Here is a 143,852-nt window from a genome sequence, read left to right on the forward strand (position 1 = left end):
GTAAAAAGACAAGCGTTCACAGGGGAAATTAGCACAAATACTTAATTCTCAAGTACTAAAGTTCCATTCACATCTAAGTAACTACTTTTTTTATACTACTGATTTGGTGACTTGTGCTTACCCGGTATCTCGATTGCACCAGATAGTAACACGCGAAAAAATACATTGCACTGTGCACCAATGTTTGAGCGGCCATCAACTTTCCTGCAACAAAATTTTCACCCAACTTTTAGTAAACATTCTTAGCCTCTGTGCGTTAAAAATCAATAACTAACTACTATTGCAATTCAGTAGTCTGCAACGTCATAATTTTCACTGAAGTCTGAAGAAAGGTAAATTTTTAGCCCTGATAAGATGTTTAATGGGTAAGTGCGACTCCGACAGCGTGTTTGAAAATCGAATAATCTCCAATAACAGGTAGTTCCGATTCCTCTATCAGCCATAAATACGAGAGCGGGTTAAAAACTAATGCCTCCGAGTGTATATGAGAACGCCGAAAGATTTTAAAGCACAACAAACCGTAAAATTGTACACCTTTATTCTTACTGTCTGTATACAGGGTTATTACAAATGATTGAAGCGATTTCACAGCTCTACAATAACTATTATTTGAGATATTTTCACAATGCTTTGCGCACACACACACAAAAACTCAAAAAGTTTTTTTAGGCATTCACAAATGTTCGATATGTGCCCCTTTAGTGATTTGGCAGACATCAAGCCGATAATCAAGTTCCTCCCACACTCGGCGCAGCATGTCCCCATCAATGAGTTCGAAAGCATCGTTGATGCGAGCTCGCAGTTCTGGCACGTTTCTTGGTAGAGGAGGTTTAAACACTTCACCATTAAGAAAAAATGTTGCTTCATCACTGAAAACAAGTTTCGCACTGAACGCATCTTCTTCCAAGAGCTGTTGCAACCACGCCGAAAATTCAAAGCGTTTGACTTTGTCATCGGGTGTCAGGGCTTGTAGCAATTGTAAACGGTAAGGCTTCTGCTTTAGCCTTTTCCGTAAGATTTTCCAAACCGTCGGCTGTGGTACGTTTAGCTCCCTGCTTGCTTTATTCGTCGACTTCCGCGGGCTACCCGTGAAACTTGCCCGCACGCGTTCAACCGTTTCTTCGCTCACTGCAGGCCGACCCGTTGATTTCCCCTTACAGAGGCATCCACAAGCTTTAAACTGCGCATACCATCGCCGAATGGAGTTATCAGTTGGTGGATCTTTGTTGAACTTCGTCCTGAAGTGTCGTTGCACTGTTATGACTGACTGATGTGAGTGCATTTCAAGCACGACATACGCTTTCTCGGCTCCTGTCGCCATTTTGTCGCTCTGGCGGCAGAAACCTGAAGTGCGGCTTCAGCCGAACAAAACTGAGTTTTTCTACGTATCTGTAGTGTGTCGTGACCATATGTCAATGAATGGAGCTACAGTGAATTTATGAAATCGCTTCACTCATTTGTAATAGCCCTGTATTTGCAGTCCTCTGCCGCTAGAGGGTTCCGAATTGTAGCGTATAACGTGGTGTGTAACATAACTGCCTGTGTCTGAGTATCTGTTTCCGAAAATTAAAGGACAATTTCGGGGACTATACCGATACTGATGAGGCGGTGCAAGCAAAGTTGAGAGTGACTCAACAAAGTCAAACATTCTACACTGAAGGTATCAACGAAGTTGTCTGTCGTTGGGAGAAACGTGTTCGTCCCTAGAGTGACTATGTTGATAAATATGTAGACATCAAGGATAAAAATATCTAACGTTAAAGTTTGCTTTATTTAGATGGATTAAAGGTTATCTGTATGAATTCTGAGGCATTACTTTTCAGCACACCCTCAAAGACAAGTCCACACTGTGCTTCAGGCAACGAAGCCGAGTCCATACTTTGGTCAACACGCGAAACATGCTAAAAACCATCGGTATACACTACCGAACGTTAATCCCTTGGTGGCATCATACGTACAATCTGCGAAGTGTGAGGAACCACAAAAGTAAGTTCTAAGCGGTACAAACGAATTTTTATAACTTCTGAGAGCACAAAAGCAAGAAAAGTTCAAAACAGAACGTGCGGCTTAGGTAGCACAGAAGAGTACAGGTCCAGCATCGACCGTTGTCAAATTAAGCCTATAGCACCCGCTCGTGCTATTTTCCGTAATTACCACTCTTTATTTCTTCCCGAACTAGATTCAATTTCAAAGTCAATGCTAGCCTTAAATTAATATCTCAAGCATATTCATACCTCTGCGATTGAATCTCATTTCAACTACAATGAGCGAAATGTAAAACTTATCTTATTACCTAAAATAAGGGGTGTAAAGGCCCCATGTGAGCCCCTACATGGTTCTATGAATGTTAATTTTTTTGGTTATGGTTTTAGGGCGCAAAACTGCTACGGTCATTAGAGCCCGGTCTCTGACTTAGGAAAAGGTAAAAAACGAAACTCGGAACCAGCAGAAATGGGAACGAAACTCAAAAATTGGAGAAACTAAAATTAGAAGGAAAGCTTAAAAAATCACTATAGAAGGGGGTTGGTTGTCCACAAAAAGAGCTTCAAATGACTGACGTCATCTCACTGGCACAAACTCGAGATCGCGATCGGCTAAGCGCGTGTCATCTGCCAAAATGGAAGATGGTTCAAATGGCTCTGAGCACTATGGGACATAACTATGGTCATCAGCCCCTAGAACTTACAACTACTTAAACCTAACTAACCTAAGGACATCACACAACACCCAGCCATCACGAGGCAGAGAAAATCCCTGATCCCGCCGGGAATCGACGCCGGGAACCCGGGCGTGGGAAGCGAGAACGCTACCGCACGACCACGAGCTGCGGGCCAAAATGGAAGATTTATCAGGCGACAGCTGTAGACGGGCGCGTAACGGAGTAAAATAGGGGCACTCAGGTAAAAGGTGTCTTACCGTCCACAGCTGAGAGCAGTGGGGACATAGTGGGGGAGGATCGCCACTTAAAAGATGTCGATGGCTAAAAAGACAGTGCCCTATCTGGAGTCTAGTTAAAATCATCCCCTCCCGACGACGCGCTCGGGAGGAAGAGGTCCAAGCACAGGGAAGAGCTTTCACGTCCCGCAATTTATTATTGGGAAGTGTCGACCAATGTGCGTGCCATAAAAGAGTAACACGACGACATAAAACACTCCGTAGATCGGCGAAGGGAATCGTGCGAATAGCTGGCTGAACAAGAGAGACTGCAGCCTTGGCCGCTACATCGGCCGCCTCATTTCCATAGATACCAACGTGTCCTGGGATCCAGAGGAACGCCACAGAGACGCCCCCCAAGTGGAGCAAGTCGAGGCAGTCCTGAATCCGGTGGACCAGGGGGTGGACAGGGTACAGAGCTTGGAGACTGAGGAGAGAGCTGAGAGAATCTGAACAGATAACATACTGCATCCGCTGATGGCGACGGATGTATTGGACAGCCTGGAGAACAGTGTAAAGCTCCGCAGTATAAACCGAACACTGGTCGTGAAGCCGAAATCGATTTAGGGTGTCGCAAACAATATAGGCACTCCCTACACCTGACGATGTTTTCGAGCCATCAGTGTAAATAAATGTGGCTTCCTTCATTTGTGCACATAGAGCAGCAAATGCCCAACGATAAACAAATGAAGGGGTACCATCCTTGGGAAATTGACAAAGGTCACGGAGCAGGCAGGTCCGGGGATGGAGCCAAGGCGGTGCTGTACCCCTAGTTGTCAAGAAGGTTTCAGGAAAGCGGAAGGAGAAAGAATGGAGCAGTTGATGGAAGCGGACTCCCGGTGGTAGTAGGGAGTAAGGGCGGCCTGCATACCCTACATCAAAGGAGGCGTCGAAAAAAATGTCATGGGCTGGATTAGCAGGCATGGAAGACAGATGGCTAGCATAACGACTCCGAAGGACTGCTCGCCGATTGGACAGCGGAGGTTCAGCAGTCTCAGCATAAAGGCTTTCCACAGGGCTGGTGTAAGAAGCTCCAAACACTAATCCACGGTGGTGGATAGAGTCGAGACGCCGAAGAATAGACGGCCGAGCAGAGGAGTCGACTATGCTTCCATAGTTCAATTTCGAGCGCACTAATGCGCGATGGAGGCGGAGGAGGACCACTCGGTCCGCTCCCCAGGAGGTACCATTCAGGACACTGAGGGTGTTGAGGGATCGCAGACAGCGAGCCGAAAGATAGGAAACGTCGGAGGACCAGCACAGTTTTCTGTCAAACATAAGACCCAAGAATTTAGCGACGTCCGAAAACGGAAGGTTGACAGGTCCTAGATGTAAGGAGGGTGGAAGAAACTCCTTACGTCGCCAAAAATTAACACAAACGGTCATACTGGGAGAAAAACGGAAGCCGGTTTCGATGCTCCAAGAGTGGAGGCGATCGAGACATCCTTGAAGACGTCGTTCAAGAAGGCTGGTCCGTTGAGAGCTGTAGTAGATCGCAAAATCGTCCACAAAGAGGGAGCCCGAGACATCAGGAAGGAGACAATCCATAATTGGATTGATGGCAATGGCAAACAGTACAACACTCAGCACTGAGCCCTGGGGTACCCCGTTTTCTTGGGAGAAAGTACGGGAGAGAGTAGTGTTCACCCACACCCTAAATGTGCGCTCTGCCATTTATTCGCGAAGAAAAAGGGGCAGCCGACCTCGAAAGCCCCAAGAGAACAGTGTGCGGAGGATGCCTGTCCTCCAACAGGTATCGTATGCTCTCTCCAGATCAAAAAATATTGCTACTGTTTGGCGTTTCCGGAGAAAATTGTTCATGATATAAGTGGAGAGAGCAACAAGATGGTCAACTGCAGAACGATGCTTTCGGAATCCGCATTGGGCAGGTGTTAAAAGACTGCGGGACTCCAGCCACCAAGCTAAACGGCAATTCACCATACGCTCCAAAACCTTACAGACACTACTCGTGAGAGAAATGGGGCGATAGCTAGAGGGGAGATGTTTGTCCTTTACAGGTTTCGGAACAGGAACGACGATAGCATACCCGCCATCGTCTGGGAAAAGTACTGTCGGTCCAAATTCGATTATAAAGGCGAAGGAGGTAACGCAGACTATGGGTTGATAAATGCAGCAACATTTGGACGTGGATACCATCCGGTCCTGGGGCGGAGGAGCGAGAAGAAGAGAGTGCATGTTGGAGTTCCCGCATGGAGAAAACAGTATTGTAGCTTTCGCGATTTTGAGAGGAGAAAGCAAGAGGTCGCACTTCCGCTGCACGTTTCTTCGGGAGAAACGCTGGCGGGTAATTTGAGGAGCTCGAAATCTCAGCAAAGTGCTGACCCAACGAGTTAGAAATTGCGACGGGGTCCACTAATGTATCATGCGCGACAGTGAGCCCAGAGACCGGGGAGAATCTAGGCGCGCCTGACAACCGCCGAAGCCGGCTCCAAACTTCCGAGGAGGGAGTGAAGGTGTTAAATGAGCTAATAAAGAATTTCCAGCTTGCCTTCTTGCTATCGCAGATGACACGACGGCATCGCGCTCGTAACTGCTTATAGCGGATACAGTTGGCCAAAGTAGGATGGTGGCGGAAAACTTGGAGAGCACGTCGCCGCTCACGTATTGCATCACGGCATGCCTCGTTCCACCAAGGAACTGGGGGGCGCCGGGGCAATTCGGAGGTGCGTGGTATTGAATGTTCCGCAGCTGTAAGAATAACGTCGGTAATATATGACCTCATCGTCGACGCTGGGAAAGTGACTGTCATCGAATGCCGCTAGAGACGAAAAAAGTGTCCAATCAGCTTGGGCAAACTTCCAGCGTCGCGGGCGCATGTATGGCAGTTGAGGCTGCAGTCGAAGGACACATGGAAAGTGGTCACTCGAGTGTGTATCATCAAGGGCGAACCATTCGTAGCGCCGAGCTAGCGGAACAGTACCGTCCGCAAGCTCCAAATAAGAGAAATTTGTCATGGAGGCAGACAAAAATGTAGGGACCCCAGCGTTGAGGCAAACTAGATCTGCTTGGTGGAAGACGTCTAGCAAAAGTGAGCCACGTGGACAAGGATGTGGAGATCCCCAAAGCGGGTGGTGGGCACTGAAGTCCCCAACCAGCAAATATGGGGGTGGAAGCTGACCAAGAAGATGAAGGAGATCAGCTCGTGCCATTGATGTGGACGATGGAATGTATACAGTACAAAGACAGAACGTGTATCCGGAAAGGGAAAGACGGACGGCGACAGCTTGGAAGGAAGTGTTTAAATGGATTGGGTGATAATGGAGAGTTTCATGGAGAAGAATCATGAGTCCATGTGCTGGAGTGCCTTCAACAGAGGGGAGATATCGGATGGACTGAAAATGAGGGAGAACAAAGCGGTCATGGGGACGCAGCTTTGTTTCCTGAAGACAAAAGACGACCGGCGAGTAGGATCATATGAGGACCGACAATTCATCCCGATTGGCTCGAATGCCGCGGATATTCCAGTGGATAATGGACATAGGGTGAACAGAAAATGGAGGAATGTGACCAAGGTCGCTGTCAACTCAACGACTGCTCAGAGCTTGCGACCGACAGCATGGAATGGCATTCAGCCGAAGGCAGAAGATCCTGATCCATAGGTTGGTCAGGAGCAGCTCCTGCCACCAGCGATCGGCCGGTTGAGCGGCCGCCAGCAGTGCGCCTCGGCGACACACAGGACGGCCGAGCGCGATTTCCGCCAGGTGGTGCTGTAGATGGGACACGCCTTGGCGGAGAAGGAGAGGAACTGGGTTTCGTTGTAGCCTTCTTGGAAGGATGATGTTTAGAGGAAGGAGGAACCGATGGTTGTGAAGTTGGGGTACGTAAAAACTCTTCACGAGTATGCTCTTTTTCGAAGTCTTGGTGTCTGACTTTTGGGCTCAAGATTTAGCAGAACTCGACGAAGGGTGAGCCAGAGAGTGGGCAGGCGAAAGTGGTGAGGTTGAACGGGCGATCTTTGCGCTGGCCGATCTGACGACCGTGGCACTAAAGGTGAGGTCGCAAGTCTGCAAGGCCGCCTCCTTTGTTGGCCGAGGTGAAGCAAGGACAATGCTGTATTTTCCTGTCTGAGGCACGGTGGGCCAGCTACTGGCGAATAATTTTCGAGCAGCAAGGGTCGACACCTTTTCCTTTACTCTAATTTCCTGGATGAGCTTTTCGTCCTTAAAAACGTGACAATCTCGACAGGAAGCAGCGTGGTCACCCATACAGTTGATGCAGCGAGGGGATGGAGGTGGACAAGCACCCTCATGGGCATCCTTGCCACATGTAACACATTTGGCCGGATTGGAACAGGACTGGCTGGTGTGATTGAACCGCTGACACCGATAGCAACGCGTAGGGTTTGGGACGTAAGGGCGAACGGAAATTCTCATAGCCTGCTTTGATTTTCGATGGGAGTTGAACTCTGTCAAATGTCAAGAAGACAGTGCGGGTTGGAATGATGTTTGTGTCAACCCTTTTCATAACTCTATGAACAGCCGTTACGCCCTGGTCAGACAGGTAGTGCTGAATTTCTTCGTCAGACAATCCATCGAGGGAGCGTGTATAAACGACTCCGCGCGAGTAATTTAAAGTACGGTGCGGTTCCACCCAGACAGGGAAGGTGCGTAGTAGTGAGGTACGCAGCAATTTTTGTGCCTGGAGGGCACTGACTGTTTCCAACAACAAGGTGCCATTCCGTAATCTGGAACAAGACTTTACAGGACCTGCAATTGCGTCGACACCTTTCTGAATAATGAAAGGGTTGACCGTGGAGAAGTCTTGACCTTCGTCAGACCGAGAAACAACAAGGAACCGTGGCAACGATGGAAGAACTGACTGTGGCTGAGACTCAGTGAACTTACGTTTGTGAGCAGACATAGTGGAAGGTGAGGAAACCATTGCGGAAGAATCCCCCATGATTACCGGCGTCTCCGATGGCGCGCTCCTCCCTTGTGGGGGGCCTCTCTGAGGGCACTCCCGCCTTAGGTGACTGTTCACACCTCGGGTCACACCTCCCGACAAACGGACGGAGGGACCAATCGGCACTTTCGGAAGGTATCATGTCGGGTAATCACCCCTCCCTGAGCCTGGCCGTTACCAGGGGGTACGTACGTGTCCTACCTGTCTACCCGGGGTGGGGAATTACGCGTTACCCTGTCACCGGCTACGCACGGAAGTGCGTGGGTCGGCTTTCAGACACGCACAGGGAGGAAGAAAGAGGAAGGGAAAGGAAAGAAGAGAGGTCTCAAACGCCGCAGCGGAGAAAAGGGTAAAGAGAAGAGGTAAGGAAAAGAGAAGGACAAAGGAAGGATGAAGACATACAAGCAAGGAAGGCGAAGAATGCGGTACATTTACAAGCGCCTGTCTCCGGACGTAGGCACAAACCATACTTCCAGAGGGGGAGAAAGGGAAGGAAAGAGCCAGAGGTGAGGGGGGGGGGCGAAGATGGGGGATGGGGAAGGATGCGGAAAGGGAAGGTATGCAGCCCAGAAAGGAAGGAAGGCCACATTAGCTCGGGGTCCCGTGCTCGCTACGCACGTATCCAGGAAAGAGTTGTGGATCCCCTGGGGGGCTGGCAAGGAGTGCTGTTCAATATGTCCTCCATGAACGTACACGAAGACCATGTGACTGTCATCCATTGAGCCATCAGTTTTTTTTTTGTGGGGTTATAGGGCGCAAAATCTCTACCCATCAGTGTAAACCACTTTATGGTCCCAGTACATGTCAAGAATAGAGAGGCAGTGGCAGTGTTGAGCTGTGGGGTTAACTGAGTCCTTTGGACCATGTGAAAGATCCAGGTAAAGCTTCGGCCTATGTGTACACCATGGAGGTGTACGTGAATAGCTCTATATTATAGGTGCTAAAGGCAAGTACTCTTTTACAGACAGAAGTGATCGGACACAAAACACAATCTTAAGCATTGACCTGGGCCTCCGATGCGGGAGATGAACTGCCATGGATGGGAAAAGGAGACATTAATTCAGATGCTCAGAACTATGAATGTGTGCAATGCAACTGGCGAGCAGTTACGAATGCCTAACCTTCAATGGAGGGGCTCCAGCCTCCACCAAGGCACTGGTCACCAGACTAAAATATCCTGTTGCCAGTCAAACACCAGTGATGGACTGGGTTGAGTGAACGCAATACTGAAGGAGCCACCAAAACATAAACCAGACTCCCACAGACAAGGTGGGAATGAACAAGGGCTCTGTAGAGCTGCAGCAGTGTACAGCTATGTGCACCCCAGGTGGTACTGCTCAGGCAGCAAGGGACATTGAGGTGCTGCCAGTACTTATGCTTCAGCTGATAAATATGAGGAAGCTGCGTCAATCTGGCATAGAAAACCATTCCCCAAAATCGATGTCTCAACCAGTGAGTGGATCGTCATCAAGGTAAAGTTCCGGTTCTGGGTGAATGGTACAATGCTGACAGAAGTGCATGGCACACGACTTCGCCGTTGAAAACCGGAAGACACTGGCGAGAGCCCATGACTGCAACTTGTCAATGGCTCCCTGTAAGCTCTGCTCGGCAACACCAGTACTGGGGGAGCATTACGAAATGCATAAGTCGTCTGCATACGGAGAAGGTGAGACCGAAAGGCCTGACACCTGCTGCTAGACTATTAATGGCCACTAAAAGTAGATACACACTCAATACAGAGCCCTGCAGGACCCTATTCTCCTGGATGGGGGAGGGGAACAATGGGAGGCACGAATTTAGACGTGAAAGTACAGAGCAAAAGGAAATTTTGGATAAAAATCGGTAGGGGCCCCCAGAGACCCCACTCATAATGTGGCAAGGATATGATGTCGCCAGGTCATGTCTTAAGCTTTTTGTAAATAAAAAAGATGGCAACCTGATGCTGGCGTCTGGAAAAGGCTGTTTGGATAGCAGACTCGAGGGACAAGATTATCAGTGGTAGAGTGACCCTGGCGGAAGTCACCCTGGCATGGAGCCAGTAGGCCACGTGACTGCAGGACCTAACAACCACCGACTTATCGTACATTCTAACACCTTACAAATACCATTGTTGTGGCTGATAAGCTTATAGCTATCCACAACAAGCTGGTTTTTACCGGGTTTGAGCACTGGAATGATCGTGCTCTCCCACCATTACGATGTAAAGACTCCATCACACTAGATCCTGTTTAAGATCATGGTATGTGTCTTGTAGTCACACGAGAGATGTTTAATGATCTGACTGTGGATCCAATCTGGACCAGGAGCTGTGTCAGCGCAATGTGCAAGGTTGGTTGGTTGGTTGGTTGGTAGGTAGGTTTGAGTTTAAGGGACCAAACAGCAAGGTAATCAGTCCCTTGTTTCAAAGATAAAGTATCCCACATCTGACGCAGTACAGGCAAGACCACCTCCTATTCGAAAGCATTTAACCGCTAGAATGTAAAAGTGCATAGTGTAAAAGGTTACTAACCAAATAAAAAAGCTATAAGAACAGAGTAAAAGGGAGAGAAAAGAGGATCATGGCCAGGGAGGGGAGTCAGGAATCTCCAAACACATTTTACAGTGGGAGACACCCCAACCCTCACCGCCCTGCCCCTACTCCAGAGGGAGGTTAAAACCCTTAGTACTGAAAATAAAAACTATTTTCACAGAGGAGACAGAGAACCAGTTCAACCATCCACGAATCGTCTGCCAATATTAAAGGTAAAGTACGGTAAAGTCTGTTCTTAGTACGCAGACCCAAGAGAAGGGGGCATTCCACCAAACTGTGGGATACTCATTAGAAAGCTCCACAACCACAAAGTGGGGGTAGCTCATCACACAAAAGAAAACCATGGGTCAGCCTGGTATGCCCAATGCACAGATGACACAGTGTGGTCGAGTCCTTTTGGGAGAGGCGAAAGGAAGGATGCCACAGGCCTGGTGCCGCCTTAATGGCACGAAGTTTATTAGACAGGAAAGTAGCCTCCCAAGAGTTGGCCCATGATTGTGCGAAGTGGGATTTGATGTGAAGCCGTAAATCCGCTGCATGAGGGCTTACAGAAAACGGGAGGTAAGTGACTGCTCCCCCAGCCAAACGATGAGCGAGCTCATTACATGGGATACCCACATGGCCAGGGACCCTAAGGAAGTTGGTTGGTTGGTTGGTTGTCAACGGAACAAGCAGCGCGGTGAAGATCAGCGAGATGGTCATGGATGGCAGAGACCAAGGGAGGGTGGAAGAAAACACCGATCAATAGGCAGGAGGCCACTCATTGAGTCCGTACATAACAAAACGCGGTTGTGTTGGGACTGTTTAATAAAGGTAAGGGCCTGGGAAATTGCCATCAATATCGTAGTAAACACCCTACATGTACGTGGCATCAGATGATTTGCCATTCCAACAGAGGATGTGAAGGCATATCCCCTATGATCAGCAGATTTAGAGCCATCATTGTAAAAACAACAGCATCCCGAAACTCCATAAAATTCGGCAGAAAAAGGAACACCATCGGGGGGGGGATGGAATCTTTCGGACCTCAGCTGAGATACATCCGAATTCGAGGACAAGGAACTAACCAAGGGGGGGGGGGGGGAGGGGAGGGAGCAAGGAAGACAGGACAAAGAAGGAAGCTGAAAATCATGGCAAAGAGACGCAAGGCGGAGCCCAACCGGTGAACCCGCCCGAGGGTGGGAATCGGGTGGGTGACGCCCATGGTCTGGGAACAGGATAGAATAGGAAGGATGAGTGGGAGAGGAACGGATAGCGAGTGCATAAGGCACCAGAAGTTGGACCGCCGAACAGAAAAGGGGGAGGGGGGGGGAGATCCCAGCTTCAACCAGGAGACTATCAACAGGGCTAGCAGGGAAGGCACCGGTGGCCAAATGGATACCACGATGGTGGACTGGATCCAGCACGTGCAGTGTGGAAGGAGCAGCTGAACCATAAACTTGACAACCATATTCCAAGCGAGACAGAACTAGAGCACAATAAAGACAGGAGGGGGGAACGGTCCGCACCCCAAGAGAAGTGGGCAAGGAAGCAAAGGACATTGAGTTTACGGAAACATCCTACCTTCAGAAGTCATATGGGGCACCCAAGCGAGTTTTTTGTCTAAAAGAAGACCCAGGAAACTATACTGTGGTATCACAGGCAATCGTTGTGCATCGAGATAGAGCTATGGATCAGGGTGGATCGTAGTACAGCGACAGAAGTGGACCACCCGCGATTTTAGAGGAGAGAATTGTAACCCGTTTGAGAGGGTCCATGCAGAGGCCATCAGAGGAACTAACCCAAACGCAGAAATCATCCACATACAGGGCAGGGGCGACCAAAGGAGGACCGACAGAGGCCACAAGTCCATCGATAGCAATGAGGAAAAGGACACTCAAGACAGAACCCTGTGGGATGCCCGTCTCCTAGGTCCGTGGAGAACTAAGAACAGTACCAACCTGAACCCTGAATGACCAATGGAACAGTAACTGGCGGATAAAAATTGGGAGTGGACCCCAAAGATCACACTGATGAAGTGTAAGTAAGATGTGATGGCGCCAGACCGTGTCATAGGTCTTACGTAGGTCAAAAAATGCTGCAACCACATGGCGTTGCTGGGAAAAAGCCTGCCGAACTGCGGATTCCAAGCAAAGTAAATGATCAAATGATCAGAGACCGTCCCTCTTGGAAGCCACATTGGTAAGAGGACAATAGATCGCGAGATTCGAGGACCCAATTGAGCCGACGGGCTACCACCCATTCAAGCAACTTACAAACAACATTGGTCAGACTAATTGGCCGATAGCTGTCAACAAATAGGGGGTTCTTACCAGGCTTAAGGACAGAAACCACGATGCTATCCCTCCACTGAGAAGGGAAGTCACCCTGGAGCCAGATACAGTTTAACACCTGAAGATGATGTTGCCGTTGTGGAGCACTGAGATGTTGAAGCAGTTGGTTATGAATGGAATCTGGGCCAGGGGCCGTATCATGAGAAGAAGATAGAGCAGAAAGAAATTCCCATTCAGTAAAAGCCTCGTTGTAAGATTCTGACTCCCAAGTGGTGAAACACAAGGTGGGAGCTTCAGCCTGCTGTTTTTGATGAGGGAAAGCAGCTGGATAGGAGGCTGACGCTGATGCCACTGCAAAATGGGTCGCAAGATGTTCCGCAAGAACTAACAGGTCTGTACAAAGGCCATCTGGGAGGTAAAGGCCTGGGAGGGTTGACTGCCGATGGCAACCTTGGACAGAGAAGTTTAGCCCATACCCATGACATAGGGACAGTAGAACCGAGGGAAGAAACAAATCGTTCCCAACATAACCGCTTGCTCTGTTTGATTAAATAACGGGCTTTAGCGTGAAGGCGTTTAAAGTTAGTAAGGCTGGCTACAGATGGGTGCCTCTTAAGGTGTTGCAAAGCTCAACAGCGATCACAGAAGACAATGGCAATGGCCGTACTCCACCACGGGCCTTGCCGGCGACGCAATTGTCCAGATGAGCGCGGGACAGCAAGGCTAGCAGAGCTAACAATCGCGTCAGACACGTCACGTAGGACGTCATCAATACAACCTGACAAAGAGGGAGAAAACACGACCTGTGCAGTGTATAGAGGCCAATCTGCGCGGTGGAAAGACCAACGAGGTAACCTGTCCATCAGGGAGCGGGAAGGGAGCGTGATAATCAACGGGAAATGGTCACTATCACAAAGGTCGTCGTGTGGCGACCAGTGTAATGAAGGGAGGAGAGAGGGAGAAGAAAGAGAAAGATCAATGGCAGCAAAGGTACCATGACTGGCACTGAAATGAGTAGGGGAGCCATCAATAAGAAGGCACAAGTCGTGGTCAGCAATAAACTGGTCTATGAGAAGACCTCGTCTAGATGGAAATGCACTGCCCCACAAGGGATGATGAGCATTAAAATCCCCGAGGAGGAGGAAGGGAGGACGAAGTTGCTGAAGAAGGGCAGTTAAGGCAGCAGGTGTAAGATTGCAAACCGTGACCTCAGAGTCCAGGTGGACCCTAACAGCAATCGTTTCCAATGTAGTTTGAAGAGGAATCGACGTGCTACCAATGTCTGTACAGACCAACCTACAAACGCCACCAGAAGTCCGCAGGGGTCCGACCCGATTTCGACAAAAAACACGGTACCCAACGAGGGTCTGTAAGAGAGCATCAGTAAAATGAGATTCCTGGAGAACCACACAAGCTGCAGAGTAAGACGAAATAAGGTATTTCAATTCTGGAAGGTGACTATAGTATACATTACAATTCCATTGGAGAACCACAGAACGATGGTTTAAATGAGGGCTGAATACGCTAAATCCTGTCCTACCGCCAGGTCCCCACCCGTCATGGACAAGGAGGGGGCGACATCCACGAACGACAGGTCAGAACCCGGTTGTGAAACCAGGGATGGGACCTCTGGTAACACCAGACACTCTGTGTCCTGGGACGTATGTTTCTTCTTCTTTTCAGGCTGAGACCGAGGAGGGCTGTGTGGCATAAAGGAGCCAGCTGCAGCAAGATCAGGAACAGAAAGATACCAGGCGACCTAGGGGCCAACAGACCGCGGCCCTCGCAGTCAAGTGGCAGCAGACCTTTGGCCTGGAAGGTGCCGGGAAGGGGGCATCCTGGGAGAGGCGCCCTTGACTGGCAGACGCCGAAGGAGTGGGCCACTTCTCTGGCTGGGGAGGGGGAGCAGCGCCCAGAGGAGAAGGTGTGGGAGCTGCAGGGGTGGGGGTGAGGAGAGGGGTCCGGGATGGGGATAAGGAAGGGGGAGGAAGGGGTGAAGATTTAACTAAAGCGTAACTAGACATCATGGACACAGGGTGAAGACGTGTATACTTCTTATGAGCCTCTGTAGGTTAAACGATCAAGGGACTTATACTGCTGTATCTTCTTTTTCTTCTTATATACTGGGCAATCTGGTGAACGTGGAGAATGATTGCCATGACGATTAACACACACACAAAAGGGGGAACACAGGGACTCCCATCATGGAGCTGACGTCCAGTCACCACAGAGAGGGGCCTGTGAACAGTGGGAAGACATGTGTCCCAAACGCAAGCACTTAAAATACCTCATAGGAGGTGGGATGTATGGCTTCACATCACATCGATGAACCATAATCTTTATTTTCTCAGGGAGAGTATCCCCTTCAATGGCCAGGATAAAGGCACCAGTATCAATGCGATTGTCCTTAGGACCCTTCTGAACACACTGAACAGAGTGAACACCATGCCGTCCGATATTGTCCCAAAGTTCCTCATCAGTTTGAAGGATGAGGTCCCTGTGAAAAATCACACCTTGAACCATATTTAGAGACTGGTGGGGGGATAATGGACCCAGGAATTGTTCCAAGATGGGTACAGGCACGAAGGGCCGCAGATTAGGCAGCTGAAGCAGTTTTGATCAGCAACGAACCTGACCGCATCTTGCTGAGGGAGTCCACTTCGCCAAACTTGTCTTCAATGTGTTTCACAAAGAATAAAGGTTTGGTATTGGTGAAAGTATCCCCATCAGTCCTGGTGCAAACCAGAGAACAGGGAAAGGTTTCGCCCCTAGCCGACAGGCCTGACCCTCTTCCCAGGGGGTAGCCATGCAAGCAAAGGCTGAAGGGGCAAGAGAAGCAGCAATCGAAGAATCAGTTCCACGCAGAGAGACAGACGCAGAAGAACGGCCAGTGTTCTGGACCCGTATGCATTTCATTTGCATAGCGTCCGCCCTGGTACCACCCACTCCAATCAGGGGCTCTCCTCACAGGTGCCACCCAGCCACAGCAAGGGCCGTCTGGCACGGCAGCCATTGCCAGGAGTTCCGATGCTCCAGAATGATGAGCAACCACTCCAAGGCATGCATGAGGTGGTCACAGCTCAGTTATCAGAAGTGTGATCCCTGTGTGTTCAGGAGGCTCAACCAGAAGGGTACATAGCGACCCCACCACACAGGCTGGCTACCATGCTGGCTATGCACCCTAGCATCAGACAACAACATCAAAGAGAAGGTGGAATGTACTAGGAGGGCACACGTCGGAGACGCTAGGTAAGGTGCTCTTCCCCAAATGGCTCACACTGCGGAAGAGAAATTTAGTAATGGAGGTCAAACCCCAGAGGGGGACCAGGGTGTGCCAAAAGGAGAAGGTGATTACGCAAAAAAGCCAAATCGTAAAACCAACAGAACCAGGAGGGTAGCAGGGGCCAACATAAGCAAAGATACCAAGAGAGGGAGAGGAGAGGGTGAGGGTGAGGGGAAAGGAGCAAGGATGGGAAAGGAGGGGAAGGGGAAGGAAATGCAGCCCTGGAAAGAAAGAAGGTTGCAATAGCTCGGGGCCCCATACTCGCCACGCACGTATCCACAAGAGTTGTGGACCCCCTGGGGTAGGGGCGGGGGGGGGGGGGGGGGGCGCAATAGACGGAGGCTGGAGTCGTGTCCTTAGGAAGCGAATGAAGGCTAAGGTAATGAAGCCTAGATGGTGAAGGGTTCACACCCACTAGGAAAGTTGCAGGTAGTGTGAAGTTAAACCGCGACAGTAGGAGAGTTGCTAACACAATTTAAACTGAGGATGGTTTCTGAGAGTACTGTCTGCTGAAGGCAATGTTTCGGTTCTACGTTCTTGGATGACGCAGGAAACTATCATCTCGTCTACCCTCAGCCCAAGTGTCCATTACGTGTATATTCTAATTACAGTTACCTCTTAGGTTAATGTGCTATCGCAGTCTGCCATTCTTCATGGGCACGAATCTAGCAATGTTAGCTAGACACTCTGCGAATTATCTATGTCCATCCCCACACGTTTCTGATATCGCGTGGCCTCAACGTAATTCGGACGAAGTGGGATGGTTCTTGGTACTACTGGGTGTTTTACACCCACGCTAGCGGGAACACGAAAATGTATTGAACCACCTGCCTTTAAAATCTTTGACAATGAAAGTATATTCAATAACGTTTTGTTATATATTTTCACGGGGAACTAAATTTCGTGGTCACTGCCGTATGCTTTAACAAAGACAAAAGCTGCAGTGAGCTTTTACCTGAGCGGGGATTGTAGGAAACACGAGGGAGCAAATCTCATGAAGTTTTCTGCATTTTTTATACCTTTGTTTCTTTGGTAACCTGTTGAAATAATTTGTTATTTCATAGTACTGATTTTTACTTGCCGTTTTCAGCTATTTGGAAATCTCTCGGTAACATTCGTATTTACTAAAGGAAATGTTTATTCTGAACTTTTTGGTAACCAAAGGCAACATAATATAAAGCTTATTTTTTCTAATAGTTGAGACTACCTGTGAGAGTTCTCAGTGGGAGCCACAGCGGAGGTCCCAGTAGTCGAAGCGGAGACCAAGTTGTGTCTGAGCCCCCGCACAGCTTCTCGACCATATCGAAGAACACCATGGCAGACATTATCTGAAAACCAAAAATCGCGTCATACTCCAATGTTTCAATCCATTCTACTTTTTGGGTAATATGGAGCGGCCTGTCGTAGTCACTATCAGGTGCCCACAACTTAAATATCAAAGCACTCTAATGAACAGAAATTGTTACAAATTTCTGTAAAACTTTAGTATCCATACACTGACGAAGTTACGAGTTTCAGGTGGGAATGCACTTTACATTGTGTACCAGACAACACTACACAATTTCAAGGGGGCTCGACAAAAATGTGGAAACACCAAAATGACGTTACTATGCCTAATAAGGAGTAGAAAATCTGTTGGCGTTCAAAACAGCTTCCATTCGTCCCTGAATGGACAACCGCAAGTCCTGCATTGTTTTGGAAGAATCATGCCCTTCTCCCTGCGTAATAGTGCCAAGTTCAGGTAGGAAAGACTGTTATTGACATCTGGTGACCAAGGGAGACGCGACAGTTCATCCTCACGCATACAGAACGAGCCCTGGACGATACGAGCTGTGGAAACCGTAGCCCTTTCTTTGAACACAGCTACACCATTGAGGAACGAACATTGTAAAGGACCTGATCAGCAAAAATGGTAGCATATCCTCGACAGAAATGCGACCTTGCAGAGTAACCATGGGGCCCATGGAATCTTACCATATTGTCACTATTGGGATGTGAACTCAACCGTAAGTTGGAAACAGTGTGAAACAAGACTTATTCGACAAAATGACATTCCTCCATACTCCACAGTCCAGGGTTTATGGTTTCGACGCCACGTTCTCCTGTCACCGGCATTTGCATTACTGTTGAGTTTGAATTCCATCCCGCCCTGGAGTTCCCTGCTTATAGAGCTCCCTTCGTGTTTTCGTGCTGGCGAAACATTCAATTCTGCAGTGATTTTTGTAGCTTTTATTTTACTTTTCGTCACAATTCTCAGTGACCGTCCTTTACGATCACTCAACACTTTCGTGAGCGTTTTTATCTGCTCATGCTAGTCCGCTTTTCCTCTATTCGTTACAAATGTGAGTCTGTGCCTCTAAACACCGAACAATTCAGCTACCTTGGTTACGAACGGACACCCGATATGTGCGCTAACAATTTACGCTGTTTCGAAATCTTAGCTTCGACATAATGCACTCACTACACAGAACACTGCACTGACCACTACTGACACTGAACGTCACGAGGACATTGCACAAATTCATTTCGTGGTGAAATATAACAGCGAAACTTTCTGGGTTGGCTAGCACGTGCATTTCTGTTGAAGCATACATTTCTCGCAGTGTTTTCACATTTTTGTTCAACCTCTGTACACATTTAACAGCTTGTCTGCGTTTCTGCCGTGGACACAGAATGTGTCCACTGAGGAAGTTGTATCGCCGTCTACATTTTAGTTTATCCAAAGCGGAGAATACGATATATGTGAAAACTACGATACGCTATTCTTTAATATTCACTAATTTACTCCGAAGAACGTCGCAGTCAAAAACCATCTTCTCACATGGGCCTCTGTTCATTTATACATGAGTGTCAAAGTCTGAAAGCTTTGAAAGGTATTGCAGGGTAGCTTGTGCTGAGAAATAATTGTTAAAAATAGCTGTTCGTTGCGCTGTTCCGAGTTAATTAGCACAGAAGTTAGCCAATCAGGCCGTCGCGCACGCAAATTCGAGAGGCCGGCCGGATAAAACTAGTTCGTTATTCTCAGCCGTACATCGTAGGACACGGCACTGCTCAGACTTTGGCTTAGGTTCGATCCTTACTACCGTCCCATGACTAATTTTTGTTTCACTTCTTCGCCTTCGGAAACCAAACGAATAATACGTTTGGCGACACCGTCTCTGGCTATCAGCTTGAATTTATGCGCGCAACGGCCTGATTGGCTAAACTTCAGTGCCAATTAACTCTGAAATGGGGCAACTTCTAGCTCTTAAGAATTATTTCTAAGCACAAGCTACTGTGCAACACCTTCACAAGCTTGTCAGACTGTTTCTGACCAGCCTCTGTAGAATTCACGATAAGTGCGTCTCTGCCTGTAATACCCAACAATCGTTGAGTCTACCGATAACTACGCAACATTTTCTTTCGAAGTTATAACGTCACTCAATGATGAAGGTACAAAACGTTCTTATGTAATGAAATGGGGAATTTCACTCATTCGGCACAGTATGAAAGCTTTTGCTTTAATCTTGCTCAAGTACCTCCTGCACTATTCATGTAAGTAATTATTGCTTCGATGTGGCAATTCCCTAGCTGATAAACGTTGGTATGAAGTAACGGAGCAGTATTAGTAATACCACTAACGACTGTTTATTCACACCAATTAACGGAATGCCTCTAGTCTGTACGGCAGAAGCTGATTTTTGCATCAGTATAAATTACCTCGCTCTCATCGCTACAAAACAATTCCGCAAAATTTTAAAAACTCAGTTTGATTAAACTACAGATTTAGACCACGTGATTGTTCTACAAGTTGGGACTATAACAATGTCAACTTACTCATTTACCAGTTATAGTTTAATTGCCGCGTAATTATTACAGCTCTTTAATGCTTTGGTTATCAAGCTGTGGCACACAGAAAAAAATTAGCTTAACGGTGGAACATAGAAATGCCTTTGCACTGAAAATTCCGTCCATCAACAAAGCCATGAAAACATTCTGATCATATTACCAATCAGCAAGTGTATATCTAGAACATTTGATCAAGTAAACAGCTTCTCTGACGCATCGAACTGAACGCACAATTTAACTTCTTGCATTATATTTACCATATAGGAACTGACACGTTTGAGGCATTAGTTTTTTATGAGTTTTTTCGCCACTACAAACAAATCGCTATCATCCACTTTACATTGGTAAAGGGAAATTCACTTTGTTCAGTACCACCAGAGATGCATTGAAGGAAGTGCATGGCAAGTTAAGGTTGCACAGTTATTAGCCATCCCGAATGGACTATTTTATACTCCATCTTTTCTCCAGATGGTGAAGGGGACATATTTTGCTGTACACCTGGTGCTGTAAATTGTTTGAATTACTCTTCGTTTTAACTGGCGACATTTTATAGTTCACAGCGAAACAGTAAAAAAAGGAATATGAAGATCTATTACACAGTGAAGTTTTTTCCTGCCCTGTTAGGCTGAGTTTGTATTCAAGCTGACTGAAAAAGTACGTCAACCGGTTTCAGGCTGGAATTTAGCACAACACGCAACTGAACATTAAATACTGTCACTTTTCACAGGCTCTCTAAATCTGTTACGAAGTACAGAGTTCCAACTTCAAACGTAGTTGCTTTTATATATCCTTAAATAAAACCACGAGTATTAACCGTATAGCTGAATACACGCCCTTTATATACTGTTATTTAACAGAAACCCCATTTCTATATATGTAACTTCTATGGAAATGTTAGAGTGTACACATTACAGGGACGACTCGTGACGCAAGTTTGGGAACGCTAACAGTTTCAGAGACTGTTGGTATTATCACCCGTAATTAGCTAGACCGAAAGTGTCCTTATAAATTTTAAACCGCATAAAAGGATCGTAAGGATACTACCTAGGAGGCAGTTTCATCTTTAAGAACCGTTTTAAAAATTTTGTATCCTACTGAACCAAATAATTACATCTACCTATAAGGTTCGTATTAGGGAAAACAGTACCATTTCAGCAACAGCTCCACACATGATCATGTTACAAGAGCCACTTTGGACTTACTTTACCAAGGAAATGGAAACAAGAAGCTCAAAATATTTTCTGCCAGAATGAAATGCTGTAAATACACAAGGAGGCGAGATAACGAAAATACGTTTAAAAAGGAAGCAAAAAAAAGTTCGTGAGTAATACATATTACACCAAGAGCAATTACAGCACTGTAATGGTAACACCCATCACAGGTTTTTCGTGCTTTTCATGAATCTATGAACACCGAAGCTAGGATAATCCTTTTGAAAATACGTAACACCGCCAGTTTCTTTCCTCATTCGAGCTTGTGCTGTCTCCAACGATCTCAACAAAATGCGAAACCAGACTGCCTTCATGACAAAAAGAAACCTCACACTTCCTGAGGTAATCTGACATTTTAAACAAATATTTAGAAATGGGTACACTTCGGGCAATTACAACAGTAGACAAATCATTGGACTTAAGTCCTTCCCCTATTTTGTCTCTCCAGAGAGAGATCTCATATATTGCACGAACTATCTTAAGATTCATTTGTCCAAGTAAACGATATAGAATGAATATTTAATATGGCCATTTCATTAAAAATTAGAACCGTTTCCACTGTTCAGCTGAAAGTAAGCATTTATGCCTAACTTAAATCGGGGCAAAGATGCCAGCAGTATCTACTGAGAAAACTTACCTGGAATTAATTTCAGTTGGAAAGTATCTGTCCGTTCATGCGTATGGTAATATGTAAGTCATCGCTTTTACTTAAATACGAATTCTACTGAAATACAGAAAAACACGGTTTCGGCAACTTTCACAATTTATGTGCTGGAAATATGTTTCAAACGGCATTATCTTCGAAACAAGAGCCGTTACATAGTAATGTCATGAGCACAGAAAGACCAGGTAGTATTGATTTACCTATGAAGGCAACGAAAATCGCAGGGGCCGTTCCCAGAATCGCTGGAAACACACACTAATTTTATACCAAAGCTACCTCATTTTTGTTAAGTGCAACAAATATCCTTAATTCTTTTTCAGGAAAAAAGATTTTAGAGTAACAGTGAGTGCTGCCGAGATACCTCTTGCAAGTGGATTCTATCATACTACTATGACTACTTTTACCGTGGAATAGTTTACACCACACCATAAATAATGTCAGTGAAATATAAAATTTTGCTAGTATTATTACGCCCGCTATTTTTCACAAAACAGCTTGTGCACAACAACGATGATCAATCGTCTCATGTACAAACGGACTACTCACATGACCGACGACTCCAAACACAAGCAAATTATTTTCCATGTAGAGCCGGCGCACTCGACGAGCGAAGGGAGTGTCGAAAATCTTGCCGAATCGCCTGTCCCAGCACATGTTACCGTCTCAACTGCCAGCTATCCTTTCCTCTGTTTCCTACGTGACGTACCCACTAGGCGACCTTATCCTACTGCATAACATCAAAGATTTATTACTCATCATCTTTGACAAACATTTTCGCAGTATAATGTAAGAATTTCTGAGCATGTAACTGAAATGATTTATGTAAGTACCCACGTAATACCACAAAAGTACGTGGTATGTATAAGAGAAGTGTAGACGACAGAAGTTTAATTTGACGAAGAAAGCTGCCAGCAGCTTCGCAAATTTCTCCTATTAACATGCACAGCCGGCAAAAGTTTCTTTGAAATTTGTGGACAAAATTTACCACAATACTTTTTATTTCCTTTTGTAAACTTTATTTATATTGCGATGATTCCAGACTGTCACTAAAAAGAATATTAGTGCACATATTTAAATGTCACCTAAACACTGTGATTACGTACCCAGTGAGCTTAAAGGCTAAAAAACCTGTAACCCTAAAATAGTTGAAGACTCTCAAAACGGACTTGCCGTAAATGAGGAAGCGATATATATTATTACTCTAACAGGAAGGACACATAGATTTTGTCTGTTTTTTTTTACAAACGTAATATGTTGATACGTCCGTACGTACGTGTCAATAAATACGCCATATCTTCATCCTGTACTTTATCAGAACCTATCGAATTTAAAAGCGTTTCCATTTTCAGAGACTGAATTTCTTCTCAGTATGTTTGCAAATGAATGTCACTGCACCTGTTGACGTAAACGTAGCAATAAAACTGATAGACAGCCATTGGAAGAATGTTGCCAGGAAGCGATGCTATTTTCAGACAAGTGCGTAGAAAACATGCCATTTTTTTCTCGAAATGATAAATAAATTTCCAGAATAGTTTCATTTTTCACTGATAGTTGACGCTTTGACTCAATCTGTTTATATTGTTATGTAAGTGTATGCATAGTTGCGCTGGTGTACTGAAAACTGCGGCCACTGAAATTTGCGCCCGGAAAGGGTCGAGCAAGGGTCCACTAATCCCCTTGCCTGGCAAGTAGAGGAGCTGAGGGACGCTACCTGGAGGTTTCCGAGCCTGCATTTTCAAGCCATACTACACAGAACGCTGCAACTGAGAAGGTCAATGTTACGAGTGAATCGACAGCTTTCTGCAAGAAATCGATACACGTTGTAAGACCATGGACCTCATATCAGATGCTGTTTCAGGTACAAGTCATTTGATTAAAACTTCAGAAACGAAATTTCCAACGATTATACAAAAATCAGTTGACAGTTATCATGAGATACCTCATGAAGATTTTTTCTCCAACTTTATTTTGGCGTTATGATTTTTCTTAACTTTTGTGTGTTTCGACAACGTTGTGTAACAGAATTCTTCTTTTCAAAAGTCTAATTAAGAATTATCTTGGGTCTACTATGAGTCAACGACGACCGTTTAATGTGGCAGTTAGTCAAAAAAATGGGCTAGCTAAGGATATCGATATTGATGAGGCAAATACAAAACTTGCAGCTGGAAAATAAGGAAGAAATTTTAAGTTACATGTTAGTCTCAAATGTTGTGCTTCAGTGGGGGTGGCAATTACGGCGGTGGCATAAATTAAAAGCTGCACCGGGTACCATACTACCTGGCTACGCCACTGTGCAGACCTCAGTCTGAACCAGAGTAATATACTAGCTATGTCGGTAACCCAATACGGAATTCTTTGTACAATCCCGTACAAGTTCGAAATTAATCATAGCAAATATCGCCAAGACATTTAATAACATTTAAATAGTTCATCAGTCTTATCTTTACGTCGTTAAAGCATGTGTATGTGTCTTGGAAGCTTTATAAAATGAATGACAAGTTCACTCACAGAAACAAACATTCCAGCATTTGTGTGGAATGATCTGAGAAACCATGAAAGCCAAATACACCACAGCCGACCATAGAATTGAGCCTATGTTTTTAAAAATAATCAGATTTCTATCGCACTTCGTCCAGGCTTTGGACTGGCTAAATGGCAAAAGTAAATTGTCATCAGCTTATAAGCACCATCATTATATCTTTTTTTTAAGTTTTTTATTTGGAAGTTGCTATTTACATTTAGTACAGTTTTCTATCTACATACATCTTCTGATAAATTTAGTCCGATTTTTGCAGGTAGGAGATAGCTTTCATGCAAGCTCTGATCTCACCATCCTCTTCGTACTTTTTTACTATTTTTACCAACCTTTCATCCCGTTTCATGTACATTGTTTTTTCCGTCTACCTTCCACACTGAACTCTGTCCTCATTATCGCGCACCCTGAATTTTCTGCTTTTCTTTTCATACACCGAATTACGTAATTCATTTTAGGATTTGGTTTAGCAAACATGTTATTACTTTCGTGGTGTCAGCCCTCTACAGCGCTGGTCGTTCTATGCCACCGTTTGTAGTAACTCCAAAGCCTTGTAGCTTTTCTTCGTTTCCCACACTTCCTTCGACAAAGTAGTAAAAAAACTCAGAAAGCCTCGGGATAACCAGTGCTTGCGAATGTATCTTGAGCCAGCGATAACATACATCTCCAGGCCGTAGGAACGCCAGCGCAGCACACATTCGGATTTGTTGTCTCACTTCTTCATTTTCTTTGTACTCATGAGTAAGTCCTAGATCTTGCACTTTTCTCCAGCGTCACATTTCATGTGGAAATAACACCCTTTTACTTTGACTGTCAGTAGCACAACTTCAGTTGCAGAAATCGCTGCTGATTCGAAACCTACGGTCACGTTTGCTGGTTTCCATTCTGGAATGATTTCCACCAAATTTCGGGAAAGACAGATGTATGTCCCTTTTCTTTTCTTTGGCAGTAATGCAAAGGCAACTGGATAAAGGTCTGTTTCATTATTTGCACTTCTGAAGTCGGCGTGAATGATATATATTTCGAAAACTGCTTGCTACAGCACTTGAATGTACCAACAATAAAAAAAATCTTGTTTACGTCTTAGAGCCTCTCTACCCGTTCTTCCGCTAAAAATTGTTATTCTTTCTCCTAATTTGTCGTCGCTTAAAAGGACACTGCTGCTGTCATTCGTAGCTAGTAACTCTGCTTTGATGTTAGTTTCTGCTCTTGTCTGCGGACCTCTCTCATGCTTGCTGCTCGGGCATTTCAGTGACAAAATCATACCCCCGATTATCCAGGCAACCCAGCTCCTCTGAGTATATTTTGGAAATAGAAGTCTCTTCCTCTCGCGCATTTTTCTTCACCTCGTTCAAAGTCTTCCTTATTGCCCAACGAGCTTCATCCGGGGCTCCACACTGATGCTCGAGTGAAAAAAGCATCGTCGAGTCCTTGGTTTTAAGCATTCCTCGGCAGTAGTTTGCTTTCTGTCTTGAACAGCACCACGTCACACTCCCGTCTTCTTTCGTTCTCTTCACTATGTAAGAATAACCTTCGTAGTGGTAACATGGCTCACCGGGAATGGTCATTGAAACTTCCATATCGGAACTGTTGTGACAGAAATACATTAGTCGCATGAAATGAGCTATACCACGGCTAGAGCGATAATAAGGCTATCAGTTCATACAGACAGCTACTGTGGTAGAGGAGTTCTGTGGGGATGTTGTTTGGCCGTGTCTGAGGAGCAGGTAGTTTAGGGTAATTACGACGGTCCGGGCACAGGTAAACCGTGACACAAAGGGAACAGATATTGGGCGCAGATTTCACAGATTTCTGGTTGGGCGCAAATTTCACTGGGCGCAGTTTTCATGGATTCAGTTATACTAAGGGGATGCACTCCCCGTCTGTCTACAGAGAAACAAAGAAGGGTTATTAGTTGTGTCAGTAAGAGTACTTACAGCAAAAGGTAACGTTCTGGGTGCGAGTCCTGGTCCGACGCACAGTTTTAAGCTGCCAAGAATTTTTAATGAATCTTAAGGTTTACCATAACTTTTGCCGTTAGGGAGAAGAGAGACATAGCATAAGCTCTAATTGATCAAGAAGAGGGCTGGAAATCGATATGAGATTTTTCAAAGGAGCTATTTCGGCATTCCTCCGAGCTAATTAATGGAAACCACGCAAAACCTGAACCTGAGTGGTAGGACAATAATGTGAATCCTTTTCCTTACGTATGTGAATCAATTGGGAGCTTAAAAGTTAGCAAATCAGCTTAGATATGCAGCTGACAGAGATCTCTGCAGTACCATCAATAGACGGAAAATGTGACTATCCGTGCAATAATTTTGTCCTTATTAAAATCTTTTCCGTGAAAAAAGCTGCACGGGATAGACTGCTTCCCCGATTATCGATTTTTCTCTTCTCCTGTCACTCGGTTGAGGAGGCAATGGAAATATCTTAAAATAAAAACAGGGAGCACGAGTGTTTAACAATTACGTACACTGAGTGAACAAGAATCCACCAGCTTTCAATCATTTCAGAATAGTTACTGTACAGAGAAACATTGAATCGGAGAGTTACTTCCTATTAAGTCGTCTCAACTAACAGCACATATGGACGTTTCCATTTGTCGAACCATGTGCTATGGATTAATTATTCAATTAGTTTCATATTTTTTATTAGTTTTCATGTCGTGCCCACTCAGCCATCTCAGTAATGGAAGAAGATACGACAGCATATTGAAGACAAGTTTTTCGTGAGTTACGACGATACGAACATAGGAACTACGCAACACCCGGTTCTTCAGGCGGAGAAATCCCCGACCCGACCAGGTATCGAGCCCCAGGCTCCTTCGATTAGCCATCTGACATGCTCACCGCGCAACTACCGAGGCGGACTAGTCAATTTTTAGCTGTTACGGACGGCACTTACAGCCTAGCGTACTGGCTTGCGAGAGAGAGAGAGGTGGGCGAGACCCGCAACGAATCCGGGTGGCGGATTAATTAATGTCGGTAGGCAGGTACACCGGCCAGCCTGTGTGTGGCTTTCAGGCAGCTTCCCACGGTAGTTTAGTCAAATTATGGGCTGTTTCCCAGATTCTGTCACAGAGAATATTATGCACAAACAGTTAAAATATGATAACATACAAAACACAATTCACAGACAGATGACGCACAAGGCTTCCTCCCTTGGGTTACCATGACTGCGACATCAAGGAAATAATAAAAATTTGCTAAATCCTAAAAAAAATGCTGAACTTTACAAGACACAATAAATGCTGTAGAAAAGAAAGAAGATATAGCTGTTATGGTGAGAAACTGCAGCCAAAGGTTTCCATTGCATCTCTGGTAAACATGCCCACATATGTTTATTCTTAATAGTTAGAATTTGGTGGCAATATCAGTCAACGTCACTTTGACATGTGCTATTTTTCTGCATAGGCTCAATCATGCTTTATGGCCTAACGCCAGCGTTACCTGTTCATAAAAGCTCCTGTCCCGTACTTGCACCTATCTTTTCACTGCATTAATTACGCTTTCATCATCTTAAAAGTGTCACACGCAGAGAATCCGCAAGTAGACCAAACAAATGGAAATGTTGGGGAGCTATAGGACTAAAGGGTGGATGTGGTAGTGATAGCAGGTGGTGGAATCTTGGTGGGTGCCTTTTTGTTTTTGGGTTAAAGTGACTCACTCAGGCTAAAGGTACATGACACAAACGCTTCTCCATTGGCCTAAAATTTCTCAGTTCAAATGAAATGGCTCCTCTTCGAAACTTGTGGTCTGTTGTAAGCATTTGTGGAACCCATACTGAGCACATCTTGGAGTACCCAAGAGTCTCAGTCATTGCACACGCACTTCCAATGATCACCAACAGCTGTACAGCCAACTGTCGACTTGTGACATGCTGATATGCACATATAATGCCATCTATGCAAGTCACCTTAAGAGCAATGGCTGTCACAGGACATCCTGCATGTGGTCAATCATTACGTTTAATTTCTGCACATCCTGGTGCTTTAACTCTCCTTACCCATCGCCCAACAGTACTCCTATCAACTGTCCATTACCATTTGCTTTGTCCGCCCCGACAGCTGAGTGGTCAGCATGACGGATTGCTGTCCTACAGGCGCGGGTTCGATTCCCGGCTGGGTCGGAGATTTTCTCCGCTCAGGGACTGGGTGTTAAGTTCTCTTCATCATCATTTCATACCCATCTGGGGCGCAGGTTGCCCAAGGTGGCGTCGAATGTAATAAGGTCTGCACCAAGCCAGCCGAACCTGCCCCACAGGGGGCCTCCCGGTCAATGACGCCAAACGCTCATTTCCATTTTTCCATATACTTTACACAAACATTTATGTACGTTCACCACAGTTTATTTTCCACAACCAAAAATTCAATTACAGCATGTTGTTTGTAAAGAGTGCCTTTCGTAGACGCCGCTTTGATGGTTTACTCTGCCACCTATCGAAACTGTTCGAAACTTTACACCTGTGCAGAAGAATCATAAAATTTGATGCACAAAGAAGAAGTTTTCCTGTAGACCATACATTAATGGCAGTAAAAAATTGGAATATTATTTATTAAACATACCTTGTGCATCCTGCTTGTTGGCCAGCAGTAGGGAGACGGCGGTGCTAGGTCACATTTGATATCAAACTGCAAATTACTTAAAATTAACAATTAATTACCCAGCCTACCCCCCTCCCATCCCAGATGACGTCATATGTTTTCCTCAGCCGATACGTGGGTTCCCCACCATCAACCCCTCTCCCCTCCTCCCCCTCCGCCTTCCCCACCTACCCTATTAGCAGGAATTACGAATTTTGGTGCGAATTTCTTTGTCCCAGGGCTGTGCTGACATCCCACATCACCCTGTACCCAGGAATTGACGGGAAATTAAAAATGGGGGTGCCCTTTCTGGGACTCGAACCGTGGTCCTTCTGGATGGAAAGCCCATCCCCCAACACGTGAAAACTCTCCAGATGCAGGAGAGGAAGGTTAGGTTAGTGTACTTTCTTTATTTTCATTCGGAAACTGAAGTAAAGGTTGGTCCTAATTACATAATTAATCATAAAGATCGGTCCTAATTACACAACTATATGCATAGCGCTACACAAGGAGTGCTTAAAATCGCAATACAGCTCGAAAGTAGACTATATCATACAACTGGTGTTACCCTGATGGGAAAATATTTCACAATACCACTCGAAACTAGTGGCAGACGTATTCAAACTCTACCATTCATCTACAAGCTGGCAAGAAAAAAGGCTGGAGTGGAAGGTACTATATTTTTGCTGGGAACTGAGTTCAACTGACGAGATGCTGGTGTTGGATGGAGAGGAGTTTAATAAGCATGTTGCCTGTAAGCATACTGGTGAGGACTGTGTCTATTGCTGTCTGACGTCAGAGTTCGCTACAGACGTCTGCTCAGCATTAACCCTCCTGCCCATACACACTATCACAGCTGATGGAAAATGCTTCACTGTTCTAACTAGACATGGAAATTGTTTTGAAAAAACAGCACTTGTAATCAACGGATCATAATGTAACACATGTACTGGAGAAAATCATCTTCCCATAAGATTGCAGACAGGGTGGCAGTTGAGCGTGCATTCTCCTCAATGTACAGTCGACAACTAGCGAAATTATAGGTACTCCTACCTCCCCTCATCCTCCACCTCCCCACTGCCTCCATCTACAGTGGGGACACAGGCTTTATCAAATGGTCAACAGCTACCATGCATGCCGGCTGGGGTGGCCGAGCGGTTCTAGGCGCTACAGTCTGGAACCGCCCAGGCATGGATGTGTGTGATGTCCTTAGGTTAGTTAGGTTTAAGTAGTTCTAGGGGACTGATGACCTCAGAAGTTAAGTCCCATAGTGCTCAGAGCCATTTGAATCATTTTTTGAGCTACCGTGCGCCTCGCTGTTTTTCTGCAGCCTACTGCCCTTCCCACAGCAGACAAGTGGCACCCAGCCTGTCTTGAGGCGATGGTCCAAGCATAGGCCCTTTGCCAACACATTAGGATGTAAAGCCAAGTAAACAATATGAGATAAATGAGGGCCACTAAGTGCACCTTGCTTATTCTTCTAAAAATAGCGGCATCGCCCCACCCCACACACCTCCCTCTGGTCACGGCATAGCTGCATTGGTGAACTCACATGCACTGGATCATCCCCACACCACCCCCACTGTTCTGAATGTGAAAACACTTCACTGTAACAATTGAATTTAACATCATCACACCTCTTATAATCTAGCATCTATTAAAAGAGGAAAATACAATCACAATGATAATAAATGTCCTCTTTCCACAAAAATAGGTGTAGTCCATTTCTTTTAGTTTTATGAGCAAAATCTGTATAGTTTTTACATTCAACTGCAGGATACAATGCACAACTCATTATTTTGTGACATCCAATGCAGCAAAAAAAAAAAAAAAAAAAAAAAAAAAACTAAAGCTCCACTGCCGATTATGGATGACCAGACTGCAGAGGCCTATACAGGTCCATTCTGCGTAAAATGTGGCAAAAATAAAACTTCCACTATTTTGCTGCAAAAACTGCAGATGACCACAGAATGTCTTCATTATTTTGAAACCGTCATTGGAGTAAAAAAAAGCAAGACTTTAAACTCTGAAGAAACAACATCTACATTAAGCAATTTCTGTCAGCTTGACAGACAAATTACATGACCTGAGAGTGTCTCTCGCATTCAAATTAGCATCTGTAAATAAACTGTCATGCACTTGTGTATTACAAACCTTTCAGACATGTGAAATAACATTACAGTATATAACTTTCACGCCATTTGCTCACATGTCAGAAAAAACTCAACCATTCAAGAGGATGTTGCTCTTTTGTACACTATGGCAGGTCCCATTTCACAGGTGTGATACTCTATCACTGGCATTTATGAAACAAATCGTGAGAGCCTGTCTTGTAATAGAACATCCTATAAGATTTTACCGCATCTATCTCTTCAGATAAATCGAAACCAAATACCATCTGCGTGCTTACATTTAACATTTTTACTCCATAACTCCCCTCTACCAACCTGTCAGTAAAGTTTCCATCATACAGGAGACAATCATTCACAATAGTGGCAAATTCTTGCAGAATATTTTTTGTAAGAAATTTGATCATCACAGCCTGTTTCATGCCTTCTACTCACATGTCGGGAAAAGCATTATTATTTCAAGGTTCCACAACAAGCTATAATTCAAGTGGTGTCTACTTTACAATTAGAGCTTACAAAGTATGAAATAACACAGGACTTGAGGTGACACCTGTTTTTAAACACACAATTGTGAGGATAATAACAAAAACAGTCACGATTCCACAAGAACAGATACAGCTGATTTCTATTAGTTTTACGAGCAAAATCGGTATAGTTTTAAGAGAACTATATGCCTCCAATCTTTCAAATGGTTCAAATGGCTCTGAGCACTATGGGACTCAACTGCTGAGGTCATTAGTCCCTCCAATCTTTAACCAGAGTTTCCAACAGCTACCTAAAGGTGACAACCTATACAGTTAATGTCATCCTCCACTATGACAGGGTAGCAGATGTCTCGGTGTTCCATTTTGAAGAGCATTGTTTCCTCATTTTGCAGTCATGTTCATGATTACTGTTCTGGTGTTGACCATCGCTGGAATGTGATGTTCACAGCACATGTGAGATGGTAGAAATAAAAAGAGGTACTGTTATTTTCCTGGTGGGAAAAAAAAGAAAAAAAAAAAAAACATGTAGAGGGCATCACAACGTATGGAAATAGGACGAGTCTGCAATGTTGAGGAACACTTCCAAATAACTGTCTGAAGGCGATGACCTCTACATTTAGGCATGTGGAGTGGCCACACAGTTTGAGGCGCCATGTCACGTATTGCAGAGCCACTCCTGCCAGAGGTTCAAGTCCTCCCTCGGCCATGGGTATGTGTGTTGTTCTTAGCATAAGTTAGTTTAAGTAGTGTGTAAGTCTAGGGATGGTGACCTCAGCAGTTTGGTGGTTCCTTAGGAATTCACACATGCCTCTACATTTAATCCCATGCTCCTCAATGACAAGTAGCAGATATCTGGTGTTTCACCAGGGCTCTCTCCATCTCAACCAAGTGATGTCTGTCAATCATTATGTGGTAATCAACAGTGTGCCAGTGGATGGATGGAGTGGAAAGACATCATTGATATGAGACAATGTACTGTAATACACACTGCACTTGATAGCATGTTCAGTTTTAGCAATTTCACTAGTTGTTCTGTAATTTCAATGTCAGCCAATGACACAGCAGAATGCTTCCCAATTTCTGTATCATCACTAAATCACACCCCTACTATTTTGCGAGTACCTTATGCTAGACTGCGAATGCAGATAGATGACTGTGCAGTACGTCCATTCAGTCATAGACAGCAAAGTATACCAGACAGCATCCTATACCAATGCAGTTAGTTTATATATTTCCAGCATATCAATCACAGTGTAGAATTTAGGATTAAAACTGGCCATCTTTCCCCGTGTGGATGGGCATCACAGAGTATTCTCGCATTCACAGGATAAAGTTGAAGATTGACGGATCCCTCCCACATTGTCCTTGACCAATACTCTATGCAACACAGTCGCCAATTTAATCTGCAGCTGACCAGACATATAGGGGTCTTACACCCTCATCTTAAATCCTCTACATTCCACATCTCATGAAGGAACAGGGCAAGCTGTGTCCATAACTGCTGTTCAGCAAAAAATGTTCTGTGCCAATCCTATCCATGACACCCATCCAAATGAACAAGATCTCTCCAGATGCATGCATGTCAAGGAGGGTGGCACCTCTTATCACTGTATAGTAGACATGAGAGTATTGCGGTGATATACCAGACATTAAGAAGAAACTTGTGGTTTATACATGGTGGAGCTCGAGATCGATAGAGTTTGAAACATTTCACATAAATCAACTCTGCTATCAATTCGGAAGTATTATTCCTCTGTCTGGGGTTAGTACCAGGAAGGTAGTGGCATGAGAGAAATGACCATAGAGTATAAACACACACTCCTATGACTCCATGATTCTGTACAAAAGAATGCTACTTTGTTAAGCCCATATGATTTCCGAAATACTAGTTGTGCAGAACGCAATGCTCTTAATATTCTAATGCGGGATATATTTCTCCAACATCAGACATACAACCACCTTGTAAGTTTTCTACCCCAATCACTATGGTGACAGACTTTGAAATGATAAAACTACTTCCTTCTACACTACTCATGTGTCCGAGGAAGGCATCATCAGTGTATATCCACCACTCGAGCTACTTATAAACCAACTAGAATGAAGTCAGGAGGATGCTGTTCTGTCTCTTAGAGAATTAATGTTTTTTATATGTCTTTTTAAGTCAGAAAGATATGTACTCTCGATCACAATTCCCACATCAGTCATGCTTATTACTAGTAGTCATATTGGTTTTTATGGATGTGGCACTGTCTCACCAGGAAATAGAGCAAGGAAAAACCGACCTGAATATTTTCAGTAGCTGATACACTGAGGTACCACCCAAGCCCTGCAGCAGAAAAATGCACACGAAGAAGCAGCAACTTCTTACAAGGGAGTAAGCACCACCATCAGTAGCCAAAGGAGATGTAACAGTTTTACTGCTATTTACAGTAGCATCGCCACAGCTATGGTAGCATTCCCCTTGCTCTGGTCTGATGTTAGGTAGTTTTGCTCGTGTGTACGATAATACAGCCATTTCGTCCTAACACTACATCTCTTGAGTATACGCCCCTCACACTGTTAAAGGTGATATATGCGGCATTGGTCCACTCTCCTGCAGAACACTCTGGGGTCATTACTTAAGTCTGATAAATATATTCATTCTTCTCTTTAATACTTACGGAATAACATTTCTTGTGAGAACCAACTGTAATTCAGTAGTATCTGAATCCGATAGCATGTGTGAGAACACAGTTATGGATTGGGATTCATTGTTTCACTTGCTTTAATATAGTGTAACACTGTTGAAGTGTGTTACGAAAACCCACATACTTTACAGGGGGAGGGGGAGGTTTAAAACTGAGTGCAGCCAGAGCATAATTTTAAGCTTTTCTCGGTCCTGAATGCCTGTGTATCCCCAACCCACCTCAATTGCCCTCGTTTCATGGTACTTTTCTTGTAATTTTATTTCTCAGCCAATTTATGTAATTTTGCAAGTTTTTCACTTTTTACATATGTCGTCACATTTACCTCAATTTTACATATTTCCCATCAATTTATTGTAATTATACCAGCTTTTCCTTGATTTTTACCGACTTCATGTCATTTTTTCATATTTTTTCGATATTTTTCCGTATGTATATGGTCATATTGCCGGCATATGCCTGCATTGTTTGACTTTATACAAGGATACCCTACTTTCCCTTGTGACATTACAATATTGTGAGAACTGTGGCAAATTTAAACATGATGGGAATTCCAAAAAGATGAGAAATTAAAAATAGTCAGTTGTGTAGTGACCCGCATTTATGCCCCTACCATTCCAGACTGTTGTGGTCTATCACAACTGGCAGGCAGCATCTGCAAGAAGGGTTTTAGAGGTTCAAATGGCTCTGAGCACTATGGGACTTAACTGCTGAGGTCATCAGTCCCCTAGAACTTAGAACTACTTAAACCTAACTAACCTAAGAATATCACACACATCCATGCCCAAGGCAGGATTCGAACCTGCAACCATAGCGGTCGCGCGGTTCCAGACTGTAGTGCCTAGAACCGCTTGGCCACCCCGGCCGGCCAAGAAGGGTTTTACATGTGCTTATAAACCCACCAGTTTGTCCTTCCATCTAGCTAGTTCATTCATTTTCATAGGTATGTTGCTGTTTACAAACACATATTCTTTGAACACCTGGGTGCTGAAGTGTCTCAGTGTTGATATTGCAGCCAACATTGAGTCTCAGGTTGTAACTGAGATAGAGGTTGTGTAGGAATGTAGGATGATTTGGCTCTCTGAAACAGAGAGGGGTGGTTGTGTGACATCCACCATATAGCTAGAGCCAATTAACCACCTAGTAGAACCTGAACCATATTAACATAGATATCTTCACCAGCAGCAGTACCAGCAGCTACAGCAACAGCTGTGTTACTGTGTCAATAGTGAGTGTTTTCAGTGGCACAATGCTAAAACTATTAGGTCTAGAGACAACATGCAATGTATTTTTTAGAACATTAAAGTGTGTTGCTGTGTACCAATTCTGTCAATGGAGTGATGATGTTAAAATATTGTTTGACAGTATTGTAAAATGTGTAATGCAGCATAAAGTTCATGTGAGACCTGAGTTGGACGATTGTATAGCTGCATGTGGACAAGATTGCATACTGGGATTACATGCAATACATGTAGAATTTAGTGAACATAAAAAATAATATTGTCACATGGAAAATTGCTATGACATTGAAAGAGGAAGAATAGGTATATCTCAAAAGTTTTCCATGTGTAAGCATTTCTCAATTAAAATGTGGTAAATTAATGTTGTTTTAAAAGTCACATTATGTGTATAGCTCTAGTCAAGCATATTACTATGTTTTGCTGGGAAGAGATGCATTCAGTTGATACTTTTTATGTATGAGACAGTTGATAGACATAATGCAGCATATACTACATTATTAAAATAACTACACATAAGCTTTGTGTTTTAACCCTCAAATAGGCATATCATTTTCCATAACATGAACAGGTGTGTTGACCCACTTTGAAGACACGTGATGTATAGCTGCGAAAACATACATTACAACTGCTGTATATAAAACATATGTGTTACTGCAACAACTGTCGAAATACACATAAACTGCATGATGTGCTATCACAGTTTGATAGTGTTCAGTGGTGTAGTACCAATGCTTATTGGATAACTACATCTGGGCTGATGTGTGATGTATCTCCATTGAAGTAAGCTTACCTGTATATACTGTAAAGAAAACACTTCATCTGATTCAGTGCAGTGAACTTCTTTTGCAGATGTATATTTAGGATAATTTTACTTGTTTGCAACCATAAAGAAAAAAAACTGTTTGTTTCTCTGTATAAATGTGTTTGCATTAATTCATGTACAATTATGATCACCAAAACTGAGGGTTAATGTGAAAATAAAGAACAGACACAGAATTAATTATATATGTATTGTTGCAATTAGCATGCAATATCTCCATCCATCAGAAGAAACCACCACTCTACTTTATGACTCATGTTGTGTATCAATACATGTTAATATGAGTGAACCAACTGTACCAGATGTAGGCACATAACTACATTCTTATTTAAATTTCCATATCCATGTTTATACATAAGAGTTTATAAATAAATAAAAAGTGTAAGAGCTATGAAATTGTAAGACCAATCCCCTGTATGCTAACGTAAATGCATAGTCCTCACCATTACCGAGTGGATGAAACACCCCTGTCACAAGAGCCTCATAGTAACAGGGGCTGCTCTACAATGATAATGAAAATTGGGAGAAGAAGAATGAATCACTACTTCTCAATAATATATGTGCTGTAACTGTAGGACCCTCCAGCTGCTGGAAGGGGAACATTGCTATGTCATTGTTAACACATCCAGAGTGGATCCACTTTGGACATTGGACATTGTTACTGGTGCAATGCTAATGTTATCTTAAAGAAGCTATGCTGTTTTTCTTTGATTTGTGTTATCTTCCATTCTTTATATGCTTTGGCTTTTGATATTTATTCTTTGTGTGTATTATTGTCTGCCATTAGTTGTAATGTGTTACATATTACAATAAACTCTGCACAAACAGGCTTATCTCTGTGCTTTATTTACTGTGCCTCATCACAATTTATGGGCCCAGGTGCATAAGTCTGTTTTTCAGTGTAGTGGCAGAGATTTATTTGGTCGTGTCATGCATAGTAGGAAAATTTGACGTTACTGGCATAGTGTTGGCATTGCGCAGTAGGATAATCTTCACATGAGTTTCAGGGTTTAAAGTTTTCTGGAGGGCACAACTGGGTGGTGTGGAAATACCAAATGGAAGCGATATTCAGAGCAAAAGGTCTTTTAGGATTTTTCAATAGCATTGTTATTAAGCCTCAACAGGAGAAAGAAGCTGAAGTAAAATGATGGCATGAAAAAGAGATGAAAACACAGGAACAAACTGTGACGCGGATGGAGGTAGCACCACTCACTCATCTACTTTCGTGTACGATGTCAGCTGGCATGTGGATGAAACTGAAGACCGTTTATGAAAAAGAGTCCACAATGAGTATTCACCTATTTCAGCAAAAGTTTTTCTCACTCCTGCTTAGTGATGACTCGGTGGTTACAGTTATGTCAAAAATAGAAGAAATCGTCACAAAATTGAAGCAAGGGGGTGAACCACTTTCAGATAAAATAATAATAACAAAAGCGTTAATTTCATTGCCAGAGCAATATGAACATTTCCGTTCAGCATGGGAGTCTGCCCATTTGAGAAGCAAATGCTTAATGAGTTAACTTCAAGACTGCTCGTTGAGGAAGGGATCAGTCCGATCAGCCTTTGCCCAATGTAAGCACGCAGCAAAAAATTAACTGTTATGCTTGTGGTAAGAAGGGCCGTTATGCAAAGGACTGTACAAGTAAAGCAAAGTGAGAAACTAGAAGCTGCAATTATTGTAAGAAAAGAGGTCATTTGAAGTCAGATTGCAGGCTGTTGAAATTGAAGAAAGGTAAAATGGCTCAGGATGTAAAATGCTTTTATTTGTATGAATCAAGGAGTTGAGCTGGAAGATTATTGGATCTTGAATACAGATGCTAGCAATTGTATGTGCAATAAGGAAGATCTGTTTGCAAAACTCAACAGTATGCGAAGCTCAATGAAAGATACTGTGGGTGATGGTAAGCTTCTTGATGTAATTGGGGGTGGAACTGTGGAACTGTATGCATGGAATGGAGTTAAATTTATCAGAACAGTACTAGTGGAGTTCTTTTTGTGCCTGAACTGAAATTCAATCTGTTTTCTGTAGGAATTGTGTTAGACAAAGATATATATTTAGTGTCAAACAGAGTGAATTCTTCAACAGTAAAGGTGAAGTTCGTGCATTATACAAATGTGTGAACACAATGTATCATATGTTGTTTTCACTAAACAGAACACAGTCAGAAGTGCCAATGATTACCTTGATGTGTGCACATAAAACACACACTGTGGTTGACAGTAATGACACTAGTGAGGTTTCATCAGTCAATATTGAAGGTGGCCTGGTCAGTTTGTCTAAACATGTTGAAAACTTGAGTGACTGGCATAAAAAATTGTGCTACCAGAGCATTACACAAGTAAGAGAGTTTTTTTCATCTAAAGGGGTGAGCTTCATTAACGACTTTGTCAATTGTGAAGAATATTTGGCAGGTAAACAACATTGCTTGCCTTTCCCTGTCAGTTCGTCAAGAGCTAACGCCCCAGCTGAACTGGTTCATGCAGATGTCTGTGGACTCATGGAGACGCATTCACTTGGAGGAGCAAGCTATGTTTTGCTTTTGAGGAATGACTACTCTGGTTATATCAAAGTATTCTTTATGAAAAAGAAGAATGAAGTTAAAAGTTTAATAAGGACATTTTTTTTTACAAAAACTGAGAGAGAAACTGATCTGAAAAGTAATGTTCTATGGAATGATAATGGACTGGGCTGGAGTTTGTGAATCCTGACTTAGATACATTTTTTAGTGAAAATGGCATAACCCATCAAAGACGCGTTGTGTACACATCACAGCAAAATAGAAGAGCTGAAAGGGATGTGCACATCTTGGGTGATTTCAGGAATGCCCAAACATTTCTCGACTGAAGCAGTTAACATGTTGGCTTATGTACTAAATCAAACTAGTCCAAGTCCTGTAGAAGGTAAAACTCCACTATGAAGCTTTTTATGGCAGAGAATTCTCATTAGCAGATTTGAAAATATTTGGAACTCATATTCAGTCCTTGTACCCAAAGAAGAGAGACTGAAACTAGACCCCAAAAACAAGATAGGTTTATTTATGGGTTATGATAATGATGTGAAGGAGTATGGAATAATTATGCCTACCACAAAAAGAACTGAGATGCATCGAGATGTAATTTTCTCGCCGCCAGCAGTATCTGAAAGGGAGAAGAAAATGGTTGCTAGTGTAACAGGATCAGATACTATTTGTTGTGATGAAGATAACAGAGATAAAGCTTCAGATTCAGAGGAACAGAAAGAAGAAATGAGGACTGAGGTTGAAGAAGAAAATAAAAGTCAGCCTAAAGAAGAACAAGAAATCAGCGAATACAGTGAAACAGGGACATTTCTTTTGAGGATGTAAAGGAAGATGTAGTTTTTGATGACAAGAAGACATACAATCTTAGACCAGGAGGAAAATTCAACACCTAAATTACTTGGAAGATTACGAGTTGGGCCTGTGGACAGCAGTGAATGATGAAGAACCTAGCACCTATGCTGAAGCAATGTCTTGTAGTGAAGCTAAACATTGTATAGATGCCACAGCAAGAGAGCTGCACACCCTGGAAGAAGACAACACATGGGGTTATGCATGTAAGCCAAATGATTGTGATGATACTGATAAAAAGTGGGTTTTTGGGTGAAAAAGGGATGAAAAAGATAATATTGTTGTTTATAAAGCTCGTCTTGTAGCAACAGGTTTCCAACAAAGCTTATCTTATTCAGATATATACATCCCAGTAGCAAGATAATGTTGTTTATAAAGCTCATCTAGTAATAACAGGTTTCCAACAAAGCTTATCTTATTCAGATATATACAGCCCAGTAGCAAAACTAACTTAATAGAAACTTTTCCTGTTTTTTAGTAATGTGAATAACTCTCCCATGTATCAACTGATAGTCTGTAGTGCATTTCTATATGGAGAGATAGTTGGAGATTTTAATGTTAAATTACCTACTGGATGTTGCAATAAAATGAATCATAAAGTTTGCAAACTTAGAAATGTTCTGTATGGTTTGAAGGACTCACCCAAAAATTAGAATGTTAAATTTCACACAGTAATAACTGGCTTAGGATTTGTAAGAAGTAATTTTGAGTACTGCTTATATATAAATACAGAAAATAGCCATAAAGCATACATAATTGTTTACATTGATAATCTGCTGATACCTTCAGAGTGAAATTAACAATTTAAAGCTCTTATAGTGTGATAACTTTAAAATGAAAGTTTGTGTATGATTAGAAACTATTTGGGAATGAATATTCTCCAAAATTTAAGGGAGGGTACTATTACTATTTGCCCAAGCACCTATCTTGAAAAGATATTGAAAGTTTTTGATATGTTTAAATGTAATTCTGTTTCAACCCCATGGAGGAAAATTCCGATCACAGTATGCTAAAAAGAGAAAAACCTGAAAATGAAGACATTGAAAAAAGGTGTACAAAATTAATAGGGTCACTGATGTTTGCTATGTTAGGATTCAGACCAGATGTTTGCATAGCTGTAAGAATTCTAAGCAGGTACCAATCATGTGCAAGTCTGGATTTATGGAATGCCTTAAAACATGTCTTGTGTTATATTAAGAGAACCCCAAACCTGAGTCTGTTGTATGCCAGGGATGAAAAGTATACTGATCTTATAATTGGTTATGTGGACTCTGATTGGGCTGGTAACATAGTAGACAGAAAGTCCACAAGTGGCTATCTTTTCAAAGTTTTGGGTTGTAGTGTTTCATGGACATCTAAGAAGCAGCCCACAATGTCTCTGTTGTCAACAGAATCTGAATTTATAGCCTTAAGCATGGCAACTAGTGGAGCCTGTTGCCTCAGTAATTTTTACCGTAATCTTTCTGGCAGTCAAAGAGCTGTTCTACTTTATGAAGACAATATGCCTGCAATAAGCCTTTGCAAGGACCAACAGTTCCATCATTAACTAAAGCATATAGATGTGAAAATTTTATTTGTGTGAGAGAGAGCTTTTACTAAGAAAGTTATGTTATGGTACATTAGCATAAATGATCAACAAGCTGATGTTCTAACAAAGCCACTAGGTAAAATAAACTTTGAAAAATGTAGACCCTTGTTAGAAGTTCTTAGAGCCTGAAATTTATTTTTGTGGCACTGATAATTAACACTGAGGCAGGGTATTAATGTCATCTTAAAGAACCAATACAGTTTTTCTTTGATTTGTGTGATCTTCTATTCTTTACACGCTTTCGATTTTGCTGATTATTCTGTGTGTTTATCATTGTCTGCAATTAGTTGTAAGCTGTAACACATTACAATAAACTCTGCACTAACAGGCTTATTTTCATGATTCATTTACTGCACCTGATTGCAGACATTTGTATATACTTTCAAAAATATTATTTCAGTCTAAGTACTGGCTGTTACAGGAGATTTTACATGGCATTGACAGTGTCACTTATATAACATTCAGTGAAAGCAGTGATATCCCGCTGCCTGAAAAAGTGAAACATAACGGTGTATTCATATTTGACAATGTTGCATTCAATTTATTTATTACCATTTGCAGGAACTGCTGGAATCACATGTAGTATGGTTTTCTGGTTACTGATAAAATAAGAAAATTGAATGACAGGCAATATAGGCAAAACTTCCAGGACTTTCTGTTTTTTAAAAAAAAGTCCAATTGTACCAATACATAATTGTGTCAAGTACATTGTATGTTATGGATAAAATCACATGCATGTAAGGTACTCACTCTGAAGGTATGACAAACAGGTCAAACATATACTTATATGTTGAAAGAAAAATTGATACAATTAATGGAAGTCTGAAAAGCTCTACTACAGAAAATGAAAATTTTAATGGAACTTTTAAATGTCATTCTATAGGAAAGCAAATGCTAAGAGATGCTATGAAAATGGTAACTGTAAATGTAATGAAACAGAAAAAACATCAGAAGACGTAAAAAAAAACTCCTGTAGATATTAAGGAGGAAAAAACTTGGGAAGAAAGCAATAAAAACCTTCTGAGGTTAATCAATGTAGTAAATGAAAGGGCTGACGAGACAGAAAGTTTTAGACATACAACGAGAAAACCCCCTACAAGACTATATAAGATGTGTACTATCTTCAAATGCAGCAGCATGTCAATAAAATGTAATGTCATTGAGGACTGGAAGGCTATTCATCAGAAATTAAGAGTGCTATAATTTGGATGTTGGAGCAAGATCAGTCTCTCTCCAAAACATTGAAACCAGAAACAGAAAGTGTTAAACAATTCTTACACACAACAGTTAAAGGTAGGAGAGGAGGAGGAGGAGGAGAATAAGAAGAAATATAAGCTATTACTGATCATGTTAAACATCACAGTATTAGTGAAATTGATGCAGCTTACAGAGTGAGCGGGAAAGCATGCTATAAAGCTGGGGATAAGCAATTTGAATGAACACATGCTTTAGTGGAGCTAATATTCTTAAAAACTTTGAACCCAGACAAGTAATTACCAACAGAGACACAAATGTATCCCGAAATATCACATATGACTGATGCACATAGGTGAAACAACACCCCTAACAGACAAATAAAAAGATCAAACAGTAGGAAATACATGCATATAATTAGACTTGCATTATCTGGTGAATACAGTGCAAGTGGAGGCATTGACATTCAGCATAAGAGACTGAACAATCTACCTCTGGCATACATATACTACAATGACCCAAATGAAATAACAGAATGCCTACAACAGCTGACAGCATCAACTGCTGCAGGGAACAGAGGTCTCATGAATGAAATAATATTGGTCATTTCAGAGCCTTGAGAAATTATGTATTATTGAATCATAATTATGGAAATTTTGAGACAAAAATGTCACAAATTGACATGCAAAATATTCCCACACAGATATGTCATAGTAGGAGGTTTGGATGATTTATGGCAGGCAGATGTCATATATATGGGGCAATATTCACAGGCTGATAAAGGTTTCAAATCTATTTTAATGATTACAAATATATATTCCAAGTTAATCTGGGACCCACCTGTGAAAGCAAAGCCTGGGAAGCAATTTGCACAGGTGTTTGAACAACTTCTGCAGACAGGGATGAACTGTTGCCTTGACAATCTTCAAATTAACCAATGGGGCAAATTTTGCAACAGGTGTTTCAAGACAGTAATAGAGTGATTTGGAATAGACCACTACTACTCAACATTTTCCTACGTGGACGTGAGTATTGCGCAGCATTTGAACAGAATGATAAAAACTGTGTGTTGAAACGATTTAATCTTCAAGGTTCATACAATTCGCTAGATTATTCTCCCACAAATAATTCAGCAGTATAACAGAAGTAATCATCATACCATAAGAATGAAACCTATTGATGCTCATGATAATGATCTAAATATAGTATACAATTGTATTTAAATGGTGGATCCATGTGAGCATATATTCAGCATGGGTGATTTTATGTGTATTTCAAAATCCAAAACTGAGTTTGGTAAATCTGACCTGACGAACTGGTCACTGGAGATATTTACAGTTTCCAAAGTACACTGAACAATCTGTTTTTACATTCCCATATTTTATGTTTGTCTGTCATTTACATTATTTTCTGTTGGTCCCATCATAAGCCCTATTCCTTTGATAAATTATTTTCTTGCCATTTCAGATTGTTTAAGCACATCATAACAAATTTTAATGGTTGCTTTGCATAATATTCACTGCCCACACAGTAAATGCAATTGGATTTAAATTAACAGATTGGAAACAACAGATCTACAATTATGTAAATTTGGTCAATTTTACTTTCATTACAATGAAAGGTTGCCGACACGCCTAACAATAGTGGTCTGCAACTACGTTGTGTAGTAACTGCGAATGAGTATTTCAAGTGATATCGACCAATTTTGGAATATGTGTGTCCCGAGTAATCATATGCTGCTTCGCACAAGATACAGGAGTTGCAGATTCCGCAACACACAGCAATGTGGTGAGCGGTACATTCCCCAAACTTCATTACGGCCACTCAGTTGCACCATGAAGTGGGCATCCTAGCCTTCCTCCAGGTATACAAGATGCTGGCAATTTTAATCTTTCCTGTTGTACCTCTCTAAACCAGCACATCAGGAAACTCAGTACAAGTGACAGGAATGAAGTCTGGAAACACAGATGACCCTTGTGGCTGCTAAGGGATTGAGACCACTCATTTCTAACTCATAATCATTTTATACTTACACATCCAAGTCATCATTAGCTCACTTATTTTTTATTTATTTAGCGTATGGCTAATACAGACATATCATGAAATTACATATACATATGTACATATTGACACACAAGAAACTTAAGTTTGTCTTTACAACTGAATATCCAGTCCTTCAATCCAGCGCACTGCATCTGGAGTTGCTAGCAGGAAGTCCTCTTTGGCGCTGTGATAGGCTCGAATCCTGCATTCACTGACAATGTGGTGAACAGTCTGGTATGGAGCCCCGCAGTCACAAGCTGCATCAGGCAGCTTCTTCCACTTAAAGAGAGCATCCCTGCATCGCCCATGGCTGGTATGGATTCTGTTGAGAGTAGACCACGTATTGCGTGGTAAGTCGAATCCACTTGGAAGTTTAGCACCTGAGAAGATGTTATGTAGGTGCACATCTGTCACTGCTTCCCACCGACCTTTCCATTCTTCAAGAGGTTTGAAATTATTAGCAACCATGTCAGCAGCATCGCACAGAGTTGGATGACGTGATTTCAGTCTCTTGCGATTAAAAGTGGCAGGTCGCTATGCACGGGTAGGTTAGAATTCCTGGAGATCTTGTGGAATTCTCTCATAAGGGCAGTACATCTGCATAGATCAGGAGGCATTATACCGGTTAACAGTGGAAGCCAATAAACTGGAGTAGATCTGATTGTGCCAGATATTATGCGCATTGTCGTATTCAGCTGGGTATCAACAAGCCTTGTATGATGACTATTCATCCAAACATGTGCACAATACTCAGCACTTGAGTATACCAAGCCCAGAGCTGAAGTTCGCAGGGTGGTTGCTGAAGATCCCCAGGTAGTTCCGCATAGCTTATGGAGGATGTTGTTTCGAGTCCTCAGCTTTTGAGCTAAGTTAAGAAGGTGTTGTTTGAAGCATAGTGTACAATCCAGGATGACACCAAGATATTTTGGGTTACAATTGTGACGAAGAATTCTGCCTCTGAAACTTACTTCCAGTTTTACGTTCGCCAACTGGTTATTTAGATGGAAGCAACACACTTCTGTTTTACTCACACCAGGTTGGAGTCTCCAGATTTTGAAGTAATTGTCTAATGCAGACAGGTCATTGGCTAAAATCTCTTCTGTTGTCTTCATTTCCTGGTGTTTGACGGCTAGAGCCAGGTCATCGGCATAGCAGTATTTTCTGGACAAAGTGTCAGGTAGATCAGATAGATATAGGTTGAACAGTAAGGGTGAGAGAACTGATCCTTGAGGCAATCCGTTGTTCAGCTTCCTCTCCTTACTTATGTTGCTTCCAGTGATTACCTGGAACTTCCGATCACTTAGCACGCTGTTAATCAGTCGACCCATTGTTCTGCAGGGTATGATGCGGAGAAATTTGTAGATAAGGCCTTCCCTCCACACAGTGTCGAAGGCGGCAGTTAGATCAACAAATGCCACAGATGTTTTCTGCTTCATTTGGTATCCTGACTCTATGAAGGATGTGAGAGACAATACTTGGTCGCAGCAGCTACGCCCTGGTCTGAAGCCTGCCTGATCAACTGGAACGTTCTCTAAGATAGCGCTACTTATTCTGTTATATATTAGCCTTTCAAAAAGCTTGTAGCAGCAGCTGAGTAGGGAAATGGGGCGATAGTTTTCTACCCTGTTGCTGGGTTTGCCAGGTTTCAGAACAGATATTATCTTCACCTTTTTAAACTCAGATGGAAGTTGACCAGTCAGCAGGATGTCAGTGAAGAATTCTGCCAGCCATTTCTTAGCTTTTCCTCCCATATGGATCAGGAATTCTGGGTGGATACCATCGAATCCAGGTGCCTTAAAAGGTTTGAGGTCCTTCAGTCCAGAGTCAATGTCTCAAACTGTGAAGGGATGGGTATACTCAGATGAGGGAGATGCCTTCTTTTTAAGGTCACGAAGCTGTCGTCTGACATGTCTTGTATCAGCTCACTAATCATTGGTCAATACTCAATTACCACCATACCATCTCGATCAATGCCTGGACTGTTAACGCAATTCCTTAGCAAGTATTACTGAAGCAAATGGCAACTGCCAATAGCCATTTGAGGTTTATGAAGATGTGCACACTTAGTGATGTTGGAAATGGGCGGGAGGCATTTTCTTTCACTAGGAACAGAGCTCTCACTATGGTTATCCTCCTTAAATGGGACTGCTTACATATGTAGTAGTTTCTTTATTCAGCTGATCGGTTGCTGTATGTTCATTTTACTATAGCTTACTAGTAATGCCCTGAGTTTGCTGACATGTAATCTTTCTTTCCTTATGAGCTACACATTGTTCACAAGTACTCAAACCTGAATATTCTGGCTATAGAAACGTAAATTTAAGCCTTCAAGGATGTTGTCTTTTTAAGATTTCACTTCATTTTTATACATGTTTATGTTTAACACCCATTTATGACTCAATAATAAATTTATGGTTCTCCTGATTATTATCACTAACATGTCACCAATAACTTACACCAGGTATATCTATCAGACACACTATCATGGCAGGTGTGGATGAGATTGAATGGACAGGGCTTGCTGCAGAAGAGTTCCTGTCACAAACGTTTCCTACCAGGTATGCATACTGAAACAAAAATATTGATATTTTGTATCAATGTTTCACCAAACTTCAAGTCGTCGTCCACTATCAAGTAACGCCTGCAAGTAACTTCCACAAGCACTTGCTGTGGTATATACACTGAAACAAAATCTTGCCCAATTTACTTCTGCAAGTCACTTTGGCGAGTTAATTTCAGTAACTTGCCCCAAGTACCTGCAGAAGTGTTTCCAGTAGAGTTGCATAATGGAAAATAGGCAAGCTGAAGTTTATAGCGTTGTTGTCAAAAACAGAGCAGCCATAACCATTGTTGCATAATTATTATCAAAGAAAAATTGTGACAAGTAATAAAAAGTTAAGAAAATGAATTGTTAGGGTGAAGAATACAGTGGTGTTCATATCTAAGTTATCAAGAAACACTACTGAATGAAACAAAATCAGAGAACTTTGCTCAGGTTAAAAACTTTCTGAAAATGTTGTATACCAGTTTCGAATATCTCATGTCTATTATGTAAACAAAAATAAATATTCGATAATAGGGTACAAAAATATGGCAAGCTATATAACTTAAGAGATCATATTTTAATTACTCTTCGATTTTTGCATACATTTACAAGATGCCGTGGTGGCATGGTAATGTGAGAATTACCTATGATTAACTTCTGCACTGGAATGACTGCTGAGAAAGATCCACCCTTAGGATACACTAATGAAACCTGTACACAAAGGACTACCTGAACACTTATTAGTATTATTTTGCCTTAGTAGTCAACCCTAAGTTGGCAACTTGTGATAAGACAAATACCAACATGAAATATTCCACAAAAAACTGTTAAATAACTAGGTATAATCTCTATTGAAATAAGAAAAGCTATTCATTGAATTGATTGATTTATTATCATAGAAATGTACATAGAATATGATGTGCAAAGCAAATAATACAGAAAAACAGATCAAACAAAAAACGTAAAAATGACAGTTATGTCAATTATAACAGTCTATTGGCAAAGTTGCTTGAAGAGATGGAATTCTCTGCGTGACACCTCCCACTTTGTTCACCAACAGTAGCTCTAAGTGACTGAGTGCGAACCACTGAACTGAAGGGCTGAGCAACGTGTATTAATTGAATAACTGCTGCCGAAACACGAAAGGACATGCCACAGGGTATGTAAGGCAGATCGGTGCTGCAAAAAATCTCCAAGTCCATCACCTGGGCATCCATGCTCAGGCTTGAACATTGGACTTCACCTCAATCACTGCCCGTGGATGAACTCTGCTCCTTAGCACTCCTCAATGAAGTTCCTAACTCGGTGTGCCCAGATCAACTCCCCAATGCACACACCATGCCATCTCCAAAGCAACTCCCCCTCCCCAGAAAAAAAAAAAAAATATTTCCTTTGAATCTCATTCTCCCAAAATACTCCACGAGGAGCAACTCTAAACAAGTAACATACCAGTTGCATGGGGCAAGATTTCTCCATGCAAATTGCGTAATCAAAAATCAATGCACAGTCAAAAGTCATTCCCCCAATAAAATGACTTGCCATCAAAAGTTACTGATACCACCAGTCACTTTCTAATTCCCAGTCATGATACTTATTTCTAGCATATGCTGGAAATCACTTGGCATGGGAACCCAAGTTCCCAAAAAATATTCAGACTGTGTCAGCGACAAACTGTAAGGCATTCAGATTCACAGAACAAACGTTTCATAATCCTAACAGACACAGTTCTCTGAAAAAAGGGTCCTCATCCATGTGGCCCGCAAATACCTGCAGGTTCTGAAGAAGTTTCTCTCCTGACAGGGAATAATTTCAAGGGTGTTGGCCCATTGTATGAGGGGGCAAGACGGCCCAAAAGTCGTAAAAAGTGCTCTGGCTAGCACTGTGGATAATATGCCATTACTGCTGGTCGCCTGGCGACTCCCCATGATGTTGTCCCAGCCCTTGGGCAAACTTCTCTCGTGATGTGACAGTTGCCACCAGCTCCCATGTTCTCTCTGTCATGCTACCTGAGACTGGCCGCTTCCACCTTCCTAGAATTCATTTGGCTCTTAAAGGTGGCCCTCCAACAAAACAAATTAATAGGTAAATTAATTTCATACTTCCTTGACTGTAGTCTCCATTTGTATCTGTTTAGCGGTTCCAGTGGTACATTTGTTTTGGCCTATCTGTCCATGTGTCATTCTCCTTTTCGACACCGACATTTTCATATCAATGTTGAACACACAAAACTTCTGTGAGTTTGAGGAAAACTTCCAGCAACTGGCAAGAACTTGCAGAAAAATGCAAGAAACTGCTTCCACTAACTTTTGGTGGCTACTTTGGGAAGTTGACGAAATTACCTTGTGCAAGTGACATGCGAAAGTTTACTTGCTAGTCCAGTTCGTGTGCTTCGGTATCCATCTGTGAAATATCAACATTTGTGTCAATTTTTTAGATTTGTTTTTGAAACCACAGGAAAATATCAAAGCGCATGCTCCAGCTGTTTCAGCAAATGATGAATGATTTTATAACTACAAGCACATGTTGCACAATGACAGACGTTCCCTCATTTCGAAGTACCTCTGCGTTCTGAGTGCCACACACTGCAATAGCTCTATGATGACTACACAATTTTTGTATATATTCAAAGATTGAGATTTCTTAAAGAAAAACATAGTGATTTTAAGCTAATTATCCTTTTTGTAATTTCAGCTTGAACCACCTACAAAATTTGCAGTTATGCTAGTTATTTTTATAACTCAATTTACATACGTTGTACGTAATTTTTTTGATATTTTCAGGTCATTCCAGTGATAATTTTCCAGATATTTTAGAGCTGGTCTGGGCCTTGATTTTAGTTTCTTTTCCAGTTTTGTAAACTAAATGAACTCTCACTAGGTGAGCCTTCAGTGTGTAATATGATTATGCGGACCCAATCATTGGTAGCGGCTGTCCTTTCATTGCTTGAAGATGTTCAGTTTGCTGTTCCACAGACGTCTGACGTGTTCCTACTGGCGCTTTAGTTTCAACCGAAATGCTGCAATCCATTCGAGTATTTCGTTTTACCCATAGACAGCACTTCTTGTAACTGTGTGTGTGTGTGTGTGTGTGTGTTTGTTTGTGTGTGTGTTTGTAAACAACATCAAGGGTAATCTTTTGATCGGTGCAAGAACAGTTGCCACAACAGCAACACACCTGTGCTGCATATTGGGGTGAAGCAAAACTTGTTTTGGTGTATTTTATACATTGTATAATTGTCAATGTGCAGATTTTATTATTTAGTTGCTCATGAAAGCTGATTCACAAGGCCCTTGTTTTGCTGCTTAATTCTGTTGACTCTCTTGACACATATGCCCATAAAACTTCACAATTTTATTATGTCACCCTTTCTGTTCATTACACAGGCGAGATGCCCATGGTGGAGGTCGGATATTACGCTCTAATTATGTATTTAATCTGTACCTGAAATGCCCCTAGATACACTCCACACTCAAGAAACACTGCTTTAATTGTACACAAAGCCTTAGCAGTATCTTCACGAGTGGACACGTACACATACTTCATAATTATTATTTAATATCCCCCAAAACATGGCATTAAGGGCAGGAGCTATGATTGATTATTCTAGTACTGTAATGACTGATGGTTTGAATATAACAATAGATTTATTGCATAACAATGTAAACTGTACTGATATTAAACACAGGGCTGTTAACACTTTCGCTGCGGCATCGGTGCAGGCGCGCAACTCTCCAGTGCGGCCCGGCAACACGCGAGTGCGGGCCGGTAACACACTGAAACGGCAGGTACTGTCATGAAACAGATTCGAAAGCTGTGCTTCCACACTATCATCACTCTGAAATTCTTCTGCAGCCTCTAAATGATAATCTCCATGGTATGCCTCGTCCTCACTACAAAGAATATCACTGTCGTCTAGTACACTAAGTAACTGTTCCTCTGTCAATTTAACACTTTTCCTGCTCCTTTTCACATTGGAAGGTCCAGGTGTCTGTTCATTAGTCTCCATTGTGAACAACATATGTTCGATAACTGACCAAACAAAGGTGTACACGCTTTTATGCTAGCTTAGACACTGCAACTAGACTGCGCAATGCGGCAGTGAGCGCAGACGCTTATGAGCGTCAACCGCACTGGCTCGTGGCTTGTTGTGACGCTTATAAGCATCAGCCGCAGCGAAAGTGTTAATAAGCATATGTACATGAAGTCAAATCTCGGTTTTCTAACCCAGCAGAGATTGGTTGGCAAAGTAGAAATTGAGGGTCATGGGAAGAGCACCAGAGTGTACTATTTCGTTCTTGTGTGTTGCACTACTGCTTCACAGTGAGTGAGCACCTGGCTGAACTATTCTACCCTTCCTGTAACTAGTGACTGTCGTTGCCACAACACGGACACTCTCACTGCTGAGGACGTCAGTGCACATCAACAAAGTCCCTAATGTGCTGGAGCTGCTATTATTGCAATCCACTGTCGGCACCTATTGTTGATGGCTGGCAAGAGCCCGAGCATTTCCTGTCTCAGGAAATACTCTAAGTTTTCCGAACAGTGGTGCAGAATGCGAAACTTTGCCCAATTGCCTACACAGCAAACACTTGTTACTCTTCTGGCGGTCCAGAACGAAATCCCTCCAGCACTCTACTGCACAGAGATCTTCGAGTAGTTGGGGTGTTTGATCCCACCAACCAACTAGATTTTCAGTTAAAAACTCTGGCAGGAGACGCTATACCAATCGACTGGCTTCTCGTCAAAAGTTAGTGGTGCTACTTTATGTCACCAGCCCTGTCCCAATTGTCAGGCTTACCTTCTGCATGTGGAGGAAAGTGCAGGTGACTCCGTGGGCACCTGTTTGTTGCACTCCCTGCTGTGCCAAATACGCTATTCCTGGAATAGCCGCACAAAAGGAAGCCAGAATAACATGCAACACCCAAAGCTCACTTTTCATGCTGTAAAGAGATTATGGCAGTGTCAGTGACTTGTGTGCCCCTGTAGTCTGAGTCAAGTAGTGGACTTTGACGCCAGATACACATTGGCGAGTGCCTCACCAGCTTTTGTGCCCAGTCCTTTTATTGTGAAAGCCACGCTTTTGCAGAATCGTGGCGGTCTGCTGGCAAGCGCTCTGCCCTCAGCACTTAGCATAGAATTAAACAGAGTGGCCTTTAGGCCGCGTGAAGTGTGTCAAGCATCCCCCTCCATCCGGTTACCCACAACCACCAAGCTGCTGGTACACAACACATATCGCACATTACATAGGGAGTCAAATTTCATGTCATACGATTTTCCTTTAAAAAACTGTTTTACGTAGATGAAGCAAAACTACATCTATGTCTGTAGTTAATTTCTCAATAAAACTTTTAGTTTTTGTGTTAAAAAATAAAAGCCACTGTTTTGTGATTTGTGCATGTCCTCCGCTATGTAGTCTTTCTCATATGATTTTGAGGTAACTATTCGGTAAAAAAATATTTTTCTACACAGTAAAGGATGACAGCCAAAACAGTTGCAGGATAAAAATTTAGTAAAATTCTTGACCAAGGTTTTGGTACATATAAATATACCTTCATCAGAAGTAAAAAATCTAAAATTACATCATGCAATGGAGATTAATAAAACAATTGTGCCAAAGGCGTCGTCAATAATTAAAACATCTTCTCCATTTGTACAACATGACTATGGGCACAGGGTCAATGTGAAGATTTTGTGCCTGTATTACTCTGGTAATTTCACTGTTACTTAAGCTTTTGTGTTTCTCACTTCCGTTGCTAAGGCTTTTCTAATGAAAGTGTCTTCCTGTTCAGGATTTTTTTACTTCTGATGAAGGTATATTTATATGTACCGAAACCTTGGTCAAGAATTTCAATAAATTTTTATCCTGCAACTGTTTTGGCTGTCATCCTTTACCGTGAAGAATTTCAACAGTTGCTGTTGCAGCCATGTTTAAAATCTTGAAAAATTTTTCTATATTTTGTAGCCACACACTGCAGCTTGATAATGAACTTGTTTTCTTTTCGTTATGGCCCATAGTTATTGTGATACTTAAAGTCCAGCAGAGCTCATGCAAGGCATCATGACAGCCAAGGGCTGTCTTACACTAGTTGCAAGCCACGTACACCCCTTCATGATGATCATGTTTCCTGGACGGCAGTGGCATTTGTCAAGAAGATAATGCACCATGTCACATGGCCAAGAGTGTGATGGAGTGGTTCAAGGAACACAGTGGTGAATTCCTGTTGATGTGCTGGCCCCCCACAACTCGTATCTGAACCCGATCAAACACATCTGAGATGCAATTGAATGTAGTATCAGAGCTCATCGACCCCCACCTCCTCCCCGGAATTTACGGGAAGCAGATGACTTGTGTGTGCAAATGGTGTTGCCACCTCCCTCCAGCAACCTACCATGGCCTCCATGCTTCCATGCCACCATGTGTTCCCACTGTTATCCATGCCAAATATGCACATGCCAACTATTCCGCAGGTGGTCATAACGTTCTGGCTATCAGTGTACATTTTCAGTGTAACAAAAACGGACTATGTACTGAACATTAAATTTTACAAATAATAATAATGACTGATTATACTATGAACAATTATTAAACTGACTGCAATTGTGTTAAGTATTATAGCTGTGTATCATACACGATAGAATATGCCCTGACAGCAACGTTGCAATTATGTTTAACCGTGAGTATTTTTACATTCATATTCAGAAGTCTAAGAAACACATGTAGAATACTGAGTTAAACAGTTTATTGTGCAATAACATCTATAGAATTTACTGCCTTCAACAATGGCATACATTTGGCATTTGCCATATGGAATCTGCTTATTCATGAAAATAAGGTGCAATTTTTATTGTGACATACTTGGCCACATACATACACTATTCAAGCAAATTTTGGCTTTTTCATATCATTTACATCTTTCAGAAGTCCATCCAAGTATCAAGTATGCAATGCCAACTTTGTTACCACTGCATTTGAAAAGCTGACACAAATTTAAAAGGCACCTTCAGTTTTGTGTAATTAAAGAATGAAGTCATTTTACTATATTAATTTAAACAAGTAACACACCAGTTTCAGCTATTGTGTTCATTGAAGACCACGAACTTATAATACTACTAGAATATTACAAGTTGGAACTACTAACAGTAACTGTACCATCGACAAAAGCTTCTGTAGAAAGGCCTTAAAAAGGTTTATTCAGACTCAAAAAAGTTTTTCAGGCATGGTACTCCTTCCACAGAAATTGCTATCCTTCGTTTGGAGTACTGCAAACCCTTTCAGACCTGAAACTTCATTCCTTTTAAAAGGAATATGGACCTACAACTTTTTATGTTCTGTCATTTAATTTAGATCATAAAATTTGTTACTTGCTGTAAACTACTTTTTAGCTTACTGATGATAAGCCCTATAATGTTGTTTAGGTTGGTTTCACCTTAAGAAATTTTCGTGAATGGAAGACCAAGAATGGACTGCTCAGATTAGGAAGAGTACAAGACGGGATTGTAGTCTCACTTCTACTGTTCAATATATACATCAAAGGTGCATTGACAGAAATAAATGCAAGGATCAGGAGTAGGATTAAAATTCAAGGTGAAAGGTTCTGAATGATAAGATTGACTGGTGGCATACAGGGGCATACAAAGGTTTTCATGTCCATAGGGGCAGAACATTTCCCCATGAATGTGATTTAGAAATTCTGAGGACATTGTCATCTGCTCATGATTTTCTCCTATTGGTGTGCATTTTTCATACCTGGTCAGAGTTATAAAAATAAACTAATGGTATAAATTTAATGACACCTGTTTACGCTTTCCCAGATTTTACATTTTCCCTCCATTTACTTTATTTGTTATTGGCACTGTCGTAAGCCCTAATCTTTGAATTGATTGTTTTCCTGCTATTAAAAATTTCATATGGATAACATTCCAAAAGCTTTAACATCAATTTTCATTTAGATTCACATAGGAACAACATGGTTTCAGTATCTAAATCATTTTGGGTTCGAAAAAAAAAATATATATATATAGGTGACATTTTCTCAAACTGTTTCTGCAGTGTGTTGTCATCTGACAACTCTAAACTGCAATCAATCATCAAAAACCAGCATTCGAGTTTGTTTTTCCTCTTAAAAGACAAGTCATGTAGTCCACAAAGTAATATGCAGGAAACAACCGATTTCACCTTAGCACAACTTGTTTCAACTAATTTTGCCATATTTTTTGTTTGTTATAATATTAACAAAATTAAATGACTTTTCAACTGTCTCTTTACGCCATTCAGAATTCATATGCATTTTTGTAGATTTATGCAACTTTTTTGAAATTGGTCACTAAATGGCTTATGAATTCAGCATGATGCCCACTGGCTAGATAAGCCTATATAACCTTGAAAGTGCACCTTTAACTGCTTTAGAATAAAGCCTTCATGGCATCCAGGTCAATCGAAATGTTATTTTTATGCCATCTATATCTCTCTTTAAATTATAATTTGTCAGGTTACCATAAATTCAATAAAATTTTGTATTTTAAGGAATAGTTCCTTTTTCCTTCAATGTAATTTCCAACATAGAAAATACTGCCCAGGTGACAATTACCCTTTGCATCACAGCATTTGAAGCCAGCAGAGGTACTAGTTACGTGTCTATTTTCTCCATCAGTAAAATGACGGATTTTCAATAAAGACTTTTGAGTTTGACTCTTTTTTTTCTATGACATTACATCACAAGTAGTATAATGTCCATTCCATCATTTTCATTTTTTGTTTTAATTTGTTTATGAAGTACAAAAAACTCATGAAGTATTAACAAATATTGTTCATTTTTTCATTGTGCTTTCACATCTCACAATGCACAAAATTCTAAGTAAACCACTTTCATGAACCACTACTCAACTAATTTTTAAATATGGAAACAAAAAAGAAATGGGAAGTGAACTTCATTAACTGCCGACAACTCCCTTGGGTCTTACCAATCAACAGAGTTTCACACAAGCATGTAATAGCAGGGTGTAAAGGTGGACAAGGAAAAAAAAAATCCCGGATTTCCCGGTTAAAAATACACTTTCTCCCGGATGAAAATACACATTTTCCGCATTAAGTGACAGTATACTCTTCCTCAGCACTGTAAAAGTCATCAATCCTTTGAATGTTTATGGTTTTACATACCGACGTAGAATTTCCCGGCACTTTAGAAAACGAAACTCGGGAGAAAACACGTTTTTGAAAGACCTTTGATGTGCAGCAACACGTATCTCCATATTTTCGTATTACGAAGGTATAAATTTGAATTCCACCAAACAATGCATGTCACTTTCCGAAGCATTGAAATTGAGATTGCGATGCGCTTTTGTAAGCGTCATAGCTCATTCATGTGATCTCGTCATCTGATGACAGCAATAGGACACGTGATATAGTCAGCCAATAGCAAGATCACTCTTAAGTAGCGCGAATACAGAAATAAGAAAAGTTAATGGCTTAAATTAATATACATAGCAATCACATATAATATCGGTCTCTAAGATTAATAAGTTGGAAGAGAAGCTAAGCTTCCACTTATAATGTTGATCTTTTTTGTGTGTGTTACACTTTAAGATACATCACACAAATGTGCCAGTAAAATTTTTAATAACGACGCAAATGTCTCACCTTCTGGGCTAGAAATACTTCTTAATGGTCATCCTCAAAGAGTTGATTTTTAAATGAGAATCAAACGCTTTGTGATTTAAGAAATTCATCGTACATTCTCGCACATAATTCATCTTGCGTAAAAGGAAATCTGCTTTGAACGTAACGCTTTTCAAACCACCATTCGCAATATTTTCCTGCGACCTGTTAGAAATAGGTTCGTTTCAGCAGTTGCAAGAAAGCGCCAGATAACTGGCGTCACCGCACTTGCACGGCTACGATGACGCAGGAAGCCCATATGTTCGTAGGTGTAAAACATGAAAAGATCTTACATTATGTCATAGAGGAAAGAAGACATCAAAGGATACTTCAAGACCGTCGGGATTTCGCGACCCATACTAAACTGCATAATTCGGCTTAAAATGCACATCCGTATGTAAATTTTCTTGGAGTACCAATACTCATGTTTGGTTCTTTATTATAGCATAATACCACACGTGCACTTGAAATGCTGTGAACAGTTGAAACTAGCCAATAGTGTGAAATTAGACACTTCGTTTCAAATAAATTGACTGCCTCAGTAGAAAGGATTAATAAAAGCCAAATCTCTTTAGCAAACCAGCAAAAATAACTTCATTGTTCTGTAAGGCGATTAATGCTTGACTGTCAAAGGTGGAAATAACATCTGAAACTATTAACATATTTTAGCCTGTCATAATTATGCAAACGTATTTTAACTCATTTGATAGCTTCCGGCCAAAAAAAATCCGTTTATCATCATTTAACGCGAGAGCAATAAACTAAGAGGAAACAACAAAATCACTGAACGTAAACACAGGTCACGTGGAGACGATCCACCTCCCCACAACAACTCGGACTGCCCTGTGCATCAGCCCCGGATCTAGCATATTTCCGAACCGGGGCAATATTAAGTAGTGGCGCCCAGCCACACTTCCGTAACCAGAAGCGGAAGAAGGTGGTACTCATATGCGATTCAACTGTGCATGCGCATGAGCCCGACCACAACTGCTCAAACAAATCTAATTTAAACAGTTGTCACGTAACACTCACTGGAGGCAATTTGTTGTTATAAAGCATTGCATAGTGTTCCTAAAGCCTTTGACACACTTTACTGTTGGCAGACACTCGTATGAGCACTGTTTTGTTGTTGTGTACAGCGCATTTTCTTTGCAACTTAAGTTTTATTTTCGTTCTGCCATACATTCCCAGACTGACTGACAGAATTGACCATATATCGTGCACACAAAGCTTAAAGACTATTTACAAACCGACAAAGAAGATCAAAGAGTGTCTCAGATCGTCAAAGGAGAAAAGGAAACCACTTGCAATGTTGGCAATATACTGATACTGCATACCATGCACGCTTGGCAACGTTTATATTGGAATGATTGGACAGTTGATCAACACCAGGATCACAGAACATACGTGACTCTGGAAGTCGCGGAAGTCAGCTGTGGCAGAGCACGCGCTGTGCGAGACCATCCACAAAGTAAAACTCGACGACACGGAAGTTCTGGCTGTACAGAAGAACTATCCCACCCGCTTGTTCAGAGAAACTACAGACATACACAAACACAAAAATAGCTTCAACAAGATAGCCTCAAGGTACATGAATCCTGGCTTCCCTAGCTGCAGCGAACGACCGTCATAGGTAACAAGAGAACTGCACTGGTTATGACTACGGAGGAGCCATCAGACGTTGGCGTACCAGGGACATATAGTCTGCGGCCATGAGCTTGGCTCCAGTCCACCACCAGCAATGGAGGGTGAAACTTTGGCAATGTCAACCACTTGTGCTGGCAAAACCACAGAAAAATCGGACGAACTTCAGCTGAAGAACCAGAGACAGAAGCCAACAGGAAATTTGCCAACTCTGATATTTGAAAAGTTGGTTATTATAGAATAAATACCATCCTTTACACTGAAGTGATTTAAAACACAACAGTGAACTTTAATTAGTGAAGAAACTGTTCATTACAAAATAATCTTGAACTGTGATATGATCAGAACCAGTTCCTGTCTTTCTTTACGAATAACTACACAATAAACTGTTCACTGCTTAAACTTGTCTTTGAACATAACATTTTTAAATGACATCGTGGATAATTGACATATGGTCATATCCAGCAGAATGTTATGAAAATCTAGATTACTTTCTTTTCATGTGAGGACTGATAATCATTCTGCAATGACCATATAGTATTTTATACAGTTGGTTATATCCCTCCTTTCAGTGCTTATGGTATTCTATTCACCAGTTTATCCTTACAAATTCCAAAAATTTAACATCCTTTTAGTGGCTATTTTAGTTTTATTTGCATCCAGAAACTCATTTCAGGTCAACACCTTTCATTGTAGAGGAAACATCAGCATTCAATGCACTTCTATTTCACATGAACTATTCTTCTAGGAGTCGTATCAGCAGAATTCTTGAAGTTCTCTTCATTTGACACATTCAATAAAGTGAAACCTTCCCAATGCATACTTGTTTGAGGCAAGAAACAATGCAAACATCCAGTTCAAACAAAACTTAAGAACTTCCAGAAATGTTTGGTTGTTGAATTTACCTATACATTTTGTACCAGTATCCGACACGCAAGTAAGAAAGGAAGACTATCTTTTAATGTCTCGTTCACATAGTGGTCACTTGGGATGGAACAAAACTTGGGTTGGGGAAGGGAGTCTACCATACCCTTCCAAAGGAACCATTTTGATATCTACCTTAATGAATTCATAAAAACCACAAAAAACTTACATCTGGATGGATGGATAGATAATGATTCATACTGCCAGCTTTCTGAAAGCTACTACTGTGTCTCACTGCTGTGCCACCTTTCTAATTCATGCAAGTAAGGTCTCATTGAGAGTGAATATGCCATTAGAACATAAAAACTTATATCTTCAATTTTATTCTAAGCTGTATGGTTCAAGTCACTACAAAGGATTTATGTATTTTAATTGTCAACGTTTTTTGACTGAAATTTTATGCTTTAAATAATGTAATAAATCATCTACACACCAAAAAACTAAATGTGGTCAAACCTCTTCTGCCTTCCATTCTGATTACCGTAAACAGCATAGCAAATGTCACGTACTACTGCACACGGCTGTCTTCATATTTTTATATGGTAGCATCCACATGTAAATATTCATCTTGTTTTTATGCAGTGTAGTACAGAAAATACTATTCAAATAAAACAAATTGTTGAATTATTTTTATAATTAGAATCAATATGCATTTCAAGCTAATTTTTTGTAATTTTCTTTTTTTTTACAGGATACTATTTCAGTTTCTTGAAGAAACATTATACTTCAGGTACATTACATCACAAAATGTTCATATCCATAATACCACACACAAAAGCACTGTCAGTTGCTGCAACATCAGATTATCTGAAGTAACGCTTAAAGCAAAGTGGTGGTTTTACATGTGAATATGCATTCTCTGCTATTAACAAGATTTTTTTTTTCCATTTTTTTCGAAGCCAAACTGATCGAGTCACACAATCTTGATTGTCAGTGTTGGTTGAAGTTTGCTCCAGATGTTTCACTGTAAAGAAAAAAGAAACTTTCTATAGAATTGTAGAACTGTCTACAGCACACAAAAGAGTGGTGTAAAAATAAATCTTAGTCTTTATGGAAATGCTTGAAATTCCACCTGTCTCACAGTAAATTGATAACACCTTAAGTGAAGAAACTTCCTGACAGATTAAAACTGTGTGCCCGACCCAGACTCGAACTCGGGACCTTTGCCTTTCGCAGGCAAGTGCTCTACCATCTGAGCTACTGAAGCACGACTCACGCCCGGTACTCACAGCTTTACTTCTGCCAGAATCTCGTCTCCTACCTTCCAAACTTTACAGAAGCTCTCCTGCGAACCTTGGAGAACTAGCACTCCTGAAAGAAAGGATACTGCGGAGACATGGCTCGGCCACAGCCTTGGGGATGCTTCCAGAATGAGATTTTCACTCTGCAGCGGTGAGTGCACTAATATGAAACTTCCTGGCAGATTAAAACTGTGTGCCCGACCGAGACTCGAACTCGAGACCTTTGCCTTTCACGGGCAAGTGCTCTACCATCTGAGCTACCGAAGCACGACTCATGCCCGGTACTCACAGCTTTATCCTTTCTTTCAGGAGTGCTAGTTCTGCAAGGTTCGCAAGAGAGCTTCTGTAAAGTTTGGAAGGTAGGAGACAAGATACTGGCACAAGTAAAGCTGTGAGTACCGGGCGTGAGTTGTGCTTCGGTAGCTCAGATGGTAGAGCACTTGCCCGCGAAAGGCAAAGGTCCCGAGTTCGAGTCTCGGTTGGGCACACAGTTTTAATCTGCCAGGAAGTTTCATATCAGCGCACACTCTGCTGCAGAGTGAAAATCTCATTCTGGAAACCTTAAGTGAAGGTTAAATTAAATGAAATTTAAACAACAGTTTTGTTGACGAGACATTTCCATTCCACATATGATATGGAAACATGAAATAATCTAACGCAAATGTTTCTAAATGATAATGGAAATGATTATTCATGAAACATTGGTAGTCCTTAAAGTCAAAAGTCTGGAAATTCAAAATACTAATAATTACCCAACAGAGGCTAACATTACAAAATTGTGTCTAGTTTACACACACACACACACACAAAATATTACTATATTTAAATAAATCTTTTGAGAAGGCGGGGGGCAGGGAGGGGGGGGGGGGGGGAAGAGGAGAGTGGAGAGAGAGGAAACAGACAAGTGCAAGTAGAACACTCACTCAGAGGGTTCCGTACAAACTTAATGACAATAACTTCATGTGCCTCAGTGACCTAGTGCGAGTCTTTCTACTGGACGTCACTTGGGTGACTTGAGTATCCCTAACCTACCCATTATCCAACCACGGAAAGGGAACCAGTGGTTTAACATGGAAGCTGAAACACGTGTGTTTTTGGCAGCAGCTAAAATAATTGAGATGTGAAGGCTATGTTAAAAAGAAGAGAGAAAAATCTGTCTAACCAAGATTCGATCCCGTGACCCCTCTGTTTCTAGGTATGCGCTTTACCGCTACACCACCATGTGTATGCACATAATTCATCTGTTACTATAGATGAGTGAGTTTCCAAGTGTCAAAACATGACACATATAAGCCGACGTCTTTTGGCTGCATTAATTTAAAAGTTTAAATTGCTTACACTGCCAATGGACCATACATCTTAGTACCTGACATAAATTTCAACTTAGCATTTCACTCATCGTTGAGAAGAAGAGTTCTAGACAGACAGACAGACAGACAGACAGACAGACAAACGAAATTATCTTAAAAAGAGTTCCATTTTACCAATTGAGCTACAGAACCCTAAAAACCAAACAAGGTACTCTACTTTTAACTCATATAACGTATTGTGTGATGTAATTAATAGATTTGCTGCCTAGAACGACAAGAAACTGACATCCCCCCCCCCCCCCATTATGAGAGTAATGTTAAATTCTTGTATTATTTTATCCGTATACATATTTTCAAACATACTGCACTGTACATAGTGGACAGTTCTTCTTCCCAGCATGTCTCATTCTTTGTATCCCATCTGTGAATGGTGTGAGGGGAAATTTACTGCCATTATTTTTGGAAATTTGTGATAAGGTCTTACGGGACCAAACTACTCCCATTACGCTTCTGTATGCACACCAATATATCTTATCTTACTTTCATGACTCCTGTGAGACTTACATGACTGAAGTGGCAGAATTGTTGCACGGTGTTCCTTAAACACCGATTCTCGAAGTCTAATCAACAGCTAATGTTTCATCATCTTCCACCACCAGGTAAATTTAATGAACAAGATTCTGTAGGAACAATGCTGCCTTTAAAAAGGCTGCATATCAGCACACCAAGTGAAAGAAATATGTAAGCAATTCTGCATTTCCTTAAAGCATCTAATGATGATACTTTCCAGTAAATAGCACCCTCAACAAACAATATGAGATCAGTGTGTGTTTACATCATTAGTAGTCCTATTTCACTACCTTGGGCCACACCCGATGCAACTTGCTTCAGTTGAATATCTGCTGTTCAGTACAACATACTAGATTCCATCAACCAAAAATTATGTGAACTAATCACATGCTCAAGAACTTAATTACTATGACTACTTCAATTAACAACTGACAGTGTAGTAAAGTGTACAATGCTTGTTGAGAACCTAGTAACACCCACCTGCTCACCTGGAACAACATTTTGCAAGATACTGTGCGTGAGAAAAGTGACTGTGTTTCACACCTTTAGTTTTCCGTGGACCAGTGCTTATTCTCTGAGAGATTTTTCCTTTCCTTTAGGCTTAAAATGTAATTTAGAGTCCACAGCAAACGCATAAAGTTAATGATCAGTATCATCAATCTCCATTTAAAAAAAAAAAAAAAATTACGCAAGTAGCCTTATACAATCTTTCAGTCGCAGGACTTCACTGCACACAAGATGTTTAATAAATAAAGCAAGGAAAGAGATGATTCTGCAGCAAATCCAAAGTAAAACCCAAAAGGAATTCTGTCAAAGCCTGGTACATAGCTCAACTTGAGTAATCTTGATTTTCAATGACAGATTGCTTTTCACAAAATATATATAACCTAGTAGATAGTGTCGGAAGTTCCATGCGGCTTTTCACGGGTGATGCTGTAGTATACAGAAAAGTTGCAGCATTAGAAAATTGCAGTGAAATGCAGGAAGGAGGAGGAGGAGGATATTAGTGTTTAACGTCCCGTCGACAACGAGGTCATTAGAGACGGAGCGCAAGCTCGGGTGAGGGAAGGATGGGGAAGGAAATCGGCCGTGCCCTTTCAAAGGAACCATCCCGGCATTTGCCTGAAGCGATTTAGGGAAATCACGGAAAACCTAAATCAGGATGGCCGGAGACGGGATTGAACCGTCGTCCTCCCGAATGCGAGTCCAGTGTGCTAACCACTGCTCCACCTCGCTCGGTGAAATGCAGGAAGATCTGCAGCGGATAGGCACTTGGTGCAGGGAGTGGCAACTGACCCTTAACATAGACAAATTTAATGTATTGCGAACACATAGAGAGAAGGATCCTTTATTGTATGATTATATGATAGCGGAACAAACACTGGTAGCAGTTACTTCTGTAAAATATCTGGGAGTATGCGTATGGAACGATTTGAAGTGGAATGATCAAATAAAATTAATTGTTGGTAAGGCAGGTGCCAGGTTGAGATTCTTTGGGAGAGTCCTTAGAAAATTTAGTCCATCAACAATGGAGGTGGCTTACAGAACACTCGTTCGACCTATACTTGAGTATTCCTCATCAGTGTGGGATCTGTACCAGGTCGGGTTGACAGAGGACATAGAGAAGACCCAAAGAAGGGCGGCACGTTTCGTCACAGGGTTGTTTGGTAAGTGTGATAGCATTACGGAGATGTTTAGCAAACTCAAGTGGCAGACTCTGCAAGACAGGCGCTCAGCATCGCGGTGTAGCTTGTTGTCCAGGTTTTGAGAGGGTGCGTTTCTGGATGAGGTATCTAATATAATGCTTCCCCCTACTTAAACCTCCCAAGGAGATCACGAATGTAAAATTAGAGATTCGAGAGCGCATGGAGGCTTTCCGGCAGTCGTCCTTCCTGCGAACCATACGCAAATGGAACAGGAAAGGGAGGTAATGACAGTGGCACATAAAGTGCACTCTGCCACACATCGTTGGGTGGCTTGCGGAGTATAAATGTAGATGTAGATGTAATGAACTTCTTCCCATTAAAGTTTCCATCAGTATGTACACACAAAAAAATTGGAGCAGTCTAACCTATTTACTGAATCCTGCTCATGGGCAACATGAATTGTTCGTGTGACTATTTGTGGAAGAGAAATGAATGGAACATGTTTTTTTTTTTTTTTTTTCCTTCAAAATTTAGGGACAGTCCATTTTCAGATAATCCTGTAATTATTTGGAAAATATCATTTACCAACTCGTGTTGCGTTCTCTCAAATGGGATTTATAATAACACTAGTACTGTCTGCAAAAAGTACCGATCTTGCTTGTTGGTGTTCAGTGGAATGTCGTTCACATATAGAAGGAATAGGTGTGGACCAAAATTGAATCATGCAGGACTCCCTTTACGTTTTCTCCCAGTCACTAAAATTTTCTACCTTCCCCACACTGTCTGAAATATTCAGTGCAACTTTTTGCATTCTGTCTGTTTTAATGTTTTAATCCGGCTGTGAGTGAAGCCATCAGTTCCATAAAACTTCAATTTTCTAAGAGTGTATAATGATCTACACAATCAAGTACCTTAGAAAGATCACAAAAATACCAACTGGTGATGTACCATTATTATATTATTATTATTACATTATACTACTTGGTGAGCATTTTCAGTCCAGCAAACCTTCTGGAATCCAAATTGTAATATGCTAAGTATCTTGTTTCCACTTAAGTACAGTACTACTGAGTACAACATTACTTTTTTGAATATTCTGGAAAAAGATGTCGTCGAGGAAACTGGATGATAATTGTTTAAGTTTCTCATCATCTTTCGCATGAAGAGGCTTCACACTTGCATATTTTAGCCTGTCTGGAAAAATTCCCTGTGCCAGTGATGAATTGCATGTATCACCAAGGACACAACTTATTTAGTTGGAACAACTTTTCACAATTCTGCTTGAAATTCCGCAAATCCCATACAAGCTTTTGTTTTTAGAGCTTTTATAATGTTTTTAATTTAAGTGAAGGATGTTGATTCTACTTCTAGGTGCTTACAGTTTTGTAGAATGACATATTTAATGTATTCTCTTGCTTCTTCAACTCAACTATTTAATCCCGTATTTGCTGCTATGTTTAGAAAGTACGTACAACTTGAGAATTATCAGTCACATCACTGTCATTTTAATTTCATTGTTATGGAATCTTGTACAATGACTGGCTGTCCTGGCTCCCATTTGACAATGTTTCATAAAATTTTACTCTTATTATTGGCATCACTTATTTCTGTAAGGACACACACACTTCTGCACATCTTGATGACTTTGCTTGAAACAGTACAGTATTTTTTGGAGTATGCATGTAGTGTCAGATCTTGACTTACTCAGGCCTTTACATAAATTTTTCTCTTCCTCTTACATGGAATTTTAATTCCCTTTGTTATCCACAGCTTACTTTTTTTAAATTGACCTTCTGGATAATTCTTTAGGGAAATAAAATTCACAAACTGACACAAACTTACTATGGAATAAATTGAATCTGATGTCAGCATCTCGTTCTACACATACCTATTCCATACCACCCCTTTAAGCTTATTCTTAAAATACCGCATATTGTCATTAATAAGCTTCCCTGCTTTATATGGGAAGCTACTGGATATGACGACTACTATATTACAAATCACTGATGGGGAAATTCAATGTTCCCCAGTAAGTGACAAGAATGGTAAATGTTGTCATACCCTTTACGACCATTGTACCTATGGGCATATTCCAAAAAGATAATTCAAGACCCTACACTCCAGTTCAAATCACAAACACTTTGAGGAATCGATGGATTCTTGACTGGCTGCCCATTTCCCTGATGTATCGCCGACATAGCATGTCTGCGACGAAATGAGACTACTTTTACTGTCCTACCAGGCCCCAGCCAGTAACCTTCATGAACTACTAACACTGCATGTGTTTGAAGAATGGCAAAAAGTCCATCAGTCAGTCCCTCATGGAGTCAGTCTACTTCCATGCCATAGCAAACACAAAGGTACATTTCTGCCTATGGGGGAGGGGGGGGGGGGGGGTCACACTTATAGGCATCATCATCATCAAGTTTGGGGTGTTCAGCATCCAAGTTGTTACTAGTGTCCGCAAATAATTCTGTGAACATGTGTGCTTTAAAAGTAATAAAATCTTTCTTCTAAATACATCAAAATGGTTAGTAGTCATACAATAATATAATTCTCAGTAAAAAATACAATAATAAAATAGAATCCTCAAAATTTGAGGCTGGTTGTCCACCAGTAAATAAAACGGACAAAGAACTTGACAATGACAAATGTTGAAACCTGTGGATGCATCCAGTGCTAACAAGCACCTCACTGCAAGCAGACCCCATTTTTCACAGCATTGTAGTAGATACTACACACACACATCCTTGGCTGCTGTAGCCCCAGATTCACTGCCCCAAATTCCCACATGCCTTGGCCCTTTTTAAATGGGCATAGATTTGGTGAACATGAGGTTTGTGAGTGTCACCTGTCTTGTAACATTACGCTCTGGGCATGCTTCGACAACCACCATGCAGAATGAACATGTAAAACCATATGTCACAGGGAGCAAGGGACACTTGAAAAAATTTCACGTACTACAGTAAGAAGCTCTTTTGGAATATATAACTGTCACTCAAATCAGGATGCAGCAAGCATTACTGCCTACTGTTGAAAGGGTTTGGCCTGTGTATACATAAAGTGTGTATAATCTCTCTCTTGCATATACGTATCAAATTAATCGCTCAAGGCAGTCATCAAATAATGCATTAAGTATTATTTAGCTACACATAATAAAATGTTAGCTGCTAGTTGGTCTTCACCATACAATTTCATAGAGTTGTCTATTTTTTATCCTGATAGACCTTATGTACCTGCTGGTTGCTACAAATACACAATCCTCTGGTCACCTTTCTCATTTCTCTATGTTCTGCTTAGGGTATCAACTAATTCACAGTGTTCACTATTATTGAAGGGCAGTTACTTTTTTAAATAATGGGGAGTTCTGGGTCTTTTCTGCAAACTTATGTGCTGTTAAATACTGGAATTTTTGTTTTATGGCTACCAGTATTTCACACCCGATATTTTTTTCAAATGTGGTTTGTGAGCCAGCATTATTTTGAGGATATCTGAATTTTGATTAATGTCAAAAACAGAACACATGAATTTCAGATGCACTCTGCTACCACAATGACTGCTATCACTGTACACTTAACCTATCAACCACATCTCGGTAGGATGCTGCAAATCAACTGTTGTTCTGGGACTCTGCCACTTCTTGTGATCTACGGAAAGAAAAATAGCATCAGATCACAAGCATTATTAATGATCTACATCTGACTACAATCGATATTCTTGATTGGTATCATTATGACATCTTCCAAATTGTAGACAAAATGCAAAGAGTCCACAACAAATTTTTCCTCTCTTGTAACACCAATTTCTTAACAGGAAACACCTGTCAATTAAATCTGAACAGCTACCAACAAACAACACCTTCTTTAGCTTCCATCTGGTCTTCAAAGGTGGCATCACTGCTTAATAAAGAGGGGCATGTTCTGCTGGTTCTTTCCTTCTCATCAGTGGGACAAAAGGTCTCAAACCCATTCCTTTGGAGTATGGGGCTAGTCTTGCCCAATTCTCACAGAGATTTTCCCCACACAGTAACTACAGATCTACGCAATGACTCACAAAACCTTCCAAGTGTGTGTGTTGAGAATGCCAGAGCCCCATGATGCAATCTTTAATACAGGACATGGCCATGTCAATCCATCACCTCACAATTCACAGTAGTCATTCAAAGAAGCTAGTTAATAATCACCAACCAAGGTACCAGCTGTCAATTGCTGGGAAAAACACTACTTAAAACTCCATGAAGTTTCCACAAATCTCAACCATGTCTATTGTTGAACGGGAAGAAATCTACTTTAAATATATCTACAAGAAGAAAAGCACGCAACTAGACATTACATGGACTACTGCACCAGAAACAATGATCACAAGAAGTCCACAGTATTCACCTCAGCAGCCATGCTGCTTCTGAACTAGACTTCTGTACGGTTATATATTAACAACTTCTAAAACATACAACTCAGCACTACTAAACTGTTGTGTACTAAATAGTCACTCTTAAGGATACAAAAATCTCATATTGGATAGAGCTTCAATCTACATCTTTACTCAATTCATACTACGGGTTATGAGAAATATTTACAGTTGTGGAAAGAATAAATGGTTTCCAAGTGATACTGAAATGTAATAAGGTATGTTATACTCAAAAGTCATTCAAATTAGTGAAATACATAAAAAAGAGACACTAAGTGAAGAACTATCACTGATGTTTAATTTTTACTGGTCACTTCAGTGAGTGTGGTACATGAAATATAATTTACAAAAATTAAGAGAAATCATAGCAGAATGGTTGATAAGGACAACCCTTCACAGATAGAAACTAGTAAATATGTAGTCTTATACAACTATTACCATCCACTAACAAATACCATCAATATGCATGCTGTGGTGTAGAGGTGGTGGGAGAATGAACAAAAATTTGTAATATTCTATTCAGACATTTGGAGATACCGTATTTACTCGAATCTAAGTACACTTTTTTTTCCAGTTTTTGTAATCCAAGAAACTGCCTGCGGCTTAAATCGAGTGCAAAGTAAGCGGAAGATCTCAAAAATGTTGGTAGGTGCCGCCAAAACTAACTTCTGCCGTCGAATATATGTAGCGCTACACAGGCACGCTTTGCAGCACAAAGGTAAATACTGGCGCCAAAACCTCTGCATCAGTAAAAAAAAAAAGTAGAAGATGAGCTTTTGTCTCTGCCCCAAGTTTCGACCACTGCATTTTCATACATTATCCAACAAAGTAAATATAAATTACGTATTGTTCATCTTTGAATGTAGCAGCCTTTCAAATATTCGTACCAACAAAAATAAATTTCCTTACACAAAAATACCAACAATGCACAAGGCTTTAGGATTGTTGCACGAGTTGATTTTGTGAAGTGCTTATTGGTGTTGGTGAACCATAATGAAGCATTTTCATTATAGTGCCAAATTCAAGAGGGGTGTTATTTCTTTTGCGGAACAAACTTCTAATTGTGCTGCAGGTCTGTGATATGGGATTGATGAGAGCAACGTCAGGCAATGGCGAATACAGAGAGACAAATTATATGGATGTTCAAGTAGGAGGAAAGCATTTAGTGGGCCGAAGTGTGGCCGATATCATGCACTAGAAGTGATTTTAAATGAATTTGTTAAGGAACAGCGTCAGAAATTCCTGCCTGTGAATGTCAAAATTTTAAAAATTAAGTCCCATGAAATTGCCAGAGAGAAAAAAATCTAAAATTTTAAGGCTAGTCGCAGCTGGATTGATCTGTCTATGAAGCGCTGGGGTTTTTCACTTTGGAGGTGAACTTCAGTTACACAGAAGCTGCCAAAAAATTATGAAGAAAAACTTGTGGAATTTCAGCACTTCATAATTAGGCAGCGCACAGAAAAGCAATACTTTCTTGGTCAGATACGAAATGCTGACCAAACTCCCATATATTTTGACATGCCATCAAATTGTATGGTTGACGCCAAAGGAAAGGAAGACATAAGTGTTCTTACATCAAGGGGTGAAAAACAGTTGATGTCCATCACGCTCGCACAGCAGATGGACATAAATTACCCCATTCATAGTTTTCAAGCGAAAGACTTTACCGAAACCAGAAGTTTTTCCAAAGACTGTAATTGTACGAGCAAACTAAACTGGGTGGTTTTCGGAGGACATGGTGCTGGAATTTATTAGGCGTGTGTGGAATCGTTGTCCTGACACAATGCTTGATTTACGCAGTCTGTTGGTATCAGATGCATACGCAGGCCGTGCAACACCTGCAGTAAAACGAAAATTAGAGGAAAGCTAAACGGACTTTGCAGTAATTCCAGGCAGGATGATGTCAATTCTGCAAGCACTTGACGTCTGTTGGAATAAACCATTTACGGACAAGCTTAAATGCATGTACAAAGACTGGCTTTCGAAAAGCGACAGATAACTGACACCAACAGGACTTGTAAAACGTGCAAGTTTGTCGTAAGTGTGCCAATGGATTTAAGATGCATGGAAGTGTGCTCCAAATCAGACTGTGCAACAAGCATTTAAAAAATGTTCAATATCCAGTGCACTAGATGGTATGGAGGATGATGCTCTGTATGAAGAAATGAGCAAGAAAGAATCGAGTGATGGTGATTCAGAATCATGACTGATATTTTAAACATTTCGTATATGATGTATTACAAAACTAATAAAATTTTGTTTCAAATTTCAGCATTTAATTTCTAATTTCTAATTTTCTTATTTTATAAGTGTTGCTACTCTGCATTGCACAGGATAGAAAAGCGTGGAGAGCTGCATCAAACCAGTCTAAGGACTGAAGACAACACCACACTCTGCATTTGAAGTCATCACTAAAGATCTACTACGAAAATCCGACTGGCAAGACTGTTTGGGATGTATGTCAATATGGCCAACTCTACGTTCTGAGTATTTTCCTACCTGTGACAAGAGATGGTTGCTAATAGGAACTTTTATGAATCATGAATCACATGCAGTTTTCTCTTCACCACAAGAACAATACCCCGTGTGGAGCTGCTAGTCTCCCATCAGGCGCCTCCCCAGGTGGCGGATTGGGGAATACGTAGTTGGCACGCATCACCTCTTTATAGATTTCAAAGCAGCTTATGATAGCATAAATAGAGAGCAGTTATATCAAGCCCTTGATGAACTGAAAATCTCTAGAATGTTGGTACGGCTGGTGAGAATGACAATGAGCGAAACACAAGGTAGTGTAAGAATAGGAGGAATGATGTCCAACACATTGAGTATTAAAAATGAAGTGCGACAAAGGGATGCATTGGCATGCCTTCTCTTTAATGTCGCCCTGGAGAAGGTGATGAGAAAGGCAAACCTTCTGAACAGAGGAACGATCTTCTATAAACCGGTGCAGATACTGGCCTACGCAGATGACATAGATAAATAACAAGAACCCAAAAAGCAATGGAAGAGACATTTACAGCTTTTGAACAGGCCAGTAGGGACATGGGGTTAATTATTAATGAACAAAAAACAAAATATATGGCGGCTGGAAAAGCACATAGAGAAAATATGCCAAATGCAATAACAATGGGCAACTATACATTTGAGAGAGTTGAACATTTCAAGTATCTGGGCTCGATAGTTACACATCTAAATGATACCTCCTTTGAAATTAAGCAGAGATTAATACTGGCCAACAGATCCTATTTTGCCCTAACAAGACTTCTATCCTCAAGGCTCCTGACTCGTACCACAGAATTAACTATGTATATATCACTTATACGACCAGTGCTTACATATGCCTCTGAAGCCTGGACATTAACAACTAAAGATATTAAAACACTGGATGCATTTGAAAGAAAAGTACTTAGACGAATTATCAGCCCAATCTGTGAAAGAGGAAGATGGAGGAGGAGTTGTATACCAACCCATCAGAAGGATAGTGAAATCATCCAGACTGAGGTGGGCGGGACATGTGGCTAGCATGAATGATACAGAAGTACCAAAAGAATATTACAAGGAAAGGCAGGAGGGCAGAGATGACGTGGTCGACCAAGAGCCAGATGGGAAGATGGAGTAATCTAAGATCTTAGGAAGATCGGCTATAGGAACTGGAGAGTATTGGCAAAGGACCGAGAGAGATGGAAGGAAATTGTAGAAGAGGCCAAGGCTCATCATGAGCAGTAGAGCCAAGAAAGAAGAAGACAAGAATAATATGAATGTAAACATTATGCCATGTATTCTTTCGTGTTTGCTGCTACCTCATTTAAATCCTGTCTGCCTAATAAACTACGAAAGCACAGTGAGACAATAGCAAACACAGAAGAATATGCATATCATGTGATGTTTATATTCATATTATTCTTATGCTGTATAGTGATACAGTCAGAAATGAAGCACGGCAACTGACTAGATTTTTAAATCTAAGATGACTAATTTCTGTGAAGAATGTAATATACTAAAGAAGCGCCTGTAAAGATTTTCAAACTGAGAAAAATTTTCGTTAAACTCTCGTTCAGATCATCATCTATCATACACAATCTATTATTCGGTTCCTGCTGATCATTATAAAAGAAAGCAGCAGTGAAAGCAACAACAAATAGCAGTCTCTTGCCATTGTTTCGCTATTGAAACAATTCCTCTCATTTTTTATTGTAAGTGGCGGTAGCTCACACAAAAGCAAGCCATGCCGCGAGCAGCGACAGGTCGTAAAAACTCATTATCAGAATGTGACAAACAATGCATGACACAGTATGTAATGTAATGTAATCAACTGTTGGGGATAAAGTTTATCTCATGCGAAAAGTACGATGCCCACAGTAAAGAGTTAAGGTAATTTCATTATGTTGCCAGAAAACATGTTTAATTTATTTAATTATGAATAGTTTCTTTGTGTGTGTGTGTGTGTGTGTGTGTGTGTGTGTGTGTGTGTGTGTGTGTGTCTGTCTGTCTGTCTGTCTGTCTGTCTATATATATCTTTGGAGTTTATTAATGTCAGTAGACCAAAGCATCTAGAATGCAGGAATGTCTGCAACTTCCGGGCACATGTTGGCTTGCCCGCCACTTCTTTGTCAGTATTGGAGGGAGACGAATGTGCTTATGTGACTAGTATAATGGAATTAGATTATCAATGTTAACAGTGAAAATGGTGTAGCTGCTAACAAGACGTACGAATAAATATAATTTTTTTTTTTAGCTGAAAGTATTTCAGATCCGGTGGAGTTTATTTCAAACAGAAGCAAACCCAGGCCATGCTTGTTGAAATGATTATTTTGCAGACCAAACTACAAAAAAACCCTAGACAAACGAGATCTGCAGTGTGTAATCTTTCAGCAGCTACTAAAAAGATAATTCTTGCTGAAATTGTGCTGGAACTGGTCGTAGTATCCCCATTCAAAAACACATGGTGAGAGTGGCCCTACCACAATATGCCACGTAAGATTCTACAAACAATTTTTCAGTTATCTAAGAAACGAGAAAGAGAACAACCAGTACAATATGGTGGCGGCGTCCGGAATTATTGAAAAAGTTATCGAAATAAATTACCACTCAGATTGCGAAGACGACAGAATTCGTACATCCTGGATGAAAATGTTCAAGAAAGTCGTATGCCTATACCTTCAAGACAACAGAATGCAGTTATTGGAGCAAGAATAACGGCGCAATGAACCAAGAAAGAAAAAAAAGTGTAAAGTGTCGTGCAACAACAAAAAAATCAATATTCATATAAGTGTAGTGTTTCAGTGTTGTGAATTCCATCAGGCACCAATCAACATAAAAGATGTTATAAGATAAGAAAACCAGTAAACTATGAGTAAGATAATTTAGTATCATTTAGCAAAGATAAATTTATTGTTTGTTTATTCCTGTGTAAAAAGATGATGATTGTAAAAGAGGAAAGGATTGAGAACGGTATCGCTGACGCTAGTACCGATGTAAATTTATCATATGAAAGTGAATGCAACTGGAATAGTCTGGATCCTGTAGAGGAAGTTGAAACTCGTACGGAAAGACAGGATGAAGTTAAAGACATGTTATGAACAATAATGAATTATATGGAGGGAAAATTTAAGACAATTGATGACACTAACAGACAAAATGGGCAGTGGTTAGGAAATACTAAAGACAGACTCGATGCTAATGACATTTGTTTGGAACAAATGGAGAAAAATAATGAGATTTGTTTTAATAAAATGGAGCAAAACAACGCTTCTCAGTTAGACCAGAATCTTAAGGACATCTGTGATAGATTTGAAAAACAGTTCAAAGAATATGAAAAGAAAAAGGACAATCACTTTCAAAAAGTAGAAGCAAATATTTCCAGTTTGAGTAGTAATAAGGCTAAGATCACGGGTAAGGTCAATTTTGTTGGGAGAAAGGTTGAAAATGTCGACGCCAAAGTAAAAAAATCTGAAAACTGAAATTAGCACAGGTAGAGAGAAAATCCGTAATACGTTTAAAGTTGAGCATGCCATATCAGACATGTAGAAGATACAGTATCTGATCGTACTTCTATTGTAAACGATAAAATTGTTCAAGGAGAAGGCAAATTTGAACAAAAGATAGGAATCATTACTGAAAAAATAGATGTAAATAAGCAAATAAGCAAAGATGAAGTCAAGCGTTTAGAAAATAGTATTAGTGACACCACTAAGAAACTTTGAAGTGCAACATTCCAGTAAAAAACTTTTCAGATGAGAGCAGTATGCATCCGGTAGATTTCCTGCAGCATTGCAAAGATAACTTTTTACCGAATATGAATGATAATTTGAAAGACTAAATTTGTGAAACGATTTCTGGAAGGTGAAGCATTGTCATGGACTAATCAATATTGTATTGAGGGAATAACTTTTGCAGAGTTTGAGGAGAGGTTCTTTAGTAAATTCTGGTCAGAGACAGAACAAGCTAGAATAAAAAGAAAATTCTTGAATAGACCTGTTTATAAACACGAGTTTGGTAGCGTGAAGCAATTTTGCAAAAATCAGTTAAGGAAACTCACTCACCTAAGCAAACCTTTTGATGAACTCACTCAAATAGATACACTAAAAAGAAGGCTACCATATGGATTACAGTGGGAGTTAGCTTATGGACCGGATGACACAATAGACCAGTTTTTGAAATATATAGACAAACTAGACAGAATTATTGAGAAAACGGGTAAACCACCACACCATAGCCAAAATCATTTTCAGAAGATAGGAAATGCAAATTGGGGAAACACACAACACGATAAAAAGGAACCACACAATTTTGGAAGTAATGATTCTCATCAGAGAAATCACCAGTACAACTTCAAGGGATCAGAAGGAAACAATTTCCATTGCAAGGGTCAATATGGAAATAATCATAATCAATTTGGTAACAGACACTTTGGATATAAACCAATGGAGTGGCATAGTCATAATGGTACAGGGAGAACTGAACAGGAATTAAAAAACTGAATAGGGCTCCATTGGCGGTCCGCAAGGTAGGAGCTACTTCTACACAAATGGAAAGGGCCAACCCAAATTGCCAAACTAAACAGAAAAATACCAGTGACATAATAAGTAATTATTTTAAAGAGAAGTGTTATCCCATGAATGTGGTATCTGTTACAAATAATATATGTCATATAAATGAACCAGAAACAAAAGGTAAATTATTTAAAGACACTGATTGCTTAGAGAACTGTGAAGAAGAATTAAACTTAGATTTATTCTACGAGTGGGCTGAGAGGGACACCTTGCTGGAAAATAGTTGTTCAAATGATCAAAGTGTGTTAGGAATTAGAGAACTTATGGAAGAGTCTGGTGGGCTAGGAATGAAAATTGCACCTTGTAAAGATGATTTAAATGTGTATCTGCATACTGAAGGTAAGGGCGTAGAGGATCAAGAGGATATTTTTTGTGATGCTGATTGGGAAGAAAAGGAGATTGAGGATAGTAGTGAAGAAAGATGTTTTATTGGTGTAAGTGAGGGGTTGAAAGCTTTAGGGATTACTAATATAAAAGAAGATAGTAATGAAGTTAGAGAGGGACACATGAACACAGTTGACAATTTGAACGATAAGGATGCCAGAAGTTTAGTCAATGAGCTATTTAATTTCAATACACATGAGAAAATCAAAGAGAAGGAATAAACAGCAGGTAATCTTAACAGCATTAGGGGAGTAGATGATGAAAGGTCAGATAGTGAGCAATTTTTGTTTAACATATGGATTAGCAGTTGTGCCATTAAGGATGATGAAAATTTCAAAAAGATGACACTTGATATATGTGAAACTTTGTATCCAGAATGGTGGCATAGAATGAAGTATCACATTGCACAAAAGTTAAGAAATAAATATAAAGGAGAGATGCACAATAGCACAAAAGAATGTAGTTGGATTAATGAAATATTCGGGAATAGTGATCAGGCCAAAGAAAATGCAATTAGGTTAATAACAGCATATAACTCTGGTAATAACTATACTGGTAAGGACACTAGAAAGGGATATGGATTTAGTGAAATTGAAGATGACTTATTACATGAGAATATTAATAAAAAATTTGACTTTGATGTAACCAGTCCGTTTATTGATGTACAGATACTATCATTGAAAGGAAAGTGTTTAGTGGACACAAGAAGTCAAGTATCTGGGATATCAGAATCATTAAGTAAAAAACTGAAAACTAATAAGGATTATGTTGAGTTACCTGTAGTAGGAATTAAAATAAGAGGTGCCACTGGGAGGCACAGTAAATCAGTAAGGAGTCAGGCTTTTATTACTTTTGAAATTGAAGGAGTACCAGGGTCACATGGGTGTCTCGTTATTCCTGATCTCTCAGAGGATTTTATCCCAGGCATGTCTTGGATAACAAAAGTAAATGCAGCATTTGATTGGGTAGGACAGAAATTAATGATGACTCTACAAAGTGGTGAAGTCATTGCTACGAAACTTCTTACATCAAATGTGTCTTGTACGAATAAGACTGAACAGTATTGAATTTATTAAAGAAAGTAAGTACATTGAAGGCCATGTCACAGATTTTGATACAGATGAGAGAGAGTTTGAAAACTTGGTAAATGAAAAAGTAGCCGAAGCTAGAGAACTAGCTGAGAACCAAAAACAAGAGTTGAAATTATTTTTGTGGGAATATAGTGATGTATTCAGCAACATACCAGGAAAGTAGTTGGATACCAATGTACTTTGCAGTTTAAGCCACATGAACCTTTCTTTACAAAACCATAAAGTATTCCAATCTCGAAAAGGATAGCAGAGGAGAAAGAATTACAAAAGATGGAAGTGTGTGAAATCATAATCCCTTGGTCATTGTAAATAAACCTAATGGACATGTCAGATTAGTACTAGATTCCAGACAGTTAAATGTTTATACAGAGAAATTGACCACCCAGAACATCAATGAGTTGTTATATAAATTTAAAAATATCCAAATTATGTCATTCCTTGACCTAACTTCGGGTTTTCATCAAGTACCTCTTGCAGTTAGTTCTAGAAAGCACACTGCTTTCTTATACAATGGGAGATGTTACCAATATTGTGTAGTGCCTTTCGAATTAAACTCCTCAGTTGCAGAATTTATAAGAGCACTAGACTATGTACTTGGCCAAGAAGTTGTGTCACAATTAACCATTTATGTAGATGATATATTAGTGTCAAATCAAAGTTGGGAGGATCATTTGCAGTTATTGAAAAAGGTGTGTGAAAAACTCAGAAGAGGGGGACAGACATTGAAACTAGAAAAATGTGAAAATGTGAAAATCTCATTCTGGAAACATCCCCCAGGCTGTGGCTAAGCCATGTCTCCGCAATATCCTTTCTTTCAGGAGTGCTAGTTCTGCAAGGTTCGCAGGAGAGCTTCTGGAAAGTTTGGAAGGTAGGAGACGAGGTACTGGCAGAAGTAAAGCTGTGAGTACCGGGCGTGAGTCGTGCTTCGGTAGCTCAGTTGGTAGAGCACTTGCCCGCGAAAGGCAAAGGTCCCGAGTTCGAGTCTCGGTCGGGCACACAGTTTTAATCTGCCAGGAAGTTTCATATCAGCGCACACTCCGCTGCAGAGTGAAAATCTCATTCTGGAAACATCCCCCAGGCTGTGGCTAAGCCATGTCTCCGCAATATCCTTTCTTTCAGGAGTGCTAGTTCTGCAAGGTTCGCAGGAGAGCTTCTGGAAAGTTTGGAAGGTAGGAGACGAGGTACTGGCAGAAGTAAAGCTGTGAGTACCGGGCGTGAGTCGTGCTTCGGTAGCTCAGTTGGTAGAGCACTTGCCCGCGAAAGGCAAAGGTCCCGAGTTCGAGTCTCGGTCGGGCACACAGTTTTAATCTGCCAGGAAGTTTCATATCAGCGCACACTCCGCTGCAGAGTGAAAATCTCATTCTGGAAACATCCCCCAGGCTGTGGCTAAGCCATGTCTCCGCAATATCCTTTCTTTCAGGAGTGCTAGTTCTGCAAGGTTCGCAGGAGAGCTTCTGGAAAGTTTGGAAGGTAGGAGACGAGGTACTGGCAGAAGTAAAGCTTTGAGTACCGGGCGTGAGTCGTGCTTCGGTAGCTCAGTTGGTAGAGCACTTGCCCGCGAAAGGCAAAGGTCCCGAGTTCGAGTCTCGGTCGGGCACACAGTTTTAATCTGCCAGGAAGTTTCATATCAGCGCACACTCCGCTGCAGAGTGAAAATCTCATTCTGGAAACATCCCCCAGGCTGTGGCTAAGCCATGTCTCCGCAATATCCTTTCTTTCAGGAGTGCTAGTTCTGCAAGGTTCGCAGGAGAGCTTCTGGAAAGTTTGGAAGGTAGGAGACGAGGTACTGGCAGAAGTAAAGCTGTGAGTACCGGGCGTGAGTCGTGCTTCGGTAGCTCAGTTGGTAGAGCACTTGCCCGCGAAAGGCAAAGGTCCCGAGTTCGAGTCTCGGTCGGGCACACAGTTTTAATCTGCCAGGAAGTTTCATATCAGCGCACACTCCGCTGCAGAGTGAAAATCTCATTCTGGAAACATCCCCCAGGCTGTGGCTAAGCCATGTCTCCGCAATATCCTTTCTTTCAGGAGTGCTAGTTCTGCAAGGTTCGCAGGAGAGCTTCTGGAAAGTTTGGAAGGTAGGAGACGAGGTACTGGCAGAAGTAAAGCTGTGAGTACCGGGCGTGAGTCGTGCTTCGGTAGCTCAGTTGGTAGAGCACTTGCCCGCGAAAGGCAAAGGTCCCGAGTTCGAGTCTCGGTCGGGCACACAGTTTTAATCTGCCAGGAAGTTTCATATCAGCGCACACTCCGCTGCAGAGTGAAAATCTCATTCTGGAAACATCCCCCAGGCTGTGGCTAAGCCATGTCTCCGCAATATCCTTTCTTTCAGGAGTGCTAGTTCTGCAAGGTTCGCAGGAGAGCTTCTGGAAAGTTTGGAAGGTAGGAGACGAGGTACTGGCAGAAGTAAAGCTGTGAGTACCGGGCGTGAGTCGTGCTTCGGTAGCTCAGTTGGTAGAGCACTTGCCCGCGAAAGGCAAAGGTCCCGAGTTCGAGTCTCGGTCGGGCACACAGTTTTAATCTGCCAGGAAGTTTCATATCAGCGCACACTCCGCTGCAGAGTGAAAATCTCATTCTGGAAACATCCCCCAGGCTGTGGCTAAGCCATGTCTCCGCAATATCCTTTCTTTCAGGAGTGCTAGTTCTGCAAGGTTCGCAGGAGAGCTTCTGGAAAGTTTGGAAGGTAGGAGACGAGGTACTGGCAGAAGTAAAGCTGTGAGTACCGGGCGTGAGTCGTGCTTCGGTAGCTCAGTTGGTAGAGCACTTGCCCGCGAAAGGCAAAGGTCCCGAGTTCGAGTCTCGGTCGGGCACACAGTTTTAATCTGCCAGGAAGTTTCATATCAGCGCACACTCCGCTGCAGAGTGAAAATCTCATTCTGGAAACATCCCCCAGGCTGTGGCTAAGCCATGTCTCCGCAATATCCTTTCTTTCAGGAGTGCTAGTTCTGCAAGGTTCGCAGGAGAGCTTCTGGAAAGTTTGGAAGGTAGGAGACGAGGTACTGGCAGAAGTAAAGCTGTGAGTACCGGGCGTGAGTCGTGCTTCGGTAGCTCAGTTGGTAGAGCACTTGCCCGCGAAAGGCAAAGGTCCCGAGTTCGAGTCTCGGTCGGGCACACAGTTTTAATCTGCCAGGAAGTTTCATATCAGCGCACACTCCGCTGCAGAGTGAAAATCTCATTCTGGAAACATCCCCCAGGCTGTGGCTAAGCCATGTCTCCGCAATATCCTTTCTTTCAGGAGTGCTAGTTCTGCAAGGTTCGCAGGAGAGCTTCTGGAAAGTTTGGAAGGTAGGAGACGAGGTACTGGCAGAAGTAAAGCTGTGAGTACCGGGCGTGAGTCGTGCTTCGGTAGCTCAGTTGGTAGAGCACTTGCCCGCGAAAGGCAAAGGTCCCGAGTTCGAGTCTCGGTCGGGCACACAGTTTTAATCTGCCAGGAAGTTTCATATCAGCGCACACTCCGCTGCAGAGTGAAAATCTCATTCTGGAAACATCCCCCAGGCTGTGGCTAAGCCATGTCTCCGCAATATCCTTTCTTTCAGGAGTGCTAGTTCTGCAAGGTTCGCAGGAGAGCTTCTGGAAAGTTTGGAAGGTAGGAGACGAGGTACTGGCAGAAGTAAAGCTGTGAGTACCGGGCGTGAGTCGTGCTTCGGTAGCTCAGTTGGTAGAGCACTTGCCCGCGAAAGGCAAAGGTCCCGAGTTCGAGTCTCGGTCGGGCACACAGTTTTAATCTGCCAGGAAGTTTCATATCAGCGCACACTCCGCTGCAGAGTGAAAATCTCATTCTGGAAACATCCCCCAGGCTGTGGCTAAGCCATGTCTCCGCAATATCCTTTCTTTCAGGAGTGCTAGTTCTGCAAGGTTCGCAGGAGAGCTTCTGGAAAGTTTGGAAGGTAGGAGACGAGGTACTGGCAGAAGTAAAGCTGTGAGTACCGGGCGTGAGTCGTGCTTCGGTAGCTCAGTTGGTAGAGCACTTGCCCGCGAAAGGCAAAGGTCCCGAGTTCGAGTCTCGGTCGGGCACACAGTTTTAATCTGCCAGGAAGTTTCATATCAGCGCACACTCCGCTGCAGAGTGAAAATCTCATTCTGGAAACATCCCCCAGGCTGTGGCTAAGCCATGTCTCCGCAATATCCTTTCTTTCAGGAGTGCTAGTTCTGCAAGGTTCGCAGGAGAGCTTCTGGAAAGTTTGGAAGGTAGGAGACGAGGTACTGGCAGAAGTAAAGCTGTGAGTACCGGGCGTGAGTCGTGCTTCGGTAGCTCAGTTGGTAGAGCACTTGCCCGCGAAAGGCAAAGGTCCCGAGTTCGAGTCTCGGTCGGGCACACAGTTTTAATCTGCCAGGAAGTTTCATATCAGCGCACACTCCGCTGCAGAGTGAAAATCTCATTCTGGAAACATCCCCCAGGCTGTGGCTAAGCCATGTCTCCGCAATATCCTTTCTTTCAGGAGTGCTAGTTCTGCAAGGTTCGCAGGAGAGCTTCTGGAAAGTTTGGAAGGTAGGAGACGAGGTACTGGCAGAAGTAAAGCTGTGAGTACCGGGCGTGAGTCGTGCTTCGGTAGCTCAGTTGGTAGAGCACTTGCCCGCGAAAGGCAAAGGTCCCGAGTTCGAGTCTCGGTCGGGCACACAGTTTTAATCTGCCAGGAAGTTTCATATCAGCGCACACTCCGCTGCAGAGTGAAAATCTCATTCTGGAAACATCCCCCAGGCTGTGGCTAAGCCATGTCTCCGCAATATCCTTTCTTTCAGGAGTGCTAGTTCTGCAAGGTTCGCAGGAGAGCTTCTGGAAAGTTTGGAAGGTAGGAGACGAGGTACTGGCAGAAGTAAAGCTGTGAGTACCGGGCGTGAGTCGTGCTTCGGTAGCTCAGTTGGTAGAGCACTTGCCCGCGAAAGGCAAAGGTCCCGAGTTCGAGTCTCGGTCGGGCACACAGTTTTAATCTGCCAGGAAGTTTCATATCAGCGCACACTCCGCTGCAGAGTGAAAATCTCATTCTGGAAACATCCCCCAGGCTGTGGCTAAGCCATGTCTCCGCAATATCCTTTCTTTCAGGAGTGCTAGTTCTGCAAGGTTCGCAGGAGAGCTTCTGGAAAGTTTGGAAGGTAGGAGACGAGGTACTGGCAGAAGTAAAGCTGTGAGTACCGGGCGTGAGTCGTGCTTCGGTAGCTCAGTTGGTAGAGCACTTGCCCGCGAAAGGCAAAGGTCCCGAGTTCGAGTCTCGGTCGGGCACACAGTTTTAATCTGCCAGGAAGTTTCATATCAGCGCACACTCCGCTGCAGAGTGAAAATCTCATTCTGGAAACATCCCCCAGGCTGTGGCTAAGCCATGTCTCCGCAATATCCTTTCTTTCAGGAGTGCTAGTTCTGCAAGGTTCGCAGGAGAGCTTCTGGAAAGTTTGGAAGGTAGGAGACGAGGTACTGGCAGAAGTAAAGCTGTGAGTACCGGGCGTGAGTCGTGCTTCGGTAGCTCAGTTGGTAGAGCACTTGCCCGCGAAAGGCAAAGGTCCCGAGTTCGAGTCTCGGTCGGGCACACAGTTTTAATCTGCCAGGAAGTTTCATATCAGCGCACACTCCGCTGCAGAGTGAAAATCTCATTCTGGAAACATCCCCCAGGCTGTGGCTAAGCCATGTCTCCGCAATATCCTTTCTTTCAGGAGTGCTAGTTCTGCAAGGTTCGCAGGAGAGCTTCTGGAAAGTTTGGAAGGTAGGAGACGAGGTACTGGCAGAAGTAAAGCTGTGAGTACCGGGCGTGAGTCGTGCTTCGGTAGCTCAGTTGGTAGAGCACTTGCCCGCGAAAGGCAAAGGTCCCGAGTTCGAGTCTCGGTCGGGCACACAGTTTTAATCTGCCAGGAAGTTTCATATCAGCGCACACTCCGCTGCAGAGTGAAAATCTCATTCTGGAAACATCCCCCAGGCTGTGGCTAAGCCATGTCTCCGCAATATCCTTTCTTTCAGGAGTGCTAGTTCTGCAAGGTTCGCAGGAGAGCTTCTGGAAAGTTTGGAAGGTAGGAGACGAGGTACTGGCAGAAGTAAAGCTGTGAGTACCGGGCGTGAGTCGTGCTTCGGTAGCTCAGTTGGTAGAGCACTTGCCCGCGAAAGGCAAAGGTCCCGAGTTCGAGTCTCGGTCGGGCACACAGTTTTAATCTGCCAGGAAGTTTCATATCAGCGCACACTCCGCTGCAGAGTGAAAATCTCATTCTGGAAACATCCCCCAGGCTGTGGCTAAGCCATGTCTCCGCAATATCCTTTCTTTCAGGAGTGCTAGTTCTGCAAGGTTCGCAGGAGAGCTTCTGGAAAGTTTGGAAGGTAGGAGACGAGGTACTGGCAGAAGTAAAGCTGTGAGTACCGGGCGTGAGTCGTGCTTCGGTAGCTCAGTTGGTAGAGCACTTGCCCGCGAAAGGCAAAGGTCCCGAGTTCGAGTCTCGGTCGGGCACACAGTTTTAATCTGCCAGGAAGTTTCATATCAGCGCACACTCCGCTGCAGAGTGAAAATCTCATTCTGGAAACATCCCCCAGGCTGTGGCTAAGCCATGTCTCCGCAATATCCTTTCTTTCAGGAGTGCTAGTTCTGCAAGGTTCGCAGGAGAGCTTCTGGAAAGTTTGGAAGGTAGGAGACGAGGTACTGGCAGAAGTAAAGCTGTGAGTACCGGGCGTGAGTCGTGCTTCGGTAGCTCAGTTGGTAGAGCACTTGCCCGCGAAAGGCAAAGGTCCCGAGTTCGAGTCTCGGTCGGGCACACAGTTTTAATCTGCCAGGAAGTTTCATATCAGCGCACACTCCGCTGCAGAGTGAAAATCTCATTCTGGAAACATCCCCCAGGCTGTGGCTAAGCCATGTCTCCGCAATATCCTTTCTTTCAGGAGTGCTAGTTCTGCAAGGTTCGCAGGAGAGCTTCTGGAAAGTTTGGAAGGTAGGAGACGAGGTACTGGCAGAAGTAAAGCTGTGAGTACCGGGCGTGAGTCGTGCTTCGGTAGCTCAGTTGGTAGAGCACTTGCCCGCGAAAGGCAAAGGTCCCGAGTTCGAGTCTCGGTCGGGCACACAGTTTTAATCTGCCAGGAAGTTTCATATCAGCGCACACTCCGCTGCAGAGTGAAAATCTCATTCTAGAAAAATGTAAATTAGGTGTGTCAGAACTCAAATTTTTAGGTTGTGTCATTACTAAGGAAGGGTAAGTGCAGACCCTGAGAAAAAATCTATTGTAAACTTTCCATCGTCTAGAAACCGAAAAGTTTAAGCAACTAACTTAGAAAAAATGCTACATGGAATAGGTCCGAAGTGTGTCAGCAAGCATTCGAGAAAATTAAGAATGAACTGTATAAGAACAATCTTTTACACAAACCAGATTTTAGTTTGCCATTTTGTCTTCACACTTACAGTAGCGATTATGAACTAGGAGCAGAACTATTTCAGGAGAAAGTTGTGAATGGAAAAGTCATCATTGTGCTATTGCATTTGGCAGTAAATTGTTACTTCAACATGAGAGAACTTCTGGAAAGAACTCACGGAAGAAACAAACACAAAACACATCTTGATATCCGTGTAAAACCCATTTTCAAACCCAGCAGAAAGGTACATGAGGGAAATAGGAAGACTTTGCAGGACATATTGTAGTCACAAACACCCTAGTTAGTCCGCCATGTAAACAACTTTGAGGACATCATGAACAGCATGCAGGATAGCTCTACTGGATTTTCACCATATGAAATTGTTTTTCATCTCAGACCAGCAAAACTTATTTCTGAATTAATAGACTTTCCACAATGTGCCTTAATATCAATGAGAGAACGTGAGAGACTGTAAAGAAAACCATGAAGAAACTAGGTGAAGCTAGGAAAAACAGACATGATAGGGAAATAAAGGCTACCACATTCAGAGTAGGTGACCATGTCTTAGTGAATCCCCATGAACGATCGAAGTTACTAACAGCAGAACTCAAGAAGTTTTTTTGACATTTACATTGGGCCATTTGAGATTATTGAGAACGCCCACCCAAATGTGTACCGATTAGTATATCCCAAGTCGAGAAAGCTGTTTGGTCTTAGGAATGTTTCTTTGAAGCTGTATATTGAGAAAAGGACAAATTGAGCCTACAAAGATGTCTTTACCTGGAAAGAATTTTACTGGAAAAATGAAATGCTGTAAGATAAAGTCACAGGAACAAATTGCAATCACCATACTATGCCATGTAACATATCTCATGCAAAATGATGATGTATCTAGGCTGATTGTCACTTAATTCTGTTGTAAAATTAGATTTCATGATTCCAATGTGCTTGTTTAAGTAAGTGTACAGTATTTAATGAACTGCAAAATATGTAAACTTGATAAATGAGGGATTTTATTTTACTGATTATGATAGGAGACAATACATGTCACCCACCCCGACAATTTGAGAACAGCCAATCTCATAATTTTTTTAATCTTTTTTTTATTCATTTAAATAGGCCATAACACTTATAAAATAAGTTCTATAGTTAATAGAACTTTCTTGTATATGCAAGTGTGCTTTTGTTTTACATCCTGCTCACCATGAATAACCATTTTTATTCGGCTGTGTTGATCACACAACACAGATACTTTATATTGGCTTATTTCACCTCTTCACAGTGATATCTATCACATAATCTACAAGGTTCATGAGAGGATAGTATTGGTGAACTGAAATACTTTTGTAACATCAGTGATGATATAGGAATTAGTGCTATGTTTATTCTAATATGAGAAAATGTTTTAACTTTGGTATTATTTTATAGTAAGTTTCTGGGCAACAAACTGATATATGTGTTTGTGTAATTTATGTTGTGAGACAAAGGAGGGAGTCAATGGGTGATGCAAGAATGAACAATTTACTAGAGTTGTGATAAAAAGTTGTATACAAGCCAAGACGATGATGCAATTCCTGTATTGGACTGACAAGTGGACCAGTGCACACTTTTTAAGTCCTGGTAGGCTATTGTAATTTAATCAACCATTGGAGATAAAGTTTATCTCATGCGAAAAGTAAGATGTCCACAGTAAAGAGTTAAGGTAATTTCATTATGTTGCCAGAAAACATGTTTAATTTATTTAATTATGGAGTTTATTAATGTCAGTAGACCAAAGCATCTAGAATGCAGGAATGTCTGCAACTTCCACGCACATGTTGGCTTGCCCGCCACTTCTTTGTCAGTATTGGAGGGAGACTGACGTGCTTATGTGACAAATATAGTATAATGGAATTATATTATCAATGTTAAAAGTGAAAATGGTGTAGTTGCTAACAAAAAGTATGAATAAACATAATTTCTAATTGAAAGTATTTCAGATCTGGTGGCGTTTATTTCAAACAGAAGCAAACTCAGGTCATGCTTGTTGGAATTATTTTGCAGACCCAACTACAAAAAAAACCCTAGACAAACGAGATCTGCGCTGTGTAATCTTTCAGCAGCTACTAATAACAATAATTCTTGCTGAAATTGTGCTGGAACTGGTCATATTATCTCCATTCAAAAACACGTGGTGATAGTGGTCCTACCACAATATACCGCGCAAGTTTCTACAAACAATTTTTCAGCTATCTAAGAAACGAGAAAGAACAACTAGTACAAGTACAATAATGCATTTTCAGCTTAGAGTGACAAACACCTATAACAAAGAGAACGGCAATTATCAGAACAGAGCAAAATAAGCAATCGATTCAAACCAGACAAAGCTTGTGAAAGGAAGGGTACCCGTATAAATACGGACTGAGCACCTGACGCATAGCAATGGCTACCTGGCAAAGCTTAACTGCCAAGCTTACGACTTGAACCAAACTACTGTAGCTGTATCTTCATCCATTTGACCTAAATTGTGTCCCATGTTACAACTGACCAACTTTGTTTCCATTTGGAGGTGCGGTTTAAAACTTCTCTCTCCCCTGGAATTTCGAGTCTCAAATTTCAGGTGCGGCTTACATTCGGGAAAATTTTTTTTTCCTTTATTTCGAGTCTCATTTTTCAGGTGCAGCTTAGATTCGAGTAGATACTCTATATTCAATTGGCATTGTGCAAGTTGGCATGGTACTGTCAAGAAACACTGCAGGCACAGTTTCAAGAGGCAGTGTTTGTGGCTGGATATGAAACAATTCTGTAGTTTCTAACAAATCTTTCGCATATGCAGGGTGTCTCGAGCCCTTTGGGTCAAATTGAAACAGGTGTTAGTGGGTCCACAAATGATTATATTGAGGCAGGGAACCAAAAGATGGAAATGCATGTTTATTGTATTACTGACAAATACACGATACACCACATAATAATGTAGCTCAAAGTAATTGCTCAAAGTGGCGACCATCAGTCTCAATGCGAGTACTGCAATGGAGCATGCAGTTCTGCTGCATTCTCGTGAAGTTCCTGACTGCCTGTTGTACAATGGAAGAGGCAGCTGGCGATAAACAGCATAGACCCCTGACCACCCAAAAGACATACTGCACACAACTTAACTCATAGTACATGTTGTGACTACCACATGCATTGCTCTGGCACATTAACCTGTGCTGCATGCATACTACTATCCCTGGTGTCAGTTTTCCATTGCATCAGACAGCTTGTAATGTGTCCATGGTAAGGTGTGTTATTGTGTACAGCACATGACGGATGGAACATTACTTGTCACAAGAGTTGGCAGACATGTATTTAATGTAAGGTGTGGTAGGATGCAGTGCCCATAAAAACAGCATGAATGTATAGAGAATGCTTTCCCAATAGGCATAATCCTAAATAGATGGAGTTTACTGCATGGATACTAACTTATGAGAGACAGGGTCATCCACATCACAGAGGGCCAGCCAAGGTGCCGCCAAAGACATGCCCCAACAGTAGACTGTGAGGAGATGGTATTGGATCAAGTGACTGACTACCCGGCAATGAGTAATCATCAACTTGCCAGTGAAATGCAGACTTTGAAGGATAGTGTGTGGAGAGTACTGGTGGAACAGTTATTACACCCCCTCCCCCCCCCCCCCATTATAAAGACTGTGTGCAAGCACTAGGACTTTGAGCCCCGTATGCACTTCTGTTAATGGATTATCCACTGCAGCACTATAGTGCCAAACTTCATACAGTTTGCATTGTTCACAGATGAGGCCTCATTCACCTGTGACTATGTTTTCAACAGCTGTAGCAGTCATGTCTGGAGTGAGGACAATCCCCACACCATCCCCATCCATCAGTGGCTATCAGCAACAATTCTCAGACAATGTATGGGGGGCCACTGTCCAAAATTACCTAACAGAACCTTAGTTGCTGCCTCCCCATTTGACTGGTCCACATTACCTGGTGTTCCTGCAAGATGGCGCCACAGTTCTTTGAAAGAGCACCTCTTGTTGCCCACAAAAGGCAATCTCCTGATATAAAAGACACCAGGTATCTTTGTCAATGTGTGGCAGACCTTCATGCGTCACTGCTATGCATGCATTGAGATTGGTAGTCGCCACTTTGAACAATTACTATGATCTACGTTATGTGGTGCATGCTGGGGAAAAAAAAAAGAAAAACAAAAACCACATTCCTGTACCAATTTCTTTATTAAATCTGCATTTACTACAGAATTCATTCTTTGTGTAAAATAAATGCCATTACCTGCTGCATTATCTCTTTCTCCAAAAGCTTTTCAACAGGACAACAGTTCCATCTTCCAATTTTTGTGTGCTGGTCCTGTAAATATAGAGAGCTTCTTTTGAATATACACATTTTGTGAAAAGTTCAATGTTAAATCCTGTCCTAAAATTGTGATTTTTTGTCGTTTATTACCACAACATTCTTAGTAATCCAATATTTTATTTTCAGTTACAGTTATTTAAGCTTTCTGGACATAGCACCACATCTTGTCAACATTGTATGTTAGTTGGAAATTCACCAATTGGGAGAGTGGCATGAGTAAACAGTCTCGAAACACATTCCACTAAGAGACTTAATTTTAATGTAACTTAAGAGCTATGATGCAACACTATTTTATTTTTCCAGTGACTGTAACCCACATTTTATTACTCAAAAATTTCGAATAGTCTCTTAGGGCCTGTCCATGAAATGTACCAATATAAATTAGGTTACTCACTAGTGTTCAATCTCATTTTCAAACATACATGTATATTGCAATTTTATAGGCATAAACGTTAATACAAGTAAATAAAGGAAAAGTTAATAAAATGTAACAAAAGCAATCTTGTTGTGATTAAAAGTGTGATTTTCAAATAAGAAAGAAGCTTGCCTGATGGTGGATACAATATAGTAACAATGCAGCCTCACCTCTCTTTAAGCTGTCATGGTGAAGCATTTATTGAACATGAAGCACAAATAATTTTAGATACTACACAAATACAACTTCAGCTTTGACAATAAGCTGCACATATGTAACTAATACAAGATTCTTAGTTTTATTTTCTTGTAAAATTTGTGAAAAATCTTAAGCGTTAGATGATCACCTCATCATTTTAGTTAGGGACTGTTGTTTCTCCTGACAAAGACGATAGAGGTAATTATTCGAAACTTAATGTTTTACGCAGATCTGATGCACCAAGGAAAGAGTGTGTTTTATAGAAGAATGTAATTGTAAGAAACTTAATTTTTATAGTAACTATGACACTTATACCTGGATCAGAACAACAAAGTGACTGGCAACTAGGCACACGACACAGCTATGTTGTTGGATACATGATACTTGGGAGCAGAATATGACAGTGACAGCAACAGCTGTGCAGTTCAGAAGTGAAAATTTTCACACACTTCCCTTTAATGTGTGGAAGCAGTTTGTTTTAAAGCATCACAGTAGCTTTGTCACTTTTCTGCTCACTTCAGCTGCCAGCTTGAGACATTATGGTATGTAAAAAAAAAAAAATTGCTGGCGTTTGTCCAATACTGGAATACTGCTTGTCAGTATGAGACCCTTAACAGATAGGACTGATAGACAAAATAGAGAAGATCTGAAGAAGAGCAGGGCACTTCATTTCAGATTCGTTTAGTAAATACGAAAGCATCATGGAGATAATCAATCAACTCCAGTGGCAGACACTGGACGAGAGGCATTCTGCATCACAGTGTGGTTTACTGTTAAAGTTACGAGAGCATACATTCTTCGAAGAGTCACCACGGGTTTTGCTTCCTCCTACATATCCAACACGGAGGCTTACTGACAATCTTTCCTCCCAAGAACCATTTGAAACTGGAACAGCAAATAAGGGAGGTGACAGTGGTACAAAAAGTACCCTCAGCCACACACCACTATATGGCTTAAGGAGTATAGATGTAGATACAGAACATGCTATTACAGACTGCAGACAAACTACTTATATCAAATTTAAACACAATGTGAATAAAGTATAGTTCACTCAATGCAGCAATAAGGTCACAAAAACAGAATTTTGTCTTTGTAGCAGTAGCAGTGTCAGTTAAATTAAAAATTAAAGCATTAAATATCATTTTTTTCTTGAATTTTTTAGGAAATATGCAACACTAGTACAAAAGCTTACATTCATACTTGGGCAAAGAAGTAAGTCACTGCATTTGCAAAAACCATTTGGGATTGCACTGTAAAATATCTGTACACTAGAATAATTAAGCAGTCATCAATTATTCAAAGTACTCGCACTCATGTGCAACAATTACATCACAGGAAGTAAATACTAAATTACAACTTTCACACATTACCCACAGATCTTGCAAATTACTAAAAACTGCAGCTAGTATTAGAGGAAGAGAAAACGATTACCTATCTATCTACTCACTACCAATTATTTTAGTTTCACGTTGACACACAATAATTAACACACACAATGTGTTTTCAATAGCCATCATTATAGCTATGTTTACTATGAAACATGGAACATCCCTCAGTAATCAATACACCTGTCAAACACATTATCTCCGACAAGGAATTAATGTTCCCATGTTTCAAGACTTTTTTCTGAGAATTTGTAAAACACTTAATTTGCTAGTAATAAAAATGTTCTTACAAATTATTTCATAGAAGCAATTTGCTGAATATTCACTGACAACGAGCTGTCTACAAAATGCAAAAACAGTTACAACAATAGGTATTCGACTTATTCTGTTGTCTGCTCCGGTAGTTGCTTATGCTTCCCTTTGAATATAACCAGTCTGATCAGTCAGTCAGCAGTCATCACAGACATTTCAGCTCCAGTGATATATCACAAAGTGCATTACAGTGGTATTCATGGTTACTTTGGCACAGCAATCAATTGACATCACCTGAGGCTCCCTACCTCTTGCTTTCCATTCTGCCTTTGTCAGCCATATTTCTCCTTTGTCCTACTGTGCCTCTCAAATGTACTTGTCATTTTTAGGTATTCTGTCGCATTTGTGCCAAATTTTAAAGATTGCCTGGGCATATTGCTGATTTGCTTCACTGTGTGCATCACAGTTTCTCAGCACTACATTTACTCATGCCACCTCTTCCTGTGTGGTAAACAAAAGTACCATAAGATGAGGTGAACAGAAACAACCAGTCCAACCATGTGAATAGACAATTGCCAGGAGAGTGATTTGCTGACCATGTGCCCCTCCATAACCACATCCAGTTACACCTATCAGCTGAGGATGACATGGCATTTGGCTGGTACTGGTGGACCTTCCAAGGCCTGTGTGGATGGAGTTTAGTATGTTAGAAACAATCAGTAAACATGTACTTCTTTAAAGAATCTAACTCCCATGTATAACGCAGCTTCAAACTTCTGGTTACTTTACAAATGAGTTAATGGGTTAAACATTTGAAGTTAATCAAGAGACTGAGAAAAAGTTCAAAAACAGTTTCTGTCTTACAATTATATAATTTTGCAGGTACATTCAGTGGTATATGTGAATACTGTACACAAACTGTGTTGCAAATAGAGTTGGCAGTAAAGTAACAACATGTGGGCATGCTGAAATGTAATGCCTCCAGATTTTTATACGTAAAAGCTCAAAGCTTTTTAAATAAAACAAATTTAATTAACATCCTAAATCTTTGTTCTTCATGTCTACATATTTATTTCTCAACATAATCATCCTGGTGACAAACTCATTTTTCCCAATGAGAGACCAGTTTATTGCGATCATCACTGCAGAATGAATTACTTCGTTGACGGAGCCACATCACCACCTCTGTCTTCAACACTTCATTACTATCAAACTGTTTGCTAGTTGAGGATGCAGGGTTGTGTTTCCAGAAGAAGATCAAGACTGTGATGGAAATGAGGAATCATCTGGCACTGTTCTCAATCCAATCAAGGCAGTGATTCAAATATATGGAAGAAGTATGCAGTTGTTTAGGTTGTATGCAAGTAAAATTTGTTATTTTTAAGCCAAAGTTATGTTGGTTTAAAAACACAAACACAAACACAAACACAAACACACACACACACACACACACACACACACACACACACACACACACACACACCAAGGCCATTCATTTTAGTATACAAGGATTCATTTTTCAGTCAATGAGGCGTCTGAAAGCTCTTCATTTATTCTGGAGTATTAATTTTAGATCCAAAGATATTTTTAAAACATGCTAGTGACTTAATGTATTAATCAACAAACTTCATCAATTTAATGTTACAACAAAGTAATTACAGATCTGACAATCTTTATTTGTAAGACACAATAGAGAACAACAACTCATGCAACTTTTTTTTTTTACGGATAAGACTTTTCTGATCCAGATAATTTTTTTTCTTCTTGTTCTTTTATTTCTAAAACAGATTTTGACATGACCCTGTTCACTCCAAAGACCAGTAAATAAGCGGGGAAATTTAATAATGCCGTTTCTATTTACACCTCTCCATGGGGTGAATGAGACAACTAAGGTTTTATGTTATATAAACAGGAGTTAGGTCCCAAATTTATTTACGAGTTAGGTATAAGACCCATAATCCCATATATTTCTGATTTTCATATTTCTTTTTAAAATTATCAATTTTTTCTTCTTAAGATAACGTTTTTCTAATAACTCCATTTTACAGTAGTTCAATGGACAAACATCATCATAACAGCAGACATCAGCTCAACAGACAGTTGAAAAATCACACATGGGGGCAAAACTGTTGTGTTTAATAAAGCAAAGACATGGGCACACACAAAAACACCACATCAGCCTTAAATTGCTTACATTGTTAACTACTGTTGTTTCAAAATAAAGCAAAACCGAGTGCAAAATATGGAATAGCAACAAGGGTCATTGGTGTTTGTTCGGGATATATATGATAGTGCAGAACGTATGCAAACCATTAGCCATTTCATTCAGTTGCCATTCCTATGATTTCAGGAAAACAGCCGTGTGCATGCTATCCATAGTACCCAGTGTGTCTTCTTTCTAAGACATTCCTGAACTCCACTACTCAGCACAATTATCAGATGGATCCACCATTGACCATGTATAAAATATTGGGGGTGGGGGGGGGGGGGGGGGGGGAGGGGTGAGGACATTGTTACTGGCAACATCCCTTTCCCTATTGCACCTACTGGTTGGAATCAGTGAGAGAGGCATCGTCACTAGGTTGAGCCACTCTAACAAAGTTGTGCAAAAACAGAAAAGGAAACCTCTATCTGGAAACAAACCAATATGACTCATCTTGTATTAATGAAAAAATTAACACTATAGCCTTCCAAAATTAGAATAATGATTTTACTGCCTACTCCTGCTACTGGAAGCTCCAGCCAATCATTTCTCTCATGGTACTCAACTGTGTCACTTCATAAAGTCCAACAAAATCATCTTTAATACCGAGCAATGCACCTCAGTTCCAGTATCAGTAACTTCCTAGCTCTTCAGAAACAGAGCACCTTTCTCAATCTTTATACCAAGTTTAAAAGCTGGAGCATGTTTATTCTTAAACAATTTGTAAAGCAAAATAGATACACCTATACTGGCTAAATGGCCTGTATTCTTTGAATTATAAAAGATCAACAGAAGAAATGCTACCTTAATTTAGAATATAAATCCTGAATATCAAATTGTAGGAATAAATGAGCAATTAATATTCTTCATCAGCAAACAGAAAAACAATTCTGAAATTTTCATAGAATATAGCAAATTAATACTTGTAAACATATGACATAACAACAACAAATATACGTGTGGCACTGATACAGTGCAATATAAGTAATGGATCATATGTTGGTAGAGTAGGAACCATGTACCGAGCAATAAAACTGCTGAGCTCAAAACAACCATATCTGACTTGCTGAGTGGTTCGTTTTGAACACTGTGTGGGATTAATAGTCATCAGTTACCCATCAACACAATGCCAACATGGGCAATTATGGGCCTATGACAGGCTGAATGTTCCTTCAAAACTGTTGAAAATGCAGAACAAAGTGTCAACAATGTAAAAACAGGGTGTATACGTGGACAAAGAAAAAAAATTCCCAGATTTTTCCAGGGTTTCCCAGTTAAAAATACACTTTTTCTGCGTTATTAAGTAACAGTATATTTTCCCTCGGAAATGTAAAACTTATCAATTCTTTTGAATGGTTATGTTTTTATATATGGGCATAGTCTTTCCCGGCACTTTAGAAAACCAAAACTTGGGGAGGAAAACCCCTTTTGGAAAGATTTTTGATGTGCAGCAACATGTACGCTGCATGTTTTCGTATTACGGAAGCTTAAAATCTAATTCCATCAAACACCGCATGTTACTTTCTGACCCATTGTAACCGAGATTGTGATGCGCTTTTGTAATCCAGTCTTAGCTCATGCCACATGATCTCGCCAGCTGATGACAGCAGACATTCAGACCCCAGAACACATGATGTAGTCAGCTAATAGCAACATCACTGTTAAGTAGCGCGGATACACAAACAGGAAAAGTTAATGTTTTAAATTAATATACATAGTGTTGCTACAAGAAAAACAAAGCTTTCACACAATATATTGGTCTCTAAGGTTAATAAGCTGCAAGAGACGCTAAGTTTTCACATATAATGTTGATAGTTTTTGCGCGTATTACACTTTTAGATAGATCTCACAAATGTGCCAGGAAAAGTTTTAGCCGAGTCCAGTGACTTGTCCTCAAAGTATTCTACAAATAAATTAGCTACCACAGAGGAGAGAGAGTTTCCCGTAGCACTACATCAATTTGCTTATAATAACGACATGAATGTCTGATCTTCTGGGTTCAAAATACTTCTAAATGGCTTGTCAACAAACGCTCTGCGATTTAAGAAATTCATCGTACATTCTCGCACATAGTTCAACTTTCGTAAAAGGAAATTTACTTTTAAAGTAATGCTTTTCAAACCACCATTCCCAATATTTTCCCGCGACCTGTTAGAAATAGGTTCGTTTCAGTAGTTGTCAGAGAGCGCCAGATAACAGGCACCACCGCACTTTGGCAGCTACTATGACGCAGGAAGCCCGTCTGTTCGTATGTGTAAAACATTAGAAGATATTACATTATGTCATAAAAGAAACAAAACATCAGAGGATACTCCACGAGCATCGGAATTTCATGAACGATACTAAAATGGCACATTTGAAGTGCATACTTAAAGAGCACATTCGTATATCCAAATTCCCAATGAAGTAGGTCTCGACCTGATATTAAGCTTTTCAGTGGGGGTTTCGGGATGTAAATTTTCTTGGAGTACCAGTACTGTATTACCTCATTTTTGATTCTTTATCATGGCATAATTCCGCATGTGCTAGAAGATGAAAACGTGCACTTGAAATGCAGCGAGCAGTTGAAATTAGCCAATAGTATGGAACCAAACACTTCCTTTCAAACACATTGACTGCCTTGTTCTACAAGGCAATTAATGCACGACTGTCAGAAAGGTAGAAATAAAATAAAATCTGAAACTAGTAACATATATTAGCTTTCTGTAATTATGTGGATGTATTTTAATTCACTTGATGGCTCCCGACCACAGAAGTCTGTTTCGTTTTCATTTGACGTAAGAGCAATAAACGAAGAGGAAACAGCAAAATCACTAGATGTAAACACGGTTCACGTTGAGACTACACACTTCCCCCACTGTAACTCAGACTGCTCTGCGCATCAGTCCTGGATCTATGATATTTCCGAACTGGGGAAATACTAAAACCAACAGGGATGAGTTTCAGAATCATATGAGTAATCGATAGACCAATGTGCTCTGGATGCTAGGCGCTTTGTGAAACGAGGTTTTTTCTCCTGAAGAATATGAATTTGGCGACAACAAATCTATGTCAGTGAAATTTGGCCAGTAATTATATGCATCCGATTTTCTACCCTTTTTATAGATTGCTATGACCTGGGCCTTCTTCCAGTCCCATGGAACATTCCCCTGTTCCAATGATCTGTGATAGATGATGGATAAGAATGGTGCTGTATCTGTAGCATGGTCAACATATAATCTTACGGGGATACCATCTAGGCCAGATGCCTTCCTTGCGTCTAAGGATCTTAACTGTTTTACAATCCCAGATACACTAAACACTATGTTAACCATCCTTGCGTTTGTTCAATAATTGAAACGGGGAATGGTGCTGCAGTCCTCTACTGGAAATGAGTGTTTGAAAGCTAGGTTTAGAATTTCGGCCTTCTGTTTATCAACATCAGTCACATTACCCGTACTGTCAGCAAGAGAAGCTATTGAATTATTTGTAGCGTTCATACATTTAAGTATGACCACAATTTTTTGGGGTTACTTTTAGAATCCGCGTATAAAATATTGCTTCTAATTTGTTAAAAGAATCTCTCATTGTCCTCCTGACAGCTGCTTTCATTTCGCTTAATTTCCATTTGTCAGCGGAGCAGTGACTACATTTAAAATGACTGTGCAAAATTCTCTGCTTTCTCAGCAACTTCCTAATATGTTTGCTGTACCAAGGTGGATCCTTTCCCTCCCCCTATATTTTTGGTAGGCACATACTTCCGTAGCACATGGTGGACAATACCTTTAAATTCCGACCAAAGATGCTCAATATCTTTGTGTCCCATGGTGAATGCTTGGAGCTGATTATGATGACACTTATTTGCTTTCCCAAACAAGAAAACTCTACTCCATTTTTTTTTTTTTTTTGCAGCTTCCATGGACATAGAAGCCACAACAACATTATGGTAGCTAATACCTTTATTTGTCTCCAAGATATCTAGTATGTTCCCATCTCGAGTTGGTTTTCTAACCAAATTGCTCGAGTTTATATGTTGAGAGTGCTCCTAGAATAACTTCACACGAATCTTTGCTTCTGCCTCCTGTGATAAACGTGTAATTTTCTCAGTCAATGGATGCCAGATTATAGTCTCCACCTGTAACTAATGGATAATTTACATATTTATTTCCTATATACTGAAGACTTTCCCTGAAACATTCTGCGACGTTTGTTGCAGATGCTGGGGCTCTATAAAAACATCCTAATACAATGGTCAATCCTTGTCAGATTGACAGCTTTATCCAGACTATTTCACAGTCTGGCCCAGTATTTATCTCAGCTGCATTTAAACAGCTTTAAAACTGCAATGAACACACCACCTTCCATAGCATCAGTCCTATCCTTCCTAAACATTGTCCAATCCAAGTTCAAAATTTCACTGCTTTTTATGTCTGGTTTCAACCAGCTTTCAGTACCTAATACAATATTGGCACTGCTACTGTATTTCAGAGAGTAACTCAGGGGTCTTGCCACAGACACTTCGACAGTTTACTAACATGAGATTAAGCATATTTAAATCCTTTGGAATGACCTGTTTAGGCGAACTAACAATTTTTACTGTCACTTTAGTATGATGGCAATGTAGTGTTATGCAAACATAACTATTTCTACCTTTTCCTCCCTTTACTATTCTTTAATAATGGATCTTACCCTACATATTAGCAATGCATATTCTCTTTAGCACTGTTTATTATCTGTAAGCGTAATGGCTTTTCACCTAAGTTTTTTAAAATATATACTCCCATTTCATTTAATGCTTGAAATTGATCTGCAATAAAAATTTTATATATATATATATATATATATTAAAAAAATCTCTTTTTTTTTCATTTGTATCTACTGATACCACATAAATTGTTAATTTCCAGAATGACTGCATTTAATGAAAATGGCCAAAATGTAATTAATTTTGTTGCATTCGTCCATCATGTAATATGTTTATAGTACATTTGTTTACATAATAACTCAGAGATTACTGATGTCACATTTGTATGGTATATTTTATAGGGCCTGAAGATGACGATATTACAACGTTGAAATTAATTGCCAAAATAAAATCGACACCTTAAATACAGCTGGAGCCATGTCTTCATTTTTAATATAAATTTATACCAGCTGATGTCCCACTGTCCTCCATTTAAACTATGGATGTACGAACAATTTTTACAGTTCACATCAGTGACATGCACTGGTAATTTTTTAGGCCAAAATCATGCGTGAATGGAACAAGATATGCCCACCATCTCTTAAGATTGGAAGAAATATTCTACTTAACTGCCTTGCATTTGCAGACGATTTGGCACTGTTAGCAAACAATATTGATGAAGCAAAGGTTCAGATAGAACAACTATAACGGTTAGTGGCAAAGGTTGGATTGCAAATTTCATTTGAGAAAACAGAAATGATGCCCAGCTTCCCAGTTAACACATCCCATATCATACTCCATAATGATAAAAAAGTTAAGGTAGTATAAAAGTTTAATTAACTTGGTGAGATTATTACCTGGAATGCAAATGAAAGAGCATCAACAGAGAGTAGAACATTAAAACTACAGCGAGCGCAGAGAACCACATGGCAAACCTACAAAAGACAATCTCTCCCAATAAATGCTAGATTTCGACATTACTCCTCCGTTGTTAAACCGGAAGCAACATATGCAAGTGAAATACTACGAAACGAAATATTCAAGCAACAACTGAGAAACTGCAGAAAGTTGACAGAAAAATACACTGAACAATTACCAGTAAAAAACATCAAGCTAATGGGCAGTGGAGACTTTTGCCCAATTTAGTAGTGTATAAAGAAAGTGAATCCATTATTGATACATTGCGGAAAAGAAGGATTGCATTTTTCAGCCACATATCTTGCCTACCAAATACTAGACCAAAAACATCTGGTTTAAAGAAGTACAAAGTGATCTGGATGAACTGAAGATCACCAGACACTAAATTCAACACAGAGAAGAGAAACTGCTTCTGAAGAACAAATACACACGGCTGATATTCAAACCATCAGAACAGAAGAAGAATGTAATATCTGCAGAAGAACGAGCAGCCTCATCACAGTGAATGAGGAAATTTTGGAAAACAAAAAAACTGCTCACTGCTAAGACCTAACCTTAATCATTGTAGACTCTGTTGTATTATGTTTGATTTTAGTGCTCCAATGTGGGCATAATGTAGTATCAACATTCGATACCACACTTGTTAGGGGTTGCAGTTATCGACTGCGGTCCATATTAGTATCACTGGACCCGCGACCAGCACCGCTCCGTGGCTTGTATCAAGTTTCTAGTGAGCTCTCGTCCACTGTTGCTTGGGATGTCAAGTAGTAAAGTAGACTAGCCTTCAGCTGATCAGAAGCAACCTCTAACAAGGCACGCAGTAACGTATGGCCTCAGCGAGGCCTCAATAGCTATGAGTTTATAATTATATGTATGCAGCCAAGAAGAATCCTGCAACGGCTTCTAATTATTTTAGTCATTGCAGATCCAGACCATGCAGCCAGCACCTTATTGACATTACTGACAAACCTGCTGCGATTTGTGTGTTTCTATTTAGCCACCAATCAACATTGGCGACGACTCTTTCATCGTCATCGTAACACATAAACCATGTAAATAAATAAATAAACAGATTTGGGGATCCACTTGTGTGTAATGTTTGCCGATTGAGAATGGTAGCAACTATTACAGAAGCCACGAGAAGTCCGTGAACTGTAGTGGTGTCATGTACTGGGTACTATTTTAATTCAGAGAGGTTCTGACAGTTCATATATGAGAAATATGAAACACACAAGAGTTTTACTTCAATTTACATTTCTCGTTTTAATAATGTTACACCAATTTCTATATTTCTAAACTTGGTGCAGACTCCCCAATGTTTATTCCGATCAGCCATAAGAGGAAATAATGACATAAAATGAAATCACACACACACACACACACACACACACACACACACACACAAAGCAAAACCTTTTTTGTTTATGAACTATTTTAGTCAGCTTTAACTTCTCCAAATGTTAGCAAAGTTCCTTTGCAATCTCGCACATTGGTATTGACAATACCTGTGACAGAGCAATGAGACACCAATTTTATATCTTGTGACAATTATGGATCTGTCAAGTTTGAAGTAGCTGTGACTTGTGCAGTTTCTTCGTTTCAGCACACTTAAGCCATACCATTACATTTAGTTTCTATAGTTTTCTCTTCTTGGTACGTTTAAAGCATAGGGGCAACAAAAGGTAAAACTGAGGATGCAGCCATAGTGTTCCTTTTTGAGGTCTGGCAATATCTTTTCTGCCCTTCATATGCCTATCTGGTCCTGCAAACTGTGTTACCAAACAATAAATTTCCATAATTTTGTAACATATTCCACCAACTGATATCCCTTTAACAGAAAAAACTATTTACTCATGTTGTTATCCATTGAAATCACAATGCAAATCACAGTTTTATGTTTTCTAACTTTGTGACATGCACTCTTTTGTAAATACCACATTAAGAACACTTAACTGGACCCACTAAAATGTAATTTGGGTGAGAATAATCCATAGGAACTGCAATATGAAAAATCAGCATTCCTTTTGTAGCAAGTTGATGCTATAAAATCATGTAGTTTCACTACATTAATCAATCGGCAGGCTGTCGCTAGCATTTGAGGAAGCACACTTTCTCCTGTCTGCTTCCCAAACTAAATGGACATCTTGTTCAGAAATTAAAAGGTATCCTCCACTGCTGGTTTAATGTCACTAAAGAATCAAAATAAACATGATCTGCTTGCACTTGTCTAAATAAGGGCCATGACAGGTAACAAATGCTGATGTTTTTTCTGTTGTTGCAGATGTTTACTGACCTGATACTACCAACATAAAAAAAGACAGCTTTTACAGCCAGTATCTAAATTAACTAGTTGACCACCATCTCCGAATTTTTGACAACTACAGTCGTCTTTTTTCCCCTCCATGATTATAATTTCTCAATAAAGACAGCACAACACCTGGCACTAAAAGACTGTTTTTGGTAAAACGATTTTTTATGTAGTCCCTATTAAGTCTATATACTTTGTCTCAACTTAGCTCTAATAAGTACATTCCAAATCTGAACCACAGTCCCGAAAACACCACAAAATACCCATCTATCATTGACAAAATGTCTTTAATAGATCCTAAATGTTTTCTAGCAATAATTTCTTTACATTTTGTAATGGGTAGAAGTTGGCTGGATACAATCTCATGACATGGGTAAATGTCTCAAAAATTTGTATTTCAAATTCCACTGCCAAAGCATCTTTGTTGGCAGGAGTGTTGTCCTTAGGACAGATAATTTCCCCCTCTTCTTTTGAAATCCAGATCTCTTCTTACATACTGTTTCAACCAGCTAGTTCAGAACACTTCCAAAATATTCAGCATTTAATCGTTTATGCTTTGCAAACAGACCCATAACAAAGTTCTTCAATATCCCAGGAAACATGGGACATAGCATTTTAAGCAGATGAAATACACGTCACATGTGAGCTCAAATTTCCCTACCTATGTGATCTTTCCATAATATATATGTAAAGGAAAACAATGTATTGCTTCCAGGGTTCTCAGGTGTACTGCGAGATGCAGTCATCTGAAGTCCACGATATTTCAGCAGACAACCGTTTCGCCACCATCAGGTGTATTACACTCAATACATTAAATTTGTTTATGTTGAGGGACAACTGCCAATCCCTGCACTAAATGTATCCATTGCAAGTTGTGTTTTGTTACAGTTATCCAGTGTTGAGACTTATCTGTAAAGATCACCACCACCGAGACACCAATGTGAGTACACTATAATGCTCCTCAAACCACTGTAGCATGGTTCTGTCTATGAGACATCGACAATTATGCTGCTGAAAGATGAGATTGCCATCAGCGAAGACATCAAGCATGAAGACATGCAAGTGGTTCGCAGATATCAGTGTCTCTTCGATTACCACCACAGATCCCATGCAAGCACAAGAGAATGTCTCCCATAGCATAATACTGCTCCCACTAGCCTACGTCCGTGGTGTGCCACACATTTAGAGGCGCGTTCACCTCGATGAGTGTCTGCAGAGACGACCATTGACCTAGTGTAGCGAAACTGTGATCACTCTAAGAACCAACACAATTCCATTGGTCAAAGGTCAAATCCCAATGGTCTCGTGCCCACTGCAATCTTAACTGACGATGACATTGGGTCAACATGTGAACATGTAGGAGTAGTCTGCCGCAGAGCCCCATGTTCAACAATGTATAGCGAATTGTGTGCTCTGAAACTCTAGCGTGTGCACCAGCATTATGCTCTTTTGGCAGAGATGCAACAGTTAACTATCTACCATACTTTACACAGCAGACAAGCCTCTGAACTCCACGTTCTGCAAAGAGTTGTGGATGTCCAATCAGTTAGTGCCTAGTGGTAGTTGCACAGTCCTCCCTCTTTCCATAGATGCTCATGACAATAGCACACGAACATTCAACCAGCTTTGCTGTTTTCAAGATAATAATTTACAGGCTCTGCGTAATAGTAATCTGCCCTTTGATGAAGTCTCTGATCTTGACGGATTTTTCCATTTGCAGTCCATATCTTTGCTAGGGTGATCCCCTCTCTGTCTGCGTCTGCTCTGGTTACACACTTTCGTTACATCATGTGCCCGAAGTGCCACTAGGCGGCATCCAACGTTGTAGTGGGCAGTTGCCATAATGTTTTGGCTAATCAGCGTTTATATCAAATAATTAGTAAGGGGTTGTACTGACCCTTGTGGTACATGAAACAGGTCAGAATACACAGCTGCAGAAGCAAAGAAAAAAAAAAACATGTCAAATTTAAAAGAACACAAAATCCCGATGATTGAACTTTTACTGAGGCTAAAAATTTAGTTCTAACTTCAATGCAAGATGTTTTAGTAGTTTCTACAAAGACACTGTCTCTAAACTGGCAGAAAATCCAAAGAGATTCTGGTCATATGTTAAGTACACTATACTGTGTTCATCATTAGAATAAATTTGATATGAACATTACACCATGTATTCTTCCTTGTTTTCTTGAATCTCAATGGATTTAGTTTCACATGGAGCTGAAGCCAAGCGGTGTTCAGTATAGTCAAGTATAATCATAAGCATACGTTTTATGCTGTGTTACATGCACACAGTCTGAGTAATAATGCGAGACAACAGTTTTAATGGCGAGTTTCACTTTGACAGTACTGGCCAGCCAGCTGGTCCAATTAACCTGCAATGATGAGAGCAGTTACAGTTCAGACGTAAAGAGAGATGAGCAGAGAGACAATATAGCTTTGAATGTCATTTATTTTTTAAAGAGAATGACATAATATTCAGCAAAACTCCAGCATTACTGCAGGCTTCTTAGGTGACCAGACAGAAAGGATAAAATGCTCTCATTCTTGCTTAAAATAGTATTCTAATTACAAATAAGAGTGATGAAAATTCCCAACTCAAGCGCTGGGTAATTTTTCTGAGCGAGCAATATGCAATGCAAAATCATACTGCAGGGATTTCACTGTTTTGTTGAATACTGAAGCCACTGAAGGTATTAATTACAGCCAGTTTTCCAGTAATCTCTTAGCTCCTTCCTTATCTGGATCTGAGAAATACATTTCCGTTCTCAAACTGTCATCTGTTACATTGATAACTAGATCAACAACAGAATCCACAAAGCCACCAAGGTGCCACATTTTCTCCTCCTCTTTTATGATGTGCCATTTTGTATCGTGCCAGCGTTCAGCAGTGACGTGAAAAAGCTGCATGTGTTAGTTCCAGTACGTTTGGCAGCTTAACAGCCTTGTTACTTCTTGTGACAAATCCCTTCACTTTGCTCCTGTTCAATTCTGTTGGGTTCACATTGTAGTAGTACAGTGGCAAATGTAAAAATGCAGCAAATGTATGGTGTGCTCGATGCAGTGAAAATGATTATTTTTCACATCTCTACTACACTTATCACTCTGGTTCATGTGAGATTACATCTGTGGTATAAAAGAATGGACATGGTCCAAATAAAAGAGTATCTGAGTTTTATTAACAATCTTTCATAAAATAATGATAATTAAGAATTTATATTTGAAATCAGAACAGAAATTTTATGTGCAGTATGTAATTAGAAACAAGATGACGCGTTATTCATAAAAAATGATAAATTTTACAATTATGAGATGTAGGTATTTCAAAAATGTATGATAAAGGCAAGACTTGAACAATGGCTCATGAACTGCACAAGATTATCAATCTACTTCACTACTGATTCCGCTATACATCCAGGGTGTATTTGTATCTCAGTTCCATCAAATACAGTCCCTCGGAAAACTTCAAAAGCAATTTTTTCTGCAAATTTAAGAAAAATCTCTTTCTCGGCACTTTTTAACCTTGTTCCACATGCATGTTTCACTACACAACAGGAAGCAGCCTCACCCATTTTCATACAGCGTATTAACAGCATGACAATCAGAGAACAACAGTACAGAAACTGTGACTACACACAATTTGTGAAATAAAAATTACATAGCTGAAGTGTGAGTAAGAAAAATGTTGATGGCTCCTAATACATTAAAATATCAAAGCTTCACTTTAGCTAAGTTAGTAATAAGATATCTAATAAATAAGTAGGACCTACTAACCAAGAGCATAACACAAGTGTACACGTGCTATGGCTTCTGACCAATCACCGTGTTTCTGTTTATTTACATCAGGTTTATTCTTATGATGAATAGAGTATAGTGGCAAAACACTATCAATATCTTCACGATGCAATAACAATGGTGATGTTTCTGATGATAGTGCCAGTAAAGCAGAGTTACTAAACACAGTTGTTCAAAGTTCCTTCACCAAACAAGACCAAGTAAATATTCTAGAAATCAAATCAAGAACAACTGCCAATATGAATAGCTTAGACGCAGATATCCTCGTGTAGCAAAGCAGCTTATATTGCTCAATAAAGGCAAGGCCTCCAGTCCAGTGAGCTGATTCAACAGCTCCATACTTTAGCAACCATATACAACCACTTGACAGTCCACAGAACCGTACCTAAACACTCCGAAGTTTTGTAGGTCACATGAATACTCAAGAACGGAAATAGGAGGGAGCTGCTGAATTAGAGACCAATATCACTAACATCTATTTGCAGTGGGATTCTGGAACACTATGAATTGCCTTGAAGGGAATGATTTATTGACAAACAGCCAATACCCATTCAGAAAATATCAGTCTTGTGAAACGTGACTAGCTCTTTATTCTCACGAAGTAACAAGAGCTATCAACAGGGGATACAAAATTGATAAAACGCATTTAGATTTGCAGAAAGCTTTTTTGACACCTTTCTTCACATGTGAATTCCAATCAAACTGTGTGCCTATGGAGTATCACCACAGTTGTGAAACTGGATCTGCGATTTCTCTTCAGAAAGCTTACAGTTTGCAGAGAGTGAAAGTCTGCCGAGCAAAACAAAAGTAATACCTGGCATTCCCGAAGGAAGTGTTAAGGGCCCTCTTCTGTTCCTGATCTATATTAATGATTTAGGAGACAATCTGAGCGGCCCTCTTGGACTGTTTGCAGATGATCTACATCTACATCCATACTCTGCAAGCCACCTGACGGTGTGTGGCGGAGGGTACCTTGAGTACCTCTATCGGTTCTCCCCTCTATTCCAGTCTTGTATTGTTCGTGGAAAGGATTGTCGGTATGCTCGGTATGGGCTCTAATCTCTCTGATTTTATCCTCATGGTCTCTTTGTGAGATATATGTAGGAGGGAGCAATATAATGCTTGACTCTTCGGTGAAGGTATGTTCTCGAAACTTCAACAAAAGCCTGTACCAAGCTACTGAGCGTCTCTCCTGCAGAGTCTTCTACTGGAGTTTATCTATCATCTCCGTAACGCTTTTGCGATTACTAAATTATCCTATAATGAAGCGCGCTGCTCTCCGTTAGACCTTCTCTATCTCTTCTATCAACCCTACCTGGTACGCATCCCACACTGCTGAGCAGTATTCAACCAGTGGGAGAACAAGCGTACTGTAACCTACTTCCTTTGTTTTCGGATTGCATTTTCTTAGGATTCTTCCAATGAATCTCAGTCTGGCATCTGCTTTACCGACGATTCTTTCTATGTATTTGCAGAACATTACACTTGTCTACATTGAGATTCAATTGCCATTCCCTGCACCATGCGTCAATTCGCTGCAGATCCACCTACATTTCAGTACAATTTTCCATTGTTACAACCTCTCGATACACCACAGCATCATCTGCAAAAAGCCTCAGTGAACTTCCGATGTCATCCACAAGGTCATTTCTGTATATTGTGAATAGCAACGGTCCTATGACACTCCCCTGCGGCACACCTGAAATCACTCTTTCTTCGGAAGACTTCTCTCCATTGAGAATGACATGCTGCGTTCTGTTATCTAGGAACTCCTCAATCCAATCACACAATTGGTCCGATAGTCCATATGCTCTTACTTTCTTCATTAAACGACTGTGGGGAACTGTATCGAACGCCCTGCGGAAGTCAAGAGACACGGCATCTACCTGTGAACCCGTGTCTATGGCCCTCTGAGTCTCGTGGACGAATAGTGCGAGCTGGGTTTCACACGACCGTCTTTTTTGAAACCCATGCTGATTCCTACAGAGTAGATTTCTAGTCTCCAGGAAAGTCATTATACTCTAACACAATACGTGTTCCAAAATTCTACAACTGATCGACGTTAGAGATATAGGTCTATAGTTCTGCACATCTGTTCGATGTCCCTTCTTGAAAACGGGGATGACCTGTGCCCTTTTCCAATCCCGTGGAACGCTACGCTCTTCTAGAGACCTACGGTACACCGCTGCAAGAAGGGGGGCAAGTTCCTTCGCGTACTCTGTGTAAAATAGAACTGGTATCCCATCAGGTCCAGCGGCCTTTCCTCTTTTGAGCGATTTTAATTGTTTCTCTATCCCTCTGTCGTCTATTTCGATATCTACCATTTTGTCATCTGTGCGACAATCTAGAGAAGGAACTACAGTGCAGTCTTCCTCTGTGAAACAGCTTTGGAAAAAGACATTTAGTATTTCGGCCTTTAGTCTGTCATCCTCTGTTTCAGTACCATTTTGGTCACAGAGTGTCTCGACATTTTGTTTTGATCCACCTGCCGCTTTGACATAAGACCAAAATGATGCTGCAATGTACCATCTTTTATCGGATGATCAAAACCAACTGCAAAACATTGTAGAGAAGGTACCTGTATGGTGCAAAAAGTGGCACCTGATTATGAATAATGGAAATTGTGAACTCATCCACACGAGTACTGAAAGGAATCCCCTAAATTTCAGTTCCACAATAAATCTAAAGGCTGTCCATTCAACTATTGGTGTCAAATGATCTGTAGCTGATGAGTAGGGGTAGAGGAGAGTAGTACACACACTAATTGCCCAAAAGCAAGATTCATTCTACTGGGCTTTCTAACTGTGGATGTCTTGCTGTTAACAGCACTTGCAAAGAAAGTGACACTTAAGAATATTCCATTTTAGGACATCATTTTATTGGAACACATTGTCAGAACATCTCTTATTCTTTACTGTAAATGTGTAGTCTTGAAAAATGGATCACAATAGAATGAGCAGTCACCCTTAAAACCCATTAATACTGTTCACTGATATGCCTTGTGTATGGCTGTATTCAGCAAGATCAGATTGGGAAGGTCTACGTGGCACTTTCCGAGGCCACAACAGAAGTAACAAGACCCCAAACTTTTAGAACAAAGTGAAGCAGCAATAATAATTCTTTGAAGCATTTCACACCCCTCCACACAGCCTGGGTAGGAAATATCGAGGGAGACATTCGGAGTTGTATATATCCCTTCTGTTTCAGAAAGGGACAGTGAGTACTTTCTTCCACGCAACTGGGGCAGTGGCCATTGGCCTGTAGTTTATTAAACTTTTCCCTTCGGATGTAGTTCTCACTACATACAACTGTGGATGTCATCAGACTCTGTTACTGTCTCTCCACTTTCTGGCTGGCTAGTCAATCTCCACACTGAGGAAGGACAGCATTTTTAGAAATTAAACCTAATCTACCTCTCTTTGGCAGAGCTGTACAGTGCTAAAATGTGGATCTTTGACACAGTCAACATTATGTAATTTATGTCAGAGTTTACTACGTGACTGATTCCAAGTATCACTTGTGCAGAATGCACTCTTACTCGCAAGCCTCTGGAGGAGTTCCAATACATGAGATGACAGTAAAGCAATTACCCAACTGCAGGAATTTTTTTCATTATTGTCTCTGACTTTAAAATCAGTTTAGTTTCACACTGAATCTTTAGCTAAAAATATGTCAGTTTGGTTAACACCCAACCAGGATTTTTGGACAAGGCCATTGTACAAATTAGATTATTATTTGTTTGTTGTGTTTATAGTTTACCTGACAGAAGATCTTATTTCACTGTAAATCGATGGCTAGTGCACAAACTGTAAAGATCATCCTGGAGACTACTGTCTTTTTTAACATAAATTTACAGGAATTTGGCATAAAATCATTCAGCATATCTGCATGCAACAGTAATTCAATGTTTACATACAGGCACGACTATGTTGCCTCAGAAATGCCATCACTAACTTTTATTTCGCTAATAGTCAAGAATTCATCTGATGACAGTTATATCAAAGGTTACACCCATCACTCTCTGCTGAAATTTCCATCATCATACTATATCTTTTGACTAATTAATTAATATTTTTTGTGCATTAATAGCTAAGTGACTGAAAACTGTACACTGAGGTGACAAAAGTCATAGGATAGTGAAATGCACATATACAGATGGTGGTAGCATCGCTTATGCAAGGTATAAATGGGCAGTGAATTGGCTGAGCTGTCATTTGAACTCGGGTGATTAACGAGAAAACATTTCCGACATGATTATGGCTGCACAACAGGAATTACCAGACACTGAACGTGGAATGATAGTTGGAGCTAGACTCATTCCTTTTCATGAGTCTTTAGGGAATTCAATATTCTGAGATCCACAGAATCAAGAGTGTGCCAAGAATATTAAACTTAAGGCATTATATCTCACCACAAACAACACAGTGGCTGATGACCTTCACTTAATGATCGAGAGCAGCGGCATCTGCACAGAATTGTCAGTGCTAACAGACTAGCACCACCACAGAAATCAACGAGGATATGATGACCGAAGCTGTTAGGACAGTGTGGCAAAATCTGGCATTAATGGGCTGTGGCCTGCTAACAGCACCTCTCTTGGGCTTGTGACCATATCGGTGGTACCATAGACAACTGGAAAACCATGACCTGGTCAGATGAGTCCCAATTTGAGTTGGTAAGAGCTGACTGTAGGGTTCAATTGAGGCATAAGCTCCATGAAGTCATGCACCCAAGTTGTTACCAAGGCACTGCGCAAGCTGGTGGTGGCTCCATAATGGTGTGGGCTATGTTTGCACGGAAACGACTGGGTCCCCTGGTCCAACTGAACCAATCATTGCCTTGAAATTGTTATGTTTGGCTGCATGAAAACCATTTGCAGCCATTCATGTTCTTCATGTTCCCAAACAGCAATACCATGTCACCAGGCAACAACTGTTCACGATTGGTTGAAGAAAATTCTGGACAATTTGAGTGAATGACTTGGCCACACAGATCACCCAACATGAATGCCATCGAACATTTATGGGACATAATCAAGAGGTCAGTTCACGCACAAAATCCTGCACCAGAAACACTTTTGCAGTTATGGACAGCTATAGAGGCAGCATGGCTCAATATTCTGCAGAGGACTTCCAAGAACTTGTTGAGTCCATGCCACGTCTAGTTGCAGCACTACACCGGACTGACACAATACTGGAAGATATCTCACGACTTGTCACCTCAGTGAATTTTAGAGCTGCATAAGATAAAAATTTACAGCATGTAGAAAGATAATTTTTGTGAGGGGACACACACACACACACACACACACACACACACACACACACACACACACACACACACACACAGTTATCAAATCCACAAATGCTTATTTCATGCTTAATGTATTAAACAGAACCTTTCTAGCATTGTCCAAAGCTGTCATTTGCTTCTTTCTCAGCTGATGTCTCTGGGGCTGCAGCTTTTTTGTGACTGGTTCATTGATATCTACACTGTATTTTTCTTTCCTTATTATAACAGTATTATCGTATTTTCAATGCTTCTTTACGTCTCTCAATAACCCAACCAACAATAATTAAGTCTGGCTTTGCAGTTATTTTCTTCTGCAGTTTCACTCCATTCTTGAGTTTGCATCACCCTCCACACTGGACAGAGCTTGGGATGAAATGAAACTCACCAGTTCCTAAATGAAACTACAAACTACAGTTGAGCTACAAGAGCACCAACCACATTTTACTTTATTTTTCTCTGAGAAGGTGGTGAGTATTCTATATTCTGCTCTGTGGAACTATGTTATTAATTCAAAAGATAAATTGCGAGTGTGGCGAGGTGGGGTATGCTGAAAGCAGTTGGATGAGACTGCCGGCAATCTACCTAAGGGAGAAGCCTACTGGTTTAAATCTAGGTGTATATTAGGATTTTGAAGATAACAAAATCCCATACACCTTCATAAAAGCTTGCTTCATTTAAGTTTAAAGGAGATGAATGCCTGATCTTTTATTCCATATTAATGGAAAAACATTATGACATAAATAATATTACTTTGTTATACTGCTATGAAGATTTGAGGTAAATGTGCGTTTCAGAATGGAGTCTCTATACACACAGCACGAGCTCAGATTGAGTAAGAATATTAACAGCTTCCTTTCTAAACTATTTTGGCATTTATCTTACATGACATTTTAAAACCACAGAAAAACCAAATTTGGACTGCAAGATGACATTTGCGAGCGTCTTCTGAAGGCAGTGCTTGAACTTACTATATCTTACAGCTAAGGTGTTTCTCTGGATTCCAACATATAAATTAACATAAACCACCGTAATAGGCTATTTTAATTTACCTGCATTAAAACATTTTTCATCAATATTAAAACTACTTAAATACGAGGATCATTCGGAAAACAGCTCATCAAATGCCGAGCAAACAGTGAAAATCGCATACACACCAATTCCTGACTTCCTTGCTCATCAAACGACACCATTTGGATTAGTTCTGTTTCAGTGTGCTGTTTATAATGCAGTTCAAAATGTTTAAAATAACTGATCAGCCCACTGACTGAGAAATACGGTTAGTGATTTCGTGTTTGACAGCAAGGAATGTCGCATCAGTGGAACTACGTTGACATAAGTATGGTGCCAATGTGATGGGTAACAGTTAGGTGCCTAAGTGGTTGAGAGCTTTTAAGACACGGCAACATGTCCATGAGAGAACTGCAATTAGACCAGCCATCAGTGATCCCAGAAGATTTAGTCAAAGCCATGGACAAAAAGATTCGTGAAGACCGGCTATTCACAATTTCAACTTTAGTATTGGTATTTGACTGTAGGCAGACTAACTTAGCACAAAATTGTCTTCAAAAATGTTGAATTTCACAAATTCTGCGAATGTTTATTTCCCATGCTGCTTACTGAGACACACAAAATGGGAAGAAAGGTTTGTATTCTGAGGTTTTGGACTGTTATCATAAGGAAGATGATAAATAATTACAGAACACTGTCGCAGGGGATGGACATGGGTTTCTCACACAACCCCAGAGTCTAAATGCCAGTCAATAGAATGCCATCACATGACGTCACCAGTCAAAGTCAGGCCAAGCAGACGATCTCAACATGCAACTTTGTGGCAATCTTGTTTTGGGGTTGACATGGGATCTTGTTGGTTGAGTTTATGCAGCAAGGTCAACAATAAATGCAGCCACTTAACTGTGTGACCCTCACTAAACTTCTATGTGTAATACAGAATACGTGACTTGGCCTTCTGATGTCTGGGAACACATTTTCCACCCACTGTACAGCCCCAACTTGGTACCAAGCAATTTTCAGTTCTTTCTGCTACCTAACGGAATTTCACAGTGGCAAGCACTTCATAACAGACAATGAGGTGAAAGAAGCAGTCACAGATTGGCAATCCTCGCAGGCAGCAGGTGTTTATGACTTAAGTATAGAAAAGCTTGTAGAGTGTTATGGCAAATGTTTAAACAAATATGGAAACTATATAGAAAAATAGATAAACATGTAAGGAATTAAATAAAAATTTTTGAAAAACCTGTGATGGTTTATGTTTCACAAGAAAACAGGCCTTACTTTCCGAATAATCCTCAAACTTATCTGAACATAAAAATCAGAAACAAGAGAAATTATTTTAAGTTCAGGCTTTGTTAAACCATTAAATAACAATTTCATCTCTTCAGACCTCAGTATTACTTTTTGAACAGGTAACTGCTGAGCAGTGAATGACATAGAAAATGGAAAATTTGTAGTGGAAACTATAAGGCAACATACACACACGGTAGAGGTCAAATAGAAAACAAGGCAGTGCAACAGGCAAAATAAGTATCTCTCACTTGTGAAACATTAGTTTCCCCTCATGTACTGTATGTCAAACGACTTACAGGAATGTAGCCAAGTGTTCACCACAAAAACCTCCAATACTTCAACAGGTGAACACATCTCGCTACTCCGTTGAGCCCACTAGTAGGACAGTGTTAACATCACATTATGAATTCGGCAGATTTCATATCTCTGTTAGAGGAACTGAATTTAATTAACTGACATTTTAGTAAGTTTCAATGTGGTCTCTCCCTTCACTCATGTTCCTCTGTTCTCTGTTTGATTTATTATGTTTACTACCCTGTTTCATCCCACTATTCAGTCAGCACACATGACTGCTGTTAGAGCATAAAAAAACCAAACACTGAAGAAAGTTTATGTTACAAATCCACAAGTTGTTACTAAACAAAAATAGACTGTGGAAAAAAATGAAAATGAAGTCTGTGAGCTCCCATGAGACAGTTAATAGCTCACAATCATGTTAGACCCAAAAAGCTTGCAAAGAAGAACAGGTCCATAAAACTGTCCTTGTCTTCTCACACTTTAAGCCCTACAGAACACACACACTCGTGTTTTATGGTGTTCAATATCAAAAATGTGGCAACAGTTATGACATTAAATTTGAAGTGACATTTTTAAGGAGAAAGTTACCAGTTTTATACAAGAAATGATGAAAACTGAAAACTATTTCAAAATGAAATGCTCCAGGCAATACACTACAGAATCCTTCACAGTGGGGAAGTTTCTTGGAATAAGAACTCTATACACATTGTGCTCTTTCTTCCACATTCACAGTTCCTTGGAAAAGTATGCTTTTAACTGTAAAACATGTAAAATTATTACAATAACAAACTTAAGATTTTCATGGTTTTACCCAATTTTAATTTACAAAGCTATTAGCCTATACAAAAATTTTAAAAATGCTTTGTGACAGTTTAATGTCCTACTAAAAGTGAGGTAATTATAGATAAAAGTGGTAAATACATATTTACTTCCTTAGTAATGCACAAAGCTACACATTTATTTATCAAACCACAATATGAAACTTTTCCTTGAATTATTGTTGCTGGATTATATGTAATTTCATTTATTAATTGCTCAATGTGTTTTCAATGACGAGAACACCAGTTAAGGGGTACTATTCTACTTTATAATGCAGACTTATCTTCACTATCATAGTTGGTGTTTAACTGTGTTTCTGACTGGCAATGGTACTGCGAGACTCCGTTCCATCCTAGCCAGCAGTATGACCATCATATGTTTCCTTGAAACAATATTTTGTAGTGGAATACCAAATGTCATCATTATACTCCACATGTGTGTCATATGTACTGATATTAAAACATCATTGAGGCTCAAGTACCAAATACTGCTTGTGCCATGCTGACATAGTCTGATTCAATGTGATAAGTCTTGCTCACAGAAACACTACTGCTGTACAAATTTAGCTGAACTTTAAACATTATTCATTAGTAAAGCAGTGGATTGTTTGGTGGGAACATACATTTCAAGTGTTAAGAGACAGGTAAGGAATGAGAAGGTTCTCCGCAGAATTGGTGAAGAAAGGAACATATTGTAACACTGACAACAAGATGAGAGAGGTTGGCAGGACACATGTTAAGGTATCAGGGAATAACTTCCATGCACTAGAGGTAGCTATAGAGGGTAAAAACTGTAGAGGAAGATAGATATTGGAATACATCCAACAGATAGCTGAACATGAAGGTTGCAAGTGATACTGTGAGATGACGAGGATGGCAATGAAGAGGAATTTGGGGTGGGCTGCAACCAACCAATCAGAATACTGATTACTATGTGTGGTAGGTCTTCTTTTGTCATTTATACGAAATGGTATACATTAATAGTTTATATTCATTAATTTTTCTCTTTTTCTATCATGTTTCAAGCACGTTATTTTACTTGTGCCCTTTTCTGATGCAATCACACAGTTACACTTACTTGGAGTTTATTGGATCACATCTGGTAATTCATGTGCTGTCTGCCTGATGACACAACAAACAGTTCAGTTTTCCCGTCATTACTTCAGCCCCCTGTACACCAAAAAATTACATTACAAGTTGCATAGAAAAAAAGAATTATAGATATAAGCTGTGTGATTCCATGACATTAAAAAATTACCATGGTGCCATAATTCACTGACATACTCTTGTGATACTATAATGAATGCCTCCTGAGGTGGCTAAGAAAAATCACCAATAAAGTATATGCACATAACACATGTATTTTAAAACTTCTACCAACTATTAATTTTTTTACTGAACTAAATACTTTGATCTTTAACTTCTTTTACAACAAAAAAAGAGTAATGAAGAAATTTGCTGCAACTTACTGTTGATTCTGCTTCTTCATAGCACCTTCTCAAATGCATAAAAAGTGAAAGGTTTTTCTATCCAACACCTTGAGCGTCACTGCTGTCCGTGTGTGTGCCTGGAAAAAAATTTCCACTCATTCAGCTGATTTCATCGCAGACAGACAAAGGTGACTACCATCAAATTATGTAAGATGAAATAGCCACACTAAACAGACACAGTGAAAATTGTGGTCCAACCAACAAAAGTTAAATCAGATACCAGTGAAGCTGTCAATAGCACATATGGCATGGAAGGTAGGTTAGCAAGAAAGGAAGGAAGGTGACTTAACAGTTCAACATCGAAGTGAAGAGAGAGAGAGAGAGAGAGAGAGAGAGAGAGAGAGAGAGAGAGAGAGAGAGAGAGAGAGAGAGAGAGAGAGAGAGAGAGCGCAATGAAATGTCAGGGTAGGGCATAACACACCAAATACAATGCCTGTTAATAGGCAGGCCTATACCAATAAAATGGTAATAATACTTTTTTTTTTAATAAAATGATTTGAATCCACTTATTAAAAGTGGAAACAGAGAATAATGAGGAAGAGAAGTGAGGAATGGAAGAGGGCAAGTTAAGTGTAAGGAAAGATCAACTAAGCAAGGTTTTGCATATTCTCTTTCTGGACTGCTTTGTCATTTAATCATTCAGTCATACCAATTAGTTTCTGTTATTCCACCTTCTTTCATCTCTCCATGTCTCAACACCATAATCATTTTCTTTCTTTCTTTCTTTCTTGTTTCCCTTTTTGTCGGTAGCCTTTACTCAGTACTTCTACTCAGAGTTGCCCAACCTAAAGTTTGTTATGTGTCACACTACTCCAGTCTCAGTCTCACCCCCCCCCCCCCGCCCCTCCCAGGAACCATGGACTTTGCCAACGCTGGGGAGGCTTGCGCGCCTCAGCAAAACAGATAGCTATACCATAGGTGAAACCACAATGGAGATATATCTCTTGAGAAGCCAGACAAATGTGTGGTTCCTGAAGAGTGGCAGCGGCCTTTTCAGTAGTTACAGTGGCAACAGTCTGGATGATTGACTGATCTGGCCTTGTAACATCAATGAAAACAGCGTTGCTGTGCTGGTACTGAAAATGGCTGAAAGCAAGGGGAAACTAGAGTCTTAATTTTTCCCGAGGGAAAGCAGCTCTACTGTAAGGTTAAATAATGACGACATCCTCTTGGGTAATATATTCCGGAGGTGAAATTGTCTTCAATTCAGATCTCCGGGCGGGGACTACTCAGAAGCACGTCGTTATCAGGAGAAACGAAACTAGCACTCTACAAATGGGAGTGTAGAATGGCAGATCCCTTAATCGGGCAGGTAGGTTAGAAAAAAATTAAAAAGGGAAATGGATAGGTTAAAGTTAGATATTATGAGACTTGGTGAAGTTCAGTGGCAGGAGGAACAGGACTTCAGGTCAGGTGAATACAGGGACATAAATACAAAATCAAATAAGGATAATGCAGGAGTACGTAAAAAAATAGCAACATGGATAAGCTACTATGAAGAGCATAGTGAACGCATTATTGTAGCCAAGATAGACACAAAGCCCGCATGCCCCACAGTAGTACAAGTTCATATGCCAACTAGCTCCACAGATGAGGAAGATATTGAAGAAAGGTATGATGAGATCAAAAAAATTATTCACGTAGTTCAGGGAGCCAAAAATTTAATGGGGGAATGGAATTCGATAGTAGGAAAAGGAAGAGAAGGAAAAGTAGCTGGTGAACATGGACTGTGGTAAAGAAATGAAAGAGGAAACTGCGTGGTAGAATTTTGCACAGAGCGTAATTTAATCATGGCTAACACTTGGTTTAAGAATCATGAGAGGAGGCTGTATACATGGAAGAAACCTGGAGACACCAGAATGGTTCAGACTGATTATATAATAGGTAGACAGAGAGTCAAGAAACAGATTTCAAATTTTGAGACATTTCGAGGGGCAGATGTGGACTCTGGACACAATTTATTGGTTATGAACTGCAAACCTAAACTGAAGAAATTGCAAGATACAGGAATTTAAGGAGATGGGACCTGGATAAACTGAAAGAACCAGAGATTGTAGAGGGTTACAGAGGGACTATTAGGGATTGACTGACAAAACCAAGGGAAATAAATACAATAAGTATTGATAGCTTTGAGAGATGAAATAGTGGAGGCAGCACAGGTTGAAGTAGGTAAAAAGACAAAGGCTCGTAGAAACCCTAGGCTAACACAAGAAATATTGAAGTTAATTTATGAAAGGAGAAAACATAAAAATGCAGTAAATGAAGCAGGTAAAAGGGAATACAAATTTCTAAAAAATGAGACTGACACGAAGTGCAAAATGGCTAAGCAGGAATGGCTAGAGGACAAATGTAAGGATGTAGCAGCATATATCACTAGGGATAAGATACAAAATTGCCTACAGGAAAATAGAGACCTTTGGAGAAAAGGTAACCACCTGTATGAATATCAAGAGCTCAGATGGAAAACCAGTCCTACGCAAGGAAGGGAAAGCAGAAAGCTGGAAGTAGTATGTAGGCAGTCTATGCAAAGGAGATGCTCTTGAGGGAAATATTATGAAAATCAAAGAGGATGTGGAGGAAGATGAGAAGTGAGATATGATACTGCGGGAAGAATTTGACAGAGCTACTGATAGCCTTGAGACAGCCAGCCATGACAAAACTCTTCCATCTGGTGAGCAAAATGTATGATGCAGGTGAAATACCTTCTGACTTAAACAAGAATATAACTATCCCAATTCCAAAGAAAGCATGGAATGAAAGGTGTGAAAATTACCAAACTAACACTTTTAGTCATGGCTGCAAAATACTAACACAAATCCTTTACAGAAGAATGGAACATCTCTTAGAAGCCGACCTCGGGGAAGATCAGTTTGGATTCAGGAGAAATCTAGGAACACAAGGCAATACTGACCCTACAACTTACAGAAGATAGTTTAAGGAAAGGCAAACCCTTGTTTATAGCATTCGTAGACTTGGAGAGAAAGCTTTTGACAATGTTGACTAGAATACTCTTTTTCGAAACCTAAAGGTGGCAGGGTAAAGTATAGGGAACAAAAGGCTATTTACAATTTGTACATAAACCAGATGGGTTATATGAGTCAAGGGGCATGAAAAAGAAGCAGTGGTTGAGAATAGAGTGAGGCAGGGTTGTAGCCTACCACGAATGTTGTCCAATCTGTATATATGAGCAAGCAGTAAAGGAAACAGAAAAATTTGGAGTAGGAATTAAAGTTTTGGGAGAAGAAATAAAAACTTTAAGGTTTGCCAATGACAGTGCAATATTATCAGAGACGGCAAAGGACTTTGAGGAGCAGCTGAACCGAATGGACAGTATCTTGAATGGAGGATACGAGATGAACATCAACAAAAGCAAAATGAGGATAATGGAATATAGTCAAATTATATCAGGTGATGCTGAGGGAGTTAGACTACAAAATGAGCCACTTAAAGAAGTGAGTGAATTTTGCTATTTGGGAAGCAAAATAACTGATGGTTGAAGTAGTGAGGATATAAAATTTAGATTGGCAATGACAAGAAAAGTGTTTCTGAAGATGAGAAATTTGTTAACTTAAATGCCACAAAGTCCTTCCTGAAAGTATTTGTACGAAGTGCAGCAAAGTGAAACATGGACATTAAGCAGTTTAAAGAAGAGAAGTTTTTGAAATGTGGTGCTACAGAAGAATGTTGAAGATTAGATGGGTAGATCACATAAATAATGGGGAGGTACTGAACAGAAATGGGGAGAAGAGAAATTTGTGGTACAATCTGGCCAAAAGAAGCGATCAATTTGTAGGACATTCTGAGGCATCAAGGGATCACCAAATTAGTAGTGGAGGGAAGCGTGTGGGGTAAAAATCAAAGGAAGACCAAGAGATGAACATAGTAAGTCAATTCAGAGGGATGTAGCTTGCAATAGTTATTCTAGATGAAAAGGCTTGCACGAAATGTAGTAGCATGGAGAGATGCATTAGACCAGTCTTTGGACTGAAGACCACAACAATGACACTATTCTAGAACACCTGCACTCATGCTGTTAATATCAGATTTTGTCTGTATTATGTCCCATATGAAATTCAAATGTTTTTATTAAATCCCTGCATGTCAAATTCACTGGTTTGTGGGAAGTCTTTTCTAAGAAATGCTGTCTTCAATGCAACAAAAACTGCTTACAGAAAGTGCCTGGAAAGTCTGAAAATGACAACTGGTTACTCAGAACCAGTTATGTCAATGTGAATTGCTGATCTGATCGTGTTGTGAAAAACAAAAAAAGAACAATATTATTCAATCTCCAAGACAGTACACCACTTTTTCCAGAGATTAGAAGTAAGTGGTAGTCAGCAGATCCAAATGGATGTAGGTTGCAACAGTACTGCCGATATTGTCAGTATTGTACAGGACAGATTAACATGGAAAGCTGCACCAAACCAGTCTTCCGACTGACGATGACTGCACTCATGGTATACATAAATGGCAAAGTTATAGATTTTTCTCAATAATGACACTTTAGAATGAATGCCTCTACCAAATGTACCTTTGGCTCAGAAAGTGGGTGCAAACCATTAACCGAGATGTTAAACATTATTCAATGTTATGTAAATGATAACTTAATTGAAACTGAACATATTTCCACAGACATCATTTGTACAGAAACGTATATTGTGGCATTAAATAAAGCACACACTGGTTTGTTCCTGGTGTACTGCAATCACCAGTACAGTGCATCGATTTTGTGCTTTGTTGATGGGGTGTTAAAACCTTATTCCATCCCTTATTTCGTTCTCAAAATTGAGCATACGTTTGGTAACACACTAAAGAAGTTGACACTGAAATAAAATCCTTTAATCAACATAGTACTCTTCTGCAAATGCTGATCCCATCTTCAGCACCGTATAACACACACGGCTTCTTACTTAGCCTGCTAATTTGCCTGTCATGTCAGGAAGTGACTATACATACCACTGTGTCTTTTAGTTGATATCTAGGGATTACGGATGTGTCCGATTCCACCCGTCTGCTTTGACCCATGACGTCATCAATATGGCGGGAATGGCTATTCTAAGCGTCATATGGCGCCTATGATGTCACTACACACACACACACACACACACGGCAACAAACACGAAAATAGGAGTAAGAATGACATCATCTCCCTCCTAAAATACAATCAAACTAACAGGGCAACCGCGGGAAATTGGGGGTTTTTGGGAGGGGACAAGCTACATATAACAGTAAAAAAGCACACCACGAGCCCAAAACGAACAAAAATGACGAAAAAATGCGATTGCATAGCTTTCTGCTGTACGCATATAACATTTTACTTCTCCTTGTGCCTAAATAACATGAATGCACTTCCTATCCGCCCTAATGAACGCTTACTTTGTACCTTACAGCAAAAACATTTTACACTACCATTGGTACCATTATTACTGGAGAGAACGCGCACCTCTTCGCCAGGATCGCTTGTAAGAAACAGTGTTTAAAAGCGATCTTGGTTAAAATTACCACCTTCTCTTAAGTAATTATTACTGATCGTCCCCTTGTCACTCAAGATGAGTAAACTAATGGGTTCCTAGTATTATTATTACTATTTATACGCTACACAAATGAAATACGTTCGGTTTTCATGTCATGACCATGTTTTCATCCAGCTACCAAGTTCTTACAGCGCAATACAATGTATTATCCTGAAAATCGTCTCCTAGGTCACCGCTGACTTACTATAATGAAAAAGGGATATTTTACTGTTAACTTATCTAAAACCACTTCTGAATCAGATTAATTAAGCATGGCTGATGCGAGCTCGTGCAGAATAAACCTTAGTTTCACTTTTTTTATTTCTAAAAACAATTACTTACCGCGGGAAAACGGAATTATGCGGTTACATTTGTATGAAACAGGTGCGCTTCGACTGCAAGCTTTTGTGCATACTGAGCAAAGAATGAAAGATTAATTTCGAAATTATGAGGTATGTAACAGGAAGGTCTCCCGATGCTATCCTGTTAAACTGGATAATACACCTGATGTTTATGTACTCCATATTTATTATCGAAAGTCTGTATTGATTATCAGAACTTTCTTCGCGGATGGACTGTATGTGAAATTTGACTACATCACAACATCGGTGTATAGTTTTATTTTCTGTACATATCGCAACAACAGATTCTCAAAACAATGTTTCCCCCCATAACAAATTAAACATTTTCCGTGAGAATATCTGCCTCTCCCCATAAATGTCTGAAGCTGGGCGTTTTTCTAAAAACTGGTCCACACATACACATCGTCCATTTACGGCAAACTAATGAATGAAAATGCGAAGGCTGGAAAACTGTACTTACTGCAGTTTCTAGCAAAGCACAGCATCCCTCAATCACTCCCACATATTTTCAATTTAAACGGCAAGCCTCAGCACAGACATCAACACTAACATCAGAGATTATGTTTCGAATTCGACTGGAAGGCATTGCAGCCAACGGACAATTGAAATGCAGATACTGTTAAAACGAAAATGGGTAAGGAAGACTGTATTTCTATCAAACTCAATGAAAATATTGTTAACAAAAAGTAATAAATGGAAAACATTTTTAACAGCCATTTTAAGTGTTGTAGATAAAACAGGATCCAGCTATTAATTAGAAAATGAAAGGCAGTATATGGAAGAGACAAGAGCGTGTAATAAGAATCATTTGTGGTGTAAATTCAAGAATATCATGCAGAAACCTCTTCAAGGGATTTTTTATTCTAACCACTGTTTCTCATATTTATTCCCTAGTGAAATTTGTTGCAATTAATATATCTCTATTTCGAACCAACAGGTCAATACATGGTACGAACTGTGGTATCAATAACACGAATAAGAAAAAAAGGCTCTGAGCACAATCGGACTTAACATCTGAGGTCATTAGTCCCCTAGAACTTAGAACTACTTAAACCTAACTAACCCAAGGACATCACACACATCCATGCCCGAGGTAGGATTCGAACCTGCGACCGTAGCGGTCGCACGCTTCCAGACTGTAGCGCCTAGAACCGCTCGGCCACTTCGGCCGGCTTAGGAATAAGAACAAACAATCTACATAAAGACCTAAAACCACTTACCTTGGTCCAGAAAAAGAGTCCAATATTCAGGAACACACATTTTAAATAAATCGCCAGCAACCATTAAAACTTTGTTTCAGATAAAGCATGGTTTAAACTATTTTTGAAATATTTTTTGATAAGCAACTGCTCCTCTATGGATTAATATCCTCACAGGGACTGTTAGACGAGTTTAAGTAAAAATGTATGTTAGATTTCAGTCTTGATAGTACTTGGTCACAACAGTCAAGATTAGGTTTTCTGTGTATGATAAATTTATTAAACTTACTATTCAGAACAGTGTATTCATTCGGTAAATATTAGCAGTTCCAGTTTACTGTACTGTATTCACCTATTTTGACTATCTCCTGATAAAATGATCAGTGTAGTAAGTATTATATTAAAATGTTTTATATTTTTCATGTGTGACATGTTTCACACCCACAAGAATTATCTCATTTTTGGATCTATGGAATGAAAACTGTATCTAATCTACAACATTTGATAAAACGTAAATTCAATCCACCTCTCGTGCTGAAATTAGGAAAATCATAAATTCACTCGAAAGTAACAGCTCACACACAAATGATGGCGTTTGCAAGAGAGTACTAAAAGCTTGTTCCTAAGGTAAGTGGAATTCTCAGCCACATACATAGTAGCTCACTGAAACAGCATTTTTCCGAATAGACTGAAATATGCTATTGTTAAACCATCATATAAATAAGCAGCTAGGTCTGATTCTAACAACTACCACCCAGCCTCCCTTCTGACAGCCTTGTCCAAAATTCTTGGAGAAGTAATTTATTCAAGAGTACCTTCACACATTTGTAAAAATGAAGTACTAACAAAATGTCAGCTTGGTTTGCAGAATAACTGATCATCATCCATTAGTATTTTTTGTGATCACTCAAGAGCTTTTGACCATGTGTGTCAGGAAATTCTTCTAGATAAGCTTAAGTATTGTGGTATGAGTGGGATGGTGCACAGATAGTTTAGTTTGTATTTAACTTAAAGAATGCAGAAGGTTGAAATAAACAGTACAAATAGGCTGCAAAAATCAGCAGAGTACTCTAACTGGGGAGGTATGAGAAGTGTCCCACAGGGTTCAGTCATGGATCCTTTGTTGTTCGGAATATGTATTAATGACTTGCCACTCTATATTCATCAAGATGCAAAGCTAGTTCTTTTCACTGATGATTCAACAAACAAGAATTAGCTGAGGAAATTGTAAATAATGTCTTTCAGAAAATTATTAAGTGCTTCTCTGCAAATGAGCTCACTAAATTTTGAGAAATACAGTACATAAAATTCTGTACAGTAACTGGCATAACACCATTGATAAGAACAGACTTCTATTCAAAATCTGTATTTAAGGCAGACTATTCAAAATTTTTTGGGTGCATGCATCGATGAGAAATTGAATTGGAAGAAACACATTGATGATCTGCTGATGTGGCTAGATTCAGTTACTTACACTATTAAGGCAATTGCAAATTTTGGTGCTAAACGTATCAGTAACGTAGCCTACTATGCCTATTTCCATTCACTGCTTTCATATGGCATTATGTTTTGCGGTAATTCATTATTAACTGAAAAAGTCTTAATTGTACGAAAGTGTGTAATCAGAATAGTGGCTGGAGCCCACTGAAGATCACGTTGCAGACATTTGTTTAAGGAACTTGCGATATTCACAGTACCTTTGCAGTGCAAATATTGAGTTGAGAAATTAGTTATTGATAACCTACCTCAGGTGAAAAATAACAGCAAAGTTCATAGCTACAACACCAGAAGAAATGGTGATCTTTACAATTCTGGGTTAAATCTGTCTTTGGCACTGAAAGGGGTGAATCATACAGCCACAGAAACGTTTGGTCATTTACCAACTAGCATTAAAAGTCTGACAGATAGCCAACCAATATTTAAAAACAAATTAAAAGAATTTCTGAATGGCAATTCGTTCTATTCAATAGATGAATTTTTTATATGAAGCAGTAACTCTAAAAAGAAAAAATTATATTGTGTACAGTAAACGTATGTTAAAGTGACATGTTCCATATGATTAGAAAGTGTCATATTCATGATCTATGGACATGTATTAATGTAATGTGACCCTGTTTAGTTGTGGAGATTGTTCTTGTTTATCAGCACCATTAGTAGCTTCTGATATTCTCTTTTGCAGTGGTAAGTAAAACATGTGTTTGAAAAGCTTGGTGAATGGTCTCGCAAAACAAATTGGAGTTACAAACAAAATACCTTTAATGGCTATTAAAGTAATCACCATTAGTTACAAGACACTGCTGGCATCAGTTGTAAAGTAGTTGGGAACTGTCCGCAAACGCTTCTTATGGCATAGCTGGAAGCACTGTGGTCATGCGTTGTTGGATATATGCAATGTCTGCGTGCTCAGCAACTTGCTTAATGGAAGGTGACTTATTCAGTACCCACATTCTCCAATTTGAGGCTGCGGACTTTTTTTTTTTTGTTTCCCAGGCTTAAATAGTACTGAAAGGCTCGAGCAATTACACAAAAATTGTTTGCCAACTGTTTCCAACACCTCAAAACTGGTGTCAGGAGTATGTTGTAGTTAATGGCTATTACTCTTAAGGATAGTGAAGGTTGGTTGTTTGTAACTCTTGTTGGCTTTATTTTTTGATACCATTCAGTAAACTGTATAATAAATCGTTGCAATATTCAGTTGCTTTTCCTTTGTGAAGGAACATTAAGTAGACAAGCCCTGATTTTGCTGTTTATTTTATGAACAAGCATGTGGACACTGTTTTTTTGGTATTTTAGGATCCCTGTGAAGATATTAGGAAGTTTTTGTCACATTGTGGCTATATCTATGACTATCGTTTGCCACTGTAATTATTGATGTTTCGCATATTGGTCTTCTGGCTTCAATAGGCATCTCTGTGCGAATGTTTCCCAAGAAATTGTATCTGTAAGTAATAAATAAATCTAATATGTTTCCATCGTGACTACAGTACCAACGTAACTTTCAGAGGAAGATTTTTTAACAGTTTGAGGAGGATTATATTGCATTCATCACTTACGAATTTATATTTGTAAACTGTTTTGGTTTGCGTAAATTCTCATACAACTATTATGGCAATTCATGATACATTGTCACATCTCTAACGTAGCGTTTCTTCTGAGTGGACACTTAGTAATGCACATTTCAGAAAAAAATGTGTCACTTACTGGACATAGTCAACTTTCAGTACTGTGTATCATATGAACTTTACTAATATCATTGAAAGCTTCAAACATTCTTGAAAATAGTTCGAACGGACCTCTAATACCATAATACTGTCATGGGATGAACATTTGTTAAGATCTGATCAGTACTTTGGAGCAATCTACAGCTAGATTTTTTTTTGTTTTTGTACGCTGTTTACAGACTTGTGCGTAATGCACTGCTGATTACAGAATGAGATTTTCACTCTGCAGCGGAGTGTGCGCTGATTTGAAACTTCCTGGCAGATTGGAGCGCTTGCCCGCGAAAGGCAAAGGTCCCGAGTTCGAGTCTCGGTCGGGCTCACAGTTTTAATCTGCCAGGAAGTTTCACTGCTGATTAGTTTGAAGGTGCCCTGCAATCGTCACACCATGCCTCAAGTCTAGAAAGCCTCATCCCAGGACGTGAGGTTCACTATACTGAGATCACCTGGCAAAAGAGAAAGCGAATCTAAATGTGACATGATACCATATTAATAGATATATTTTGCGGATTCAGAGGCAAATCCTTCGTCACAATGACTAAATGGCACAGCAATTGTTAACGCTTTCCGCAAAATAATTTGCAACATGTGAGGCCTCAATGCACTTTCTTAAGGCTGCGTTGGTAAAAGTTTGCATGCTGTTTACAACAGATGTGTCGTCTGCTGGCCTTCGCATCTCCTGTTAGTTTTGTTACGAATTATAGCTATCACAGCATTCAAAAAAATGGCTCTGAGCACTGTGGGACTTAACATTTGAGGTCATCAGCCCCCTACAACTTAGAACTACTTAAACCTAACTAACCTAAGGACACCAAACACATCCATGCCGGAGGCAGGATTCGAACTTGCGGCCGTAGCGGTCGCGCGGTTCCAGACCGTAGCGCCTAGAACCACTCGGCCACCCCGGCCGGCGTAACGATTCCCTGCCGGTGTTTTGTTATATGGCCCGCAGACAACTAGCCCGATAAAGTCTAAAGGTTTTGAAGCCTCTGGGAACAGTTGCAATGGAATTCTTGCGCTCGTCACATCCGCTCGCTGCACACACGGTACACAATTTGCTACCTATTGTTCCACACTCCTCCTCCGAGTGCGCCACCAGAATCGTTCTGCTACTCGTCTTCCCGTTGCTCGACGAACCCCCATGCTCTGAAAGCACATGATCATGGGCCTCCTTTAAGAATTCATCTCTCTAACTCTTTGGTACCACTACCTGTGGTCCACACCTGGTAACTTTACACGACAAATTTCCCTCCACAATGAAATTTGGTTGAGTTCTAAGACCCTGACACTCCTCATCCTCTGCTTGTGCGTTTTGCCATTCCGCGACACACTTACCCATCACTTTTAATGCGCCTAACTTGCGACTTAATGCATCTGCATTCCCGTGTTTCTTCCCTGGCTTAAGAATTACTTCAAAGTCAAACTCAATTTTAGAGTTCACCATGTTAACCGACTAGAAGGATCCTGGAGTCCCAGTTACCATCTCAACGCTGCATGATCTATCACGACCTTAAACTTCCTACTAAAAAGGTAACAACGAACAGCCAACATCTCCTTTTCCGCTGTGGAATACTTCCACTGTGCCCTATTTAACTGTCTCGAAGCATACGCCACCGGGTGCTCCTGTCCCTTTACCATTTGCCCCAGAACACATCCTACTGCGCCATTTGAAGCGTCACATGTAAAGATGAAGACTTCTTCAAAATTCAGAAACACCAACACCGGACCAAAAACTAATCTAATTTTTAATTCATCGAAAGCTAGCTGGCGTTCCTCCGTCCATTGAAATTTAACCCCTTTCTTTAAAAGCTTTGTTAACGGCTCGGCTATTTTAGCAAATGCCTTTACAGATTTACGATAATATGAACATAACCCAATACACGATTGTAATTGCTTCGTTGTACGTGGTGTCTGTAAACTTTTGAACTGCCTCTGTTAACCGAGGATCGGTTTGAACCCCTTGTTCACTGATTACATGACAAATATTTGACCTACGTCTGCGCAAAATTACATTTTTCTAAACTTAATGTTAACCGTGCCGACCGCAATCTTCTAAGGACTTCTCTTAAACGCGATACATGTTCTGGTATATCCTTCGAAAATACTATAATGTCATCTAGGTAAACCATACATGTCTTTGGTTTCTAAGGCGCTGCAGTCATGGACTGTGCGGCTGCTCACGGCGGAAGTTCGAGTCCTCCCTCGGGCATGTGTGTGTGTGTGTGTTAGGATAATTTAGGTTAAGTAGTGTGTAAGCTTAGGGACTGATGACCTTAGCAGTTAAGTCCCATAAGATTTCACACACATTTGAACATTTTTTTGTCCTTGGTTTCAATCCCCTTAAAATCCCATCTAATAATCGCTGAAAAGTTGCCGGTGCATTCTTCAACCAGAACGGCATACGTATATACTAATAGTATCCCCCAGGAACAGTAAAAGCTGTCCTTGCCCTATCCTCTGGCGCTACTTCCAACTGGTGGTATCCACTCCGTAAATCCATTGTCGTAAAATACTTACATTGCCCCAGATTGTCCAATGTGTCCGTGACGTTCTGAATCGGATATGCGTCCGAAATGGTTTTCGCATTCAGAAACCTATAATCACAACAAAACCTATAATCACAACAAAACCTATATTTCCTAGTACCATCCACCGACTTCTTAGGTACGAGAACTACATTGCTTGAATACGATCACTATGCTCTATGATTCCATCCCGTAGTAGTAGTAGTAGTAGTAGTAGTAGTAGTTGTAGTAGTAGTTCTATGAACTCTTCTAGTAGCGGTTGCATAAGACGTGCTACCCTATATGATTTCTTAAACACTGGTGCATTATCCTCCGTTGGTATGTGATGCTTCGTCTCCCTGCAAATGCTGTAATTTTCCCCTAAATTGCGCTGCATCGACGTTTTCCTTGTGGCTCGCCTCTAAATCCTCCATATCGAGGTTATCTTCATCAAAAAAACCCCAATGTGGCCAATAACAACCCTTTCGACAAGCTAAAATCCGCTCTGCCGAAGGTATCTATACTAACAGGAACCCTGTAATCTCCTTCCACATAACTTGCGTCAGCTAAACAACTCCGGACAAAACAGTGCGCATTATCCAACTCCTCATTACTCGAGAGTGGCGCCACCATGTACAACGCCTCCTTTGGTAAGTCTGTATTTATCGAAATCCAAACCACCTTCCCTGTGCCTGCCAGTATGTTACCCTGATGATCGACCTTTGATGAATCCGTTCGCAGCTTAGCTGGCGTCACCTTTGCGTTAAGTGCGTCTTGCGACATTCGTCCATTTGCAACAGTTTCCACCATACAAAACATTGTTCCACTGAGTTCCACTGTTTGTTGCGAAAGATCGATCTTCGCACTATGTTTGTCAAGGAAGTCCAGTCCAAGATTCACCGAATACCCCTCACCCATACATGGTAACACCTCTACCTGCTCACTAAACTTAGTTCCTGCGATCACAAATTGAAGTACCGTCGTACCCAATGACCACTTTATTATCCCCACCTCAAGTAACTTATAACGTGGTGGCTCAAGCATTCTCCTGCTAACCAGGTCTAGACTAATAAGAGACATGTGTGCCCCCGAGTCAATCAGAAGCCTCTGTTCCCTTCCGTTCACCAAGCCTAATAAGCAGCACTCCGTCTGTGCACCTACAAGCGCATTACCTAATTCACTGCGACCGCCCTCCGCCAGTTGAAGCAGTCCCGTTCTCGTTTAACGGCTGCTGTCACCGAGGTTCCCCTACTTTTACTCCGCAGCTCACTGCCCAGTGACCCATTTTCCCCACATGAGTAACACCGAATCTGACTCTGACACTGCCTTCTAATATGCCCAACGTAGCCACAACCAAAACACCCAATTTCCGCTCCCAGAACTTTATGCTCCACCTTTTGCCTCGTCGCATAATCTATCTCCTCTAAATATGTAGTAATCCTTAGAGCTGTCGCAGGATCACTGGGATCCTCCATTCTCACCCGACGTGAGATCTCCGGCGGTACTCCCCGCAAAAACACATCTAACGCCCTGTTCTCAGCCTCTTGTAACAGCACTCTAATAGTCTCCCTATTCTGTGACAGTTCGAACGTTTTTCGAATCCTGTCTGAGAAAACCTCCAGTCTCGTTTTTTCTCAAACTAATACACTTAATTTTTCCCGAAAAAACCTGGTACTATTTGTTTTTGGTGCCTCTGGTGTAACCCAGCCTCAGGCTCTGCAAACGTCCCCACGTTGTTCAAAGTTTCATGGTGCAGTACGTACGACTTGGCATCCCCTATCAGGCGTAACTTCACCACTACCACTCTCAACGTTACAACATCCGACCGCCCATTGGCCTCAGCCATGTAATAATGTTATTAAGGAATACCGACACATCCTCCATTGTTTTACCCGAAAAAGGGTTAATTAATGCTGCGATTGCGGTGTCAAACGGTCTATGACACTCCCCGACCTGCAATTTACTTTCACCCAACGTCCCTTCCCTTACTTGTAATGCCCCAAATCTCCCCGCTAATACTTTATATTTTCCTTTTTCCCCTATCCTTGCCTCCAACAATACCCAAATGTGCTCAGAGCAGCTACAGCTTCCGCTGTAGTCACTGCCGCAGCCTCTGCTGCTTGCCGTGTTTCCTCCATTCTTGCTTATAGCTCTACTGTTATTAATTCCACTCTGCTACTCCTAAAACTTAATTCTTTCGGCGAATCATCGCCCATCTACATTCTGAACAATTGCGCGCCGAATGTCCAAATCTGTTAGAAATAAAACAACTCTTTGGCACCCACTTTGTACACGGTAAACCGTGACCTGACAAGTTAAAAAAATTACATCGCTTAGGCGCTATGTCATGTCCCCAATTTCCCCTGAATTCAGATAAATCTACCGGCTCCTCTGGCCATACAATAGACACCTTCAAATAGTGCATCCTAATTGATACACAACCCCTTAAAACACAATAGAATGATACATAAACAATAAATCAAACGTCGTTCACCCATCCCCACCGTGCTCATGCGCAGGTGACAGTCCTGCTTTCCTCCTTATACTGGTGTGGACGAACACTTTCCAAATGACATGACACAACTAGAAGTGTATGACCACCCGTCATGAATGCAACCAAACACAACTACCCCTCTACACAGGCACACCTCAACGCTACTTTATCAACATAAGATGAGGGAGTGGAAATCCGGTACCAGCGTTGTAACCGGCACCACTTCTGACGCCACTGTTGCAGGGCGTCGATGGTCGAATCCGGGGTTCAGATGGCCGAGCTGAAGCCGGGATCCACCGCGCCGCTTTTCGTCAGGAGGCCGAGCAAGTTCAAGAGGCAGCGCAGAGTGATACAGCGGTATTCGGAACCGTTTCTTTATTCACATAATTTACAGAAGCGTAATGTCAGTGCGCTGCCCGCGTGCTGTTCCGCAAGTCCAGCCAGCTCAGTAACTCCGGGTATGCCGATACCGCTGCTGCCGACTGCAACGCCACTCAGCTGGAACTCAGCCAGGCTCGCCCGGTCGCCGCTCTCCGAGGCGTCTCCTCTTGTGCCACATAGCTGCCCGCGAATCCGGAGACTGTTACAGTCCCTGGTCCCCGCTGTCCTCCGCCCTGTTTGGCCTGCTCTGTCCGACCATGGGATGAAGATGGATGTACTGGTCTCCCTCGGCCCTCAGCCGCTGCTGCTCCCAGGGCAGGACCCGACTCGAACCCGCGCCCTCCGGGATGCAGTGCCGCAACTTGCCGCTAGTGGTGCTTGCCGGATGGCAACACCTGCCGCCGCCTCTGTCACTGCCCCACCGCTGCTGCGTCTCCCATAGCGTAGCCTCGCCCGGACTCCGGTACGCCAGGTGGGAAGCGAACGTGGTTCGTCCTGGACCCGCTGCAGACCACTGTCACTGCCCTCCTTCAGGCAGACCATGCAGTCTCCAAGTACCCGGCTGCCGCTCCATCCCACCTCGGTGTTGCGTCCCCGGAGGCGGAATACAGCCCGAACAAGTACATAGAAATAAAGAACAGATTACACAGAATATTTACTACATCGCTGTCAGACTGGCCCCTATAAGCGTAGACCAGCACAGGTCGACCCGACTGTAGTCTGACCTGGCACACACTTTTCTCTAGCTAAAATTGCCCATCTATTTATACTGCGTTTCTCCTCGTTTCTGACGTAGTGTCAGAGACAGAAACTATGGCAGGGGTAAATTCCCATACGTCAGCCATTTACACATCGCCCTGCTGGCTCCGGCCTACTGTCTCGCCTCATACATCGCAATAACTTCAAGCAACGCCGTGGTTTCCTGTCTCGTTGTTGCACCACTCAAAACACATCGTACGTGTAATAACGCCGTCCCAGCTCCGCACCCTGTTTACTATGCATGGCCTACTGGTTGCCGACTATTACTACATACTGCCAGCGGCCCCAGACTTCATCGTCCAAACGCGTCTTTCCTACGACTAAGACTAATACTAGTGCAGCAATTTTTCTGTTTATTTTGTTACTCGCTATGTTAAACTATTGATTACAAAATTAAAAATAACAATTCAGTTTATACACATACAATTAAGGCATTCGATTTAGTTATGATTACTACCCTTGTAAGTCATAAGGCTATAGGCTAGATTGTGGTAAAACAAGCAAGTACACAAATTTAGAATGAAAGTGTATTCTGTTGGGAATCTGCAAGAGAGGCTCTTTTCCAGTAGATCTTTGGAGGAGTAAGTGAGATTTAATGAGTTGCTTGGATATACTTCAAATGTAAATCTAACAAGAGAGGGGCGTGCGACAAGGTTCACCAATCTGGCTTACGTAACACTGAAAATTTCCGAAATACCTGCAAAATATTTTGATCAGTTTCTCAATAGCCCAGAAACAACCCATAGGCTCGAATACGCCAACATTCATTGAAATCTGGAAGAAGCTTTCCCTCAAATATCAAAGAAAACGAAGAAGTTCTTAAAACCTTACAAAGTTACTGCAGAGGACTATATTACAGAAGAACTTTTGTAACGATCTCTACCAAAAACAAAAAATACATCTAAAATTAATCTTTGAGAAAACTTGGAAAACGCAAAAATCCAAAGGAGAACGGAAGGTAGTCTTGACACATCTACTACATAAGAAAGGCAATAACCAAGATGCTAACAGAGGAATATCTTTGCAACGAGTTGCATATAACATTTTTGAAGATTGTACTAAGCAGAGTGATTCAGGTGAATACAAAGGTGGTTTTAGGAAGGGCAGATCATGTTCTGAGCCAATATTTAATCTGATGTCAATAATTTGTCACAGATTACTGAATTCAAAAGGTCAGTATTTTTCTTTCAAATTGCGTGTGGCCTATTGTGTACGTGTGGAGAATGAGCGATGTTGAAAGTGCCGTTGTCAGAACACCGTGGCTGAGTATTCTAAAGTGTAGATTACTAATTTGCTGCCCCTGATTTGATTACCGCAAATACCGCCATTATTTTATTTTATTCCTCGCAATGTCAGACTTAATTATAAAATTTAAATATGGTTCAACAATTAAATTTATATACATAAAATTTATACGTTCAATTAAGTTACGATAACTAGCATGGTAAGTCAAAAGGCTACACGCCACCACATTGTAGCACATTGGTATGATTTTGCACGAGCCGCTACAGCGCTGAAGGCATCTTCCGGCAGAATAGTTAGCCATGTCCAAAATCGTATTACAACGGACTGACGTCATGATAGTGAACTCACATTGATGTCTTTATCACAAAATTCGTCTAATCTTTACCCGATGGAACACATCTGAGACTATAGGGCACCAGCTCCTCGCCCTCGCCCTCAAACCACCGGCCCGCAGTTTATGGTAATTTGGTAATTGCGTGACCTTGGTGCAGAAGTGCCACGTACCTCTGGCAACCTACCAAGGACTCATCGAATTCATGCCTTGCAGAATAGCTGCTGCAGTGCGTTCCAAAAATGGGCCAACATGATGGTAAGCAGATGGTCATAATGTTTCGGCTCATCTGTGTAAGTCTGTTGGGAGTAACGTAAGATACTGAGTACCAATGTTCAGAGTATACAGCATAAATGACTATTTCCATACAGCATAAACCTTGGACTTTAGTTTTTACACAGCTCTCTTCATACGAAATTTAATTTTACTAGTTTTATTCGCATGTATCTCCCAAGCTTCTATAGTTCCATAGCTGTCAAATTAAAGTATCCCTCGTATCACCAGAGCTTGATCTGAAAAGTATTTTACACTACAATATGCATTGAGATATGTATCGGGATGACATCGGGAAGCTTTACTCGTAGTCGGAAGAGCAGGATACAGTTCCCTATTCGATCACACAAATTCATGTTTTCTGAGGAATACGTTAATCAGCTGTCGCTAATGCTGGGACGAATCCTTCAAAAACGATATCAGTTGTCTCCTCTTGTCGTACCAGAATTATACTCTTACGTCTAATAACAGTGTTAACGAGGGCGTTGAAACAAAACTGTAATTTGAGATCACTTGCTCACACAAAGTACTGTACAAGATCTGTTGGCGCTTGCCCTTTTCCGCACTACACTGAGGTGACGAAAGTCATGAGATACCTCCCAATATCGTGTAGGACCTCCTTTATCCCGGCCTAGTGCAGCAACTCGAAGTGGCACGCACTCAAGTCGTTGGAAGTCCCATGCAGAAATATTAAGGAATGTTGCTCTATAATAGTCCATAATTGCGAAAGTGTCGCCGATGCAGGACTTTTTGCACTAACTGACCTCTCGATTATGTCCCATAAATGTTCGGTAGGATTCATATCGGGTGATCTGAGTGACCAAATCATTCGCTCCAGTTGTCCAGAACGTTCTTCAAACCAATCGCGAACAATTATGGTCTGGTAACATGGCGCACTGTCATTCACACAAAATTTCCATCGTTGTTTGGGAACGTGGATTACATGAATGGCAGTAAATGGTCTCCAAGTAGCCGAACGTAACCATTCAGTCAATGATTGGTTCAATTGGACCAGAGGACCCAGTACATTCCATGTAAACGCAACCCACGGTATTATGGAGGCACCACATGCTTGCACAGTGCCTTGTTGACAACTTGGTCCACAGATTCGTGGAGTCTGCACCACGCTCGAACCCTATTATCAGCTCTTATGAGATGAAATCGGGACTCATCTGATCAGGTCACGGTTTTCCAGTCGTCCATGGTCCAACCGAGATGCTCACGAGACCAGGAGAGGCGCTACAGCGATGTTAGCAGAGGCCCTCGCCTCGGTCGTCTGCTGCCACAGCCCATTAACGTCAAATTTCGCTGCACCGCCCTAACGGATACATTGGACGTACGTCCCACATTGAATTGTGCCGTTATTTCACCCAGTGTTGCTTGTCTGCTAGCACTGACAACTATACGCAAACGCCACTACTCTCTGTCGCTAAGTGAAAGCTGTCAGCCCGTGGTGAGAGGTAATACCTGAAATTTAATATTCCCGGCACTTGCGAAATGGAATGTCCCGTGTATCTTGCTCCAACCATCATTCCGCGTTCAGAAGCTGTTAATTCCCATCGTACGGCCATAATCAAATCTTTTCACACGAATCACCTGAGAACAAATGACAGCTCCAGCAGTGCACTGCCTTGTGTACGCCATACTACTACCACCTGTATATGAGCATAGCGTTATCCGATAACTTTTGTCACAAAAAAATCAAACCGTCACTTTACGTCATTCGCACCATTACAATTTTGAATTTTAATTTTCTTTCCTACATAGTTCACGAAATTATTATTTTGCATCTCATGGATTACTGAAATACCCAGACACACTAATGATCGCGAAATTAGTGCATACAGAGCATAAACTCATGAGTGAAATAACAAGCTGCAACATATTCGTAAAGAAGTAGTTCAGTGATTACATATGCACTATGTGATCAAAAATATCCGGACACCTGGCGGAACATGACATATGTTCATGGCGCCCTCCATCGGTAATGCTGAAATTCAATGTGGGTTGACCCACCCTTAGCCTTGAAGAAAGCTTCCATTCTCACAGGCATACGTTCAGTCAGGTGCTGCAAGGTTTCTTGGGGAATAGCAGCCCATTCTTCACTTAGTGCTGCACTGAGGAGAGGTATCGATGTCGGTTGGTGAGGGCTGGCGCGAAGTCGGCGTTCTAAAACATCCCAAAGGTGTTCTATAGCATTCAGGTCAGGACACCGTGCAGGCCAGTCCATTACAGGGGATGTCCATTATTCCTGCCCGTTCGCTGCTCCACATCGACTATTCCCTGGGATGCCCATTCTTCCTTCGGTTCTGCTATGTCCATGATATCTCAGCATGTGACAACGCCCTTACTGGAGTTGAGAGGTGTGCATCTCAACAGTATCGTAGTCACCCAGTTTCTGCGATTTCTTAAGGTCTACCTGCTTTGACCTGTTAGCTTCGACCAACACTCAGCCATTACGCAATCGTCTTATAGATTTTAATGTTCTAGCAAGGCCTTCCAAACCTTTATGGATATAAAAGGGGGACAGTTTTCCGAATGTCCCCTCCTTCCTCTTTATCACCAGAAACACATTGTTATTGATGACTCCATGAGCCCTGTTACTGCAGTCCTAAGTGGTGTTATCAAGAGGACTAGCCCCTCATTCTTTTGGATGAATGGGTATTAACACTCCCAGATGGTACACCCTTCCCGCTCAGAGGAGAAGAAGATTTCGAGGGTTCCATGCCGGCCGGAGTGGCCGAGCGGTTCTGGGCGCTACAGTCGAACTGCGCGACCGCTACGGTCGCGGGTTTGAACCCTGCCTCAGGCATGGATGTGTGTGATGTCCTTAGGCTAGTTAGGTTTAAGTAGTTTTAAGTTCTAGGGGACTGATGACCACAGCAGTTAAGTCCCATAGTGCTCAGAGCCATTTGAACGATTTTTTTGAGGGTTCCATCTCGGCCCCACGAGATCAGCGTGCAGCACACCTCGAGATAGAGTTTTTTATTGAGGTTTATCCCGTCCTCGCCAAGACCCCCATTCTCTGAGACACACAACGTTCTACCGCTGCGCCACGCCGTGGTCGTTGAAGCATGCCCAGCTCTTACGGTGACGAGGGATTGTCGGCGCTTACCAGTCCCCAGCTCAGGAACCCCGGCGTCGTTAAGTCCGTACCCAGCAAATCAATGCTGAGCCCCTGAGGACTCCAGAAATTATGAATGCCTTTGAGATTTGGTTCATCCTTCATGGGATAAAATTGCCAAGAATGAGGACTTCAACAGACTTTTCTATTCTTTGCCACGAACGATCCAAGCTGCTCTTGTTGCTAATGGCATGTGGACAAAATATTGAGTTATATGTATCCAACTCTTCATTTTATTTTCTTTAAAATGATATGGTTGTTAGGTGAACAATATTAATTTCAATATGCAAATAAAGTATTTTTATGGAAGGTCAGAGGAATATTACCTTCCAAGTAAGGTTACTTTTAGTCATCAAATTTACAAACCATAATTATTTACGGAAGAGAATAGTGAAAAGTGGGAACAAAATATAATTTAATAACAAAAAGCGCATAAAGCGCGAAACATTTGCGACGCGAAAAAAAAAAAAAAAAAAAAAAAAAAAAAGGGCTGCGGTGAGACGGTCAGACACATACTACAGCTACCACTACAGTAAGCTGACACGCTACCACGAAGCTTCCGCACTCTTCTTTTTAACGTATGACCAAATAGGCCTACCTTAGTCGAAGAATAATATTCAAACTGGAAACAGTAGACACTGGAAGGCACATCCACTCGCTCGTGTAAGCCCCGAGTAAGAACTTAGAGGAAAAATATGCCTACCAGCTGATACATTTCTCTCAGCTTGAAACTATAGACACACCAGGGGGCGGTAGAAGTAATTACAAATACAGTAAATACATCCGTTTTAAATATTTTTATTTTGACAATTTGTTTGTTTGAAGATTAGAATATTATAAAATAGAATATTTTGAAAAATGTGGACCCTAGGAAAAAAAACCCTACAATTGCACAGTTTGTGGCGAATGAAGGTCTAAGTTAACAAAATTTCAAATTACTAGTTACATTCGAACGCTTGTCATTTGCGTTCGTAAACCGTCTGCCTAACCAGTCAGCCATTTAAACTGATTTAAAACGTACGTCGTCTTAGTAATTTCACTGACGTGGAGTTCCTGTATTTCAACCGTTCTACGTGCTCGAGTAATAATTTTCAAAAGAAATGATATGATGAGTTTAATTGCCATTAATCTCGGCATATACTGTATCCTAATTGTTATATTGCTTCTGTTTGACGATATGACTACCAAGCTGAAGCTCAACAGACCGACAGAGTTGTGAATACTCGCACTTCTGAACGTAGGTAGCGCAATGCTCTGTTCGTGGACTGAATTATCCGGGCCGGGCAATCTTTTTACCTCTCACTATACGTTCATTCATTCATAGGCACCGTACAACACTAGCTGATGACTTCATTCACAATTTTGGAGGTGGAGATCGCTTTCAAATAACCCGATGTCACTATCTTCTTCATACTTCCTTTTTCCAGTCTTTCATCAAGTTTCAGAGAGGTTTTTTCTTTCGTTTGCCTTCCATACTTATCTCAGACCACATTAATGCACGCGCCGAGTTCTTTGCTTCTGTCTTCACACACACGGCCACATTGTTTATTTTACGACTCGGGTTTCCGAGCAAATTATTTGTTGTTGTGGCAGCCTTCTACAGTGTCGGTAGTACGATGACAGTCTGTAGCAGCTCCAACGGACTTCGTCATTTTCCGATCGCCTGTCTGCGAAATAGCCGAAAAAAATGAGGGAGCTTGGTGACATCCGGTGCTTGTGAATGCATCTCGAGCCAGCCATCGCATACATCTTGAGGTCGAAGGCACACCGAAGCTGCACACACGCGAAGTTGCAGCCTTACTACTTTATTTTCTCTGTATTCACAAATGAGTCCCTAGTCTTACTTTCATCCAGAGAGGATTTTTATACTGAACTGCCAACCACAGACTTCATCCGATGAGAGCACAACTTTCAGCGCAGAAATCGCAACTCATTCGAAATCAACGGTGACTTATTGAGAGTTCCAGTCTGTTACATTATCCACAACCTTGCGGAAAAGACGGATCTGTGTGTCTTGTTTGGTAAGACTGAAAAGGCCACCGGATTTATGTTCGTTTCATACTCGTGATAGTGTATATTTGTGAAAATTGCTTGCTACAAGATTTGAAGGTTCCATCCATGAAAAGTCTTGTTTGATCTTCAGAGCCTCTCTTCCTGCTTTTTCCACTAAACTATGATCGTTTCCCCAAAGCTGTTGTCACTTAAGAGACAACAGCTACCATCATTCACAGTCAGTTCCCATGCTTGGAGATCAACTTCTTGTGTTTCTGGTTCTTTCCGATATCCGTGTGATTTGGCCCTATGCTTGTATAATGTCCTCTTCGTTGCTTGCTGCTCTAGCATTTCAGTAATAAAATCACACCCTCGATAGTGCACTTCACCTAACTCTTCGGCATATACTGAAGAAATAGAAATCTCTCTCTCCCAGTATCTCCTCTTCGCCCGATCCACAGTTTTTTTTTTTTTTTTTTTGTACAGCATAGTTAACGCGACTTGCTCTGCAATTGGCGTAAGTGATTTTGCTGGAAGGGAAACCGAGGCGAAGAGCGGACTGTGAGAAGTCTCCGTAGAGGTCTTCCGTTCCCAGCTTGCCTAGAGTGCGGACGTAGCGTTCTTTACTCAGCTTGTCTGAGAAAGAGTGAGCATCTCTGCAGTTTAGGACTTAGCAAATGGAACGATTGAGCTTTGAGATAGAAAGTTTTGGTTCAGCTATGTACTGAGCAAGATAGCTAGGAGTGAATAGACGAGCGCAGCCTTGCAGCACCACGAGGTCGGCCGACGTCCACACAACGACGCCGCTCCGCCACGCTGTATTCGGTGATATTGCGCCCGCTCCGGCCACTGATTAATTAGTTGGATCACGTCGGCAAAGTTTCCACGAGGGTTTCATGGGCCGTGTATTGTAGAATTCTTCTCGCACTTCGCATTACGCCTGGGTCAGTCGATAGGAATTACTTTTGAGTTCTCGCGCTTTACTCCACGCAAACGCAATTTATTACCACTGCGTGATAGGAGAGTCTTGTAATGTGATGATTGAAGGTCAGGAGTTAAAATAAATTTGTGCTGATCGACTGCATCTGTTTTCAATCAAGTAGTTTAAATCCCAAGTCACTTTCTTGATTTTATGTTCAACATTTGCATCTGGTGTTCAATAGCTGAATATAACATCAATGTGCACCCCTTTTTAATTAAAAGTGATCAATTCTGAATAAATTAATGTCAACACTGCCACCGCAGTTCAATCAGGAGTCACAGGGCCATATTACTTTTTTGCGTTATCCGATATTGCGGCAGTTTTGCACTCTGTTGATCTGTTAGTCAATTAGTTGGGGTGAACACACGCCAAAACCAGCTAAGTGACGGGTGGAGTGTTACAGCTTTCACCTTCGACAATTATGACGCAACTATAGCTTCATTATACTATTATACATATAAGCGTGTAACACAATTACATAAATCACAGGCTATTTTATTTAGATTTGCAATATTTCCTGTGTATTATATACATTCATATAATAGTAATTCAACAGGAAGAATCATTTTAAAACTCAGTGATGTATTCTGTATGCGTATTGAATGAAGACTACCCCAAGTGGATATGCAGTAGCCCACTGGCCTAGAAAGGTTTGGGTAGGAACACTAATGGGATTTTGAAAGCCATACAAAAATATGTTCCCGCTGTCAGAAAAGCTGAATTTTGGAAACGGCACAACATTTGTCTAGCAAGTCTGATCGTCTATCTACTTTCAGAACTGGAGTTGAATTTTCCTTCCAAATTTAATGGATATTTCCTTGCGACTTTGATAAAATATTCTACACAATTGGTAACTAATAAGTGACAATGAGAATATTTAATTTTTCGTCTGCAAAATTTACTCGCAAATTAGAATAGTTTTTCTCATCTTCCACGTTGTGAGTAGTCTGTTACTCTTCCTGTCTTAGCTGCTGCTACAGCAGTGAGAAGGTGACCTCTGGCATCAGCTCCTCTCTAGCTTTGTGATATCACGCTCATTTGCTGATGCGAATTTAACTGTTTCCATTGGGCTGAAGATAGCTGGAAAAATGGTATGTGTAAAATCAGTTTTCTTCTCGTTCTTCTCTTTGCAACAGAGAGACCAGACTAGAATCAGACGAGAATAATGCAATCTTCATAAAAATACCTGAATTTGTACCGCAGCGTTTGTGCAGACCAACATGAAACTTTTGATAATCATAATCTGAATGATGCAATTATTACTACAATATTACTTTAATATTATAATTGCTATTATTATTCGTTCATTCTAAGAAAATTTTATTTTCACTACAGTTTTGAATGTTAAGTTGAAAATATGAAGCACTGGATGTTTGCCCCACGTAGTACTCTCCTTCACTTTCACTGTTCACTTAATTTTCAGAGTAAAACGGAGAACACCCCTACAGAAAAATCTGATAACAGGGAGACCGCACTCTAGGTCCGAAAGTCTACAGCAGTTTCTGGTGTCGACTCACTGTGATGGCAAAACAATTCACGTCTGTGTACATCAGTGAACTACAGAACAAGTGAACATGCTACAACTACCAGAAAGCCACGAATGTGATGTCCTGATTAGCCGACAATGGTTTCCTGTTACATCTGTTGGCACCACTGAATTAACTGAAAATTGCAGAAAATGTTTTATGACACTGATTCTGATTAATTTATAACGAAATACGAAAAGGTTTAAATACTGAGTACATATTGTTCTTGGGTCCAAATTCAAGAGTTATTGGCTAATAATTTCTTTTATGACCTATGATGCTGGAAACAGCAAGTCCGCTGGAACGCATGATCCATATTATTGTGTGAGTAAGCACAGTTGGTCACTTTGGAAATAGTGAGATACTGTGTAAAACATTTTGCAAGTCTACAGTAACGAGTTAGCGCAGGAGAAACTGTTCCCCATAAGTTTATTATTCATAGTTAAAGGGCTATTTCGCTTAGCAACGGAACGAGCGGCGAGAGCTTTAACTCATTAAGCGAGCTAGGTGCTGAGGGTACTCAAGTTGGATGCATCCATTTGTATACAGCCATTAATCCTAAGATTTCACTTTTGTCCGCTGTCATCGAGCTTATGTGAGGATTGCCATTTACGTCAATAGAACTAATATTCACATTGAGGGAATTATTTGAAATATATAGAGTAGTGCTTGTAGGGGCAGAAGTCCATGGGTGACAATGTGGCAAGTCAGCTATACCTACAGCGTTGCTTGACGAAAATGCGTAGATCGTAAAGATATGTATTGTCTATAGTATATCAGTTTCATAGGGCAGACATTTGAGAAGCGTAGTGAATTGCTAACATAATTTCGAGTTCAGAAAGACAACAGCACTTTAAGTTATGTTACTGTGTGTGGGATCATAGATCGACCACGGATGTTGGGGACGGGTGGGGCACATCATCTACACGATTACTCCGCAATTCGCTTTTAAGTACTTGGCAGAGGCTTTATCTAAACACCTTTAAGCTACTTGTCTACCGTTGCAGTCTGTAACAGCGGGCGGGACAAACTAACACTTAAACCTTTCCATGCGACCTCCGATTTCTCTTATTTTATTATTATGATCATTTCTTCCTATGTAGGTGGGCGCCAGCAAAATATTTTCAGACTGAGGAGAAATATGGTGATCTAAATTTCATGAGAAGGCCCTGCGGCAGCGAAAACCGCCTTTTTTTAAATTTCAATGAGAGCCACCGCAATTCTTTTATCATATCCATGGCACTCTGTCCCCTATTCCACGATAAAACAATATGAGCTGCCCTTCTTTGAATTTTTTCGATGTCCTACGTCAATCCAATTTGATGCGGATACCACACCGCATAGTAATACGGCAGAAGAGGGCGGTCAAATATATTTAGTAAACCAATTACATTTTGTAAGTGTTCTGACAATGAATCGCAGTATTTGGTTTGCTTTCCCCAGAACAATATCTGTGAGCGTTCCAATTTAAGTTATTAGTAACTGTAATCCAAGTATTTAGTTGACTTTACAGTTGTGTAATTTATCACGTAACTTAAATTCTTTTTAATGTTGGTATGGATGACTTCACTTTTCATGATTTAGAGTCAACTGCCTCTTTTTGAACCATACAGATGGTGTCTAAATCATTTTGCAATTCGGTTTGATCATATTATGAAATTTCATGACGGTAAATGACAGCATCATCCGCAAACCATCTAAGAAGACTGCTCAGATTGTCTCATACGTCGTTTATGCAGTCCAGGAACAACAGAGGGCCTATAACACTTCCTTAAGGAACACCAGATATTACTTCTGTTTCACTCTACGACTTTCCGTCAGTTGTATAAACGGTGACCTTCCCGACAGGAAATCACGAATTCAGTCACAGGATTTTCGGAAAATGGTCTTTAGTAACTGTGCTTTAGTGGCGCTGTGATCAGTAACATCGCCGTTGTTATCTCGCAGTGGCTGATGATAATTTGTTTGTGGGGCGCTTAACTGTGAAGCTATCAACGCCCGTACGAATTCCCAACCTTTGCTCAGTCCTATCTCGCCACTTTCATGAATGATGATAAAATGATGAGAACACAAACACCCAGTCATCTCGAGGCAGGTGAAAATCCCTGACCCGCCGGGAATCGAACCCGAGTCCCCACGCACTGGAAGCGTGAACGCGACCTTTTTTTGTTATTGATCGTTGTGTTTGGTCGTTGCGGACGTCGCAAGACTTCCTGTTCAAGTTCGGTGGTTGATCCTTCGACTCAGTTTTTTATTACAGAGCCCATCCAGCTCTTTGACCGAACACGCTGAGCTACCGTGCCGGCTCGACCTCGAGACCACGAGCTACGGGCCACAGCGACGGTATTGATTGCGTCTTGCCACTGGTTTACTTTACATACGACCAGACTTTCATAGGATTTTCTGCCAGATTTCGAGGCAGTTTGGTTGAGGAAACCATTAAAAGCATCTCGTATTGAAGTTCTCGCTAAATTTTGAGCTTCTTTAAAACGTCGCTACTCTTGGGGACTTTACGTGCTTTTAAATTTGACACGCATTTTTCGTTGCTTCTGCAATAGTGTTCTGACATTATGTGTACCATGGGGGAGGGGGGGGGGAGATCAGTACCATCTCTTATTAATTTACTTGGTACATATATCTCAATTGCAGTCGATATTATTTCTTCAAATTTAAACCACATCTGGTCCATGCTTACATGATCAGATTGGAAGGAGTGGAGAGACTATTAGCAAGGTGTCAAGAGAATTTTATCTGCTTTTTATACATATGTATTTTGCGGTTTATATCTGGTGGGTTTGGGTGTTACGGTATTAAGTCTTGCTTCCGAGGCTTTGTGGTCACTAACCACTGTATTCGTCATAATGCTTGTTGTTTGCTCACCGTAACTACAGCAACATTGTGTTCACTAATCCCTGTATCTTATGATTCTCCTTATTTGGTCATGATTACTTGTTGCTAAGATATCAAGTATGTTTTCGCAACTATTTACGCTTTTTGTGGTTTTAGGGCGCACAACTGCAGTGGTCATTAGCGCCCAGACTAAATTATGAATGCTCTGCGAGGCACAATGTTAAAACAACAACTAAAAAGGACAGCAACTAAAAAGGACAACACTAGAAAAGGCACATTAACAGGCAGGGGATTAAAAGAAAACAGCATAATCAAATGTGCTT

At 41.0% G+C, this 143,852-nt stretch overlaps 1 long non-coding RNA gene across 1 annotated transcript; it reads right to left on the reverse strand.

Moving 5' to 3' along the window:
- Window positions 1–59,969: 59,969 nt before the first annotated feature.
- Window positions 59,970–121,222, reverse strand: LOC124556425. The gene is made up of 5 exons (XR_006968607.1): window positions 121,112–121,222; window positions 114,756–114,853; window positions 114,365–114,456; window positions 88,361–88,435; window positions 59,970–60,048 (listed from the first exon to the last, which is right to left on the reverse strand). It is a non-coding gene; the product is annotated as an uncharacterized LOC124556425 (long non-coding RNA).
- Window positions 121,223–143,852: the final 22,630 nt, after the last annotated feature.

This window comes from Schistocerca americana, chromosome X, assembly GCF_021461395.2.
Source record: "Schistocerca americana isolate TAMUIC-IGC-003095 chromosome X, iqSchAmer2.1, whole genome shotgun sequence".
NCBI lineage: Eukaryota > Metazoa > Arthropoda > Insecta > Orthoptera > Acrididae > Schistocerca > Schistocerca americana.